At 41.3% G+C, this 144,179-nt stretch overlaps 5 protein-coding genes across 9 annotated transcripts in view; 4 read left to right on the forward strand and 1 right to left on the reverse strand.

Annotated features, from left to right (window-relative positions):
• Positions 1–35,718: 35,718 nt before the first annotated feature.
• hk2 (hexokinase 2) lies at positions 35,719–78,217 on the reverse strand. Its single transcript, XM_086313374.1, has 18 exons — positions 77,922–78,217; positions 74,134–74,296; positions 72,713–72,861; positions 68,276–68,395; positions 65,488–65,583; positions 62,284–62,383; positions 61,597–61,780; positions 57,553–57,714; positions 53,430–53,663; positions 50,512–50,816; positions 50,253–50,401; positions 49,935–50,054; positions 45,902–45,997; positions 44,593–44,692; positions 44,261–44,444; positions 40,524–40,679; positions 37,315–37,551; positions 35,719–36,943 (listed from the first exon to the last, which is right to left on the reverse strand). Exons 1-18 carry the CDS (start codon positions 77,982–77,984, stop codon positions 36,799–36,801), a joined length of 2,763 nt encoding a protein of 920 aa, XP_086169500.1. The 5' UTR covers positions 77,985–78,217; the 3' UTR covers positions 35,719–36,798.
• A 12,305-nt stretch (positions 78,218–90,522) lies between these two features.
• figla (folliculogenesis specific bHLH transcription factor) lies at positions 90,523–99,911 on the forward strand. Of its 2 annotated transcripts, none has more exons than XM_086312833.1 (6): positions 90,523–90,837; positions 92,864–93,010; positions 93,124–93,213; positions 95,761–95,945; positions 97,002–97,066; positions 99,394–99,911. In XM_086312833.1, the coding sequence occupies exons 1-6, from the start codon at positions 90,652–90,654 to the stop codon at positions 99,456–99,458; spliced, it is 738 nt and encodes a 245-aa protein (XP_086168959.1). In that variant the 5' UTR covers positions 90,523–90,651; the 3' UTR covers positions 99,459–99,911. The 2 variants fall into 2 exon arrangements, with proteins under 2 accessions (XP_086168959.1, XP_086168958.1); XM_086312832.1 differs by having other exon boundaries at positions 90,527–90,837; positions 95,761–95,913; positions 99,394–99,826.
• Positions 99,912–103,543: 3,632 nt separating this feature from the next.
• Positions 103,544–128,607, forward strand: add2 (adducin 2 (beta)). 3 transcript variants are annotated; one of them, XM_086313375.1, is made up of 15 exons: positions 103,544–103,892; positions 112,690–112,879; positions 113,402–113,543; positions 114,985–115,136; positions 117,380–117,460; positions 118,614–118,763; positions 118,876–119,019; positions 119,243–119,341; positions 120,173–120,349; positions 120,645–120,893; positions 123,363–123,479; positions 123,590–123,676; positions 123,782–123,908; positions 125,319–125,402; positions 127,322–128,607. In XM_086313375.1, exons 2-15 carry the CDS (start codon positions 112,733–112,735, stop codon positions 127,573–127,575), a joined length of 2,010 nt encoding a protein of 669 aa, XP_086169501.1. In that variant the 5' UTR covers positions 103,544–103,892; positions 112,690–112,732; the 3' UTR covers positions 127,576–128,607. The 3 variants fall into 3 exon arrangements, with proteins under 3 accessions (XP_086169501.1, XP_086169503.1, XP_086169502.1); XM_086313376.1 differs by lacking the exon at positions 103,544–103,892 and adding an exon at positions 108,249–108,380; XM_086313377.1 differs by lacking the exon at positions 125,319–125,402 and having other exon boundaries at positions 103,546–103,892.
• A 953-nt stretch (positions 128,608–129,560) lies between these two features.
• snrnp27 (small nuclear ribonucleoprotein 27 (U4/U6.U5)) lies at positions 129,561–134,567 on the forward strand. Its single transcript, XM_086313378.1, has 6 exons — positions 129,561–129,755; positions 130,978–131,104; positions 131,460–131,572; positions 131,682–131,761; positions 133,848–133,912; positions 134,265–134,567. The coding sequence occupies exons 1-6, from the start codon at positions 129,719–129,721 to the stop codon at positions 134,317–134,319; spliced, it is 477 nt and encodes a 158-aa protein (XP_086169504.1). The 5' UTR covers positions 129,561–129,718; the 3' UTR covers positions 134,320–134,567.
• A 697-nt stretch (positions 134,568–135,264) lies between these two features.
• Positions 135,265–144,179, forward strand: part of mxd1 (MAX dimerization protein 1) — a 19,141-nt gene continuing 10,226 nt past the window's right edge. Inside the window, exons 1-2 of one of the 2 annotated variants that reach the window (XM_086313380.1) lie at positions 135,265–136,483; positions 137,128–137,227. In XM_086313380.1, the coding sequence (XP_086169506.1) occupies positions 136,417–136,483; positions 137,128–137,227 (167 nt within the window). In that variant the 5' untranslated portion in view covers positions 135,265–136,416. The remainder of the gene's footprint in view (positions 136,484–137,127; positions 137,228–144,179) is intronic. The other variant, XM_086313379.1, reaches the window with a different exon arrangement.

The raw sequence follows: 144,179 nt of genomic DNA on the forward strand, positions 1-144,179 counted from the left end.
ACTTAGCAGAAATATTAAGCAACCTAACTAATAGGGTTCCAACTCCCAGCAACAAAAATAAATAAATAAAAAATAGGGAACCACCCCTCACGCTCCACCTCATGATGCTTAATCGACGTAATCAACCTTAATTTGATGCAGTGTGAAAAAAAATGCACAGAAATCAATTATTTTTCAAGAAATATTAAATAGATTCAACATCTTTCTTCAACAAAATTGCAGACTGCACAGATGGTACCTTCCCAAAGGAAAAAGTACTATAGCTTACTAGGGTATATATATTAGACTTAACAGTTACTATATACAGTAATTGACTTCTATTCATTTTACATCAAATTAAAACTTTGGGTGTCAGATAATTATTTATTAAAAGCTAGACATTTTAAATGAGAATAAGAAAGAAAAGTATGTCTTTGTGCCCCCTTTTCCCTGTTCATGCCCTATCGGCCCCCCTGGCTAAACTTTGCTAGATCCGCCCCTGCACAGTTACCAGCCGTCAGCTACATAGAAAAGGATCCTGGTGTAGAAAGTAATATTAAATGAATTCTAACAACAGCTGATCAAGCTTAAACGTGCTGCTGTTGTTCAGCCGCTGGTTTCCTCTTTCTGGTGCAAAGTGGGCCAAAAACAAACAAGAGAGACGGACTCGCAACAGAAAAGCCGATCAGCTGATCATTAAGCAGTTTCATGATTGAAGTAGCAGCAAGAAGAGGCAGTTGCTTGTTAAGCTTAACGCAGGAATGCTTTACATTCAGAGATGGACTTACACACTTGCTTTACTTCTCTCTGGGTAACTTTGTCGGAGATGAAATGCCAGGTTGCTAGCGAAGCTCCACATGCTATCCAGACCACCGACAGGTCCCGCATGCCACAGCCGCTCTATCACGTGATGCATACTGCTCCGACGTGCTAACGTTCTGAGGCGAGTTAGCAAAGTTGATGGTGGTGGTGTGTCTGTGTGAGTGTAAGACGGAGAGAGAGAGCGCGACAGATTTTCTGTTATAACCTTCATTTTATGGAGGCACAGTGTGAGCACTCAGGTTGCATCAGAGCATCGGGCGGTATAGTGTGAGACCTGCATCGTGACCTACCAACTTCTAAACCCTGCAAGTCAATCGTGCAGTTTGAGCAGGAGCTGAATAACGTGACTGAAAAAAATCGCACAGTGTCTGCCCAGCTTTAGGTGTACTGTCGTCCGAGACTTGCACCGCAGTGTCGGCGTTTGTTTCCCTGTTGGCCATGCTTCTTGTTGTGGTCATCTGTTGTCTTCCGGTATTTTCTCCGTAAGCGACCTTTCCTCGACCAATGAGATGAGCGGTAATCTGAATTGTCATACTCGAATTGTCATAAGTGTGCTGTCAGCTCATTGGTCACAAAGCAAGAGAGGGGCTGGCAATTATGATTTCAAACAAAGTATTAATTCCATTAACATTTATAGACTACTTTTGATTCTCACTGTATTACGGGACAAAGTGCGTCCCTTATTAGCTCAATACGAGACGTGTACTTTTGTTTCGAAATACGGGACGATTCCGTATTTTAAGGGACGGTTGGCAACCCTAGCCCCATGCTAGCAGTGTCCAAGCTTTGTTTTTTTTGTTTTTTTTTTCCTTTTCGTACTGCGTCCCCTGCAATGGCTCTGCGCCCCCCCTTCCCACACTTTGGGAAGGTATGGTCTATCATGTTTAAATGGAAACCTGCGAGCTAACTGGTAACTTCTAACTCCATTAAATTTAATAACTTCTGTTTTCATGGATGCCTGGATGTTAAACTTAATTGTTACATCTGGCAAAGCAGCAACGCTGATTATGTTGTTAAAGATGAAAGAATTTAGACAGTTTTTAACTCTCAGTGATGCTGCAGTGTTCGTTTGACTTTAGGACCTGAAGAGGAAGGAGTTTTGGACCCAGATTACTCCAAGTCAGCGAGGCTCCTGACTCTGGTAGCCGTAATGCTCTGACAATCCATCAACCGTTGCGGCTTTGTAGCTTAATACAACCTAAGTCGTATTGAAACATTTTTTGACAGATTTCTGAGCGCTGTGTACCACATAAAATTGGTTTGAGGTCAGCAAAAACAACCAGATTCCATACATAAGGCGCACTGTCAAATTTTGAGAAAACTAAAGAATTTTAAGTGCACCTTATAGTGTGTTGTGGAGGAATTTGGGCTACAGTTCATTAAGATCCTGCCACACTTGGTCATTGCACCACCTTGATTCTTTTCTTTTTCAGCCATTCTGTTGGAGATTTGTTGCTGTGCTCGGGTCCTATTGCATGATTTCAGCCAAGCTTTAGCTGTTAGACCCTGTCAGGCCTCACATCTGACTTTGGAAAACTTTAATGCACAGAGGAATTCATGTTCAATTTAATGTTTTGCAACGTACCCAGGTTCTGCAAACCAAGCTAAAATCATTAACCCTCCACCACCATGCTTGACAGTTGGTATGAGTTCTTTGTGCTGACATGCTAAGTTTGTTTATTTACCAAACATGACACTCTGTATTACAGCCAAACATCTCCACTTTGGTCTCATCTGCCATGAACTTTAACATTTGAAATGCTAATGAGGTTTGAAGAGCTCTTGGGTTTTTTGAAACATTTTGCAGTGCATGGTCTGACCTTGGGGGTGAATTTGCATGAACGCCCTCTCTTAGGAAGAGGGTGGCATCATGTTATCACACACATGAATGTTTCAGACCAACAAACTGACCAACCTTCTGGTTTTATAGAGGTACTCACATTTGGTGATAATCACTTAATCAAATATAATTGATCAACAGCATGTGGCTGCTAATTACTAGAGATGGCACGATACCACTTTTTTATGTCCGATACCGATATCATAAATTTGGATATCTGCCGATACCGATATGAATCCGATATAGTGTTTTTTAATCAACAAAACTGTTTTTTTAAATATCTTGCTGCATTTTGTATAAGTTCATACTCAAGTTTAAAACAACAACTACACTAAAGCTATTCTGTTATACCTGTATGCAAAAAAAAATGTTTCATAGTTCAGCAATACTGATCAATCTAATAAACTTAAACCTACACCATCCTCCCTATTCTGGTATTTTAAAGAGTACTTAGCAGAAATATTAAGCAACCTAACTAATAGGGTTCCAACTCCCAGCAACAAAAATAAATAAATAAAAAATAGGGAACCACCCCTCACGCTCCACCTCATGATGCTTAATCGACGTAATCAACCTTAATTTGATGCAGTGTGAAAAAAAATGCACAGAAATCAATTATTTTTCAAGAAATATTAAATAGATTCAACATCTTTCTTCAACAAAATTGCAGACTGCACAGATGGTACCTTCCCAAAGGAAAAAGTACTATAGCTTACTAGGGTATATTAGACTTAACAGTTACTATATACAGTAATTGACTTCTATTCATTTTACATCAAATTAAAACTTTGGGTGTCAGATAATTATTTATTAAAAGCTCGACATTTTAAATGAGAATAAGAAAAAAGTATGTCTTTGTGCCCCCTTTTCCCTGTTAATGCCCTATCGGCCCCCCTGGCTAAACTTTGCTAGATCCGCCCCTGCACAGTTACCAGCGTCAGCTACGTAGAAAAAGATCCTGGTGTAGAAAGTAATATTAAATAAATTCTAACAACAGCTTATCAAGCTTAAACGTGCTGCTGTTGTTCAGCCGCTGGTTTCCTCTTTCTGGTGCAAAGTGGGCCAAAAACTAACAAAAGAGACGGACTCGCGACAGAAAAGCCGATCAGCTGATCATTAAGCAGTTTCATGATTGAAGTAGCAGCAAGAAGAGGCAGTCGCTTGTTAAGCTTAACGCAGGAATGCTTTACATTCAGAGATGGACTTACACACTTGCTTTACTTCTCTCGGGGATAACTTTGTCGGAGATGAAATGCCAGGTTGCTAGCGAAGCTCCAAATGCTATCCAGACCACCGACAGGTCCCGCATGCCACAGCCGCTCTATCACGTGATGCATACTGCTCCGACGTGCTAACGTTCTGAGGCGAGTTACGGCGTGTTGCAAGTTTTGTGAGGTGCTTTCGTGATATTTAATGGATCGGATTACATTTTTTATTTTTCTCCGATATCCGATCCAGTAATTTACGTCAGTATCGGACCGATACCGATACGTAATATCGGATCGGTCCATCTCTACTAATTACCCTCTTTGTTCCTATGGAAGCAGTACTTAGTTTTTACTTCAAGTCCTGTGAAAATTGTCTTTTTCACGTGACGGCATGTCCTGGATAATATGTCTTTTATATACAGCCTAGAGCCACTGTGTGAAATTTAGACAATTTGGAGGTGAATCAGGTAGGGGTATTTTCCACATTAGTTATCTGTTATATGTAGCACAGAGCTGTCACGTTCATTCTACTGGAAAGAGTCTGTGTGGATCAGGCGAGGGAGCACCAGGAAAGCTAGAGGATAGAGCCAAGATTATATAGGAGGCAGCAAACATGATGCCTACTTGCTAATGGTAAATGCACCACACTATTGGCTGCATAATTCACACATGAGGGCATCTGAGATCACACAGGTTTGCACATATGTAGGCAGGCCTGATGCAACAGAGTCTAATTTGCACAAGTAAAATGCAAGCGGGCATTGTTTTTCTCCAAATGCCTGTGTTAAAACTGCTTTCATGTAACCTGCTCCTCCATCTACATACAGTATAGGTAGAAAGGCTTATCATAGTCAGGCAATGCTACAACTGTATTTGTCTGTAATGCTTCTTCTGCTTTTTGGTAGATGCAACATGATATCTTGGGTCATTTCTATTTTTTTCAAAGAATTCACACATCTCACACATCTTACATATTTCAAACTTTTAAGTTAGGATTTAAAAAACTTCTTTATTTGAACTTTTCCCACAAGGTTCCATTTTTTCTATAGCAGCTTCATATAAAGTATGGACCAGGCTTTTAATCTCAATGTGGATGCATTGCTCACAGCTCTAAAACTAGACATTAGTAAATCATATGCCTAATTATTATGTGTCACTGTGATCCACAAGTATGATCACAAATTTGTGTTGCAAACCAACAAAACAAACAAGCAAACAAAAAAAACAAGTTGCTACACACAGGAGTCAGGACACAAAAAGAAAAAAAAAAAAAGCTGCTGCCAAAAACAAATCAGAAGTGTGAGGAAAAAACTGAGCTCACAGACAGCTGCATGTGTGAACTTTAATAGCATGCAGCTCCTGCTCTAAAAAAATAAAAATTATAAATACATTTTAAAAAAAGTGTAACTTGCTCATTAGCTTAGCAGTGTCCACATATTTAATTCAGCTTCTCAATCTTGTAGCTTTAGCTGTTGTCTACAGGGTTTAGCTTATTAGTTGTTACTATAGGTGTGCTCTATATCTCAGCAAAATCTCATCCAGGATGACAGGTTTTCAAGCAGGTCAAGTGCCTCTTATGCACTTAATTAGTTTAGGTATTTTCTTTATTTCATATGTCATTATACTTAATTTTTAGCAAACCTTAAGCTTGATGCAGACTACTTCTAACAATTATCCACCTCACATCATAACTGACTAAAGTGCCTCTTCATATTAATATTATGTCATTATTAATGTTATCTTTTTTTTTTATATAACAGCAATGGTATATTACAATATTTTATTTATATTTTATTTTGTATCCACCAAGGGCTTTGGGTGATCTGCAGTTTCACCCTTTCCCAAGCTATTTCCATCTACAAGCACTGATTTGTCCGGCGCCTGGACATTTCTTTTCTAGCCACTGCTCGTCAGCAGTGAGTTTGGTGGGCTGATTCCCCATTGTCACAGAACTGCAGAGCCTTCTCTGGTACACTTGACTCGGGGGTGGTGGCTGACACGCCCTTCTACTCCGCGCTATTCACAGAGCGGTGTCAGTTTTATGAGGCGGAACCAAGGGTGTAGATTTGGTTTTGGCATTGGTGGGGACGGATGATTCAACCACCGAACCCTGCCCTGTTTCTTTTTTTTCTTCCTTTTTGTCTTTGCTTCTTGATAAAAAAAAAAGGAGAATATACTTGCCTACATGTGCTATTCTGCATACTTTTAAACCATTTAAAATTACAATTCATAGTTTTATATGTGAATTATATAATGTTACTACTAAAAAAGTATTTTAGACTTTATTTACTTCAGCCATATTCCATATAAATCAGGTATCATACAAAAATAAAAATAGCTTCAAATAGAGTCATGACAATAAAAGAATATGACTTTAAGGACTTAACAGCATTACTTCAGTTATAGTACACAAACATCTCTTACACATTAGCACTAAGGGAACACTGAATGACCTGGTGGTTTTTGTCCATAAAACTACTCATCTAAGATTACCACAAAGTAAAAGATCTCTCAGCAAAATTATGCAACCTTTTAGGCACACTATACAAACATTGCTGATGAGTCACACATCAGTAATGTTTGTAGGGTGAGTTCATTTTTAAAACAATTTGTGCAAACTGCACTACAAGGTGGAATATTTGCAAAATCATGACTACCTCATGATATTTTGTCTCAAACATTAACCCTATGAATATGTCAGTACCATTAGGATGAAATTATTGTGTCACCAACATTTTAACATTAGACATATAATGTTAACAGCCTCTGTAAACTAATATCCTGTCTTACTCGAGGCTGCCGTTTTCTCTGACAGTTTCAATCAAAATTAGAAATGCTACTCTGGGAGACTGAAATAACCAATAGTGCTGCATGTTGTGCAGTTAGTTTCCTCCAAAACACGTTATTCATGGTTACATACAATTTTAGACTGATGTGGGCCAAAGCCTAGCATAGCCTGTAACGTTATTGTGACGGACACATTTTATGAGTGAACTTGACTTTAAGTGACTTACAGGTTTCTTTGAAACACTCTCTTATATCCAGCTTCTTCCTTGTTGCTGCCGTCCTCCTCTCCTCCTTGCAGGTCCTCGCAGCGCAGGCTTGCCGCTGATAAAACTAAACAGAGCTCCCTGAAAGGCACAGCCAATCACATTGGCCATATTTGTCATATGAGGTAGGACTCCAGTAGAGAACGTAATTTAACTCTTTCTGCATCACTAGGTGAACGAGACGTTGACAGATCATTTTTCTTTTCTTTCTATCGGTTTTGTTTTTCTTTACTCGAAGAGATCTAATTATTGGTGGGGACGATTCGATAATCGCTGGATATTGGTGGGGACGTGTCCCTTCCGTCCATGCCAAATCTACGCCCGTGGGCGGAACTCAACCTTTCCCCTTTGTCACCAGTACATGGGCTTTTGCAGGATACACAAAGATGGAAGTAGTTCAGCAGTTTATTTGTGCTGTAAAATCAACTTACTTCCAAACACATACACACATAGACATTTGCGCGCTAATTTGTTACGAAGTATTTGACGGCTACCTCTAAAACCAGTCTAAACACAGTTCCTTTCGGCGAACTTAAACTTATTTCACGTGTTTATTTCTTCAAACCCTTGTGGCGGGTTAGACCCCTTTAGACCCTTGCGGCGGGTTAGACCTGTTTGGACCCTTGCAGTGGGTTAGACCTACTGCGCAAAACTTAGACGATTGCGGCGGGTTAGACCTAAACAGTGTTTTCTCACCCTCTGGTTGTTCAGGTCGTCTGGCTGGATCCCAGCGTCGTGGACCAGAACTAATTCACCGGCCTGGACCCAAATTCACGTCCCAGGACTTTCTCCTCTACCTGGAGAGGGCTGTCGACAGACTTCGGTGCTGGCTTCCCACAACGTCAGGATACAGCAGTCAGACCTCGGATTGGAGTCACAGAAACGCGTCTGTTGTTTCCATCGCTGAGCTCGAAGGACCAATTTAAATGACAGGGGATTTCTAAGAATCGCCCCACAGTTCTTCAGCTGAGACACCTGAGTTAGAAAACACAAACACTACAGTCGTCTTTACTTGCGAGGGCAGTCACAGAGCGCTCGTCCTCACAGGAGGCACTCACGGACTCGCGCTCTGTCACTGTCTGCGTTCTTTATTTATACAAGCTTGTGTGTGTACAAAAGTAACAAATTTATTCCAAGAACTTAGAGCTGAGGTTCCCCTTTTCTAAGTCTGTATGTTCTTAGATAAGAGGAAGCTGTTAGATGCTAAATAAGTTTATCACACAAGAGTTCATGTAAAAAGTCACGTAGACATGCGGATTGCTTAGTGATCAATAAAAAACACATTTCATGTAGCTGATCACGCTATGTACAATTTTCTTCTGACAAGGATTTAGCCTCACTCGCTTCTCTCTGTTCATTTAAGTAAAGACGAATTCATAATACAGCTTATATGCAGACAGACAGAGTCGAACCCTGATTTCTCCAGCTTGGGCTTATGAGTACAGGCTATGTGGAGTTCTTCTTTCATCTAGAGATCATACATTGAAAGCAAATGCTACTTTGATTACACTGTTTTAAAAAGGTCAATTCTTTACAATTTGCATTCCTACGTATGGAAGTGGGTAGAGGAAGCAAGACCGATGTCTACAAATGTAGAGAGAGTAAATAAATTTTACTAATTGCTTACAACGTTAAAAACTTGTTAGAAATCAGAAATTAATCAAGGATAACAATCACACCAAAACTAATATTTCTATTAAGGAATGCAAGTAATTAACTGTAATTTGGAATCTTATTAAATTAATAATAATAATAATAATAATGTGCTTTGCTATATTTTTCTGCTTTTGGCTAAATAGGAAAATTCATGCATAACAACAGTAATTATACTTTAGCATTAGAAATATCATTTTGATAATAAAAGCATGTGTAAACTTGTGGATTAACCATTGCAGAAGCATAAAAAGTAATTCTAGTATTTAGTGATATTGTTCGTTTAAGGCTGTGCCATAATCCTTACTTTTGGTGGTGGTTTAATTAATCTGTTACATGATAATCTTTTTATATTAATCAAGCACTGACACACAATGTATGAATTTTCCTTTAAGGAAGGAGCTGCTAGTTACTTCCTTAAGAGGTCACACTGGTTATTGGAAAAGGCCAGCTCTTCAGTAGGACTGGTGCTGTGGAGGAAGACTGCCCCCAGTCTGTATTTCCAAGCCTTTGTACACCAATGAATGACCTGCACTCTGCGCTTTTACGACACCTTTTAAGTTTCAGTGCAGCTCTGCAAATTAGACTCCCACACTGCTGGCATTTCCTTTGTGTCCTGAGTTTGGCTGCAGCAGCTGTGTTTATTGTAGCTGCCATCGTATTTTTGATTTTTGTTAGTGTGATGTATGTAGCTTTAGACCTGTCGATCTGCTTCAGATCTGGACTTTGAATGTAAGTAGTTAATGTGAATTTCTGTGTATGTGCATGACAGACTGCATAGTTGACAGTTTATCTCAGTTAATTGCCATATTATTGGAAACAAATTGCACGTAATTGCCAATTTACTTGACCCAACTTGACCCAATTTAGTTGCAAACTGCTAGCAGACTGACAGCAAAGTGACTCCATCTCACTGATGATTTATTATCATCTTGACAGATCAAAGCCACTCTGACTGTGAGTGGTCTTCGACCTGGTCCCTGTCTTTGAAGCAACTATTTCAAAGGCAACCAGCCTACAAGGTCATTGCACATGGTCGTGCCGTGGGCTCAAACCACTGTTTTCTCTAGTTAACTGTAGCACTAAGTAAACAGACTTGTGATTGCACTCAGTAATAATAATAATAATAATAAACTTTATTTATAAAGCACACTAAAAAACCAAGGGTATACCAAGGTGCTTGACAAAAATAAAATAGGAAAAGGGAGATGGGAGGGAAAAGAGGAAGGACCAGGCACGTATCAATTATAAAAACCTTGACAATCATAAGATATAAAAGTAGTTCACAAGCATAACGGATAAAAATGTACCAACGCACACCAAATGTGGAAAGGCAAGATTAAACAAATAAGTCTTCAGCCGTGATTTAAACAGTGGCATAGAATCAGACGCCCGGATAGCGACAGGAAGGTTGTTCCATAAGACCGGGGCAGCTACAGCAAACGCGCGGTCACCGCGAGACTTCAGTCGAGAACGAGGTTGCTCCAGAAGAATTTGGGTAGCAGATCTAAGTGCTCTGACAGGAGTGTGTAACCTGAGAAGCTCATTGAGGTAGCTCGGCGCCAAGTTATTAATGGTTTTGTAGGTGAAAAGTAACATTTTAAATTGAATGCGGTATTTAATTGGAAGCCAGTGCAAGCCAGCGAGAACAGGAGTGATGGAAGAAAACTTCCTGCTACCTGTCAAAAGGCGTGCCGCCGCATTCTGGAAGGTCTGCAATCTAACGAGAAGGGAGGAGGAAAGGCCAATGTAAAGAGAGTTGCAGTAGTCCAACCTGGAAGTCACGAATGCGTGAATGAGTTTTTCCAAGTCAGTGTGCGGAATATAGCGCTTAGCCTTAGAAATGAGGTGCAGCTGATTAAAACTAGACCTCACAACAGCAGACACTTGCTTGTCAAATTTAAGCGAGCTACCCAGTAGTATGCCCAAATTACTGGCATAATCAGAAGGAGAGCTAGCAAAAGGCATCAGAGCAGCGCACAGTTGGTCGTGGGGGATTTTACTATCAAACACCACGATCTCCGTTTTCTTTTCGTTCAGGACAAGAGAATTACTCTTGAACCAACCTTTAATGTCACGCATGCATTCATGAAAATAGTGAAAAGACATAGCAAGATCGTCAGTAATCTCAAAATAAATCTGTATATCATCAGCATAGCAATGAAAGGCAATATTATACTTCTCAAAAATTGCTCCAAGAGGGAGCAGATATAGCGAAAAGAGAATAGGGCCTAATACAGATCCTTGAGGCACACCACAGCGTACAGGTACCGAGGAAGATGAGAAGTTGCCCAAATTAACCGAAAAAGACCTGTCAGCAAGATAAGATTTAAACCAGTTGAGGGCAGTGCCTCTTATACCCACAGTATGCTCAAGTCTTAATAGAAGAATGCTATGATCAACCATATCAAAAGCAGAGGAAAGGTCCAATAAAACCAGGACCACAGAGCGTCCAGAGTCAATGCTTACAAATAGGTCATTGAGAACTCTAAGCAAGGCCGTTTCAGTGCTATGCCGTGGCTTAAAGGCAGACTGAAATTTCTCTGCAATGTTGTTCGCGTCTAAGTACGCCTGAAGCTGAGAGAGAACTAGTCGCTCCAGGATCTTGGACAGAAACGGAAGCTTAGAGATTGGTCGATAGTTCAAAAGATCATAACAATCAAGATTCTTCTTTTTCAGAATAGGCTGGACTACAGCATGCTTAAAGGCCAGTGGGACAGATCCAGAGAGTAGAGAAAAATTCATTAAGAATACAATGCTCGGTCCAATTACATCAAAGCAGCCCTTAGCAATGCGTGATGGGAGAATATCAAACACAACATTGGTGTTTTTTAGTTGATCAACCAGCTGCTTCAGAGTCGAAAGCGACACGGGCTCAAATTGATGAAAAGTTGAATTACACTCAGAGGAAAAGACTGGATAAGAGGCAGACGAAAAGGAAAGCTTAAGGGATAAAACCTTATCTAAAAAAAGAATTTGAAAACGCTCACAAAGAGCTTGTGAATACAGTAAAGGCATATCAGGACCGGGATTAACAACAGAATTAAAATTTTTAAATAGCATACGGGGGTTGTGACCATTAGCCAAAATGACTTTGGAAAGAAAAGATGCCTTAGCCATTCTAGCAGCAGTTTGAAACTGTGAGCGGCTGGTCCGTAACATATCATAAGAAACCTGAAGTTTATCTTTTTTCCACCTCCTCTCATCACGGCGACAGACACGTCGTAAGGCACGTGTAGTATCGTTTAGCCAGCAATGAGAGTAGGTTCTAGGGCGCTTCACTGGAATCATAACTGGAAAATAACTCAAAATGTTAGAAATATTCCAGTGTTAGAAAATCAGCACTGCTCAGTGTTAGTCTTTGTTAATCTTCAAAACTGACTAGGTTACTTTTAAACATATAACACTGTCAAAAGTGTTAATTTAACACTCAACAGTGTTGTATTTAACACTCAGAGGTGTGGACCCATATAGATACTCTCTAGTGTTAATTTAACACTGGAGATTTTGCTGTGCAGTTTAGCGTCCGGACAATCCAGGGAGGAGGGAAAAAATGATGGCGTGTCCAGATTAACATGTACATGGTCCGTAATTCTGGCTCTGAGAAAGGCCCTGAGACGGACGCGACAGCCACTCCGTCTTCCCCGCTTCCTGTAGCGTTTCTTGTGGAGACTAGGAAGCGGCAGGTAGGAGAAGCCGCAGTACGAATCCAGTTGTGGTAAGTTAGCGCTGCCGACACTCCAGCAGGGGTCGGGCCGAAACGAATGAAAAGAACGAAGATTTAAAAGTGTAAAGCAGTAAAGCAAATTGAAAAATATCCAGGGTGTGTTGAACTTGCGTCGTAGTTTTGACCCCAAATCTCTGTCGCACATACAGCAGCTGTTGCAGGATAATAAGGGAGAAACAGTGCCTGAAACCTTTGCACAGTACTTTATGTTACAGTTAGAATGTTTTGGATCTTTGCTCTGTTTCGTGTTGCTTTTTTTAATGCCATCTTTATTGCTACACAGTTACTGTTGTAGTACAAGTTGAATGTGTTACCCGTTCATGCCTTTGTCAACATGTACAGAACTGTTCTAGTATTTGAGAAGAGCCTCGAGAAGGCCCCCGGCATCATAAATTTGAAATCATGTTGTGAGCTCGGCGTAACCATACTCTGGGTTAGAGGAACTACTTTTGTGTACTTTTTATTAAATAATCTAAACGTGTTTTAGAATTGAAGCATGCTAGCTCAAGTGTCATGGACAGAGGATGTTTACTGTACAGTGGCCTGTGACTTTGTTATCACTGTTGATTTTTTTGTGAATGTATTAATGATGTCAGAAAAAAGTGTTCTTGTGGTCAGTATTGCCTGATGACAACTCAGGAGAAGCAAAAGCTATGTTGCAAACTATACGTGTGGCTTACAATGCAAAACTCTGCCTCTATATTCTCTATCTTATTGTGATTTATATGTGTTCTTGTACTCGATAGCTTCCTGTGGTTCTGTTTTGATTCGTGTCACAAAGGGTTTAACTCTGACGGTTTTATGAAGCCCAGTTATATTGCTCATGTTTCAGTGGTGAAAACATTTATTTTTTATTTTTTGTATTATAAGGCACTGTAGAAAAAAAAGTCACTGCTCAGCTACAACCACAAACAAAGCAGCAGCACTGGGTGTCTGTCTAATGTGACTGCTACAACCCATCCCTGTAGCCAGAGCAAGACGTGTTGCTATAGAAACCAAGTTCTGACCAATTATGCTAAAACTACCATTAATTCCTTGATTAGCCACAGGAAGCTGGCAGCAGGAAGTCAAACATCACTGACTCCTTTATGAAAATGGCAAAATTGTTTTTTAATCACATCTCCATTTCTTTTTAGTGAAGAAGCCTCTTGAGAGCAGCTCCTTAAAACGAGTATGGCAGTGGCCTAAACACTAACGCTGAGACGTCTAGATGCAGACTCAAGAATAATAAAGGCACATGGCGCTCATTTGCATCTTTCATATACATTCTTTTTTAAAATATTTAATTTGATTCAATTTTTAGTTCATCAACAACATTAATTTTATTCTACTGATAATGCCGGAGGGAATTTCTCTCTAATGAACTCAAAGAGTTGTTGAGGCATTTCACAGTAAAAGTCATCCTCGTGCTGGAGTGGAGAAAATGTCAGCGTATTAAGAGGCTCAGTGGCATTAATCCTGTGGGCAGCTTGGATATCAGGGAGAAGCTGTTGGGGCGTTTCATTGTGATCCAGACAAGCTGACCCTCACACTCAACTTTCCTATTTGCTTTAAAGGCTAAAAAAATATTCCCAAAAAATTCAGAATGCCAGTCTATGACATCCTGCAGCTACTTTATAGATTATCCTGTATGCCATGCTCTGCTTCACACTGTGCCTGCTTGCACACCAGCTGTGACACTAGTTGCTTGTGGCTGTAGCCGAGGAGCTGTAACACGCAAACAGCTGCTGCAGTGGCAGATTATTACAGACTGTGTGCTATCATGCCACAACTGCGCTTTGAGCTTTTTTCATGTTCAGTCTGCATCATGTGTTCAGGTTTAACGTGTTAATTATGTGCGTTGTTTTGTGTGCCTGTTTTGTTTCTCTTGTGTAAAGCTACCAAATAAATGATTCTACCCGACTGCCTTTGTGTTCACGTGTCGTGATGAATATACACCTTTCAATTCAATTCAATTCAGTTTTATTTATATAGCGCCAAATCACAACAACAGTCGCCTCAAGGCGACTGGTTGGGGTGAGAGAAGGAAGACAGGATAAAAGACATGCTGTGGAAGAGAGACAGAGGTTAATAACAGATATGATTCAATGCAGAGAGGTCTGTTAACACATAGTGAGTGAGAAAGGTGACTGGAAAGGAAAAACTCAATGCATCATGGGAATCCCCGGCAGCCTACGTCTATTGCAGCATAACTAAGGGAGGATTCAGGGTCACCTGGTCCAGCCCTAACTATATGCTTTAGCAAAAAGGAAAGTTTTAAGCCTAATCTTGAAAGTAGAGATAGTGTCTGTCTCCCGAATCCAAACTGGAAGCTGGTTCCACAGAAGAGGGGCCTGAAAACTGAAGGCTCTGCCTCCCATTCTACTTTTAAATACTCTAGGAACAATAAGTAGGCCTGCAGAGCGAGAGCGAAGTGCTCTAATAGGGTGATATGGTACTACAAGGTCATTAAGATACGATGGGGCCTGATTATTTAAGACCTTGTATGTGAGGAGCAGGATTTTGAATTCAATTCTGGATTTAACAGGAAGCCAATGAAGGGAAGCCAAAACAGGAGAAATATGCTCTCTCTTTCTAGTCCCTGTCAGGACTCTTGCTGCAGCATTTTGGATTAACTGAAGGCTTTTCAGTGCGTTTTTTGGACATCCTGATAATAATGAATTACAGTCGTCCAGCCTGGAAGTAATAAATGCATGAACTAGTTTTTCAGCGTCACTCTGAGACAGGATATTTCTAATTTTAGAGATGTTGCGCAAATGGAAGAAAGCAGTCTTACATATTTGTTTAATATGTGCATTGAAGGACATGTCCTGGTCAAAAATGACTCCAAGGTTCCTCACAGTGTTACTGGAGGCCAAGGTAATGCCATCCAGAGTAAGAATCTGCTTAGATACCATATTTCTAAGATTTTCAGGGCCGAGTACAATAACCTCAGTTTTATCTGAATTAAGAAGCAAAAAGTTAGGGGCCATCCAGGTCTTTATGTCTTTAAGACATTCCTGCAGTTTAACTAATTGGTGTGTGTTATCTGGCTTCATGGACAGATAGAGCTGGGTGTCATCGGCATAGCAGTGAAAATGTATGCTATGTCTTCTAATGATGCTGCCTAAGGGAAGCATGTATAATGTAAACAGAATTGGTCCTAGCACTGAACCCTGTGGAACTCCATCATTAACCTCAGTGTGTGAAGAGGACTCTCCATTTACATGCACAAACTGGAGTCTATTAGATAGATATGATACAAACCACTGCAGTGCAGTACCTGTAATACCTACAGCATGTTCTAATCGCTCTATTAGAATATTATGGTCAACAGTATCGAATGCTGCACTAAGGTCTAGCAGGACAAGCACAGAGATGAGTCCTCTGTCAGAGGCCATAAGAAGATCATTTGTAACCTTCACTAAAGCTGTTTCTGTGCTGTGATGAGCTCTGAAACCTGACTGAAACTCTTCAAATAAACCATTCCTCTGCAGATGATCTGTTAGCTGTTTGACAACTACTCTTTCAAGGATTTTTGATATGAAAGGAAGGTTGGAGATTGGCCTGTAATTAGCTAAGACTGCTGGGTCTAGAGATGGCTTTTTGAGTAAAGGTTTAACTACAGCCAGCTTGAAGGCCTGTGGTACATAGCCGATCATTAGAGATAGGTTGATCATATTTAAGATCGAAGAATTAATTAATGGCAGGACTTCTTTGAGCAGTTTTGTAGGAATGGGGTCTAAAAGACACGTTGATGGTTTGGAGGAAGTAATTATTGAAGTTAACTCAGAAAGATCAATTGGAGAAAAAGAGTCTAACTTAACATCAATGGTACTAAGAGTAGCTGTAGATAATATTACATCTGTGGGATGATTATTGGTAATTTTTTCTCTAATGATAAAAATTTTATTTGTGAAGAAGTTCATGAAGTCATTACTAGTTAACGTTAAAGGGATGGTTGGCTCAAAAGAGCTCTGACTGTTTGTCAGCCTGGCTACAGAGCTGAAGAGAAACCTGGGGTTGTTCTTATTTTCTTCAATCAGTGATGAATAGTAAGATGTTCTGGCTTTGCGGAGGGCTTTCCTATAAAGCAGCAAACTATTTCTCCAGGCTAAATGATGATCTTCTAAATTTGTGACACGCCATTTCCTCTCCAGATTACGAGTCATTTGCTTTAGGGTACGTGTTTGAGAATTATACCACGGAGTCAGGTACTTCTGATTTGAGACCTTAGTTTTCACAGGAGCTACAGTATCCAGAGTCGTACGCAGTGAGGAGGTAAAATTATTAACAAGATGATCGACCTCTGTTGGGGTAGCGTTCAGATAGCTGCTCTGCTCTGTGTTGGTACAGGTCATTGAAGATGATAACAGTGGGTGGATTATATTCTTAAACTTAGTTACAGCGCTTTCAGAAAGACATCTACTTTGATAAAGTCTACTCTCCACCGCTGTGTAATCAATTATTGTAAATGTAAATGTTATCAGGAAATGATCAGACAGGAGAGGGTTTTCAGGAAACACTGTTAAATGTTCAGTTTCTATGCCATATGTTAAAACAAGATCTAGAGTGTGATTAAAGTGGTGGGTGGGTTCTTTTACATTTTGAGAGAAGCCAATTGAGTCTAATAACAGATTAAATGCCATGTTGAGGCTGTCACTTTTAGCATCTACATGGATGTTAAAATCACCCACAATAATTATTTTATCTGAGCTCAGAACTAAATTAGATATAAAGTCTGAGAAATCAGACAGAAACTCTGTGTAAGGCCCAGGTGGACGATAGATGATAACAAGACTGGTTTCTGAGTTTCACAGCTGGGGTGGACGATGTTAAGCATCAGGCTTTCAAATGAATTTAAAGTCTGTCTTGGTCTTTCATTAATTAATTTCACTTTACTTCTGTGGAAGTAACCACGGATGTCTTTGTAATACACAGGTGCAAGCAGAATAATTTAAGCAGGTGGAAATAATTTTTTAATCATTTAAGAGGATGGAAATTCCAGTTTGTGCTCATTGGAAGATTGGTTAAGAAAAATATGCCTGCAGTTCACATCATGGTTGACTTGTTTGCATAAATGGACTTTAACATTATACTGATACGCTATCTCCCATCAAAGACTTCATTAGGAACATGGGAAACATGCGTAATTAAGACAAACTGACCCCTTTTTGTAATTTGTAATTTGGCTTGAGGCTCTGAAATATAAGACATGGACAAGAATGGAAAGAAATGAACAAAGTTTTCAAGGTTTTTCAGAACTATTTTATGTTCTCTGTGCCCATAAAATGAAGATTTACTTGTACTGTTTCAGTGGGGATGCTTTGCTTCTTGCAAATTTGAAAACTTTCTGCAAGAGGGCAGGAGGCGGAGTGTGTAGAAATGGCTGCTAGTCGCAGAGCCAGCTAATTCAATCCAGCCCAGTTCAGGTTTATTGATTATCGCACCAAATCAAAGTAACAGTCGCCAGAAGCCAATGCATGGTAGGATAAAGATGCTACAATAATCAGATGACTGGCAGAAATTCAACTACTAGCTCCTTCTCTCACCCACCAGTTACAGCAGATGGCCACCCCTCCCTGAGCCCGGTTCTGCCGGAGATTTCTTCCTGTCAAAAGGGAGTTTTTCCTTCCCACTGTCACCAAGTGCTTGCTCATAGAGGGTTGTCTAATTCTGGAGGTTTTCTTTGTATTATTGTAGAGTCTTTACCTTACAGTGTAAAGCTGCTTTAGACAACTCTTGTTGTGATATGGAGCTGCATAACTTTAAAATTTAATTGGATTAGAATTCTTGTGAAACGTATTTAAGGCGTATTATAAGGTTCACAAGACAAATCAAGCACAGCAGACAATAACAGTCCAGTGATTAACCATTAAAACCGCCATAAATGTTTAAATGTCGCACAAATTACAGCATGAACTTGTCTGAGCCCGATTATGACTTAATTTGAGGTGTAAATTGCTAATTAGGATCAGCACAATTTCATGTCTGTCTCAGAGGATTAGAGTACCTGGTATTCTTCATGTCCTGCCAGCTTCTAATACAGTGGGGCAAAAAAGTATTTAGTCAGCCACCGATTGTGCAAGTTCCCCCACCTAAAATGATGACAGAGGTCAGTAATTTGCACCAGAGGTACACTTCAACTGTGAGAGACAGAATGTGAAAAAAAAAAAATCCATGGATCCACATGGTAGGATTTGTAAAGAATTTATTTGTAAATCAGGGTGGAAAATAAGTATTTGGTCAATAACAAAAATACAACTCAATACTTTGTAACATAACCTTTGTTGGCAATAACAGAGGTCAAACGTTTACTATAGGTCTTTACCAGGTTTGCACACACAGTAGCTGGTATTTTGGCCCATTCCTCCATGCAGATCTTCTCGAGAGCAGTGATGTTTTGGGGCTGTCGCCGAGCAACACGGACTTTCAACTCCCGCCACAGATTTTCTATGGGGTTGAGGTCTGGAGACTGGCTAGGCCACTCCAGGACTTTCAAATGCTCCTTACGGAGCCACTCCTTTGTTGCCCGGGCGGTGTGTTTTGGATCATTGTCATGTTGGAAGACCCAGCCTCGTTTCATCTTCAAAGTTCTCACTGATGGAAGGAGGTTTTGGCTCAAAATCTCACGATACATGGCCCCATTCATTCTGTCCTTAACACGGATCAGTCGTCCTGTCCCCTTGGCAGAAAAACAGCCCCATAGCATGATGTTTCCACCCCCATGCTTCACAGTAGGTATGGTGTTCTTGGGATGCAACTCAGTATTCTTCGTCCTCCAAACACGACGAGTTGAGTTTATACCAAAAAGTTCTACTTTGGTTTCATCTGACCACATGACATTCTCCCAATCCTCTGCTGTATCATCCATGTGCTCTCTGGCAAACTTCAGACGGGCCTGGACATGCACTGGCTTCAGCAGCGGAACACGTCTGGCACTGCGGGATTTGATTCCCTGCCGTTGTAGTGTGTTACTGATGGTGACCTTTGTTACTTTGGTCCCAGCTCTCTGCAGGTCATTCACCAGGTCCCCCCGTGTGGTTCTGGGATCTTTGCTCACCGTTCTCATGATCATTTTGACCCCACGGGATGAGATCTTGCGTGGAGCCCCAGATCGAGGGAGATTATCAGTGGTCTTGTATGTCTTCCATTTTCTGATGATTGCTCCCACAGTTGATTTTTTCACACCAAGCTGCTTGCCTATTGTAGATTCACTCTTCCCAGTCTGGTGCAGGTCTACAATACTTTTCCTGGTGTCCTTCGAAAGCTCTTTGGTCTTGGCCATGGCGGAGTTTGGAGTCTGACTGTTTGAGGCTGTGGACAGGTGTCTTTTATACAGATGATGAGTTCAAACAGGTGCCATTCATACAGGTAACGAGTGGGGGACAGAAAAGCTTCTTACAGAAGACGTTACAGGTCTGTGAGAGTCAGAGATTTTCCTTGTTTGAGGTGACCAAATACTTATTTTCCACCCTAATTTACGAATAAATTCTTTACAAATCCTACCATGTGAATTCATGGATTTTTTTTTCACATTCTGTCTCTCACAGTTGAAGTGTACCTCTGGTGCAAATTACTGACCTCTGTCATCATTTTAAGTGGGGGAACTTGCACAATCGGTGGCTGACTAAATACTTTTTTGCCCCACTGTATGTCAAATCAAATCAAATCACTTTTATTGTCACATCACATGTGCAGGTACATTGGTACAGCACATGTGAGTGAAATTCTTGTGTGCGAGCTTCACAAGCAACAGAGTTGTGCAAAATACAATAATGTAAACAAGCAAAATACAAGAATGGCTACATCTGAAACTAATAAATATATGTACAATATATAATAGTATATGCATTTCTGGATGTGTATACTAAATATTTTTCTACGTGTGTGTGTGTGTGTGTGTGTACACATATTTTACAAATTAAATAGAGTAAACAATAAATATTTTATTTATTTTATATATTCTAAAATATACAGAGTGAGACATGTGCAAAACAGTGGCATTACTGTACAGTATGGAGTGCATAATGTTAAAGTTCCAGTAGTGAAGCTGAGGTGTCTATGACGTGTTCAGCAGTCTGATGGCCTGATGGAAGAAGCTGTCTCTCAGTCTGCTGGTACGGGACCGGATGCTGCAGAACCTCCTTCCTGATGGAAGTAGTCTGAACAGTTTATGGCTGGGGTGACTGGAGTCCTTGATGATCCTCCATGCTTTCCTCAGGCAGCGCTTCCTGTAGATGTCTTGGAGGGAGGGAAGCTCACCTCCAATTATCCGTTCAGAGCACCGCACTACTCGCTGGAGAGCTTTGCAGTTGTAGGCGGTGCTGTTGCCGTACCAGGTGGTGATGCATCCAGTGAGGATGCTCTCAATGGCACAGTGATAGAAGGTCCTGAGGATGCGGGGGCTCATGCCGAATCTTTTCAGTCTCCTGAGAAAGAAGAGGCGCTGCTGCGCCTTCTTCACTGTTTTGTTTGTGTGTACTGACCACGTAAGATCCTCAGCCAGATGTACACCAAGGAACCGGAAGCTGCTCACTCTCTCCACAGCAGCGCCGTTGATGGTGATGGGGGTGTGTACTTCTCTGCACCTCCGGAAGTCCACTATCAACTCCTTTGTCTTTGCGACGTTGAGGGTGAGATGGTTGTCTTGACACCAGTGGGTCAGGGCGCTGACCTCCTCCCTGTAAGCTGTCTCATCACTGTTGGTGATAAGACCCACCACTGTAGTGTCGTCCGCAAACTTCACAATGATGTTGGAGTTGTTAGTGGCTGTGCAGTCGTAGGTGTAGAGTGAGTATAGGAGAGGGCTCAGTACACACCCCTGTGGAGCACCAGTGTTCAGTGTGACGGGGGATGAGGTGATGCTGCCCAGTCTGACCACTTGGCGTCTGTCAGACAGGAAGCTAAGGATCCAGCTGCAGAGGGAGCTGCTCAGTCCTAGATCCTGCAGTTTCCTGTCCAGCTTCGAGGGAATGATGGTATTGAATGCTGAGTGTCACGGTGGGGTGCGCCGGTGTGTTTTTGAAACAGGACCCAAAAGCAGATGTGGACGAGGTGTTGCAGGTTTAAACAGAAAGCGATCCTTTATTTGGATGATTGCAGGAGTAAACCAGGAAACCAAAGTAAACTGACAAGACACTAAGAAACAAAATACTAAACGGTACTGAGACCAAAACCTAAACTATGACTGTGGTGGAAAATAACAAGCAAAGACCATGACTAATAATACATAACAGACAAAAAATCGTAACTAAGACTGAGGTCAAATAAACAGAACCAGGCTAGAACTAGGGCAGAATAAACAGACGACCCGACAATGGCATGAAGAAAACAAAAGGCTTAAATACAGACATGAGGTGAATCAGGGGAAGTGGAAACATATGGGGAAACAGCTGACAGCCATAAACCTAATGACAGGACCAGGAGAGAAAAGCTAAATACAATTAACAGAGAACACATGACATTGTCAGAATAAAACAGGAAATACTAAAACTAAACATGACAACACAACTCAACAGACCCAACACGTGATGAATAAATACCAAACCCCAAAACATAGAAAACCCAGGAACAATAACCAATAACTGCCTAAACTAAAGGCAAAATAGGAAATAACACAAAAACTAATAACATATCAAAAAATACAAAGAAAACTCAGAGTGCTGGGTCGGAGACCCAGCCTGTGACACTGAGCTGTAATCTACAAACAGCATTCTCACATACGTGTCTCTCTTCTCCAGGTGTGACAGGGCAGTATGTAGTGTCAGGGCTATGGCATCATCAGTGGACCTGTTGTGGCGGTATGCGAACTGTAGAGGGTCCAGTGAGTCGGGTAGTGCAGAGCAGATGAAGTCCCTGACCAGCTTCTCGAAGCATTTGCTTACGATGGGGGTCAGGGCTACAGGTCGCCAGTCGTTCAATGAGGAGATGGTGGAGGATTTGGGTACAGGGACGATGGTGGCCATTTTGAAGCAGGCTGGGACTACAGACAGAGAGAGGGAAAGGTTGAAGATGTGCGTGAACACTCCAGCCAGCTGAGCCGCGCATGACTTGAGGACGCGGCCGGGAATCCCGTCCGGACCAGTAGCTTTGCGTGCGTTCACCTTCCTGAAGCACCTCCGCACATCCTCCTCAGACACAGTGTGCGCACTGACGTCATCCGCGGTGCGCACACTGTCCGGTCTCATGGTGTTCGCTGTGTCGAATCTAGCGTAGAATACGTTTAGATCCTCACACAGAGAGGCCGTGGTCTGCGGTGTGCTGGTTTTCCCTCTAAAGTCTGTGATCGTGTTTAGTCCCTGCCACATACTCCGAGGGTTGTCAAACTGTTGCTCCACCCTGTCCCTGTACTCACGTTTGGCTGCTTTGATCGTCTTCCGGAGTTGGTAATGTGCGTGTTTGTAGTCCGATGTGTTCGCGGAGGCAAAGGCGGTGCTCCGTGCCGCGCGAACATCTCCGTTAATCCAGGGTTTTTGATTTGGGAAGGATATAACTGTTCTGGATGGGACGACATCTTCCACGCATTTCCTGATAAATCCGCAGACTGAGTCTGTGTATTCATCAATGTTCCTAGCAGCCACGTGAAACATTTCCCAGTCCGCGTGATCAAAACAGTCCCGCAGCGCAGACTCCGATTGGTCTGTCCAACAGTGCACCGCCCTCCGGGTTGGAGCTTCCTGTTTCAGCTTCTGCCTGTAGGCGGGCAGGAGCAGGATGGAGTGGTGATCTGATTGGCCGAATGGGGCGCGGGGGAGGGCTTTGTACGCATCCCGGAAAGAGGTGTAGCAGTGGTCGAGTAGCCGATCTCCACGAGTGTTAAAATGGATGTGTTGGTGGAGTTTGGGTGAGACTTTCTTCAGGTTTCCCTTATTAAAGTCTCCGGCTGTGATAAACGCTGCCTCTGGGTGTGCGGTTTCCTCGCTGCTGATCGCGCTGTACAGTTCCCTGAGTGCTCGGTCAGTGTCGGCTTGTGGGGGAATGTAAACAGCCGTAATAATCACTGCTGTAAATTCCCTCGGTAGCCAGAATGGCCGGCACTTAATCATCAGGTACTCTAGGTCCGGTGAGCAGAAGGATTTGACCGGGTGCACGTTCGCATAATCACACCAGCTGTTGTTGATCATGAAACACACACCACCGCCTCTGCTTTTCCCAGTAAGATCCTGTGACCTGTCCGCGCGATGCACGGAGAACCCCGGTAGTTGTATTGCGGAGTCCGGTACCTTGTCCGATAGCCAGGTTTCTGTGAGGCAGATCACGCAGCAGTCCCGCATCTCTCGCTGGAATGAGATCCGTGCCCGAAGCTCGCACAGCTTGTTCTCCAGAGACTGCACATTAGCCAGTAATAAACTGGGTAACGGTGGTCTGTTAGTGCGCCGTCTCAGTCGAACCAGAACGCTAGATCTTCTCCCTCTGCGTCGGCGTTTGCGGCCTCCAGGGCCAGAGAACAAAGGCGTCTCAGGTGAGATGAATGGGGGGTCTGCAAACGGAGCGTCCGTGTTGCAAAACTTGAACTCCGGAAAGTTATAAGAAAGACCGTCTTTTATGTCCAGTAAGGTTTGTCGGTCGTACACAAGGAGACATGTGCTACTCGCGAAAAAATGAAGGAAAAGTAAAATTAAACACAGAAAAAAGCTGTTGCTTGGGGGAGCTCGCGACAAGGCTGCCATACTCGGCGCCATCTTGAATCACTGACTCCTTCAGAGCCCATCCCTGCTGTTTCATCAAGCTAGCACTTAGCTGCGAACCCTGATGGAATTGGCACTGAAGTGCAGGTCAAGATTGTTCTGTCACTTTAAAAATATGTTAGATCAAAAATAGTGGGCATTTGGGAATTGAGTTTTGTGCTTGTTAAATCACTAATACTAATAATGAATAAAGATGATAATGTTTGTAAGCATTAGATGTAAAAGATTTGATTTTATCTGCTGTAAAGCACCAAATCTTTCTCATCACACAAAAAGAAAGAAGAAAACAAAAATATTCAGGAATTAGAAAAAACCATCAAATCACTAGAAGAAGCCTACGCGTGCGACCAAGATCAGGAAACATTGAACAAAATATGCAAAACAAAACTAGAATTAAATGAAATTATTAATAAAAAAACACAATTCCTTATACAAAGACTTCGCTTGCAGAATTTTGAACACAGTAACAAATCAGGTCGATTTCTAGCTAACCAGCTAAAAATAAATAAAGAAAAAACAACTATATGTGCTGCTAAAGATTTATCGGGGAACATAATATATGATCCTGGAAGAATAAACAAAATTTTTAGGGATTTCTATGAAACTTTATACTCACCACAAATAAACCCATCTAAAAATGAAATTGATCTGTTTCTTGACAACGTAACTCTTCCAAAGTCAAGCAATGGAACTGGATTCGCCACTGACGCCAAGTGAACTCCAGGAAGCCCTGATAAGTATGCCCAATAATAAGGCTCCAGGTCCAGACGGCTTCCCTGCAGAATTCTACAAAGAATTCTGGATAATTTTGGCACCAGTATTCCACGGCATGTTGCAGGAAATCGAGGAAAATGGCAGACTACCACCAAATATGAATTCTGCCAACATTAGTCTCCTGCTAAAACCAGGCAAAGACCCTTTATTTCCCTCAAGCTATCGTCCAATTTCTCTTTTAAATGTAGACCTTAAAATAATCTGCAAAGCTCTCTCAAAGAGATTAGAGAAAATGACCCCCCTCTTAATTCATCCTGACCAAACTGGTTTCATAAAAGGTCGGCACTCCTCAACAAACACTCGTAGATTACTTAATTTAATAGACTACTCATACGATAAAAACATCGAAACCATAATATTATCTCTAGATGCAGAAAAAGCATTTGACAGAGTTAACTGGAAATTTTTATTCGCAACTTTACACAAATTTGGTTTTGGAAACTCTTTCATAAACTGGATAAGAATATTATACAATTCCCCAACAGCTCGTATCAGAACAAATGACCAGACATCCTCCAGCTTCTATCTCCTGAGGGGCACCAGACAGGGATGCCCACTCTCCCCTTCACTTTTTGCAATTTTTATCGAACCTCTAGCAGCAGCATTTAGACAGGCTACAACAATTAAGGGCATAAAATGTAAGAACATAGAACATAAAATCAGTCTCTATGCGGATGATGTGTTGCTTTTTCTGCAAAACACACAAACCAACCTCTCTGAGGTAATTACTTTAATAAGCTGGTTTTCAAGAGTTTCAGATTATTCAATTAACTGGCCAAAATCTACAGTTCTCCCCATTAACTGCTCCTTCCATAACTCTTCCTCTGCCCCACTGCAATCCGGAAATATTAAATATTTAGGTATTAATGTCTCTCCTAAGCTTTCAGACTTAACTAAATTAAACCACATCCCACTTCTAAAGAAAGTAGAAGGCGATCTGACTAGATGGAAATCTTTACCCATATCACTCATGGGAAGGGTCGCCACTATAAAAATGATGATCTTACCAAAAATAAATTACTTATTTTTGATGATCCCTAACAAACCATCACAAGATTGGTTCAGATCTCTGGATTCATATATTTCCAAATTCCTTTGGAAAGATAAACCCCAGCTTAAAAACGCTACAAAGAACCAAGGATAGAGGAGGATTAGACCTGCCTAATTTTCACCAATACTTCTTAGCCAACAGGCTAAGTTCATCTCAGAATGGTTAAAACATACCTTCTTAGTTGAGCCCTGGCTAGATGTTGAACAGGCACTATGCAAGGATCTAGAGATTTCAGACCTACCATTTATTAGCTCAAACATCAAAAGACATGAATGCTTTAAAAGTATCAACATCAGCTTTTCTCTGACAGCATGGTGGGAGTTTCTAAAAATAACGGAGTCTTCATTAATCCCATGCAAACGTGCACCTATCTGGAATAACCCTGACATATTACAAAACAATAATATGATTAATTTCCCAGAATGGAGTTGTAAAGGAATTAAATACTTAGAACATATATTAGAGGGAACAGAATTTATTCCATTTGACAGACTAGTTGCACAATATGGGATCAACAAGAAAAGATTTTTAGAATATCAACAAATTAAATCCATAGTAAAAAAGAAATTTAACCTCAGTCAAGTTGAATTACAAACACCACTAAGTGCGGCACATTTTCTTACTCTTAAATCCCCCAAATTATTATCTAAAATATACAGAACACAAATTAGATGAATCAATATCCCTTCCTATTGCAAAGTGGGAAGCAGATTTATCAGTCAGCTTAGACCAAAACTTCTGGTCTCAGATTTGCTTAAAAACCTTTAAATTAATTAAAAATCCCAGTCTGCAATTAATATAATACAAAATACTACATAGAGTGCACTATACAGGTCATCGGATGTTCAAGATGGGCTTTACATCTTCCAACAACTGCTCACACTGTCAAGGCAATACACCAGACAATTACATCCACGCTCTTTGGTTCTGTCCACCAGTGCAAAAGTTTTGGCGCGAGATATGTGAAGACTTATCAAAGTGTCTGAAATGTAACATTCCAACTTCCCCCTTAGTGTGTTTACTGGGCAGCTTAGATAATGTCACTTCAGAAAAGAATATAGCCCATATGGTTTTCACTGCCCTATGCATAGCCAAGAAAACAGTCCTCATGAACTGGAAAAATAAAAATAATCTTAATTCTAACCAATATAGAAATTATCTATTAGATTACATTAGTCTTGATACAGCCTCTGCCACCACATCAGATCAATTGCTCTGGACTCCTTTTATCAGCTCCATCACCTAGTGGGGGTGGGGGGTCATAATTTGGTCCCACCTTCACTGTTGTGATTGGTGTGGGGGTAGGGACAGGCTTAGGGCGTCGGGGGGTTCCCCGGAGGCATCTTCCTTGGGGGGCTCAACCCGGGGTAGCGGTCATGTCCGGTTGGGGGCTCTGTTGGCTGTCAGGTCAGAATCAGAATCAGAATCAGAATGGGTTTATTGCCAGATGTTGAGGTTTACAACATTAGGAATTTGCTGCGGTGCTTCAGTGCAAACAATAAGAATTAAAGTGCTATGTAGAAAGAAAGATATGTGCATGAGATATACATTAGATATATACATGAGAATAAGAATTAAGAGTGCTACGTAGAAGGATATATACATGAGTGCAGGTGGTGATCAGTGCCAGACATGAAATGATGCAGTGACACAGCGTAGGGTCATGTGTGAGTGGCGGGGACAGTCATGTGGTTATTGTTCATGTGTCCAACAGCAGAGGGGAAGAAACTGTTCTTGTGGCGAGAGGTTCTGGTGCGAATGGACCGGAGCCTCCTGCCTGAGGGGAGCAGGTCAAACAGACTGTGTCCAGGGTGGGAAGGGTCAGCTGAGATCCGGGCTGCACGCCGCAGTGTCCTGGAGGTGTACAGGTCCTGCAGAGATGGGAGTCTGCAGCCAATCACCTTCTCAGCAGAGCGCACAACACGCTGCAGTCTCTGTTTGTCCCTGACAGTGGCTCCAGCGTACCACACGGTGATGGAGGAGGTGAGGATGGACTCGATGATTGCGGTGTAGAATTGCATCATCGTCCGTGTTGGCAGGTTGAATTTCTTCAGCTGCCTCAGGAAGTACATCCTCTGCTGGGCTTTCTTGATGACGGAGGTGATGGTGGGCTCCCACTTCAGGTCCTGGGTGATGGTGGTACCCAGGAAGCGGAATGAGTCCACAGAGGTGATGGGGGTGTCAGTCAGGATGATGGGGGGGAGTGGGGCTGTGTGCTTCCTGAAGTCCACAATAATCTCCACTGTCTTCTGGGCATTCAGCACCAGGTTGTTGTGGCTGCACCAGGACACCAGACGTTCAACCTCTCTCCTGTAGGCAGACTCGTCCCCGTCCGAGATGAGTCCAATAACGGTGGTGTCATCTGCAAACTTGATTAGCTTGACAGACTGGTGGGTGGAGGTGCAGCAGTTGGTGTACAGGGAGAAGAGCAGAGGAGAAAGAACACAGCCCTGAGGGGAGCCGGTGCTGATGGTCCGGGAGTCCGAGACATTCTTCCCCAGCCTCACGTGCTGCTTCCTGTCCGTCAGGAAGTCAGTGATCCACCGGCAGATGGGATCAGGCACATTCATCTGGGAAAGCTTGTCTCGGAGATGGTCTGGAAGGATGGTGTTGAAGGCAGAGCTGAAGTCCACAAACAGGATCCTGGCGTAGGTTCCTGGGGAGTCCAGATGCTGCAGGATGAAGTGTAGGGCCATGTTGATGGCGTCGTCTACAGACCTGTTGGCTCTATATGCAAACTGCAGGGGGTCCAGGAGGGGGGCCGTGAGGGTCTTGAGATGGGAGAGAACTAGGCGCTCAAATGACTTCATGACCACAGATGTCAGAGCCACGGGTCTGTAGTCATTTAGTCCAGTGATCCTAGGTTTCTTGGGGACAGGGATTATGGTAGAGGACTTGAAGCAGGCAGGCACATGACATGCCTGCAGTGAGGAGTTGAAGATGCCAGAAAACACTGGGGCCAGCTCGTTTGCACAGTGTCTGAGGGTGGCAGGAGACACACCGTCTGGGCCGGGAGCTTTCCGAGCATTCAGATTCTTAAACTGCTTCCTCACATCTGCTTCATGAATATGAAGAGTTGTGGTCGGAGGAGGTGGTGTGAAATCCTCTTTTGTGTGGGGTGAGGGGGCGGGTGTTGTAGGTGAACAGTTTGAAGGTGGTGATGGCTCTATGGAGGGGGGAGAGGTGGGGGAATGAGTGTCCAAAGTGCCTCTATTGTTGGGGTCGTTGGAGGTGTGAAGGCTGCCTGATGGCTCGTCAAAACGACAGTAGAAGTCGTTAAGGGTGTTGGCCAAGAGCAAGTCGTCAGTGGAGTGGGGGGTTTTAGGCTTGTAGTTTGTAATATTCCTAAAACCTTTCCACACAGAGGCCGAGTCATTCTCTGATATCTGCTGCTGCATCTTCTCAGAGTGCTGATGTTTGGCAATGTCCACTTCCTTAGTGAACTTGTACTTGGCCTCTCTGTAGCAGTCCCTGTCTCCGCTTCTGAACGCCTTACTCTTTTCCAGCCACAGCTTTTTGAGTTTAGGGGTAAACCAGGGTTTGTCATTGTTATAACTCACCCTGGTGCGTGATGGCACAATGCTGTCCTCACAGAAGTGGATATAGGAGGTGACAGTGTCCGTAAACTCGTCCAAGCTGTTAGAAGCAGCCTTCAAAGTGTCCCAGTCTGTGGTCTCCAAACACGTGCGAAGCTCCTCCACAGCCTCGTTGCTCCACAGTTTTTTGGTCCTCACGACAGGTTTGGAGAGCTTCAGCCTCTGTCTGTACGCGGGGATTAGGTGGATCATGACGTGATCAGAAAGTCCGAGTGAAGCGCGCGGCACCGCGCGATAGGCCCCGCTGATCGTGCTGTAACAGTGGTCTAATGTCCTCTCCTCTCTGGTCGGGCATTTAATATACTGTTTGTATTTCGGAAGCTCATGGCTCAGATTGGCTTTGTTAAAGTCCCCAAGAGCAATGATGAGAGAGTCCGGGTATGTCCGCTCCGTGTGGAGAATCTGCTCTGCGAGTGCGCACTGAGCTGCTCGCGCATCCGCGTCTGGCGGGATGTAAACAGCGGCCAGGATGAATGAAGCAAACTCCCGCGGAGAATAAAACGGTTTGCAGTGAATGAAAAGATATTCCAGAGAGGGAGAGCAGTGCTGAGCAATCACTGTTACATCTGTGCACCAGCCACTATTGATGTAGAAGCAGACGCCTCCACCTTTGGTTTTACCGGAGAGAGCGGCCTGCCGGTCCGCGCGCAGCAGATGAAAGCCCTCCAGCTTGAGCGCGCAGTCCGGGATGTCCTCACTGAGCCACGACTCCGTAAAACATAAGACACAGGAGGAGGCAAAGTCTCTGTTCATGCTTCTCATCAGGGCCAGTTCGTCTATCTTATTCCAGAGTGAGCGTACATTAGAGAGGAAGATCCCAGGAAGGGCCGTTCTCAGTCCGCGTTTCCTCAAACGCACGAGTACGCCGGCTCGCTTTCCTCTCTTTCGACGTCTCACTTTCCTGATCAGAGTCAGCAGTAAATCTGCCGCAGATGCGACAAATATTGGAAATAAATCCACAGGCGTTGTAGTCCTGCAGTTAAGGAGCTCTTCTCTGGTGTAAGAATATCCAGAGGAGTTCCCAGACACAGAAGAAATGCACAAAAACAAGACAAAAGTAACGCACTGAAGCACCAGGGCATCCATACGCGGCGCCATCTTGGTATAAATCATGAAACAGGTGACTGTTTCCTCGCGGCTGCGTGCAGCGGGGCTAGGGGAGGGTCTGTGCTGACGGACGTGGGTTACTGACCTGGTAGCCTGGCTGGCCCTGGGTGGGTCCGGGATGGGCGTGAGGTTCTGGGGGCGCTCCGTCTCTGGGCTGGGGCCTGGGCCGGGCCTCGGGGGCTTGGATCCTGGTTGGTGTGTTGCCGGGGTGGTGGGCGGGTGGGTGCATGGGGGCCCGGCCCTGGAGCAGGGTGCCGCCGGTGCGTCGGACCACCTGGGGGGCTCTTCAACTGGTGGGGAAGATTGTCACATCTTGCAGGAGCTTTCCTCTCTTCAGGAACTCTCTCTGCAGGAGGGGGAGATACAGGAGAGGTGGAGGAAGATCTCAGCCTGTGTGTTTATTGTCTTATGTAGTCTGGAAGATGAGTGGATGGTGGGGTGGGTGCAGTTTTCTCTGTGGTGGGGTTGGGTGGACTGTCCCGGGCTCTGTGGGGCCGGGAGGCGCTGCTGCACTGGGCCCTGGTCTGGATGGGCCTGGGCCCCCTTTCCCTGGCGGGTCGCGGAGTGTGGGAGTGCCTACTGGGGTCAGCGGGGGAGCTGGCCCCAGGGAGGGGTTACCTGCCCCTCCCTTCCTTCCCTCCCCATCTCCAGCTGCCTCTCTCTTCCCGCTCCACCACAACCACCCACACATGCAGGACCTTGGAGTAGGGGTATGTCACCAGGGTGCAGAGGAGGCTACCCCCCCCCCTCTGTCCCCTTCTGGCTGCCTCTGCCTCAATTTTATCCCACAACTTAGACATTCACATTACTCACACTCTCATTACACATACATATAGGATCTTGGGGGTGGGCACAATCACGGAGTCCAAAGTACCATCAGGGTGTACACCTCACCCCTGGCGTCGTTGCCCACCTCTCAATTTTAAATACACGTAGACATTGAGGGCTAGCAGGAGGGACCATGCGCTTACCTGCTGCTCCTTGGCAGGTAGCTCCATGCCCTCCTGGGTTTTAATTGCACCTTAGAACACACATGCATCAACACTACAATGAGCGGGTGGAGGGAGGTTTGGAGTCTTCTCCCACCCCCATTCTCTGCGGCCTGCTGGAGCGGGGGGGCTAGGTGGAGTTGGCCGTCCGACTGCGGTCTGGAGTGTGGGGCCTCCCTGCTGCTACGGAGTCAGGGTGGTCTGCCTCTCCCCACCGCAGGGAAAAGGGTAACACCACCTGGGTCTGGGTGCAGTTCCCCCCTCCAGGGGCAAGGGTACCTAGACCCGGTTTGTAGAGTACGCTTGGGGAGTGTGATCGTGTGTACAGCGTCTCTTTATGTCTGTCTCCACGTTGGTTGAGTGTGGAGTAAGTGCATATGAGAGCATGAGGGGGGGAATGGATGTTTGTGTCTGTGTGTGCCTGTATGTCTGTGTCTATATGTCAGGTTGGGTATCAGACGCCACCTCTCTGGGGACACCTCAGGCCCTCCAAGGTTTGGAGGCCTATCTCCACCTACCACCACTTCCCCTGCCGGTGGCGGACTCCCTCAGGTGTCGGTGCGTTGGTGGTTCCTTGTGTCTGGGGGTGGGCGTCCAGGTACACACCGGCTCACTCCTTGGCGGCCGCTTATCGGGGCCTGGAGCCTGGGGCTCGCTCGGGCCCCTTCGGGGGTGGGGTGCCCCCGGCCTCTCGGCCTGGGGCTCGGTCACTCAGGCACAGCTGGCAGCCAGCGGAGCTCACAGGCGCGTCACTGCAACTCCCCCTGGCTTCTGCTCCGCGGCTGCTGAGTGAACCCTCATCTGGGACTCTCCTCAGCTCTTACTGGAACAGTGGCGCGGCTGCCCCTCTGTTGGTCTTCCTTGGTCTCTTGTGTTCTGGGGGCCTCTGGATGTCTGGAGTTTTGATCTCCTTCATACCTGCTTCACACCCTGGAGGACGGGGCTGTGGCCCCCCCACACTCCCTAGCAGATCGTTACATGGAGAAACCTTTGGAATACAAGCGCGCTGATCCACACAGGTATGCACACGGGTGTTCACTGCTCGTAGATCCAAATTACACCTTTCTTGGCTGCTACTTCGAAGCACATCTGTCCTGCGTGCTGCACAACAACATTGAATATTTAGTATTTACTGCTGTTTACACTTAGCTAGATTAATGCGATGGTGTTGTGTTTAGTATGTTGCTTTGTTGTTGTTGTTTTTTGTCTTTTTTTGCTTGTTTTCTATTCTTCTCTCAACAGGTGATCCAGGAGATTTTTTATTTTTTTTCTCCCCCCCTTTCTCACTGTCCCTCTCCCCTTCTGTTTTTCCTTTCCTTCCTCTTTCTTTCTCCCTTTCCTATCTCTCACTCATGTCTGTCCCGTCTGTAACATCTGAAAATAAAATATAATAAATAATAAAAACAAAGATCGACCAAATGGACCAATACGGCAATGCCACGATGATCCATTTGGCAAAGTAAATCCATTGGGTATCCTTGTTGGTCTTCAGACAACAATTCTGATGGCTAAAGAACCAAATGGGACAGGCGGAAGAAAAAAAAAAAAGCACCAAATCTGCCCCTTACTCTGTAAAGCACTTGTTGACTCATATGAAAAGTGTTACATGAGTAAATATTGCTTGATTAAGGAAATCGATGCAATTAATGTAACTGTTGCATCTACTTGATTAGGCAATAAACACTTTATTTAATAAAAAGGTTCCCAGAATTATGAAAGAAAAAAAATTCTTTCATTGATTTCATGATTAGGCCTACTGTGATAAAACATAATATTAATAAATTATTGCATGTTTCATTTCATGTAGGGACCGCAGTCCTCCATGAATGCACCTGAACTACTGTACATTAAGATGGTAAGTCTTTCTCTGTGTGCATGTAGTGTGCACATATTGTGAAATATTCATCATGGCATGTTGCTGCAATCGCAACAGGACTATACCAGCCTACCCACAGGCAGTAGCGGTTGCCCGGGGCGGCATCGTGGTGGGGGGCGGCATCACGGGCATCGGCAAAATAAAAAATAAAAATAAAAAATTGCTCGTACTCATGCTGCCTCGACATCAGCCAGCGCATATTGGGAATGGCATTGTCACCGATCGGTTTTCTATCGCCCATTTGCTGGGAGTAAGGGCGCCCTCCGTTTGCGAGGTGCGCCTGCTGCTTGCGGCACAGGGAGGAGAGGGCGGGGCGGCGGGGGGCTTCTCTGGCTGGCTGGAGCAGCATCTAATAACCAGCTCGCAAAATAAAACAAAATAAAGACAAACTAACAAACACGAAAACACCAGACATTATGATACAGACTTGTAATTTGCGCCGATGTTTTTTCGAAATTCTATACGTGAAAAGTGAGCGCGAGAGCCCTCGGCCTGCTTGCTGCTGAAGTCAAAGTAAAACTTTATTGTCATCTCCGCTACAGTCCAGAATATAGAGAGACGAGACGGCGAGGCTCCAGTTACAGCAGTGCAAGTAAACAAACAATATATATATATAAGAAGAGTAAGAAAATAAATATACACTTTAGGACTCGGGGTAAAGGGATCAATAACAATTGAAAATTTATAATTTACAGTTTGATTATTTAAAGTCTCACACACAACCCGTCGAAAGGGGAGGGAGACCGGCTGCTTCCAAATAGAGCGCATTTCATTCATAATGATGTAAATCCAAGCCCATTATGTATTCATGATTTGAATCCTGGGTTGTGTGAAATCTCAGAAATGCACCCTAGACAAAGTGAATCTGTGAACTAAGGTAAGTTTATTAGGTTATGTTGTGGCGATCCTCGAATTGGGGGATTTGTATTCATACTGGAGTGCAAAATTAAAACCAATGTAAGATGGACAATTAAAGTTCAAAGCCATCAGGTCCTCAGTTTAGAAAAAATAGAAAAGAAGAGGAGGAGAAACGAGCAAAAGATGCAGGTAAGCAGATGTGTCATTGGACAATAGCAGGTCATCCTGAAACAATCAGAATCAGAATACTTTATTAATCCCTAAGGAAATAATGTGGGTTACAGTTGCTCCAAAAAGAAATGGTAAAAATAGTAACAGTAACAGACTGAACTCCAAACAATACAGTATGTTACAGATTTTAATGTTAATTAGTCATTGTCAATTGTTGATTCTTCCTGTTCTCATTGTATGACAAATTATGATGGCTGTTTGGTAGCTGTTTGCATTCTATGCATACTCTCTCTCTTCATATGTGTGTGTGTGTGTGGGGGGGGGGGGGGGGGGGGGAGTGTTCGCCCGGGGCACCAAACAGGCTAGGACCGCCTTATTTTTATCATACATTTATTGCTACAGGGATAGATACTCATATTAAAGTGACCAAAGTTTTAAATAATCGGGTCAGCATATGTAAAAGTAATCCATGTGAGCTTAAAGCTCAGGCTTCAAACTGTTCTGAACACTCAGTGCTAAGCTTACATCTTTATGATGTCACACGAAGGGTATCTCCCAGAGAAGCCATACACCTTGGAGAGACCATTTTAAAAGCATTTTGAGATCCTTTTTCTTTTTAAATACAGACACAGGACTGCAGCATTAGGTGAACCTGGAGTTATATTAATAACAGCAGACTGTATATAGCCAACATTTATACAAGCGTATGACTAACATATGTGATGTCCAGTTCATTAGCCGTCCAACCCTGGCATGTGCCATTCAAAGGACTGAAGGCTCATTATAAAGGTCTGCTTATAGTGATTAAGGTGTTCGGTTAAACTGAATGCAGTAACACTAATTAGACTGCATATTAGGCAAATGCACATCTGCTGTGGGCTGAAGGAGCATACTCACCTCTGAGGTTATCAGATGAAGCCTGCTCACATCTCCATGGATATAAGCAAATGTATTTGGTGACAGACACATTCTTTAAGGTTTAGAGGGATCTTGTGATCTCCTCTTTCACGAACACTAAACTGTGTATATGTATATCCTATTGTTGACCTTTGAGTTTGAAAAGGACGCAACATGGAGGCTGCGTAACAAGAATAATGGAATAAAGGACAATGGAGGAAGAAATGAGAGTGTAAATGCACAATTGTGTACTGATTGTTTCCTGAACTCATCCACAGGCACATTACACGTGCACGTGGCTAAGCTTAAAACTATGAAGCCTGCATGAGCCATGCTGTGATTCACCTGCACCCTCACTGCGACTACAGTATCTGTTTGCTTGAAAGTTGCTCCCAAATGGATCTATTTTAGTACCCATCTGAATAAAAGAAAGAGCAAACGAATACATCAATTGTAATGTGACGGTCTTTAATGGAAGTAAAACCGCAGGATGAATTATGATCTGCCAGACAATCTTAGCAGACAGATTATGAATGAAAAAGCAAAGTGCTGTGGTTCTAAAAATTCACTAAAGCTTGATTTTAGTGATGTTGCTGCTGAATGTTGGGAATTCTGATTTTTTTAAAAAAAAAGATTCTTTTTTGCTGAGTTTCGGCTTGACGGGCATTTTCAGAAACATGACTTTTTAACCTTTTTGGTAGCAAAATGAAATATTTAAACATGCAAATAAAGTTAATACAAATAAAAAAGAAAAATAAATTAAAAACATTTTCCCACCAGTGCTGGATTTCAACTTTTTGTCTTTTCTCCTTTATTTTCTGACCTCTATTGTTTGGTAAGAGTCCCTGGGGATGGGTGCAGTGAGAATATTTAATGTTGGTACTTTTCCTACAGCATCAGAATAACCTAATGGTAATCATTAGCCCTCTGCTAGCACTACAAATACAAACACAGTATGAATAAAAATACAGAATGAATAAGATTTGGTTTTCAGCATGTCCAGCAGAACAGAACAGTTCACTTATATAAACGCTGTGTTTAAATATTGGTAAATTCAGTACAACAACCGGCATTTCATTTTTGGTTTCATAACACAGGAGTTACAGTTTAATCTCCCACGTGTTCAGCAATTTTCCAAATAAAGGCAATGGAAATGTTTTTGTGACGGAGGCACTTTGTGACACGTGCTGCCTAAACAAGTTTTTCCAACATTTCTTTTTTCAATCAGTGTATAAACTTATACACACGAGCTGGAAGGCAGCCTGGGATATTCAATATTAAAGACAAAGATGGAGTGTATACAAAACAAGCCCATCAGCTTGTAACAGTCACATTTCACAGGAGGTGCAATTCTTGTAACGCGCTGTCTGAACTTCATTTAAAGACTCCCCCCTTCTCAATATCAGCTACAAAGATTACAAACACAAATCTTAAAACACATTCTTACACACCTTTACACTGGGGGTGGAAAAAAAACATTAAAAATATATATATATATAACTATTCATGACATCACAGCAGCCTTTGGGATTTACTGCTGTCCTTCATTTTTGACCCTGCAGGCCACTGCGGTGATCAGTGCTGCTCCCTTTCCACTTCCATCCTCCGACTTCAGGAACGTCACCTCACACTGTGGCGCCAAATCCCGCAGTGTTTCTTGCATAATGGCAGAGAAACTTAATAAGCAAAGGAAAGAGAGAGAGAGGAGAAATAAGTGTCAAAAAGCTGCAAGAAACTCTCTTCCTCTACTATGCAAATAAGAGTATTTTTGCAGCTGATGACTACGTTGTCTTAAATGTAATACACCCAGATGGTCTTTTCTTTCAAGTCCTCAAAGGACTAAAAAGATACATTTCTGCAGCTCTTTGTACAAATCATGAATAGTTTATCCAAAAATCTACAATTCAGAAAAAAATATAATAAATTTGTGAATATAAAAGTGTGCAGTGTAGCTCTGTATCCCAACCACTCAGGGCTTAATAGTGCAGTCTTGTCTGATTCTTACGAACCGAATAAAATGCTGTTTTAGGAGATAACTGCTTCTTACTGAGGATGCGTTTTATAAAGCGTGCCATCCACTCCCACGGTGATGGAGAGTTGATTCAAGTTGCGATTCTGCCGTATCTTGTCGACAACAGCGGCTAAACCAGCGCCAGAGAGCTGAGCGGCACGGCGGGCGACCACGCTGCACACCTCCTTCACCAGCACGCTGTCATCGCACGTGGAGCCGGTGAGGCCCAGGTGCTGCAGGATGGAGCGAACCTGACGCATGGCGAGGCGGTCGCTGCGGGTCGGAGAGAAGAAAGTGTTATGCACGCGCAAAGAGAGTCCACTTATTAGACACACAATCATACAGAGCATTTATAATCAGAAAGAAACGCAGAACTTTAAAGCAGACAAAGTCTTACACGTGCAAATTTAAACCCTATAAAGACTCAGAGAGATTCATGGTTGGATTTTAGAAAGATTGCAGACTCCACATGTTGGTGGATGCAGCAAACATGGACCTGCAGCATTGTGACCTACAGAGAAGCACTATTTTTTTGTTTCATCCATTTTTCTATTTCCACATCCTTTCCTCTAAATGAGATTTGCCACATGATGTTTTCTATCTCGCTTCATAAAAAGCCTTATGGATGATGAGCCGCTGCGAGCTCTCACTCCTCTGCAGAGGACATCTGCAGCTATGGGAAAGTGACAGATGGAGCCCTTTCTGACCAAAGACCTTCTTCCTTCTCAGTCCGTTGCAACGTGCAGCTAAAAGGATCTTAATCACTTCACAATTATTTCAGTTTGTGAACTTTAGTTGATAAGTATCAACATATTTTAATGTTCTCATTCTAAATGACTTTGTGTAGAATCATTAGAATAAATGTCATTTTACCCATTTAAAATATTGTAATTCCACATCAAATGTGCTGAAAGTAAAGAGCACAATTTATGAACACAAAGTAACAGCCTTTCTCTGAAACATCTCTGATCTCACCCATTTCTTTGTACTTTTGCATTGATCTGCTTCTATCAATCTCTTTAAAATCACCCAGCGCGATTGATGTTTCTTTAGATTAATCTGTAATAACACATCTTGGCTCTTTCATGTGCACTGTAGCAGGGGAGGTAAATCCAGGATGATTCAATCAGAATGCTAAACTCGATAAGACAGAGCCCTCAGGCCCTTAACTGATGCTACTAGCATACAGAACATTTAGAAATCCTGCCATCATCACACAGGTTGCAAAGCCTACTCTCATTCCCAGAGTTTCAAATACGGTCAAAGGTCTGCTTGTCATTGGTCTGTCACGTCCTCCTTATCACATGCAAACGACACCTTGGTATTATTTGTTCACACTGGATGAGCTGAACTTCTTAGCATGCAGTGTTAATGATGCATACAGTAGATGGACTGGTTCTTAGTAGAGCAGGGCGATATGACCAAAAGTATTTATCACGATATACATTTGAAAATTTGCGATAACGATATAACTGACGATATAATTGACACTAGACAAAACACTTTACAACTCCACAACTTTATTAGTGCAAAAAACCCCATCAATGTATTTTCACTTAAACAAGCAGCTGTTTTTTATGTGCATTAAAGTTATATAAAAATTTAACAGTGCAAATTTCTTGCTGACAGTTTAACCAAAAGGCATTTCCAGTGGAAACTGGCCGACATATCCTCAGCATAACCATGTATAATATCCACAAAACTTAAAAAGAGGTTATACACACACAATACGGTAACATTATGTTGAAGCACAGTACGTATCACTCCGCGAGGCTCCTGCCTACGATAGTCGTAATGATCCGACAATCCATCAAGCGGTGCGGCTTCGTAGCTTAGCAAAGTCACACTAAAACATTTGACAGATTTTCGAGCGCCGTGTACATAAAATAGTTTCGAGGTCAGTAAACACAACCAGAATTCATACATAAGGCACACGGGATTATAAGGCGCACTGTCGATTTTCAGAAAAATCGAAGGATTGATTTTATGTGTGCCGTATTTTCCACAAACACGGTAATAACGACGGCCTGCTAGCATGCGCTACCAAAAATAGTGCTTTGTTGTGTATCTGACGGACGAAAGCTAAACCAGTTGCACACCACTGAAGTTGCAGCATTTTTACAAACCAATTCTGGTTCATCCGTTTCATTCAACGGTCCGCTTTTGCCTTCTCATTCTCTGCTATGCTTTTTCCGCCATGTGCGTATGAAAACAAAGGCACTGCGCATGCGCATTTTACCCATATTCTATCGCGAGATTTCATTTTCTTATCGTTGCCCAACATTACCGTGAACGGTATGATATGGCCCAGCCCTAGTTCTTAGGCAGCACTTTTCTGCTCTACTACTCAAGTAGAGTTCTTTGAGTGATACTTGAGCACTCAGCTTTATCCAACATGTTTCATTCACTTTTTCTTTCTTCTAAGTAGAACATCCAAACTCTGATGAATGCACTGGGAGCAACTCCGGGCTCTGGAGCGACTAGGGATCGAACCCCCAAGCCTCTCCGTCCTAAGCCTGATCCTTCCTGATCCTGAGCCACAGCTGCCGCATTCAGGAATATTAAACCCAAGCTAGGATTTTCTGTGAAAACACAAAGCTCCCTAACAAAAAACAAACTGCAGTTTTCCAACTGACAAACGTTCGACCCACTGCCTCCCCTCAAACCTCCAAATATCGGCTTAACTGTTTTTGCTCTGTTTCTTTTCTGTCTTACCTTCTGCACTCGGCTTGACCAGGACACTGGCAGTGCATCTCTATGATACCAGCAGGATCTTACACAATGGCAGCATTTAACACCCTGGGATAACAAGTGGCTTTACTATAGTCTGAGCAGCACATGTATTGGAGAAGCATCGCAGCAGAACAGACTGTGGTGTAAAGTCGAGCTTCCTTTTTGGGCTGCTAACTATCATTGAAAAGGAAAAATGGTTAACTCTGTTAACTTTGTATTATATTTCACTAACATACTTAAATAAATATAAAAATATAAAAGGATAACTGGAAAGTATAAAGGATGGCAACATATTCAGACACTGTGATTTTATGTTATCACATCTAAATAGTCTGTGTTGGTTTCAAAGAACAAAAATGAGTCAGTGATACAAAAAGTATTGACATGCTGCTCATCATTTTATACAAAATCATTACACACCTCAGGCTTTAGTATAACAAATGCCAAACATGTGACCAAGATGGTGTGAGCTCAACAGACATGTTGAGACTAGAGCAGTTTGTAATACTCACCTTTCAATCTGCGACAGGAACTTTGTCTCAAAGATGCCTCGCGTCTTCAGTCGTTCTGACACTTTGCCCCTGAACAGCAGGCCCTTAGCGGTAAAATCCAGTAACACGTTCCGCACGATCTCCCCCAGGTACATCCCACTGATCATCTTTTCATACCTTCGAGAGAACACACAAACCTCAAACTTTCCAGATCCATGCACAGAGACAACACAGTAGCCACAGTATTTACATTATCACCATTTACAATTTCAGTCCCAAATGTTACTAAAAAGCAATTTAGTGAGCAAGCACCAATTTACTTTGAGAAAGAGGAGACAGAAACATTAATTAAGAGAAGTCAGATAAGTTATTTGTTCCATTAACAAAAACAAATGTCATTACTAAAGCAGATTTTAATGGAATAGTTACCAGAATGTGTAACAGGGACTGAAATGAATTCTGTCTAATGTTATATGCTCGGCATGTACAGGACACACACTGCATGAACTCCCTGACGTGACACTGAGACTTCTTTTTACAGATATTCCAAAAGGCTTCTTTAAAAGAAGAAAAAATAACTTAATAAAGCACTTCTTCTTTTGAAATAATCAATGTATAGTATGCCTGTATAGGTATAGCTCTGCTGTCTTACTCACAGCTACATCTTAATGTTCTCTCATGAATAAGTCAAGAGGAAACCAATGATGTTGCCCGACTTGTCTTTAAAACAACAATGTGTCTTTCATTTCATTTCATCTCCCGGTCAAAGGTGTGACCTCCCTCTTCGGTGGCTTGGTATTTTGTATTTTCTCAGAACAAAGACCACAAAGTGCTTTAAGCCAACAAATTAAATGTTTTGTCTGGATGTGTTCAGATAAACAGAATAAACAAGAGAAAAATGTGATGTGGTGGCAGGCCTGAGCTCCTGTGGACTTGAATACAGAATATATAGATTTCAGGAAAAAAGGCTGAACTTGGATGGTTCTGGGACAGCTTTGAACCCTTTATCTCATTCTCACAGGCAGATGCTCTCAAAGTCAATCAGATTGGATTGACAACTCTCCACAGAGGTCTGGGCTTTTCCTGGAACACTCAAATACAGTCAAGACTCATTTTCAAACATATTCAGACTCACTTGCTCTGGGCTTTTTGAATCTGCCTGTATATATTCTAATTCCACTACAAGCTAAACTAAAGTGCAGCTTTTGCTTTATTGTTGAAATAAAGAAACAACCAATCAACACCATGACTGCTCAGATCTCCAAAGAACTGCAGTAAAGTGATCATAATCACACAAACTCATTTTCACAGATAGTACTGAAACTGAAAAGCAAAGGGAAAACTTTGCTTTTCAGTTTTTTCCATCTTAAGATACATGCAAGTGTGTATGTGTGACTAGTTACTCTGGTAAAATGTCCACCTATCATCTTATATCTATATTAATTAAATAATATATAATGTTATATTGCTTAAATAGTTGCATGCTGATGAGTTTGCATGTGTAGCACATGCACAACATAGAAAACAAAAATACTTTTGCAGTTTTGTGTTGTTTTGTATGCTCTGGGTATTCAGTTCATTGGTATTGTTTTTTGTTATTGTTAGTTTGTTCTTGATGGAGTCTGCTGTTTTTGTTTTGGTAATTAGAAACTGTTAAAAACATGTTGCTAACAAACTGTATTTAACCACCAAGTTAAACTATCCAACGATTGCACATTTACAGAGATGCTCATCAAATGACCCCAGATTACTTTAGCTCTTCTTCTGTTTGATGTGTTTTTAACATTTGATCTGATGAAGCTGATGAATTTATTTTTCCTTAATCTAATTCTATTTATAAGAACAAAATGAAACCTGAACCCCAAGTGGAAATCACTCTGCATCGTTTTAGTTTAAGAGTGTCTCTGTAACAGATGTTCCTGCAGACACAATTCTGCTGTTTTGTAGTCCATCCAGTAGTTTGATAAACAATCATACAAGAACTGTGCTTTTAAAAAAAGATAAAACACGTATCTTATCCAGACAGCTGTATAAACAGCTCTTTGGGTGAATAAAATAGCTGGCAGCTATGCTGAGTCTCTATCATTCAGCCAAAGGTACTGAGTGATCGACTGTGTGCAAAGAGCCAAGAGACAAATGTGATCAGACTTAATTCTCAGCATTTAGACTTATAATCCACGGCCCCCTCACATCTGCAGGGAGAGCAGGACAGGCTACATTCTTCAGTAGTCTTTCTACAGCATCGAACTGCATTTTTCAGTTCTTTTAATGTTCTTAGATATATTTGATCACATAGAAATATTTTACATTTTATCATTGGAATAGGTGACACTCATAGGGATCATTCTGTGGGGGAAAACAAGAGTTATAAGATTGGTGAAATGCCCCTTTTGGATTGGTAAGATGCTGCCAGCACCACCACTTTAATGTGAACACACAGGGTAGCCCCCTGGGTTAACTTAGCGAGTTGATAACCTGCTTTATGCAATCACTTATCCTGATCACTGATGCTAGGATAAGTGAATCCAGATAACAGGAAGGTAATTTGGGTGCACTGAAGGTCATAGTACAGGGCGCTGAGGTCTAAGCCTACAAATATAATAATAGTCACCAACAGAGTTGTTTAAAGAATATACATTTGTTATTCAGATTAACTCTTGCTTTTGACTTGTTGGATTTTAAATGATGTGTACTTTCAAAAGGGCCTGATGTGAAGTTTAAGAATTTGGTGAATAATGGCCTGTTTGTTATGAAGTGCAGAATGCTGCAGCGGCAATGTTTTTTTGTAGGCCAACTTGAAAGTTAGCATCACTCTGGCTCACTAGACAAAAAGCCACTGCCAGTTTGTTGGTAAACATTTGGACTATACAGAAATTAAGCTTTGTGAGAATTAAAGATTCATAAATTGTTCAGCAAGATAATCATCACAAACCAACATCAACCATAACACCTAACCATAAACCTTATCTTAGGCATTAAAGAAAAAAAAAAATACTGACGTCGATGCAGAGAAACTCATGTCTGGGTATCAGGACAGAGTGTTGCAGTGTCACATTACAGAGGGAAAGAAACGTGAAATTTTAAGAAATAAAATAGTGCAAATTGAGTTTAAAGCACAACAGGGTTAAATTTATTCTCAACATGTTTGTCTGTAGTCTAAAAATGCTGAGTAAGACAAACTTGTTCCTCCTTTTGTAACAAATGTTTCCGATTATTCCTTCATAGTTTTTGTTTACAGAATTTGGATTGAGTATTTGACAATGGTAAGATTATCTGACTTGTGACCATAAATATCTTAAAGGTCTAGTTTATACGGAGCACTTCTGGAGCCTGATATTTCTAAAAGACTAATGTCAGTAATTTATAAAAAAATAAATAAATAAATCTGTGATTCCAGTTTTCGACACTGAAACTTTGTCATTGTGGGAAATGTCAGAACTGACGGCTGGAATTGCTTTACTGCCACAGAGAGCTCTTGATGTGTGACACTATGAGTTATCTATTCAAACAACTGTCACAGTGGTGACTTGCAGTGTAGTGCACTCTCCATGTGTCTTTTAATTGGCAGCATTATTATTTCATGATAGACTCCCTGACTCTTCTGTGTTTCTTGAGCCAGTGTGTCTTTCTCTCAGTCAGTCCTTGTCTTGTTTTTCCCTTATGTGTTCATAATGGTAACTACATGTGATGCTGTTTGTTGTGAATCTTGGCTCTGAGAATCCACGCTGTGGATTTTTCATTTATTACCGATCCAGTACCTCTGTTTCCCAGGGTAGTTAGAGCAGGCATCGACGAGGCGATCGAACTCTGTGCAAAACTCCTCTAGTTCCCCATTTTCACCAAATGCTCCCCACTCGACATTGACACACATGCGGCCATTGTCGCCCTCCACCAGTTCGATGTTATGCATTTCCTCCATGTAGCAGGCATTGGTCCCTGTGCCTGAAATTAATCAGACAAAATACGAGGACTTTCATAGAACAGCTTGACTACAAAGATGATGAATAAATAGAAATATACCAGACAATGTTTGCAAACAATAAATAAACTTTGCAAGACTTCAAAGAAGGAGGGAGGTGGCCAAACTTACCGACGATGAGTCCCACCTCACATTTGGGGTCCTCGTATCCGCAAGTCATCATGGTTCCCACTGTGTCATTAACTACTGCCACAAAGTTCAAATCAAATTCCTGGAAGCAAAGTAAACAAACGTATTCATATCTATGAACTGGAACTGAGCATCCATTCATCCATTCGCTTCCGCTTATCCTTTTCAGGGTCGCGGGGGGCGCTGGAGCCTATCCCAGCTGTCATAGGGCGAGAGGCAGGGTACACCCTGGACAGGTCGCCAGTCTGTCGCAGGGCCAACACACAGGGACAGACAACCATTCGCACTCACATTCACACCTAGTGGCAATTTGGATTATCCAATTAACCTATCCCCACAAGCTGCATGTCTTTGGACGGTGGGAGGAAGCCGGAGTACCCGGAGAGAACCCACGCAAACACGGGGAGAACATGCAAACACAGAAAGACCTGATGGTGGAATTGAACCCAGGACCTTCTTGCTGTGCGGCAACAGTGCTAACCACCGTGCCACCGTGCCGCCTGAGCATAAGCATAAATATTAATATTATCCATAGCACTAGAAAGACATTATTCGCTTATCTACACTCTTCACTCAACTGCAGTTCTAATGGTTGCGGGTCTGAGAATCCTCATATTGCTTTAGTGCATCATCTAACGCTGTGAGCACCGGAAAACAGAAGATATAAATCATAGTTTGGTAAATTGTCAGATTATATAATAAGATTCTGTGCTTTTATAACAAGCACTACTTACATTACTTTATCTTACATTTCAGCCACAAACACACACACACACACACACACACACACACACACACACACGTAAATATATATAAATATCTACATATAGACACATGTATATATCTCTCTGTGTGTGTACATATACACTCAGCCATTTCAGAAAATAACTCAAACACAAATTCAAAGAATCACACAAGACCATTTTAATCTATTTGTTAAATCTCATGCAATTAAACTGATGTACTTGTTATTCAATCAGAAATGAAAGTCGTAACTAAAAGCATTGGAGAGAAAATTCAGACATTCACTGACAAGTGTAGGTGGATCTCTTAGAGTGCTGCTCTCCTGGGTCTTACATGTGACTGTATAACATCATGGTACAGTCTAGCCACTTTGGCTCTTTTTATTACATGAATCAAGGGTTAATATTCAAGGCCACAATTCTGTAATATTGTTGGGTCTTTGCTTTACATATAAAACACCTTGAGGCAACTTATGCTGTGCTTTGGCAGATGAAAAAAAGTGAAGTGACTTTAAAATTGTATTTAAGACTGTGATTGATGTACTGACCCCTCTGCTGCGGACAGCTTCTTTAAGCAACCCGACAACATCTTTCCCCTCACAGCCGCTGGCTTTGAACCCCTTCGTCCACTTCAGGAGTATGCCCTAGACAAATTACAGAGTCACGATCAGAATCCTTTGTATTTAGCCACGTTTGTGCACACAAACATTTGACTTCACGTTACTCTTTGCATGCAAAGAAAATAAACATTTTTTTGTAGTCAGGGTGTCATTAGAGCTGAAAATTTAAGCACACACAGAAAGAAAAAAAAAAACAACAACTCAGGTCTCAATTAGAAAAACAAAACACAAACAAAAACAAGAAGCAGTCAAGGAAGACAAACCTCCATTGTCTCCATTTGGAAATGTTAGCTCTTTATACAGTAAAGTTACAGCGGGATACAAATAATATCAGGCTGATCCTGCCACACTTTGTGTCCCCTGTCTAAATCACGGACAAACAGTATCCCACAGTTGTTTATGTTTTTGAACCTATTTTGCACAGAGAGGCATTTTTGAAAAATGTATTGATAACAATGTTGAATATTATTACACAGGAAAAAAACAACTAAAATAATCACACCGTGACGCCTCTGCCTTTCTAAATAGAGGGACAGTAACTGCATGTGTGTAAGTGTGTAAAACCTGAAGATAGAGACAAAATACTGTTAATCTGCCATTCTGCAATTCATCTCCTGTAAACAATAACGTGGCGCACAGCGTGACGTGAAAAAAGGCACATACCTTTGACGTTGCCTGACCAACTCTGTATTCCTCGTCCACACGTAAACGCAAAAAAGGAGTTTTAAAAAAAATCACAGTTTTCAGTGATTCGAAACGCCGTTTACGTGTGGACGAAACAGCTGCGTTTTCAAAAATACCCGTGTAGGTGTGGACGTAGCGTTAAAGAGTTAGTAGTTTATTTTCTTACAACCTGTAATTTATTGCAGATTACTTGTATTTGCTTAATTGTTCACTATATGTTTGAGGTGTGAAATAAACAGCAATGGAGCAAAATATGGGTGTGTGTGGTTGGAGGATGTGTTTGCGCGTGTGCGTGCACGTGCGAGAAGGAGGCATGGGGCGCGAACATTTTTCTTGTAAAAAAAAAAAGGGGGGCCTGGCAAAAAAAGTTTGGGAACCACTGGCTTAACACATGTGGCAGGTTGTTGTCATCAATTGTCGCTCCTTGTTTTCAAGTTCAACAACCGAGCCCACTTATACAATCACATTCACAGATCACCAAAATATCTTTCTTTATGCAACTCTGTCTGCATGACACCCTATTCCAGGTATTTTGTTTGGGGCGATGATTCAGAGTTCAAATTTATTCTGCAGGGCTTCTTATTTTCATCATCATCCAAACAACACTCCCTATAGTTCACTGATTGTTCAAACTTCAAGCTGCTGGGAACATTTGATTGTTATTATTTGTTGGTTTTTTTTTTTTTTTTTCTGACAATGCAAAAGGCTATGATTGCTATATCCAAGGTACAGCGGCTTGCAAAAGTATTCGGCCCCCTTGAACTTTCCCACATTTTGTCACATTACAGCCACAAACATGAATCAATTTTATTGGAATTCCACGTGAAAGACCAACACAAAGTGGTGTACACGTGAGAAGTGGAACGAAAATCATACATGATTCCAAACATTTTTACAAATAAATTACTGAAAAGTGGGGTGTGTGTAATTATTCAGCCCCCTGAGTCTTTGTAGAACCACCTTTTGCTGCAGTTCCAGCTGCCAGTCTTTTAGGGTTTGTCTCTACCAGCTTTGCACATCTACAGACTGAAATCCTTGCCCATTCTTCTTTGCAAAACAGCTCCAGCTCAGTCAGATTAGATGGACAGCGTTTGTGAACAGCAGTTTTCAGATCTTGCCACAGATTCTCAATTGGATTTAGATCTGGACTTTGACTGGGCCATTCTAACACATGGATATGTTTTGTTTTAAACCGTTCCATTGTTGCCCTGGCTTTATGTTTAGGGTCGTTGTCCTGCTGGAAGTTGAAGCTCCGCCCCAGTCTCAAGTCTTTTGCAGACTCCAAGAGGTTTTCTTCCAAGATTGCCCTGTATTTGGCTCCATCCATCTTCCCATCAACTCTGACCAGCTTCCCTGTCCCCGCTGAAGAGAAGCACCCCCAGAGCATGATGCTGCCACACCATATTTGACAGTGGGGATGGTGTGTTCAGAGTGATGTGCAGTCTTAGTTTTCCCGCCACACATAGCGTTTTGCCAAAAAGTTCCATTTTGGTCTCATCTGACCAGAGCACCTTCTTCCACATGTTTGCTGTGTCCCCCACATGGCTTGTGGCAAACTGCAAACAGGACTTGTGGTTTTTTGTTAACAATGGCTTTCTTCTTGCCACTCTTCCATAAAGGCCAACTTTGTGCAGTGCACGACTAATAGTTGTCCTATGGACAGATTCCCCCACCTGAGCTGTAGATCTGTGCAGCTCATCCAGAGTCACCATGGGCCTCTTGGCTGCATTTCTGATCAGCGCTCTCCTTGTTCGGCCTGTGAGTTTAGGCGGACGGCCTTGTCTTGGTAGGTTTACAGTTGTGCCATACTCCTTCCATTTCTGAATGATCGCTTGAACAGTGCTCCGTGGGATGTTCAAGGCTTGGGAAATCTTTTTGTAGCCTAAGCCTGCTTTAAATTTCTCAATAACTTTATCCCTGACCTGTCTGGTGTGTTCTTTGGACTTCATGGTGTTGTTGCTCCCAATATTCTCTTAGACAACCTCTGAGGCCGTCACAGAGCAGCTGTATTTGTACTGACATTAGATTACACATAGGTGCACTCTATTTAGTCATTAGCGCTCATCAGGCAACATCTATGGGCAACTGGCTGCACTCAGACCAAAGGGGGCTCAATAATTACGCACACCCCACTTTGCAGTTATTTATTTGTAAAAAATGTTTGGAATCATGTATGATTTTTGTTCCACTTCTCACGTGTGCACCACTTTGTGTCGGTCTTTCACGTGGAATTCCAATAAAATCGATTCATGTTTGTGGCTGTAATGTGACAAAATGTGGGAAAGTTCAAGGGGGCCGAATACTTTTGCAAGCCACTGTAGCTTGTGTACTCCCCACCAGAGTCTCCCAGCAAGTTTAGAAAACAGAGTATAGTTTAGACCAGTTTCTCTACCTGACACACTCCTGTGCTCACATACAGCGTGAAGAAGAAAGTTTTAAGTATAAGAAGATATAAATGAAATAACCTGATCCGTAGCAGGTCTGGCAATTAGATAAATACAACCTCCGAGCAACCACAAAACATGACATCCTGCACCGCATCATTATTTATTTAACAAAAACAAAACCAACTAAGCTAAACCAGAGTACAGTGCAAGTAGCAACCAGGTGCTGTTAATCAAATGCACTTGATGAACTGATCCATCAGCAAGTGTGAGCACCTCTATAAAAGCAGATGTTTGGGCACTTTGCTGATCTGGGGCATTTGGGCGTCCTATCTACAAAAAGGACTACATCTCAGTCTCATCAAGCCTAAATTATCAAAGTTTTATGACAGAGTAATTAGAAAAAAAAAACAGAATTAAATGTAAGGCCATTTGTCTGACAGCTAAAACTTGACAAAAACTGGTTCATGCAACAAAACGCTGGTTTTAAGACAGCCAGCAAATCTACAACTGAATGGCTGTAAAAGAAAATAATTAAGGTGTTGCAATGGCCCAGTCAAAGCCCAGATGCTGCAGTGGGACCTCACGAGAACTACAAATGAAGCAACTACCTGCAAAGCTCAATGAACTGAAGCAATGCTGTAAAGAGGGGTGGGCAAAACAATGATGATGTGGAAATTGATACAAGTGATTCAGAAAATGATTACATCAAGTTACAAACTACTGAATCATGAAGTTTACTTCAGTCTAAACTGAAACTGACGTAGACCAAGGGTGGGTCTTTGCTGGGGTAAAAAGTATAAACGTTTTTGGTGAAAGGCACCAAGAGAAAGATGTAACCAGTCTGAACTCATATAGTTTATAGGTCATTTTACACAAACACAGAAAATTACCTCATCAAGTTTGGTTTGATCGCAGGGGAAGGAGAACGTAAAACCCAAAGGTAAAGATGCTCCTTTCATGCCCATGTATTCCAAAAAGTCAGCTATGCAGTCCACAATATGGTTGAACAGCTAGAAAAAAAACCAAACAAAAAAACAAAATTAAAAGGAATATTATAAGGTATAAGTACAAATAAGTACAAAGCATCACTTTTGCAAACATCCACAGTACTGTGCTTTGACATGGCAAGTTTTTAACCAACATTTGGCCTTAATTTAGCTCTTAATCACAAGTAGCTTCCTGTTAGTCAGTTTCAGTTGAAGCACTACCTCTTCCCCTGTGCCTTGCATGATTTCCTGTGGGATACTGTAGATCTTCTGTTGCATATCCACACTGCGTTTTGTTCCACTTCTCACTCGCACCAGAAGCACTCGAAAGCTGGAGCCTCCAAGGTCCAAAGCCAAGAAATCGCCATGTTCTGTCCAGGTATAAAAGACATTAACTCATTATATTTAAAAAAAAAAAAAGAAAAAAGAAACCTTGTGTCAAAAGCAAGCCAGAGCTTGGGGGAGGTGGGGTTAAACCTACCTGATCCGTCGGGAGTGGATCGGACATAAGTGGGAAGCATCTTGATGCTGGCCTGCTTGTGGGTTTGCTTTGACAGACCTCGGGTCATCTCCTCGCTGAATCGCCTCTTTACCTCCAGCAGCTGTTCGCGACTCAAGCGCAGCGTGTCGAGGATGTGCTGCCGGTCAGCATTTTGGTTGGCAAGTCGGAAGGCCACCGCAGTCACCATAGCTGCACCCTTCCCACTACCATCCTGTGACTGCAAAAAACGCACATCGCAGTCGGGTACAAGTCGACGAACCATTTTGTTGAGCCTCCTGGAAAACCTAGAAAAGACACACATTTGGTTAAGTCCCCATGGTTTCTGTCTTCTGTTGTTCCTTTTTCGCTTGTACACATGATACCCAAACAACTTGCTCTGTTGTGTTTTGATCTTTTTTTTTTTTTTTTTTTTTACATTGAAGCTGCTCTACACCAGACAATAATCAGGAACATCATCTATGGGCATTTCCTTCTTCAGAGATTAACATTGTGTAGCCACTTCTTATACCTGAGTATATCATGCTTATGATTTTTGCCAAGGAACACACACACACACACAGAATCATTTTTTTCATACACACTGTGCACTTTAACTGATGAACCTGGTGACATTTCCACTAGATATATTTGATCAGCAAACCTTTTAAATTTAAAATGAACATCTTTTGACCCTGTGTCGCACAAATACAATCAGCTGTGCCCATTAACGTCTTGAACACACCCTCCTTGTCAGTTAACCCCCCCCCCCCCACACACACACACACACACACACACACACACACACACAATGACAAGCTGTATATTTTATAGATTATCATTTTCAGTTACACTAAAAGCAGCGCATAATCAAGCCAGCTAGGAAACCTGGAAAAGGTAAGTGGCAGGCAATTCAGCTTGCAGCAATTTTCCTTTAAGAAAAAAGGGGGGCAGAAAGATAAGGACTCAGTTTAAGAGCACAATTTCTTATAGATGGATTTTTCTCTGCTATAAGTGAACTTGATGATGCTCCTTTATCATGTATACATCCTTCCAGCATTCAGTCTTTAAACTGTTTGTCTGACTTATTTATATAATCACACAGAGCAAATACAGTGGGGCAAAAGTATTTAGTCAGCCACCGATTTTTCAAGTTCCCCCACTTAAAATGATGACAGAGGTCAGTAATTTGCACCAGAGGTACACTTCAACTGTGAGAGACAGAATGTGAAAAAAAAATCCATGAATCCACATGGTAGGATTTGTAAAGAATTTATTGGTAAATCAGGGTGGAAAATAAGTATTTGGTCAATAACAAAAATACAACTCAATACTTTGTAACATAACCTTTGTTGGCAATAACAGAGGTCAAACGTTTACTATAGGTCTTTACCAGGTTTGCACACACAGTAGCTGGTATTTTGGCCCATTCCTCCATGCAGATCTTCTCGAGAGCAGTGATTTTTTGGGGCTGTCGCCGAGCAACACGGACTTTCAACTCCCGCCACAGATTTTCTATGGGGTTGAGGTCTGGAGACTGGCTAGGCCACTGCAGGACTTTCAAATGCTTCTTACGGAGCCACTCCTTTGTTGCCCGGGCGGTGTGTTTTGGATCATTGTCATGTTGGAAGACCCAGCCTCGTTTCATCTTCAAAGTTCTCACTGATGGAAGGAGGTTTTGGCTCAAAATCTCACGATACATGGCCCCATTCATTCTGTCCTTAACACGGATCAGTCGTCCTGTCCCCTTGGCAGAAAAACAGCCCCATAGCATGATGTTTCCACCCCCATGCTTCACAGTAGGTATGGTGTTCTTGGGATGCAACTCAGTATTCTTCTTCCTCCAAACACGACGAGTTGAGTTTATACCAAAAAGTTCTACTTTGGTTTCATCTGACCACATGACATTCTCCCAATCCTCTGCTGTATCATCCATGTGCTCTCTGGCAAACTTCAGACGGGCCTGGACATGCACTGGCTTCAGCAGCGGAACACGTCTGGCACTGCGGGATTTGATTCCCTGCCGTTGTAGTGTGTTACTGATGGTGACCTTTGTTACTTTGGTCCCAGCTCTCTGCAGGTCATTCACCAGGTCCCCCCGTGTGGTTCTGGGATCTTTGCTCACCGTTCTCATGATCATTTTGACCCCACGGGATGAGATCTTGCGTGGAGCCCCAGATCGAGGGAGATTATCAGTGGTCTTGTATGTCTTCCATTTTCTGATGATTGCTCCCACAGTTGATTTTTTCACACCAAGCTGCTTGCCTATTGTAGATTCACTCTTCCCAGTCTGGTGCAGGTCTACAATACTTTTCCTGGTGTCCTTCGAAAGCTCTTTGGTCTTGGCCATGGCGGAGTTTGGAGTCTGACTGTTTGAGGCTGTGGACAGGTGTCTTTTATACAGATGATGAGTTCAAACAGGTAACGAGTGGGGGACAGAAAAGCTTCTTACAGAAGACGTTACAGGTCTGTGAGAGCCAGAGATTTTCCTTGTTTGAGGTGACCAAATACTTATTTTCCACCCTAATTTACGAAGAAATTCTTTACAAATCCTACCATGTGAATTCATGGATTTTTTTTCACATTCTGTCTCTCACAGTTGAAGTGTACCTCTGGTGCAAATTACTGACCTCTGTCATCATTTTAAGTGGGGGAACTTGCACAATCGGTGGCTGACTAAATACTTTTTTGCCCCACTGTATGTGGCTGTTCACTGAGATCACCTCCCTGAGACTTGCCTTTATGCTCTTATATTCTTTGTCTCAGGGACATGCAGGCACACAGAATGAATAGTAAAAATGTGATTTGAAGTGACAAACACAGCCACAGTCACTCCACAGCTACAGTAAAAGGTGCCAGTGACACAGATCAAAGTCATGAATGTGTTGGCGAGACCAACATAACAGAAGTGATTCACTTACTCTGGATGATTCTTGTAAACAGAGCCATCCACTCCAATAGTGACACGCAACTTCTCAGCAGCTTTGTTATCCCGGATCTGTCGCAGCACTGATGCTAGAGAGGAAGCGCACAGGTGTGCGGCCCGTGTGGATACAATCTGACACACCCTCCGAGTTGCTATGCAGTCCTCAACCGACGGGTCCAGCCCCAGGCCACGAAGTATCTTCTCAGCACTAGCAATACCTTCCTCATCTCTGCAGGAAGGAAAGTGAAGAAATTAATGTGAAGAATAGAAGAAGAGCTTGAGGACCGAATTCTTACCCTCCCCCATAAAAACGTCGTTTTATTTTAAGTACGTGCCAAGTGTTTTTTAAAAGGGCAAGACATTTTTAACACAGCTGTTCCAAACAGCCTAGATTATTATAGATGCTCACATTATTTTACTTTGCATATGGAAACATAATGATTTCACAAAAAAACAAAAACTAACAGCTTCAAAATTATTAGCCTCCATGCTGACCAACCGCCCCCAACATGTCCGGCTGGATAACCGCTGCTCATCTACCATCACAATGAACACCGGTGTACCACAAGGCTGTGTGATGAGCCCTTTCCTCTACTCCCTCTTCACCCACGACTGCAGACCTGCTGATGGTTCCAACACCATCATTAAGTTTGCAGATGACACCACGGTGATTGGCCTCATCAGTGACAACGATGAGGCCGCCTACAGGGAGGAGGTGGATCGTCTGGCTGAGTGGTGCGACAGAAACAACCTGCTGCTTAACACCGAGAAGACCAAGGAGCTCATCGTGAACTACAGGAGGAATGCTGACCCACATCCACCCATCCACATTAAGGGGACGGCTGTGGAGCGTGTGAGCAGCTTCAAGTTCCTGGGAGTCCACATCTCCGAGGATCTCACCTGGACGACCAACTGCTCCAAGCTGGTCAAGAAGGCTCACCAGCGCCTCTTCTTCTTGAGGACTCTGAGGAAGAACCACCTGTCCTCAGACATCCTGGTGAACTTCTATCGCTGCACCATCGAGAGCATCCTGACCAACTGTATAACAGTCTGGTACGGGAACTGCTCTGCCTCGGACCGGAAGGCGTTGCAGAGGGTCGTGAAAACTGCCCGGCGCATCGCCGGAGCACCACTTCCTGCCATAAAAGACATCTACAGGAAGCGGTGTCTGAAAAGGGCTGGGAAAATCATCAAAGACCCCAGTCACCCATCACATGGACTCTTCACCCTCCTGCCCTCTGGGAGGCGCCACAGGAGCCTCCGGACTAAGACCACCAGGTACCGGAACAGCTTCTTCCCCACAGCTGTCAGACTCCTGAACTCTGCCTCCTGACATCTGACCCACGTTAAACTCATGGACTGAACATACACACACCCACAATGGACAACTGTACCCTCAAACACAATAATAACATGGACTGAACCACCACTCACAACCACTAGCACTTTATATAGCCTCTGTAGAAACTATCTACACCCTCACTTATCTTAACTGCACTACTGTATAGCTCTGTGTAAATAATCATTCTGTACATTCGATAATCTTTAATCCTACAACTGTTTACAACTTGCATAGTTCCCATTTCTGTATAGCTGTATATCCCAGATTCTGTAAAGTTATTTATTTCATATTCTGTATAGTTTTTCATATTTATATCCTGTTCATATCCTGTACATACCTTGTACTCACTACAGCCTGTACATACTTATAGTTATAGAATATTCACAACATACTTCATACCGTGTACATTATAACATACCATAATAGACCCATTTCTGTAATATACTCACATATCTATATTATTGCTAATATATATTGTAATATATCTATATCACTAAAGCACTTCTGGATGGATGCAAACTGCATTTCGTTGCCCTGTACCTGTGCATGTGCAATGACAATAAAGTTGAATTCTATTCTATTCTATTCTAATAGCTAGTTGCATATACAACTACATATTTCCTTTGCAAATCTTTTAAGCTCCTCCACATTTTATGTTTTTCTGGCATGGATCTTAGTCTTTAGTTCATCCCACAGATTTTCAATTTTGATTCAGCTCAGGGCTTTATGTAGGCCAGTCAGGAAGAGTCACTTTGTTTGTCTGGAGGTAGTTCTCCAACAGGAGAGATGTGTGTTTTGGGTTGTGGTGTTTGGAGACAAAGGGAGGATCTCAGCTTTGGTGCTCGCTGCTACAGGTTTGTTTTTTCCAAAATCTGCAGATATCCTTCTTCATGATTCCTTCCACCTTGATGAGATTCTCAGTTCCAGACAAACGAAACAATCACAAGCATAACACTCCCACCATCGTGTTTCAGTGTGGGGAAGGTGTTCTTTGGGTTGTACGCCTCTTCCTTCTCTATCCTCAACCTTCACAGCACATTTTTAATTACTAGCATATAATCTCTGCCCACTGCTTTTGAACATTCAAACTCAGAATTTAACTTATTAATGAAGACCTATTAATAGATTATTTACCAGAAAGCAATAAAGGAATAATAAACTTTCAGGAAATGGACTGTGTGTTCTGTGAGATGGTCTGGGTTTCTCTTCCCTGCATGCTGTACTTCTACTTTGCTGTTGGGGAAGATTTCTGTTCAAGAATCTTTGAAAGACCCACTAAACATGTATTTGGTGTTAAACATCACTTGTTCACCTCTTTAGCTATAAATAACTAATATTTTGACTCAATCCACCCAAAAAATAAACATAAAAATAAAAAATCTAGCAAAACAGGAGCGATGGCAATTATATGCAAATAGAGCCATGTGAGGACGTTTACACAAGACTTTATGCAGTTCACCCCATTATTTAGTGATGTCTGAAACAACTTTCAGCCACAATAACTTGAAGCAGGGTTCCACAGTTAAACAAATTATAATCTCAAGTTTGGCTTCCTACAATTAAATGAATATGAGTGATCATGCATTAAAATGTATATAAAGTAATGCCCTGTTGATTTCATTTTGTTGAAAGTTTTGGTGAATAAGAAGGACTACTTTGATACAAATATGTGAACAGATGTGAAAGGAGTGTGAATTATAATATTATTGTTCACTAAATACTCGTGATTGTCATTTTGGCCCTAACTTGAATTAATTGTGTTGTGTGTGACTTTATCACTCTCTCTTGTCATTGTGTCATTTTGGCTCTTCTTTAAAATGTTGCTTCAGTTCATTGCAGTGTGGGAGCACTCATTTATGCAACACTTTCTTAGCGTCTTGATGCATTCTCAATCATCCAGGAAAGTAAATCTCCAAAAGTTGATTCTGTTCATCTGGACGTAGCGTTTTGTGGGAGAAACGTTTCGTCACTCATCCAAGTGACTTCTTCAGTCTCGGCTGACTGCAGGTTTGCCCAATCTTATAAACAGTACATTTTGCAGTACAGTAAATTTGAATACATTTGCATAATGACATTATGCAAACGTACTGTTTATAAGATTGGGGAACCTGCAGTCAGCTGAGACTGAAGAAGTCACTTGGATGAGTGACGAAACGTTTCTCCCACAAAACGCTACGTCCAGATGAACAGAATCAACTTTTGGAGATTTACTTTCTTTCAGTCAGATTTACAGAATTTCAGTCAGGCTGAGGTCTGGGCCATTACAACACCTTGATTCTTTGCCTTTTTCACCATTCTGTTAGAGATTTCTTGCTGTGATTGGGCTCCTGTTGCATGAATGAGTTTCATCCGAATGGTGAATGGACTGGTTATTATCTATCTATCCATCCATCCATTCGCTTCCGCTTATCCTTTTCAGGGTCGCGGGGGGTGCTGGAGCCTATCCCAGCTGTCATAGGGCGAGAGGCAGGGTACACCCTGGACAGGTCGCCAGTCTGTCACAGGGCCAACACACAGGGACAGACAACCATTCACACTCACATTTTTTTTGTGCTGTCATGAACTTTAACATTTAACAGACTAATTCAGGTCTGCAGAGTGTCAGATGTAGCTCTTGGTTGTTCGGCAGTTTCGATGAGCATCTTAATTCCTGGCATAGCTCGTTGCTACTAACATAATGTTCAACAGGTTTGCACTTAATCCGCCATCTGAGAGATATCACAGAATGCAGTGTCAAGGTGCAGATGTGCACACACACACACAAAGAAAAACTAACTTGTCATTCTCGATTGCATAGATGTGGCTGGTACTGAAGTGTCCGGTGGTGAGGAGCTCTGACGTAGTCTTGCCCTGAAACAGCAGCTGTGATCTGGCCATCTTTACCAAGATGAGACGTACCAGTTCCCCCATGTACATCCCACTAATCATCTTCTCAAACCTGCATGCAACATGAAAAAAAGAGAAGCAAAACAATGTGATATACATATATTTATAAAATATGATGAGCTCTATTTATGTACATCTACACACAGTGTTGGGGAGTAACGGAACACATGTACCGCCGTTACGTATTTAACATACAAAATATGAGTAACTGTATTCTGTTACAGTTACCGTTTAAAAAGGTGGTATTTAGAATACAGTTACTTTGCTGAAATTAAGGGATTACATGGCGGTATTTTCCTGTTTCATATGTTCGGCTATGCTCTCTCTATTTTTGGTTTCCACGCCCCAAACAAAACACGCATTAAGAGGCTCTAATGCCTGTGTCTCAATCTCGCGGCCCATGTCACCCCTACTTGCGGCCCGCATAATGACGTAAAGAAATATTTTAAAAAATGATTCACAAAAATGATTTAATATGCAGGCAGAGTGTTACAGGCATAGCCCTAAAGAATGTAGCCTCATGGGCAGTGTAGTCTGTGCTGCACGGAGAATGCACTGCCATACCCGTTATGTGTCTGTGAGCGTGAGGAGGGAGAAAAAGGTGAGTGGAAAAGTACAGTGGGGCAAAAAAGTATTTAGTCAGCCACCGATTGTGCCCCCACCTAAAATGATGACAGAGGTCAGTAATTTGCACCAGAGGTACACTTCAACTGTGAGAGACAGAATGTGAAAAAAAAATCCATGAATTCACATGGTAGGATTTGTAAAGAATTTATTTGTAAATTAGGGTGGAAAATAAGTATTTGGTCACCTCAAACAAGGAAAATCTCTGGCTCTCACAGACCTGTAACGTCTTCTGTAAGAAGCTTTTCTGTCCCCCACTCGTTACCTGTATGAATGGCACCTGTTTGAACTCATCATCTGTATAAAAGACACCTGTCCACAGCCTCAAACAGTCAGACTCCAAACTCCGCCATGGCCAAGACCAAAGAGCTTTCGAAGGACACCAGGAAAAGTATTGTAGACCTGCACCAGACTGGGAAGAGTGAATCTACAATAGGCAAGCAGCTTGGTGTGAAAAAAATCAACTGTGGGAGCAATCATCAGAAAATGGAAGACATACAAGACCACTGATAATCTCCCTCGATCTGGGGCTCCACGCAAGATCTCATCCCGTGGGGTCAAAATGATCATGAGAATGGTGAGCAAAGATCCCAGAACCACACGGGGGGACCTGGTGAATGACCTGCAGAGAGCTGGGACCAAAGTAACAAAGGTCACCATCAGTAACACACTACAACGGCAGGGAATCAAATCCAGCAGTGCCAGACGTGTTCCGCTGCTGAAGCCAGTGCATGTCCAGGCCCGTCTGAAGTTTGCCAGAGAGCACATGGATGATACAGCAGAGGATTGGGAGAATGTCATGTGGTCAGATGAAACCAAAGTAGAACTTTTTGGTATAAACTCAACTCGTCGTGTTTGGAGGAAGAAGAATACTGAGTTGCATCCCAAGAACACCGTACCTACTGTGAAGCATGGGGGTGGAAACATCATGCTATGGGGCTGTTTTTCTGCCAAGGGGACAGGACGACTGATCCGTGTTAAGGACAGAATGAATGGGGCCATGTATCGTGAGATTTTGAGCCAAAACCTCCTTCCATCAGTGAGAACTTTGAAGATGAAACGAGGCTGGGTCTTCTAACATGACAATGATCCAAAACACACCGCCCGGGCAACAAAGGAGTGGCTCCGTAAGAAGCATTTGAAAGTCCTGGAGTGGCCTAGCCAGTCTCCAGACCTCAACCCCATAGAAAATCTGTGGCGGGAGTTGAAAGTCCGTGTTGCTCGGCGACAGCCCCAAAACATCACTGCTCTCGAGAAGATCTGCATGGAGGAATGGGCCAAAATACCAGCTACTGTGTGTGCAAACCTGGTAAAGACCTATAGTAAACGTTTGACCTCTGTTATTGCCAACAAAGGTTATGTTACAAAGTATTGAGTTGTATTTTTGTTATTGACCAAATACTTATTTTCCACCCTGATTTACCAATAAATTCTTTACAAATCCTACCATGTGGATTCATGGATTTTTTTTTCACATTCTGTCTCTCACAGTTGAAGTGTACCTCTGGTGCAAATTACTGACCTCTGTCATCATTTTAGGTGGGGGAACTTGCACAATCGGTGGCTGACTAAATACTTTTTTGCCCCACTGTACAAGTTGTCACCGAGCAGAAACGGGAGCTGGAAGCATGTAAATATAATAATAACCACTGCAGCCAAAAAGAGAGCCTGACGAGCCCAGTTGTAAGTAAGCTATTAAGACTCGACTGTACACTGTGTTCGTGTTTTCCTCAGAAACAAAAAGTTCCGTTGGAGCAGCCTTTCAACGCCTCTCTCTGTCTCTCGCTAGCAAACTTGAACCACACAATAAAGTAAAGCTAGTTTTCAGCTACGAGCCCGACACGGAACCCGACGTAATAGCCAGAGGTCCCTTTACTACGGTTTGGAGCCGCGGACCTGTTTTATATACGAGATCACTGCAAAAAGTGCAGCCTTACCTAATGTCCACCTTACTGTTACTCATTTTATATTAAGATTTAAACATCTAGTTGGTATTGGTATGGCGAGTAACCTTCAGTAATAGTAATAAATCACACAGCAATCACACAGGTCTCTCTTGGAAATGAGATTTTTAATCTCAATGAGATTTTTTTACCTGGATAAATAAAGGATTAATAAAGCAATAGTACATTCATGTAGTTGTAAAAAAGCATGATAATATATTAAGTAATCCAAAGTATTCAGAATACATTACTCTCATTGAGTAAGCAGCACATAACAAAGCTGTTCCCAAATTAAATGCTGAGGTAAACTGCCTTTCCAGCAGAGTATTATTTTTATGTTTTTAGACAAACAAATAACAATGTTTGACAAGTGTGAGACAATCAGAACTACAAAGATTTTAATAAATAAACTGTCAAAAGTTTGATTTTTGTTTTAGAATTACATGGTAATAATGATCCACCAATTAGGCATTAAAGTCATTCGTTGAAGTATATAAACTGTTTAATCTCTCTGTGACGCACTGCATGCTTTATTGTGACTGGAAATTAAGGTCACGCAAACTTAAATCCGTCACCTAACTCTATTAAACCCTGTCTGGGCCCAGACCTCTTATTGAGGTTTCTCATGTGATATCAAGAGCTGTCCACTATACTGGATGTGATACAACCACTGGTTGCTAGGGAAAAATGTGCTTTTCTGACAGGTTGCCAATGGTTCCTGCAGGTTGATGGCTGTCGCTGGGTGAAATCAGTTGCAAAGAAGGTGCTGCACCAAAAACCTCCCTGCAGGTCACCTTTAGTTTTTCATGTTTGTCTGCAAATACTCCAACAACTAGCCAAGCAGCAGTAAAACTTAAAGAAACATAAACCAGAAATAGTTAGCTGTGCCTTTTGAAATTTGCCGGCTGCAGTGCTGAAGGGCTCCATTTCCAGTTTGCATCGCATTTTTCATTTTCACTGATACTCTGAAAGCAGCTGGCCAGTATTAGCAGAGCCGAATATTCATTTTTCCCTCACGACCGGTGGTTGCCAGATGGTCATGGACCAATCTCTAGGCCTGTGTGACTGAAGCCTTATTCACTTGAACCTACATGATTGTCACATGTCCACATGTCTGCAAAACCGCAAATGTTCCAGGACATACTGACTTTTTTGACAGAACTCTGAATTAGTATATGAAAAAGGTTATTTACATAATATCAGCAACAACATCAACAAAGGTGAAGCAGTCAGACAAAGTATTTCAATATGCCCACATGAATGGAAATCAGAGAGAGTCGCTTCTAATTCAAACCCGCCTGCCTGTGAAGCCACCAGCGTGGGATGTTTTATCTAATACCAAGTCGTGTGAGAACAAACACACTCACAGCTGCTTGCCAGGGTTGAATGAGCCTGCGTCCAGCTCCCGGTCAATGTCAGTGCGTAGGTCCTCCAGGGCCCCGTCGTCCCCAAAAGCACCCCACTCAGTATTTACACACATCCGCCCCTCGTCACCATCCAGAACACCAATGTTCCTCATCTGCTCCATGTAGCAAGCGTTGGTCCCCGTTCCTTGAGAAAAGAGATTTCACTGCAACAACTCTGTCAGTAACTATATAACGACTAACTGAGAGGTCGGCTGGGCTTAGTGGGCACATTTAAGATTACACTTACAAGATGAGTGTGAAAGCACCTGTGCTCACTTCTCTCCTCTAGTTTGTATATATTTTTACAATACAAGTTACAAATATAATACTATAACAATAATATCACACTTTGCAGCAGAAACTGCATCTGAATGAAATCCATTAAGGAAAAATTAAATAGAGATGAATAAGAAACTTCAGCAGGGAAATTTCTTTTTTTGAGTGCAACAGTGAGGTGCCACATGTTCTGGCCTTCAGCATTAAAAGATTTTTTTTTTTCATGAACATCGATATTTTTACCCAAGAAGAAAACAGATGGAGCAGTTCATCCATTAGGATGCAGTTTAATGGGTGTTACATCACTGTTGTGTGGTAGAAGTCTCACTGAGCCTCATAATCCATTTATAGTCACTGTTACATTAGACTTACCTACAATGAGGCCAACTTCACAGTGACGGTCATCAAAGCCACAGGTCATCATGGTTCCCACTGTGTCATTGACCACAGACACAATGTCAATGTCAAAGTCCTGCAATGAGAATCTGTTTATTAAAACAAGCTTTCATTTGAATTCACTACTTCTTGCATCACAGTATTTTGGATTTACTTCAGCACTTCATTTTGTTTAATTTACTACACTGAAATCAATCTTTAAGTTTTTATGAGGACATTATGCAGGTGTTTTATCTAAACGTGTTTTCTTGCTGAGGTTTGCTGAGGACATTTGTTTAGTTATTGTGGATGACCTTCCATACTTATAGCTGGAAGTATCATTGATATCTTTAATAGGCACAATGCAGCAGCTCATGCTGTCATTACCCCAGGTCACCTGCACAAGACGCATGTAGTGTTAGCCTGCACAAAAAGATCTTTTCTTCCAAGTTATTAGAGCCTGAGCATTCACATTGCGAAGGCTCTATTGTATCTGCTCCATTTATTTAATATCAGTCCTCCCTTAGAGTACACGATTTGCATACGAGCTCCAACCAGGATGCTCTTTGGCACTGTGTGTTCACGTAGAAACCAAAGCAAACTCTCACATTGTACCATTTGTACTTTTTTACCATTTGCTGCTCCAAAAGAGCCAGTGTGAATTACTTGTAAGTTTGTTGTCAACAGACACTAAATATCTTGTTTGAGGTGAGCCAAGCCTCGCGTATACTCAGAATTCACCATAAACTCTAGTTTTGGCACTGGGTTCAGTCCTTACTCCTTTTCCCCATGTATGCATGCTCATGAAGATGATTCATAAAGCCCCTGGATACATGAAAATTATCAACTTGCATGGACATGTTTGCATTGTGGCAGATGTATAGCAGAACAAGTCAGGCTGGTGGTTTGCATTTGTCTACTCATGTTGTTCTGAGTCTTTCCACTACTTCAGCCAGCTTACTGAAGAAATTAGAAAGGCTTTGAGAAGTGATGGTTGATCTGCTCATCTGCTCTGTTATATGCTCTTCATCATCCAACCAATGACAAGGAGTCAGTGGTTGAATGATTTTGACCACTGCCAAGATGGGCATGCTTCTTCTTGACTTGTGGGATTTAACGATTAGAACGATTTGGTCATGAAACAGTGGAGTAAAACGAGCACGCTTGCCTTGTGGTGTCAGGCGTGTTTTGAGATCATGTTGCAAAGTTTCCTCACACTATAATCAGACAGGATGAGAGAAACAACACCTCTACACTGAGTTTCTCATGTGTGCCCAAGTCTATCTTTTCCTGCAGGTTGAGGAATAAGCACTGATGAACCACATTATTAGGTACACCTGTTCAAACTCCTGTTAATGCAAATATTCAGTGTGCCAACGATGCTAATGTATTAGCTGCTTAACCATAGCATAGTTGTGCCAGGCTGACTGGTCAGAGGTTACAGTTTACACAGCAAAGCTTAAAATCTGATATATTGTCTAATGGTTTGGGTTTTTTCCCGGGACATGAAACATAAAAAGATTTTTCTACTATGTGTTACGTGTAATTATTTAGCAGTCCTCACTTAATTAGTGAATTAATTACATCTACAGCAGTGTTTCCCAACCACTGTGCTGCGGCAAATAGGATTGCCGTGAGAAATGATCAGGTGTGCTGTGGAAGATTATCTGGTTCCACCTGATTAGTACACCGAGCGGCTGGTGTGAGTCACGGGCAGAACAACTACAATGTCTTCCACTAGAGGGCAGTACAACGACCTGCTCTAATTAATCGGTTGCCAACTGCCAGTAAAACAGAAGAAGAAGAAGAAGACAAAGAAGAAATTGCATAAAGTCACACTGTGAGTGAGACAACGCAGCGTGTAATAGCAATAAATAAATATTTGAAAAGAAAAAGTAGTCATTCTGACCTGGTCCTGGAGAAAATTCAGACCCAGATGAAGGCCCTAGCATGAGTAGTGGTCAGATGAAAGCAAAAAAGGTATACTGGGGACAAAGCAAGCCAATTCCACTATCCCTGGTGCGAAGGGAAAAATGATCAATATGCTTTTTGTGACATTTTTGTTTGGTGGTGTGCCATGTGATTTTTCTAATGTGAAATATGTGCTGTGGCTCCAAAAGGTTGAGAAACACTGATCTACAGCAGTGGTCCCCATGCATTTTAGCACCACGGACCAGTTTATGTCCGATAATATTTTCACGGACCGGACTTTAAGGCGTTGCAGATAAATACAACAACAACAAAAAAACAAACAAACCAGTACCGGTACCGAAAAACAAAGATTTCTTCATAACACACGGGCAAAGACCCAGGGAAACAGAGTTAACGATAAATATGATTTAAAAACATAAATAAATAACGTTAAAAACCCTGAAAACCATACATTTCACACCCGAGCCTCAACTCTTGCAGCCCGGTAATAAACGACTCACGGACCAGTGGTTGGGGACCGCTGATCTACAGTATATCTGTCTCAACTTTCTGTTGTATTCCTGCTGTTTCAAAAATGATACAAACAGGAACGCTGCACAGTGCCCTCTGGTGGACAAAGTATGAAAAACCAACATTCATAACATGGTTGAAGGGTGTTTCTCCCATCTTGTCCTTACAACCTTTCATAAAGAGTTGTAAATGAGTTTAAAGAAGGGTGGAGTTTTCTGCTCTACACACTGTGGGCCTCTTGTTACTTGCTAGTTAAACTTCCTTTAAACACCACAGTAGCTGAGGTATTGTTGCTGATCCCTGATCCATCCCTGTATGAACACAGTATGCCCACCTTCTGATGGCTGCTTCCCACACATTAACATGTCATGTTTCAAAGCTCAGATCATCCTAAATTCGTTTTCTTGAATATGACACTGATTTCACTGTACCCAAATGGCCTCCACAGTCGCAGATCTCAATCGAATAGAGTAACTATGGGAATGCAGGAGAACAGAACTTTGCATTACAGATATGTAGCCGGGAAATCTGGAGAAACTGTGATGATATCACGGGAGTGCAGACCAAAATGTTTCCTGACGATTGCTGAATCTATGCCATCAAGAATTAAGTTCTGAAAGCAAAAGGACGTCCAAACTAGTACTACTAAGGTGTGCCTAACACAGTGGCAAGCCAGTGAATGTAACTGCAGCTACACTTAATTAGCACTGTTTCAATACCTTTCCAAATGTTCAAGTCTTTATAAATTTGGATAATTACCCCTCTTTTCTTGATGGATTTTCTCAGAAGGCTGACCACGTCCTGTCCTTCCACCCCACTTGACCTGAAGCCTTTAGTCCAAGACATCAAAACAGCCTGCAGATGGAAAAAAACAACAACAGGACAAGTCAATTAAAAAATAATTTCATGATATATTGCTCAGAGTTGTTACACACCTCATCAACTCACAGAATGCTTGAGTGAATCAACCAAGTGATTTACAAATCACCTAAAATCTGAAACATACTTCACCGCTGGCTGTAAGAGTCCCCGACTCAGGTGGCAACGCACACTGTGTTAATAATAACTGAACCTGACAACGACCAAATGCTAACTCTTCCCTGTAAAATATGGACATTTAAAACAGCAAAGTAAATAAACAGCCGGTGGTAATTACTCTATAAATCAAAGATAAACATTTATCTTTTTATAAAGTTCCACAACACAGCCTGGTCTGGGACATGAAAGCTGCTCATTCTAACCAGCATTCATTCAGAGAAAAATTAATGAGTATTATCAATAAGAAATTTCAAGCTGGAAGGATTATATTCAGCCCAGAGAGAGTCCACCATGAAGACTTTTAAAATATGTTCACAGTCCAAGCTGATGATGGATCAGTTTGATTTGTGTTGAGGTCATGTGTGAACATGACAGTGAACATGTTACCTCAGGTGACACATTCAGTGCAGGGCTGTGTGCATCACAGGCAAAAGGAGACTGTGACCTTTCTATTGATGGCATGATTTCAGATTTTGAACTCAGCACAACACGTGTTTCCCATTTATTTTTTTATCTGTTAGTCATCAAGTACAAACTACAGACGAATACGAAACAGGAAAGGTCACTCAGCAACTGGCAGCTAGTAATAGAAAAAAAGCCAGAGTAATTATCTGCTAACTAATAATTTCTCTTTTAAAATGTATGAACTTTGTAAATCTTGTAAAAAAATAAATAAAATGAAATGAAAAACAGAAGACTGAATGCCTCCTCTGTCTGCTGTAACCAGTTTTACTGCATATTTTTAAAACAGCCACAAAAACTTGTGACCATCTTCACTGTAAAAACAGGTTTGTACATTAAATCTAAAATAATATAACAGACAGCATTAAAGTACCAAGTCTCAGCTGTAATATATGCAAAACTGTGTCTGAAAGTACTGGAACAGTTTGGTCACTAAAACCTTAGGAAGCTGCGTGTCGTTTCAACATATGTTTATGGACAAAGGTGCTCACCTGTGGGTTCAAGCTGAGTGAGTGTTGGATATTAGGCTGTGGTGGAGTTATCTGTCAATTTGAGAAGTGTAAAAAAAAAAAGTAAAAATGTGAAGAACAAATTGTCTAAAAAATGTAAAAAAAAAAATATAAATAAATAAAAACAAATAAAAACCAAGAAAAAAAAAAGAAAAATCTACAAGAAACATCAGTTTGTGTCATCTGTTGCACAAGGGTGCACAGACAAAGTAGAAAATAGCAAAAAGCTGAGGAAGTCTTCTCCATGGTGGACAAAAAAAAAAACCAAAAAAAAAAAAAAACCTTTTGAGTACACGGGGGGAAAAAAGCTCCTGAAGATGTACACTTAGGGCCAATTTACAAAAACATCCACCCTCCATAAACCAAATTTCTACTGATGAATTAAAATGAGCTTCCTTTAAAAAGATGGAAAGAGAAAAAACTGAATTGAAGGGGAAAAAAGTCTCATAACCCAAACCATTATTTTAAGTATAGAAGTGGTTTTGGAAAAGCATAGGAGGTTGGCTGTATGTCAAATTAGAACTGTGATATTGTCATTTATTGAATATTTCACTGCTGATGGAAGCAACAGGTAAAATGCACAATGACACAAAAGCATCGTGCGTGCTAAGAATCAGCTAGATTCTTTAAATATTATACAATTAAGCATTAAAAACATGTGGCCAGAGCAAACAAAGGGCTTTTTAGCATGATTGCTTTAAATTGCAGCACTTGCTGCTCAATTTAGAAACAAGGATGGAAACTCCAATATCAGTAAATGTTGAAGATGTTTGCAACTTATTGAGTGAAGTGAGCTGTCATAATAATGGCAAATGTGTTGTGTTAAAACTGTTACATATATCACACAGCTGTTCCCTTACTTACACAAACTGAGACTTGGCACTTTAATGTAGTAAAATAAAGAAATAAATCAACAAGAACACAAAGAGCAAGTGTCCAGATACTCACAGACTGGACCGCATCACTTTTTGCACAGGAAAAGAAGAGTTAGAAAGAATGCCAACGTAATAACCCAAGAAAAACAGCAGTGTGATGAAGCCCTCACTGACTGCTGCAAGTAAAAGCTGACAGCAGAGGACCATTAGAGAAACTTCACGCTATTTTCAATACCCTGAAAGAACAAAAAATAAAGGCCCAGTTCATGCAACAGCAGAGCAATGCTGCTCTCCGCATCCCCTTCTTCGTCCAGACAAGAAAGGTTATCAGATGACCAATAAATGCAATCCATTAATCCATTAATATATCTGCTACCATACTTTAGATATAAAGTATGGTAGCAGTTTGAACTTCTGAAGAGGTCAAAAACAAAAATCTGACTCATTCAGAAACAACTAAAATGCCAAACTTGAAATGGTAACAGTAATTGTGTTATTTTATCATTAATTTATTTTAAACAATTTCAACTCTTTATATATCTAAACACAGAAAAAAAAGAGTTCTACTTAAACAGAAATACAAGAAAGAAATTAACTGAATTGAATCTTTATTGAAATCCATCCAAATCTGTGATTTGAGGGCAGAACTTTTAAATCACTCACCTCATCCAACTTAGTCTGCTGGCAGGGAAACGAGAAGGTGAAGCCCAGAGGAAGCTTTTTGTCCTTCATGCCCATCTTGTCCAGATAGTTAGCCAGACAAGCAGCTATGTGGTCAAAAAACTACAAGAGAAGAAAGGTCAATTTTCTTATTAACTGCAAGATAAAAAATTGCATCTTTAATTTTCCATACATGTGTGCATTGTTCATCCAACTAGCAATGCTGCTGGTGTAACGAACCATGTGATACATTATTACGAGTCCTGAAGCCGTTTAAATCCTACTAACATCACTATACATCACTTCATCACATCTTTGCTATGGCAATTGTAAACAACATCTCAACTCAGGCATGCAATAAAGAAAGCTTTCAAAGGACTTTACAGTTCAACACCTTGAATTAAGTAGCTTGTAGAAGCACAAGTAGGAGCAATAAGCTGAAGTAATAGTTTCCTGTGTGACTTTATCAACATTTTTGTGGAGGAATTTCGTCCCACTCTACTTTACATTGGCATTCCTTTATGCACAGCTCAAGACTACAGTTTGGTCCATTTCAAAACCTTGACTCTTTTTCAGGCATTTTGTTGGAAATTTCCAGCTGTTTGTGGGATCATTGTCCTGCTGCAAGTTTCAGCCGAGCTTTAGCTGTCAGACAGATGGCCTCACTTTTGACTCTTGAATACTTTGGTATACGGAGGAGTTCATGGCTAACTCAATGACTGGAAAGTGCCCAGGTCCTGTTGCTGCAAAACAAGCCCACATCAAGCCCAATGCTTGACGGTGGTATAATGGTGTTATTGCTGATGTGTCTGGTTTTTGCCAAACGTGGCACTGTGTATTATGGCAGAACTTCTCCTTTTTTGTTTTCATCGGACCAAAGGACATTGCTACGCATTTACAAATACCTGCATGGAAAAGTTCTTAATCTGCACAAAAAATGGCTTAACACGCAAAACCACTGTGAGATTTTGACAAGTGAGCAACATCCAATTTTGCTCTTGCAACCATGTTAAACTCATTCTAATACAACAGCTTTGTGTTTGTTGCCTGCAGTCTGCATCATTTTAAAGACTTTTGTTCAAATTTCCTAAAGAAAAACACATCCATTCATTTGTTTGTACACATAGTTAGAGGCACTTTTAAACGTAATCATAAAGTACAAACAAATCCAGGTACAAGTATATTTATAAACACCAGGTTTATTTATGATTTATCTACAGTTTTGTGCGAACACACATGAGTAAATATGTTTTATTGCTCCATGTTTGTTTTAAACAGAAGAGCTTTTCTACTGATAATCTTTCCAAAGAAGTCATACTTGTTCAGTCTTTTTCTAACTGTACTGACACAAACTTTAACATTTAACATGCTAAATGAGCCCTGCAGAGTCTGGCATGTAGCTCTTAATAAACAGTGGCATGAATCTGCTAGGAAACCCACTCCTGGGAAGATTGTGGCCCTGTGTTAACACACACCTGGTTCCTCCACAGCAGAAAATTCTCAAAACTTCTGCTTTTATGGAGAAACAATTAAATAAGCACATTTGATTGGTTTGCAGTAATGCTCTCCTTTAATGCTCAGTAGTATGATGTTAAATGCAAAGCAAAATTACACAACATTAAAATAAAACGCGAGGATTTTTTTGTCACTCTAAAACAAACAAAGGATAATTATACATGCCTAACTGTTATTGCAATATTATTAAAATTTATAAACCAAGCATTTGATCTCTTTCATGCACTGAGTTCAGTTCAACAGTCTTAAAAGAGCGACACTGAGGTTGTTAATTAGTGTGTTGTTTTGGTTTTCATGTTGAGCTACATCAGTGGTTCCCAAACTTTTTTGCTAGGCACCCCTTTGTTTTACAAGAAAAAATGGCTTTGGCTTAGAATGAAGTTGGTTTGGAAACATATTCAGCTATGCTTGATCTCCTGCTTTGCGTTTGTGTAGGCGCCCCGTGCTAGCAGTGTCCAAGCGTTGTTTTTGTTTTTTTCTGCTGTGGCAAATGGGTGCAAGCCTTTGACCACAAACTTACTGCTCGGTGACATTCGTCTATCCTGGCCTGAAAGGAGACGCTACCGGTAGACTGCAGTGAGAACTGCCAGCATCTGAGCCAGCCAGACTCTGTCTGTCTCTCTCATCATGGTCACCTAAATGCACAGTAATGGCAGGTTTTGTAATAAGGCAGATCGCGCTAACATAATATGCACTGTTAGTTGATTATTTACCTGCCGCATTAACGGGAGAGGACGTGCAAACGTTACCGCTGCTGTTGGGTTGAGATTCACGAGTCGAGCGGAATTAAAAACACGACATTCATTTAAGGTCATCGCGTGTTTTGTGAGCAAATGCTTTTGCATATTCGTAGTGTTTCCTCCCTTAAATGAAATATCTACTTTGCAAGTATTGCAAGTTGCCCTGTTGTCAGCCGTTCTCGTAAAGTATAATCAAACTTTTGAGCGTTAGGCGCCGCGTTTCCTGCCAGGTAAATGACGCTCCGCAACGTGGTGACGTCATCCGGGGCGACTGGAATCGATAAGTGAATCATTTGCAAAAATGGCAAACAATTCCAAGGAATTGAAACAGTGGGAACCAGTTCTCAACAAGAACCAGTTTTCAATACCCATCCCTAGTGGTGATATACAGTGGGGCAAAAAAGTATTTAGTCATTTTAAGTGGGGGAACTTGCAAAAGTATTCGGCCCCCTTGAACTTTCCCACATTTTGTCACATTACAGCCACAAACATGAATTAATCTTATTGGAATTCCACGTGAAAGACCAACACAAAGTGGTGTACACGTGAGAAGTGGAATGAAAATCATACATTATTCCAAACATTTTTTACAAATAAATAACTGAAAAGTGGGGTGTGCGTAATTATTCAGCCCCCTGAGTCAATACTTTGTAGAACCACCTTTTGCTGCAATTACAGCTGCCAGTCTTTTATGTCTCTACCAGCTTTGCACATCTAGAGACTGAAATCTTTGCCCATTCTTCTTTGCAAACAGCTCCAGCTCAGTCAGATTAGATGGACAGCGTTTGTGAACAGCAGTTTTCAGATCTTGCAACAGATTCTCAATTGGATTTAGATCTGGACTTTGACTGGGCCATTCTAACACATGGATATGTTTTGTTTTAAACCGTTCCATTGTTGCCCTGGCTTTATGTTTAGTGTCGTTGTAAAAAATGTTTGGAATCATGTATGATTTTTGTTCCACTTCTCACGTGTGCACTACTTTGTGTTGGTCTGTCACGTGGAATTCCAATAAGATTAATTCATGTTTGTGGCTGTAATGTGACAAAATGTGGGAAAGTTCAAGGGGGCCGAATACTTTTGCAAGCCACTGTAACTGATCATCAGCAAGTGTGAGCCTGTCTATAAAAGCAGAGGTTTTCAGTAGCTTGCTGTCCATTAGTTTGGGAAGGGTTGGAAGGGCATTTCCAAACAATGTGAACTCCTTTTTCTTTCTACAGTGAAAAAGATTATTCACATGGGAAAAACATTCAAGGCAGCTGCCACGCTTCCCAGGGAACATCATAGTAAATTTAATGCTCAGTTTCCCTCAGACAAAACACAAAACATTTTAGAATCTACAGACCTCAGGTGAGCATGTTCAATGTTAAAGGTCATGACAGCACTATTCGAAAAAGACTGAACAAATATGGCTTGCTTGGAAAGGTTGCCAGGAGAAACATCTCTCTGAAAAGAACATGTGAGCAAACATTAATTTGGCAGAGTTGCAAAGTCAAGGCCATTGCATCAACCATGAACTCCTCTGTATCCAAAAGTTTTCTAAAGTCAACTATAAGGTCATCTGTTAACTACTAGAGCTTGGTCACGGTTGGGTTCTGCAACAGAACAGTGATCCCAAACACAGCAGCATGTCTACAAGAGAACAGCTGAAAGAGAAAAGAATCAAGGTGTCCCAGTCAAAGTCCAGTCCTCAACCTTAAGAGAGCGGTTAAGAAATGAACGCCTGCAAAGAGTGGACCTAAATTCCTCCACAATAATTTGAGAGACTGAAAAGTATTATTTTAAGTTATTAATTGGTGGTCCTATAAGTTACTGAATGATGCAGAGTGTGTAGTTTTGCACATGCTGCTTCTGCATTTTGGCTTTGAGCATAAATAATGACACAGTATAAAATCTCATGTGTAATTGTTCATCTGAGGTTGTATTTACCTCATTCTAGCACACTGTAGGGATCAGAGTTTATTTCATTAGAACTAAGAGACAGTCTTTTCTTTTTGCCTGTATAGATGTACTTCAAATAAACTAATGATAATTTAATTGTCATTTTTGGGTTGATGAGGCCAATTTCTCCTGTCAATGTGCGTGCTTCGTTCTTCGTACATGGCTCGTAAACCTCAGCGATAGCAAAGCACACGGTAAAAGAAAAAACATAAATTAGCCTTCCATAATGTGGAACGCGTCTTACCTCAGACCCGCTGCCTCTCATGATGTGTTCAGGAATGTCGTAAATCTGACTTTCCATCTCCACTTTTTGCTCGCCATTACCCATGACTTTGACCAGAAGCACTCGGAAGTTTGATCCACCAAGGTCGAGGGCCAGGAATTGTCCTTGTTCTTTTCAACAAAAGAATAAACCCAGAGTTACATACAGCACAACACTCACAATATTATATTTATTTTTTATATATATATATATATATATATATATATATATATATACACACACACTCCTCACCCTTGTAGTAGATACTCTCATGGTAAAGAGGATATATAGGATAAATTTGAACATGTTATGTGTGAATGAATTATCTAAATAGTTTTTGGTTTGAGATGAGAACATCTTGCCTCAAGACAAAATCCACTTTTTTCAAGGAACACATTTTCACTGGACACGTCATTTACACCAACTCTTTACAGTCTCATATGAACAGTAGAGCAGGGCGATATGACCAAAAGTATTTATCACGATATACATTTGAAAATTTGCGATAACGATATAACTGACGATATAATTGACAATAGACAAAATACTTTACAACTCCACAACTTTATTAGTGCAAAAAACCCCATCAATGTATTTTCACTTAAACAAGCAGCTGTTTTTTATGTGCATTAAAGTTATATAAAAATTTAACAGTGCAAATGCAAATTCCTTGCTGACAGTTTAACCAAAGGGCATTTCCAGTGGAAACTGGCCGACATATCCTCAGCATAACCATGTATAATATCCACAAAACTTAAAAAGAGGTTATACACAAAATACGGTAATATTATGTTGAAGCACAGTACGCATCACTCCGCGAGGCTCCTGCCTACGATAGCCGTAATGCTCCAACAACCCATCAAGCGGTGCGGCTTCATAGCTTAGCAAAGTCGCACTAAAACATTTGACAGATTTTCGAGCGCCGTGTACATAAAATAGTTTCGAGGTCAGTAAACACAACTAGAATTCATACATAAGGCACACGGGATTATAAGGCGCACTGTCGATTTTCAGAAAAATCAAAGGATTGATTTTAAGTGTGCCGTATTTTCCAAAAAACACGGTAATAACGACGGCCCGCTAGCATGCGCTACCGAAAATAGTGCTTTGTTGTGTATTTGACGGACGAAAGCTAAACCAGTTCCACACCACTGAAGTTGCAGCATTTTTACAAACCAATTCTGGTTCATCCGTTTCATTCAACGATCCACTTTTGCCTTCTCATTCTGTGTCGCCGCCATGTGCGTATGTAAACAAAGGCACTGCGCATGCGCGTTTTACCCATATTCTATCCCGATATTTCATTTTCCTCTCGTTGCCCAAAATTACACCGGTATTACCGTGAATGGTATGATATAGCCCAGCCTTAATGAACATTATCCTGTACGTGAAACGGGTATTACCTGTTCCGTCAGGAGTGGAGCGCACAAATGTGGGCAGCATCTTGACAGCAGCTGTGGGGTTGGTGTCTCTACACAGGCCTTTGTCCATCTCTCGACGAAATCGTAGTGACACGTCCATCAAAGTCTTATCTGACAGCTGGAGGTTGTGAAGGTATTTGTCCACCTAGATAAATAAATAAGTAATTAATTAACAAAGTTAGTATTTCCTAAGTACTAGATTAGTCTGCATCAGAAAATATAACATGCATTACAGTCTTCCTTGGCAGGGTTCAAAAGGATAATTGCTTAATAGCATGTAGCTTCCTTTCAAGTGTTGAAAAAAAAACAAAAAAAACCCCCAAAAAAAACCACACAAACTCAAATAGAAACACAGAGTAAACAGCATCATCATGTTAAAGTTAAAAATAAATGCCAAATGACTTCTTCTAGTTTCCCCAACTGGTAACTGAAGACGTTGACATTGTGTAGCTTGATATTTAAAACTCCCAACGCAAGGTGTGCTCCAGCTGCTTCAATACGTGACTGTTAGACTCTTTGTTCTTCACTTCTATACATTTTGTATAGAAGATGTTACTTTTTGCACCAAACTTGTGTCCATACTGTGGTATCCTACACCTGAGGGCATGGAAGTGAGCCAGACCAGTGAAAGGCCCCTTCTGTCAGTGTGTAGTTTAACTCACTTAATCCATGAGATGGGAAAATATAAGAAAAAGAAGTGTAATTTCAACATGTCTCAGTTTCTCTACGTGATTAAGTACTGCTGCTGCATTAAATGAAAGAAATCTGTCACCAGAACTAATACTGGGCTTAAAGTGGAAGAAATTTGCCCACACTGTCCTGTAGTTATAATGCAGAATGTTTTTGTTAATTCACATAAAATGTCCTGTTGTATTCATTTATTTTACTGTGGACATATTAAAAAAAAAAAGACTTCTAAAAGAACTGGAACTTTCCTGTCATTTAACAGTTTCTACTATTATTTTATTACTTCCGTGTAGCATGAATGTCCACGGGGGAGGTCTTTATGGGTGGGACAAACAGTGAAAATTATGAGAACAGCTAAAAGTCCAAAATCCTTCAAATTTTCCAAAACCATCTAGTGGGCCGCACTGGAGTCTTTACCAGGCCAATTCTGCCCCCCAGGTCTTATGTTTGACACCCCGCCTAAGGCGTCCCAACAAAGAAAGAAATTAAAATTATTCTGAAAATCCTTACAAGATTTTGTAGGCAAACTTAACAGTCTGGAGCAAGGCTAAAGCAAGAAGGTAACAAAAAATTTCACGTATTGTTCAAGATTTGAGAGAAAAAACAGCTATAACAGAAATTAATGAAAATAAGCCCATTTCAACAACTCAACTCTGGTACTAGGTCACCGTGGTCCTTGGGTTGGACCGTGTATCTAGGGAACACAATGGATTGAATGTTGTAGTCCTTGTACATCAGTACTATGAAAGTGGAAATTACACTTTCTGAAAGGAAGAGACTAAGATTCGGCAGGAAAATAGGCTGATACCACACACACACACACACACACACACACACACACACACACACACACACACACACACACACACACACACACACACACACACACAGTGATATTACATAAGTACATAGTACATAAAAATACACCTGCAGATTCTTCACATGGCTTATATAACGCGTCTCTGTTCCAGTGAGTTAAAAGAGCAAATTTCTCAATGAATATGGCATTTTCTCTTATTAATAAAGTATAATGCATGTACTGCATGTAACCCAGATCTCTCCAATACCTAATTTAAAAAAAAAAAAAAGGACACTTTTGTTAAAAATAGATTTTCTTTTTTCAGTGCGAGGGTCTTTCTCAGTATTAACCATCTCCTCTCGGACTCTTCAGGCCCACAGGTATTAGTTTTGCTGGAGCGTGGAAACAGCTTTTGATAGAGTAAAATGGAGATATTTATTCTATACTTTGAAGGGATTTGACAAGGGGCGAAACATTATCCAAAGCTCCAGTCTCTATTCCAACCTGTTCAGCGTTGGTAGAGGCAGAGGTACCCTCTTTGACCGCTTATTTGCAATTGCTATTGAGAGTATTTCATTAGCCTTTCACTAACCTTAACTCTCTTTATTGACCTCAAGAGAGGATCAATAGCAGGTGTAATTCAGAGCTTTCCCATGTCTGGGGTGTTGCCTCAGGAAGGGCAGCTGGTGCAAAAATCTGCCAGATCAAATACGTGGAGCTGCCTGCTGTGGCGACCCCTTGTGAATGAGGGAGCTGTATGAACTGTTGACACTGACTGGATTAGGACCCAGGAGGAGCGCTATCATCTTGATAGATGCAAGAATCTTTATCTTATCAACCATTTTCTGAAGAAGTGTTTGTACTAGGGTTGCTAATCATCCCTGTGTTTTCACGAATGATGACGTGTGTTTTAACTGTGAGCCTCTGGGCATCGTGAAAAGGACAAGTTGTGCAGAAGACTGTAGCTATCTGCCTGATCTCAGTCAAGACAGATTTTCCCATCTCTACCGCGTTAACAGCATAACACAGTCCCTTCACCAAAGCATGTCACTAACTTATCAAACAGAACGTGTTCAAATTAAGGGGCTGGCCTTGAAGCCTGTGTCAATAATGATAAAAACAAAAATTCCTGCAATGAATTTTCTTTTACAAATTTAAATATTTTTGAAAATATTATGTATAATGACAATATAATAATACTGTAAACTTGTATTGTATGGTGTCATGTCATTAAGTAACCTGTCCCAAGCCTGAATAAATAGAAGGGTTGCATCAGGAAGGGTCGCAGCATAAAAACTGCACCAAATCAAACTTCTGCACACATCCGCTGTGACAATCCCTTGGGAAAGCTGTAAATACCACGTCATTAAGTAACCTTCCTATTGTGGATGATTTTATTTTCCCATTAATCCATTTTCTTACACTTATCCAAATCAGGTTTGCAGGGGGCTGGAGCCAAGCCGAGGTATCTGAAGAGAACCCACACACACATGCAGAATCCAAGCAACAAGGCTCCAGTCAGATGGGGGACTCAGACCCAGGGTGTTCTTGCTGTGGTGCAACAGTGCTAATCGCTTTTCCACTGTGTCACCCTGGGTTTGTTTTATTGCTATTAAGTGTTTTCTTTTGTTTTGGGCACACTGCAAATTTCTTAAATAAAATCTGGAGCTTTCTGCAGCAATGATGGCTTTTTCCTGTTATAAATGAACAATCAAGAACATAAAATTCAAGTCGTAGCAGTTAAAACCCAGGTTTATTGATGATATGGGACGGTGCTATAAGTATATCCCCACTGAGCTTAATGGGACACAAATGACAGGAACTACTAAAGTTTTTAACATTACTGTGCTTTTACTTCCCTGAACAAGTTTTCCACACTTTACCGTTTCTTCCAAGAAAAGGGCGTTAACGATTTCCCCATACAGAGAGTAAGAAAGGGACACACACACACACACACACACACACACTGCATTGACGAAACCTGATATGACATTACCTTCTCTATAGAGTGCGTAATAAGCTTTATTGAATCCTGTTACCCAATGCATTGCTCATACTTCCTCTAGTGTGAGCAATGAAGTGGGGTTAATTAAGTTAACGGCAGATTTTTTTGGCCAAAGAGGAAGAAGTAATAACACGCAAACAATACATGCTAACAGCCTAGCGACCTGTTTGACCCCGGTTTCACGTCCTCCCTGAGACGTATCAAGTTCAAATGTCACGTCACCATACTGGAGATAGCTACCAAAACATAACTAGCGGAGTGTTGAACGCCAGTACTCACTTTATCTGCTTGGTCATCGTGGAGTTCCGTGCTGTAATTAGCCAGAGGGTTCGAGGTTGACATCTTTAGTCGGGGATGTGTGGCGAATTTACGTCCTTCCCGTCCTCCTACTCTACAGACTTACAGAGAAATTAAATACAAACACAGCTCCCTTAAATAACAAACACACAACAGTGCTAACTTGTCTTAAATTCGTAAGTTAAACTCGTCTTTAAAAACAGAGTTGTGCAAAAAAAAAAAAGTCTAGTGAAACTTCCAGCTTCCTGGACCTGGTAGTGTGGTGACGTCAGAGAGAAAGAAGGGCGCCGATTGGCTGCAGAGATGTCGCGGTGATATCACTTTTCTCCAAAAAAATTACAGAACAACAGTGCTGAGGTACTACAAAATTTGGTATCGAAGTGATACAAAGTGAATACAGGGCCAGTATTAAAGATACCAATATCAATACTGATACTGTTACTTTTAAGACAGCCGATATTGGGTAGGGCAGTGTGTTATGATGAATCATCATCAGTTTCCAAATTCATAACAGAATTTAATGACCGCTAAATCACTACGATTTTTTACTTTCCACAATACTTAACACAACAAAGGACACCATTCAGCCTTTCATGTGTTTTGAAACTTGAATTTAAACGTTGTTTAAATGTGCTATAGGCTATAGATATAATACATGTGACAGTCAACACAAAAAGGTTTTTTCAAAAAGGACATTTTTTATGGTGCATGTTTGAGGAGGAGGATTTTTTTCATTTGCATAAAATAATGCAATAAACACAATTCAGTGAGCTACACACTGAACTTAGAGCAGGGGTGTCCAACTCCAGGCCTCAAGGGCCAGTGTAATGCAGGTTTTAGGTGTGTCCTTGATCCAACACAACTTCTTTAAATGGCTAAATTACCTCTTCAATATGTCTTGAAGTTCTCCTGAGGCCTGGTAATGAACTAATCATTTGATTTAGGTGAGCTGACCCAGGGTGATATCTAAAACCTGCAGGACACTGGGCCTTGAGGCCTGGAGTTGGACACCCCTGACTTAGAGGATAGAGACAACATATCAATCCTAGTATTAATCTGTTACCAAAACCAGCGTTTTAATCGATGCTATATTTAGATTCATCCGCCTATTTCTACAGTACAGAGATGTTTCAGATATGAACCAAACAATAGGAACGCAATTTCTCAGCCGTTTGTTGATACTTTGCAGATTGTGATTTTTATACAAGGTACAATAGTGTATAAAATTCACTTCAGGCAGGTTCCAAATTTTATCCAATACCTCAATAATAAACAACTCAAACAAGGAAATAAACAAAAGGAAATAAACAAAAGGAAGGAAATAAAAAAAAAAGAAACAAATGAAACAAAACAAAAAAAACACATTTTCAAAGATGCTTGGAACATCCTGGCACTTATAATCCAAATTTCTCTCATTAAACGACTTGTAAACAGTATTGGTGTATGTATGCCCACACTTGATAGCATCGAAGGCCCCCTCTTCTGAGTGATCCTTGCATCACGTGAACATCTATTTATAGAATGATTTCGAAAGTTATGTTTGGTCACGGCGGTATGTGACCAGAGGGATTTGATTGAAGGGCATAGATCAAATGGAAAGACGTGTGGGCAGGTACTGTTATAAGCAGAAATAATATGTTGCTTTTCACATTCTTTTGTTCTGAAACTGCTCAGACAAAAACTCAGTAAGTCTGGTTCCTATATTTAAACAATGTTACCACTAGCAACAATAACAAAATATATGATAAGATCAAAACTTCCAAGAGTATATCTGAAGGGAAGAAGTTCCTGTGGTCTCCATTAAAATGATGGAACAATATCTTACACAGAACTATCACCATGCAAATCTAACTCACATTAACCCAGTTCGAAACTTCATAACACATCTTTTTTTCACTTACTCAGTGCAGATCAGCACCAAAAACTATTTCACATATAAATCTTCTTCGCACATGACCACACATGCACAGACAGACACACACATCCACATATGTGCAATACCACTAAGTGTAATTTTTCTAACAAAACATAGTATGTACATTTTATTTTACATAGTATGTTATTCTTTTTATCTTATTCTATTCCACTGTTTTCCTTAATTTTTAGTGCTTGTAACTTCGCACTGTCCACCCAACAAATTTCCCACTGTTAGGTATTTTAGTACCATGGTAGCATTTACTGGATATTGTTTTATAGTGACATTATGCAGGAAAACTCTGTTACTCAATAAGGCCCATCTACTAGTTGTTTTTCTCTTTCTCTGTGACCCAAGAATTAAGGTGTAAGACTCACAAGCTGGTACCAGAAGGTCGAAAACACCACAGAGATGAGACCACTTCCTTACTCCCATCCTCCCTTTTTCTTTATCTCCTGGAAAAGGCTCGTTAAAGGCTAGGTGGTTCGTTTCAGAATTCACTGATGAAAGAACTCTGTATTTTATGTCTAGGAGTGTATTTTGCTGGGATGATCATAAATTGTAGCTGAGCTGATAAACTACACACAGGATACTTTGCTCAGAAGGCAGGAAGACGTTTCCTTATTTAGTCTGTACCGGTTTGAACTGGGAAAGCTGACACACGAACCTTTTTTCCTCTATATAAACTGCTGTGTATCAAATAAACCTTTGAGTCGATTTGGGAAGACAACCTGAAGCAGTCTGTGTTTCCTTGTTCTCCCAAGCTGCTCCCGACGTCGTAACTAACCCAGCTGAATGGCATACCTGAGTGTTACTTTAAATAATTAGGAATCTTAGAAGGAAAGGACAGAACTCTGCTTATCGCTCACGCCACGGAGGAAACCCGGGAAGGCAATTTCCTTCACCCACGTGTGGGGCTAATAAATGCTTAAAAATTCAGACCTTCCTTACACAAGTGGCACTCATTCAATCCTACACAAAGAAAGCAACAAATGTAAGTGCAGTAAAAGCAGTAAGTAACCACCACATGCCCTATATAGTTTATAAAAAGCAATGTACACAGATGTTTCAGTACAACACAGGGCAACCTGATTATGCTGAAGTAGGGTTGTGCTCTTTATCCTGCATGCCTCATTATCATTCAATGAAGAAGAACATCTGGAAGTACTGTCCTTTGTTTTGCTCTTGTCTTCCTCCTCCTCTTCCTCCTCTGCACCTTAGATTGTTCGCAAACAACCATCCGTCTTCCATCACCACATTAGCAACACTTGTTGAGTTTTTGCCTACAAGTGAATTGTTGTGAAAATACATTTGAGAGTGTTTGAAGCAGTTTTGCATCAGGAGCATATATACTGTTTTAGTGTTTACTTACATAACTTGGTCAGCTTTCGGAGCTTTGTTGCTAAAGAACTAACTCTGGCTCTCTATACCATGCGCTCAGTGTCCTAAGACAACTTTATGAATCTCATTATTCTGGGAAAAACTTTTCTCGATTTCATCTCATTAAAACAGATTTTGTATCATGAAACACTTTTGATGCACCGCAGATGGCAAAAGTAAACATTACCACAGCACAGATGTTATATCTTAGACCCAACAACTCAGAGTAGTTAATGAATCTCACAGTAGTTACATTTTATTGACTTCCATCTCCGTGATATGTGAGTTTTATTGTTGAATCGAGGATTTTAGTGTCAGATGTTTGCTGCCTTTATAATGCCGTGTAGTATATTTTATCACGAATTTGCTGTGGTGTGACTTTTTGTTTAAAATTCACCTTTCTGCAAATTAACTGGTGTACGAAGGAATTCAATTTTCTGTGTGTTGCCAAATACAAGATAGTTTTTCCACAGAAACAGTTGTACCAGTGAAACAAGATGTTCAAGTCGTTCGGCAAACAACTCTGTTGTTTATTTCAAAAAATGATATTCCTAGAAGTGATTGATGGTTTCCAAACATTTCCTGAAACAATGGGTGTGTGCGGAGATCAGCTTAGGTAAAATGAAAATCTGTAATGCGCCAGGCAGCTACTGTTGTGTAAGGAGGCGTGTTGCGTCATGCGTCAAGTTATGTGAATACTCAGTAACCTCCCCTTTAAGGAACACCGTCGGTTTGTATGCGTTGGCTCTCGCTGCTCATTACGGGAATGGGAGGGATACGTACGAGACAGCAATTATCTCTCTGCCTGAGAGACTAGTGTGAACGTCTGATGTGTTCCAAAATTTACATTTTTAGTTTAAACTATGAAATTAAATTGCAAAGCGTTACATTGAAAGTAGAAAATACATCATACGTTTTCATTATGCAAACTGTTTTACAAATGGTGAGGCTAATGTGGATGGGAAATGTGGCACTGATTTGAGACTGCGTTAAGAGTGGTGACAATGAAGTCTCATTCACCCATTAACACACACACACACACACACACACACATTCATATAGTGATTTTATCTATACCCAAACACTTTTTAAATAACAGTCAACACACACAAATGTATGTGCCAGGAGCAACCCAGAGTTTATTATCTTGTCCAAGGTCACTTCAAGGGTCACTCTACCACCTGAACCACAGCCTCCACAGATAACTTTTACTTCAGAATAAGAAATATTTGTGTGATTGACTAAGACTGAATTTTTCCTGTTTTGTTGGTCTGAACACAAATGTCATCCACTTGAAATTTGTCACGTAGTGCTGTCTGGAGTTGGCATGGTAGAAACCTGAAGAGCCAAATGCCACATAAAGACATAACTCACAGCATGACCCCTGATCGATATCCCCACATGCCTCTACAAACAATTTGCAGATTGTTTTTTAAATTTTCTTCAAAATCCTAAACACATTCTCACAGACCAACATGATACACCTGTGATTCATAATAATAATAATGAATGGAGGCTTAAGCGTAACAATTACAATGATATTTCCTAAACGGGACAACTGGCAATTGGTCACGCTCGTTGCTATTGCTTTAATTTAACCAATATAAGTCAATTATGAATTCACAGGCAGCAAGAGTGATCAGAAAGTTGTTAAAAGCATTGAATGGAAATGGAGGCAGAGGAATAAGAGCCTGTAAGAAGAGCTGTAGGTGGAGGCAGAGGAGAACAGACATTTCAGATGGCGTGTGAGAAACCACAATTTTTTCTGAGTTTGCTGATTTTTTTTTATCCTTATTTTATGTTTTGTTGCACTGGAAAAATCCGAAAGGGGGAAATCTGCTTAATAAATCACAGTATATGTCAGATATGTCTGATGGACTGCTGTAGAGAGGACACAAAAATAGGACTCTTTGGTGAGTTTAGTCAATGAAAGGCATTTAGTCAAAAGTCTTAGAATAAACCAAGGCCAAAATGAAAAAAGAAAAAAAAACATAAAATAAAATCCCATAAAAGAGAAGGAGATATGCCGGGGACAAACAAACAATCTGACAAATGGATGAAGCACTGCAGGCTTTCTTCCTTTCTCTTGTTTGTGCCTCTTTTCGCAACCCAAAGCAGGGAGAGGACTCTTTAAACAACTTGTGCTTTTTATTCAGTTATTTGAGACCTTCAGACATTCTACCTTTTGCTTTTGTCTGTGTGATTAAATAAAAGTATATTTCATTTTCATGGCCTGAGGCAAAAGAGCTTTGACTTTTCATGGACATGTATTTGTTTCTTAGTTAGTTTATTGTTTATATTTGACTTTCATGTACATTTATATCTAGAGGTCTTTATTTCAGTTCAAGCTGACATTAGTATTCTGGGTTCGGTTTACTTTGTGTAGTCGCCTATGTTATTTTCCAAACCTTTAGCCTCACATCTCTGTATGTCAGGTTTGTGAGTGTTAGTGTTTAGTTAGTTATTTCCTGTTTTATTTTGATAGCAGAGTTTGCCTGCTGCACAAAAAACCCTCTCAGTGATTGCTTTGGTTGTGAGGTGATTGCCACAGTTACCTGTAGTTTTTTATGTTTGTGTGAAAGTACTTGATTGTAGACAAACATGATCGATCCAAATATCGACAGTATCCATACAAACATTAGTACTGGTGTCAGATCGATACTAGCACAATAAGATTCATGCTTTGTCTCCATCCTCTAAGTTCAGTGTGTAGCTCACTGAATTGTATTATTGTATTATTTTTATGCAAGTGAAAAATGTACATAAAATATAAAAATTTACAAATATACATCAAACATGCACCATAAAAATGTCTGAACCTTAAAATGTGTTTTGAATTTGGAAATTGATGATGATTCATTTCGTGAATCATGGCACTCTGCCCCACCCTACATAAGCTGCCTTTATAGGTTAAAAGTATCAGTATCAGGATTAGTAGATCAGTATGAGCAAACATGCTTGAAAAGCTGATTTTGTTTTAACAGTTTTCAGAGAACAGGGTGGAAGGTTGTGAGAAGTGTCTCTTGCCAACCTTGAGAAGGAAGTGTGGTGAAACTTGAACTGTTGCTGGAGCACTTACAGTGAGTGGCTTTAATTTTGAAATATCCTCAGTCACATCTAAAACAGTATAGCTGCTTAAATATTGTTGGAGCTCATTTTATCATTGATAACAAGATTTTTTTTGTCATCCACCACATCCTGGTGTAATTCTCATGACTCTGACACTCTGTCCAATATCATGTCCTATCCGAGTACTGATCTGCAGCACATTTATAAAACTCAAGCTCTGATTGGTAAGTGCATTTGTTCACTTGGCAAAATAGCATGGCTATGTAGAACCCAGTGTTTATAGCTAATAATGATGTCATATAATAAATGAATACAAAGCAGAGGACATGTATTGATGCACATTGGTTTACACTCAGGAGCTGTGTGTAGTTGTTGTGTTTACTGGCATTTTAAAGCCTCCACAGTGTTTGTGTTTTTAACTTCTATTTTAAGCATAATCAGTTTACATATAGTGAAGTGTGCGATGTAGATAAAATTGCAGTTGCTTTCCAGCAGCCATGCACTTGACGCAAGTAGAAGTCCAGTCCAGTATGGGAGTAGATGGGGTATCAAAAACTGACTCCCTGCAGTGCTGATATAATGCAAATCAGCTTTGCAAGAGTTCAATATTGAGTAAAAATGTTTACATCTGCTCTAATGTTAACATAATGGCAACTCCACTTAGTGTAGTGCACACTGATAGAGCTGACTTTGGCTTATTATTATAATGATCTAAATGGTAATGTGTGAGTGCATTGTGTAATCATTTAATAATAATTTATTCTCAGTTTAATTTAAATTGAGAGCCCGAACCATGGAGTCTAAACAGCATAACTTTCCGTGTTAATAATAACAAGAGGCAGAAGACATGAAACCATCCAAATCAAGAGTTTGGTTCCATTCATGCACACTGCAGCTTTCCACAGTGGTGCAAAAACAAAGTTACTGAGTGGCGTCTGCCCCAAACCTGTACAGACGCTCTGTTCACCCAGTCCAGTTTGTTGTTCTGGTAGGATCAAAGATAATGGGGTTTTATACTAATAACCTCTTATGTCTCCTCTCTTTATCCCTTGTTGTTGTGTTTGTTTCATTGGCTAATTATTCGACTGTTCTAACATTTGTTTTGTACGTTAGTGCAGCTACAGCACTCAGATGTTCCCTTTGGGGTTCAACTTCTCCTAATCATGTCTTAATCTTCACTTAATCAAATGTTTCTGTGTGGTTATGGACCAATATGAGCAATTCAACACTGAATGTCATTATAATGAGTTTGAAGAGGATTTGTTTTCTCGGATAACAATGACTGTTCTGGAAACACACACGCACGCACGCACGCACACACAGACACAGTTAAATCCTTGCTTTCGGTTTACTTTGTATATTTAATTGTTGCTGCTGTGATTTATTGATCATCCTAAAAGTGCAATTTCTCAAAGGGTAGCTGTCAGTTTTTCTCTGACTGGCAAAACACTGAAAAGCACAGGAAATATAACTGAAAAAACACCATTCCTCCATTTTCATACAGCTTACTCAGATTCTTTTCGTGCAGACTTGCAGAGACCTTCCTTACCCCTAATGTTTGAAGTTTTTATTTTTAAGATTTGCATTTGATTTAATCTGTTTCTTAGCTCTCCTTCATACTGCAATTTGCCATCTACAGGATTACACCCAGGAAGTGCTAATTCACTCCAGGATCTTCTAGACCTGCTTTTATGGTCAGGTGAGGTGGAGTATTATAAAAATAATAATGACTTAAATTTGTATAAGGCCTTTCAAGAAACCCAAGAACACTTTACACATGAATAGCAACGGAAAAAAAGGCTGTACGTTAAGGGTTTTGTTGAAGACAGGTTGATTCTCTTGATACAATTAGACATGGTTGTTTACTGTTAAACACTCTAACCATTAAGGAAACTATCCATCCATCCATCCATCCATCCATCTTCTTCCGATTATCCGGGGCTGGGACTTGGGGGGCAGCAGCCCAAGCAGAGAAGCCCAGTTCTCCCTCTCCCCAGTCACCTCCTCCAGCTTGTCCGGGGGAACATCAAGGAGTTCCCAGGCCAGCCGAGAGATGTAATCTCTCCAGCGTGTCCTGGGTCTGCCCTGGGGCCTCCTCCCAGTGGGACACTGGGTCCTTTCGATGTGAAGGAGCAGCGGCTCTACTCTGACCCCCTCCCAAATAGCCAAACTTCTCACCCTATCTCTAAGGGAGAGGCCAGCCACCCTTCAGAGGAAGCTAATTTCCGCCGCTTATATCCACAATCTCGTTCTTTCCGTCACTACCCACAGCTCGTGACCATAGGTGAGGGTAGAGACGTAGATCAACCGGTAAATTGAGAGCTTGAGACAGAATATATACAATTATACTTATGAAAATAGAGTTAACAGTCCAAAATCTATGCCCTACGTTAAATTTTACAAAGCCATTTAGTGGACCAGATTGGAGCCTTTCCTAGGCCAATTATGGCCCCCAGGCCTTATATTTGACACCTTTGCTGTAAACTTATTAAATATAAACAAAGAGGGGTGCTCTTTTCATATGGGATGTTATGCCTTGGTGGCCCATGAAGTAAAAGGCGGTTACTTCCTTTGTTTTAGACTCTCTTAGCAGTACAAGTCATGTGCTCACTCCTGCTGAATCAGCAATCCCTGATGCAGTTTTATTGGATATCTCACATCACTCTGCAAGAAAATAGGACTAGATACATTAAGTACAGTTTATACTCACGATCTGCCTATTTTCTCTTCTGATGGGAGATTAAAGGACATAGATATGTGCTTCTCTGAGTGAATGAAGACCAAAAAAGACTGCAGCAAATCAGGATTCATGCTTACACTTACCTGCTTTCACAGAGAAATTTGATGAAAATCATAGTTATGGATTGAACATGTGATGAATGACTTGTGGGGCGAGTGTCCCTTCCCCTGTTGAAATGGGCTGTTGGACTGGAGGACTCTGGTCTTTTCTTATAGTGAAAATAGCTTATTGTAATTATGCACTGTCGAGTGCAGCAGTTAAATACACTGAAGTATGGCAGGCCTCACAGCCTTTTGTTGAAAAGCTTAAACCAGCCCAGAGTCACAGGCCTTCCTATTTAACAAGCTAATTTCTGAGTGTTTCCAAGCCTAACATTAGCATAAAGACAAGCACATAATTGTTTGCCTTAAAAAGGAATCTAAAGCTTGAATATAATCAAGCTTTAGATTCCTCTAAAGGGACTTTTATCAAACCTGTTATTTACTCAGGCTGTATTTTCCTTAGAGTTTTCATAGAAACTGATCAGGAGGGCTAGCTCTGTGGTCGGCATGAAGCTGGACACTCTGGTGACAGTGGCAGAGAAAAGGACATTAAAGAAACTGATGGACATTATGGACAATGCTGGGCATCCTCTGCACACGGCCATAAACAACCAGAAGAGTCTGTTCAGTGACAGGTTGCTTCTCCCCAAGACAAGAACTAACAGACTTAAAAACTCCTTTGTCCCACACGCCATCAAACTGTTTAACTCCTCTCTGGAGGGGAGAGGGAGGGGAAACAGGAGGACAAAGGAGGGGGGAACAACTAAGCTGTAGTGCCTCTGCACCTCACTGTACAATACCTTGTGCAATACTTTTTGTAAATAGTCAACAGTGCAATAGACTCAATACTTGAAATGTGCAATTCACTTGTATTTTTATTTTTTATTCCTATTTATTCTATTTATCCCCTTCGTATATTTTATTTATATTTGTCTCTGTATTTATATGTGTGTGTGTGTGTGTGTGTGTGTGTGTGTGTGTGTGTGTGTGTATATATATATATATATATAACAGTTCTGTAACTGTAACTTTGGTCGTTGCTGTGCTTTTTTTGGAAGTCGAATTTCCCAGAGGAACCCACCCGAGGGATTAATAAAGTTCTATCTTATCTTATCTCTTATCTTATCTTAAAAAGGTTAACCGTTAATTGCAGTGCTTGGTTGTAATGACAAAGTTATCAACTGAAAGAAAAAATATGAATTCCCAGAAAGCTGATTGTGTTCACCCGAACGTTGCATTTTCAGTTATCTTAGAAAATAATAATGAATTCATTTTAAAAATAACCATTTTCATTCTACATTCTAGGGAATTGCGTACATTTACAATCTTTTCCCATAATGGCATGGAGACCATGGTGGTTGATGAGAAGCCTACAGGAAGTTAACGTTTTTAAATTGTACAAATGTTGTATTCATTTAGAGATAAATAGCTTTCTATTATATTGTATATTATGTTATACTTGTCACGGTCTGCGGAGACAGGCCGTGTGGTGGTGTGTGTGATGGACCCAGGTGCGTACACAAGTGAGTAGACGGGAGTGAACTTAACAGAAAGCGAGCCTTTATTATGGCTGAAGACAAAGTGTACAAACACAACAGGGATAGCGTGACTAAACTAGACTATAACTAAACTGGGAAAACTAGTACTGTGACAAACTAAGAAGACTCAGAGACTATGGTGATAACTGCAAAGACCGACCGTGGGAACACAGACGACGCGACACAGACTGTATGAAACACAGAGACTAAACACACATGAGGGATGATCAGGGGAAGTGGCCACACATGGGATCACAGCTGACACACATGAACCTAAAGACAGGACAGGAGAAGTGAAACTAAATACACTGACATTGAATACAGACTTTCAAAGTAAAACAGGAAACATGGAGATTAGACATGACATGAACTAAACATAACCACGCAGACATGACTCATGACAGGTAGATGCACGAACCAGGGAGACTGAGTACAGGGGAAGATGACAGAAATGACAACATGAACTTGGCAACATAAGACACACAGACATGAAGGGCAAGGGAGACTTAACACAAGGGTAATATAATTACAAACGAGCTAGAATAACTTAATGAACCTAAACAAACAATAAACATCAAAATAGACTAAACACAAAACACTGGGTCGCACGACCCAGGACCATGACAATACTGTGTGATAGACATGTAACCTATCCAGTGTACATCACTGGCAGCTGGGATAGCCAGCACCATCCTGAATATCTCACAGGACTGTTTTCATGGTGTGAAACAGGGATCTCAGTATGATTTTCTGTCATTTATTAAAGATTTGCCAAAAAAAAGAGTTTAAACAGCTGAGAAGAATTCTGTGGCTATACTTGTGAAAGTTCCTCTTTATGTGAAGAAAGTAGAAGCTTTGAGAAAAGCTTAACTGGGATTTGACTGTTGGAGGTGAAAGAGCATCCGAAACTTTTGATTTACATGAACAATGGGAACCGGCAGAAAAATCTTCCCAGAAAAGCAGCTGTGGAGGTGGAGGAGTTAAAGCAGACAGGAGACATCTGACATTAAGCTGAGGGTTTGCTTGAGGCAGTGTAAAGTTGTCTGACTTGCCCTAAAGACAATAAAGATGCCGAGGTGTGAACATGAAAGCAATTTGTAAAATCTGAAAAGATATGTTTTGATGTGACACATTGTCAGAATGGAGCTTTAATTGAATATGTTTTTATTTTAAACGTCTCCCTGGTGTGAGAAAAGCAGGCCTCTATTAATTCTCCAGACTACTGTTTAAAAAGTCATTGTGTGGATTTCAGCAGTGAAATGTTTTTATATTTGAGGGAGGTTTCCAGATTATGCTAAAGAGATAACAACAGATCGCTTGTTGACATATTAACAAGCAACCTGTTGTGTGAATAATGCCGTCAGTAATGGGTCATGGTAGTGATCAGACACCAAAATAAAGCTATGGAAGTGTGAAGGAGGCACTTATTTCTCAGACAGGGATGTTCTCTCTGGCTTAAAATGACTTGATCATCATGGATATGTTTGGCAAATATCTTTTTTTTTTCTGTGTGATGTTTTGCTTATGTTGGAAAAAGGACTGAAGTCAACTGGATTTATGAAAAACTACATATGAAGAAATTACCAAGTTTGCAAGTATCTTTATGACTCTGTGTTATTGTACCTAAAGTATATTCAACCAGCCTATGAATATCTTGATAGCACTATTATGTTAAATTCATTGTAATTTCTGCTGCCCACTTGGTCACTCTTAAATAATAAACTTTTAATGTCAGTGAGACTTTCCCCTGGTAAATAAAGGATATATAAAAGTCCATTTACCCCAAACTGATAGCGGCTTCTATGTAACAGGAATGTTCTTTCCTGCTCAAAATTTCTTTTTTTTTCAGTGTGGAAAATACCGGAAGTCCTTTTTGGCACAACACCTGACTCTAATTAAAACCCTCCTGACGCAGGTGTGATCCTCCGCCACGCCAGAGGCCTCTCGCTGTTCTCTTTTACATGGCGCCACGATAAAGAATTAAATCGACCAGGTGGTAGCTTATTTTTATCAAACGGTACTCGTTAAAATGAAGGTACCGGAGGAGGAATCCATGAGTGACATTTTGAAGCGGCTGACGGGCGAGTCCGCGCTCCCTGTCTACTGCAACATCGAGAAGTTCAAACGAGGACGGGACAATTTATACTTCGTGGCCGAGGACTTCAGCCAAACTGTGAAAAAACGAGAGTTGGTCAACGCCAAGGAACGAATGAGAGTGAGTGTTTTAAAAAGTAACTCATAACCACAAATGAAGGACTGGTAGCAAACCCTTAGAAAGAGGGTCCTGGAGCCATTTTTCATCCACTGTGTTTTTTAATTTCAAGCCATTTTCACTGTGTTGAATAGAATATAGCCAAATTTGCCAAACATTTTTTAAAAAAAAAACATTTTTAGAATTGCGGTCTGAGTTCATTAAATTAGCTTAAAATAAGCTACAAATATGCATCCACCTTTGGTCCTAGAGCCAAAAAACAGCCCATTGAAAACCATTATAAACGCTATTTTTCATTTCATTTTTCATAACTAAATGTAGTGCCATCGTCAAAGTGAGGGGGACACTTTAGAGTCCGGGCCTTAAAATTTAATTTTTTTAGTTGTCCACCAGGTGGCGCCCTTCATATTTCAGCATTGAACGAACTCAAGCCAAAGATTCAGATTTTGAGCATGTCTTTCTGCTTTAAAAAGGGGGGGAGTGGTGTTGTGTGTCACTATCAATGACCTTTATGTTTAAAAAAAAAAAAAGGTCTTTATGTCAAAAAAATAAAATAAATAAATAAAATAATAAAAAAAAGACACACTTTTTTTCAAAAGTATTTTGATGGCCAGACAGGCACACTCCAATGCAAACAAATTGAATATAAAAGCAAGAACTAAAAGCAAATTGGATTTTATTTTCCCCTTAAAAATCATTTTTTTTAAATACAGCTGCGGTTGAATGACCTGGAAGTAGTCATTGATGGAAAGCTAAGATACCGCATTTCTAAATAGACGCGCATTGAGCAGAAAACGGAGATGCTTTCAGCTCACACTGTTAATGGATAGCGACACCAATTATCTGCAAATTGTGAGCGAAGAGGAGATCGATTGGAACAGCCATTGGAGGATTTCGACAAACTGGCGGACAATGACTAGGCTCCGGACGCTCCAGCGTACAGGTCTGACTCGCCGTGTGCCAAAGTGCGCACAGAAACACTTTCGCTGTCCTGAGTACGAAAAGTGCTGACGTTGTCGTTTGAAAAAGTATTGTTACATTACCATTGAGTTTGGGAGTTACAACAAAAAATGATATTTTTAAGTGTGTGTGTGTGTGTGTGTGAGAACTTTATATGAATATTTCAGGGAGAAGTAGTTTTAAAAGTAATTTAAAGTGGGAAAAAATATAATATTATAGCACTTTTTATGGTGTGGTCGATTTTTGGCTCTAGGACCAAATAAGGATGTTTTTAAGGACCTTCCAAGGGTTAACGGCTCACTCAAGGAGGGAAGCTGTTAGCAACCTCACAGCTAACGATGCTAGCTGGAAAAATAGATGTTATTGTTCATTTTGGGAATAATTTGCTGCTAATTTCTCAAAATAGACTGACGACTTTATTGTCCAAGCAGAATTGCAAGTTTAATGTAAACATTTCGACTCTCAATAAAGTAATTCCCCCCCCCCCCTCCTTAATCTGTGCCACTCCGCCCTACAAGGAGTCCTCGGCTAATGTTTTACACAGAGCTGCACTACACCATTAAGGCACATTGTTTGGCGCTGAAGTTCGCTCGAAGGCCTGCATCTTGGGTTTTTTAGCAGCTGTGTATTAAGTGCTAAGCATGACCGCTTTATGAATGCATCCTGGCATTAAATGGTCTGAAATGGACTCATTTTCTTGGAAATGCAGTTCTCCTAAGTTGTTATATTAGAGATGTTGTTTTTGGATGTTTGAACAATATTATTAGAATAAATAATGATGATGATAATAATAATAGCGCTGATATTTGCATAAGTAGTCCTGCTGGGGTGCTGAAAGTTGCCTTTGTGTTTAATTAAAAACTACCTTTTTGTATTTCAAAATTGACAAGTCTGTATACAACTCAGTGCTGCTTACAATCAAATAAGTATGAATACTTTAGTTTAAACCGGGATTTGCTCCCACAGGGCTTAAATTTCTACAAGAGTATCAAATTGTGACAATCGCTCCTGCTTCAAATCCTACAGTTTTCAGTGTTTGCTAAAGCACTTCAGCCTCTCTTCGTTGCAGATCAGGAACTTGAATACCATGTTCTCTCGCTTGAAAAGGATGGTGCCACTGATGCGACCAGACCGAAAGCCCAGCAAAGTGGATACACTCAAAGCTGCCACAGAATACATTCGACTGCTGCTTGCAGTTTTGCAGGAAACTGAAAGTGTAAGTACTGCGCTCGGCAGGACTCTCTGAAATGACAAGTGTATTGTTTTCCAAGAGCAACACTACCACTTATTGTGAAATGTTGATCTGTGTTTTGTTTTCGTTTATTTTAGGATGATGGCAGTGGGACTGATTTCTTAAAGAATGCAATCGCCTACAGTCAGACTGAAGGCCTTGGTAGTGACTTTTGGCGAGTGGATGATGTAAGTGGTGTCTGTTTCTTCAGTAAAGGGACGCTGTTGTATCAACCTACTAATGGTGCTAATCCACATTCAGAATGTGCATACATCATTAAATGGAGCGTCACATACATACTAGTGCTTTGGCCTAAGTTCCTGCAGTTTAGTTTTGCATTTGCATGTCTGTTGGGTTGATTTCAGGTTAGTGCGTTAGCCATTAACGCCTATCCCCATTCTTTGCATTGAGAAACTCTTTGCTGAAAGTAAGCCTAACAGCTTCCAGATCATTTATTCTGGCCATATGGCAAGAAGGTCATCACTGCTTCAAGCACTGTCTATATGATCTGGTCAGAGAGCAAGGACGGAAAGCAGTGCTCTGCCCTTGAAGAAGAGACATCTGCCCAAGATGAAGAAACTTCCTCTCCAGAAGATGAGGGGACAATCTCCAAAGAGGCTGACTGCATCACCACTGAAGATGAGTACTAGCCAGTGTGTGAATCCTCTTCTTTGGGGGAGGATTGGGGTTTGGGGGCATGGAGGTGGAGGCCGAGCAGCTGATGGAAAAGAACATAGGAGCATTTTCTGAGACCGAGGAGCCGGTGACTGAGTGGATCCCTCATGAAAGGAAAACCATGTGGGTCCCACTACTGAAGAGAGACTGCTCTACAATCCAGTACCCACTGGTATCAAACCAGATGTCACCCTGTATGCAGTTCCCTGCACTAGCAGCCTGAGATATACTTTTGACTTTTTTATAACAAAGGAGATCTTTTAGCTGCTGTGCACCCTTACAAACCTGCACGGGAGGCAAAGGTGTGAGGATTGGAGGATTATAGATGAAGTGGAGATGTGAGCCTGAACCAGAATGAAGCAATACGTAGCATGTTGGATGACAACACTGGAAGTTCTCAGGAAGTAAAAAAGGGAAAGGGGTTCAGACATTCAATAATTTCCCCCAGGGCTCAATAAAGTATTCTGATTCAGACTCCAACTGACGGAGGAGCTCTGAGGACAACGTCTTTCCTTCGGGCACCTTGGCACTGAGGAACTCCTCAGATGAAAACTGGCACAGGGGAAACAACCCAGAGCTTCCTCCCCAGCTCCTCCAGATGCAACAGAGGAAGATTTTGTTGTCTGTCTTTGGCTTCACCAAAACTACCACATGCCAAAGCAACGGAGGAATGTGCTTCTTTTGACAGCAACACACAAAGAACCAGCAGTCAGTGATGGGGAATAGAGGATGCCTAGAAACAAGAAGCAATCCTGGACTACAATAGACACAAATACAGCTTAGATAACTTGGAGAGGATGTTGGCACCTCAAGTTGTTGAAGGAAAACTAGCTGCTGGCTCTTTTCTCCAATCTCCTGGATGTCTTGGGATATGATGCCTTTGTCCTGCCGGAAACAACTTCACTGAAGTGGGGGAGTGCTCTACAAATGAAGAGCGATCCTGGGAGAGCTGGGGCACATGCTGGTGACCTCAACAGCTGCAAGACACCCTTGTCCCTGATTCTCAGCCACTTCTGCCATTGATCCCAAGATACAGTAGTCTGAACAGGTGTGACCCACACCCCACCAATGAAATGAGAAGAAGGTGCAAAAGGTGCACCTCCAGGATTGGAACAGCAGCCCCTTGCACCAGGTGTACAGGGTGGGCCATTTATATGGATACACTGTAATAAAATGGGAATGGTTGGTGATATTAAAGTCCTGTTTGTGGCACATTAGTATTTGTGAAGGGGAGGGGCAAACTCCTCAAGACGGGTGGTGGCCATTTAGAAGTTGGCCGTTGAAACCAAGCACACCATTGTTTTTCTTGTGACATTACCAATAAGTTTGTGTCACATGGCCCTCTTCCTATGGGGGGGGGAGTTGTATCCAAGATGGCTGACTTCTAAATGGCCACCAATTTTATAGCCTTTTGTAGACTTAAACAAGGGGTGCCCGTTTTTGGCCACGAGCAAGCTGAGAGGGAGTTTTTATGTTTTTGCTTTGAGGTTGTCTTCCAGCTAGTGCAGTGGACAAACTGGTGTTTAAAGGGTTAAAAATGTAAAAAGTAATAACTATCTTATATTTATGAAAAGAACTGAAGTTAGTTAAAAGCTTTATGCAGAAAGAAGGGTTTAAAAAAAAAAAAAACATGAAAATAATAAAAATTACAGACCTTATCTGTTGGCTGGAAGGTTAGTGATTTTGAACAAACCCGGAGGGTTAATACATAATTTTTTTTTTTTTCATAAAGCCACAAGCAGCAATAAACCATTCATTCCTGAGCAAAACATAAAACTACATCAGCTCACTGTCAAAAGTATATAGATATTTATTACAAAATATTAGCATATTAAATGAAATTATATCTGTTAGTGGAGACTTTTCCAGTGTGTTAGGGTGAGCTATCGTATCCAACATGAAGTGCAGCTTTTCCAGGAAAGTGCTAAATGAACAGTCACACTTCTTACCATCTCATTTGATTGTTGTTCTGGTTTAGTTGGTCTTGCTTTACTACAGTTGACCAGTCACTGTTCCCAGAAATGAATGTTTTATCTAACTGTGCTCTTTCTCCCTGCCAGTTGCTGAGCATGTCAGAGGAACAAATTGATGATGGATTCATTTTACCCCCTGAACCGGTGACAGACGATGGAGAGATGACCAGACTGATGTTGCAGCACTGTGTGATGCCAACATACCAGTTCATCATCCAAGTAGCTCCTGATCAGCCTGCGGTAACTCATCAATGTACTTCATGTTTTCAGGGGTCGGTGTTCAGCCTGTCAGTCAAAAAGAGAGGGAACCTCAGTCTGGATTACTCATCTTATTTGAGGCTTACTACTTATGTTTTTTTTTTTGTTTTTTTTTTTAAGTGCAACAGTGCACACATCTGCAGGTCTATAGCTAAGATTAGAATTTTCAGTTGAGTCCCACGAGGCAAAACCAAGAACTCTGCTCATGCTGAAATGCAGCAGTGTGCTTGTTGACATGGTGACTCTGGTCACTTTTGACCCCATAGCCTGTACTCCGTCCTCCCTTGGGACACACAGTAGTGGGGTTAAAATAAAGACTAGTAGATAAGTGACATGAAATCGTGTGTGTGTGTGTGTGTGTGTGTGAGAGACCTAATTTAAAAAAAAAAAAAAAAAAAAAAAAAATCTAAAAACGGCACATCTCTAAAATTGGCCAAATAAAAGCTCAACACATTACACTGGCATAATTTAACAACTAAGCCAGAATGCACAAGTGGTGTGTGTGTGGGGGGGGGGAACAAAGTACACAAAGTAAATCAGGGGTTTATTGTAATTTTTTTTCATTAATCAAGTTGCATACAGAATTGACCCTGATATATCAGTGACAGCTGGAGTAACCTTTCAGAAGGAAGATGGGCAATGTTTATGCAGTTCTTGGAAGACAAACCCTGCAAACAATAGGCAATCACATGTTTAATTCCACGAATGATCTGGCAGAAACATTCTTCAATTACAGCTGACAATCGGCGCACAGCATTTGATTGTCTTCTGAGTAGTGCCAACATCTGAAAGGTTCAAGCAGTCCTGACAAGTGCCTGAGCATCTGATTGGATAATTTAGGTGAAGAGGTTTAGATAATGCCAGAGCGAGGGTTTTATCCCCGCACTTATGTCATTATGCTGTACACAGAACTATTGTGACAAGCAGACTTCAGTTTTCAGTGTTTGTGCATCAAATTATGAACATGTAATCCTCCTGGACTGTAAGAGTGAAAAATTGACTTTTATCCAGCAGAGGAAATGCTTAACATTGTAAGGACTTGAACATTAACTTTTTTTGTCTTCCAACAGATGTCTCAACCTTGCTAAGCAGTGTTTACAGCAGCTGATGTGGCCTGATATTGGACACCTGCCAGGTTTGCGTTTTGAACACTAATATTAAATCAGTTTACAGAAATGCAAGTGATGAAATGTTGGTGGGATCAGAATTTAATGATCAAGAATGTAATTGACTGCAGATCAAATCAAGTTAGTAAAGGCCCTGAATGATTAAATATCATTCTTGCTTTACTATTCTAAAAATATGTGAAGTACAAAATTACTCAATGTGTACAAATGTTGCCCTCATGTGGTCTGAATGAGCATCTCAGAATGATTAAGGGTGTGAGTACTACTATATTCTAATTGGGCCTGATTTCATAGAATCTTTGTGTGTAATGATGTAATTGCCCTTAATTTCTTTTTTTCTTCTCTCAAAGCACTGGATGTGCATCACATAAAGTAGCCTATAGTTGAGTCTTTTTAAAAGTGTTGTTGCACTGCCCTCTGGTGGAGCGTTCCACTGTCTAATCTGTAGTTTCTGTTTCACCTCTGACCAGGGTACTAAAAATACCAGATTAGCTGCCGTTTGCATTGCCGATTTTTAGATTCCTGAATGTGAATTAAGGCTTCCTACAGAAACTTTTATTTAAATGGCTCGTAGTTTTAAGCAGACATTCTAGCCAACGCAACAGCTTCCTTTGAACACTCGTGCTTCTACAAGTGGTGTGACGCAGCGCCACACAGGAGTTATTCTCACATCACTGCTGTGAATAGAACTCCAAAAAGGATGTATTAGAACTGTTTAAGAATAGATGGATAATGTTGAATTAATCACTTTAGTCTACTAGAGAACTTTATTTCGTTGTTAAAACATGAAGATGTAAAGCATGTAGTATGTGCTTGTAGTGTCTTATCCTTCATATAACATAAATGATAAACAACGCTGATTAAACACATACATTTAAAGGGAATTTTAAGATTAAATGAACTAAAACAGTTAAGTGTTTGGGCTTCGTACTCTTTACATGTCTATAAAGTTGACTATAACTCGAGTGACCTCGACCTGAAGGTCAGATGTCAACTTGAGAACAAGGTGTAGAGGCTGATGTTCACCACTGGCTGCTGCCAGGATTTTTATACATACTCCTCCATTTTCAGGGGATTAAAAGTAATTGGACTCCTGAAGTTCATAGGAAGGATAATGACATAATTATTTCAATGGTCAAGAGAACCAAATTTTCAAAATCATGAACGCACTCGAACAGGTAGACAGATCATTGTCAATCTACAGTCAAGAGACATGTTTGTGAATGTAAAGTCTCTATGTTCACAAACGATCCTGGTTTCACTCAAGAACAGGAAGCACAGGTTTGACTTTGCTAGGATACAACTGAAAGAGCCTGATCGTTGTACACATGAAACGAAAGTTAACTTGTAACAATTTAACACCACAGCTTTACATGTTCACTCCATACAGACAATATTGATTTGTAAATGATTAACTAACAATCTCGTCAACACAAGTTCCTTATTTGGAGCACATTTCTACAAGACAGATAAGTTACCGTATTTTTTTTTTATTTTTTTTTTTGGGACCATAAGGCACATTAAGCGAAACAAAACAGTCAGATAAGTCAAACTTTAGTCAACTCATTCGTCTTGCTTCCTCCACTTCCGTGCCATTGATTCATGTCTCGCAGCTGCTCTATTCCCATGTTCTACTGCGTGACTGAGTTTACACACATTATGGTAATATTATGTTGAAGCATGCTATGCATTATTCTGAGGCTCCTGACTACTGTGGCCGTAATGCTCTGACAATCTACAAAGCGGTGCGGCTTTGTAACTTAGCAAAGTCATACTAAAACATTTTGACAGATTTTTGAGCACAGTGTCCCACATAAAACCGGTTTGCAGTCAGTAAGCACAACCAGAATTCATAAGGCGCACTTTTGAGAACATCTTACCTTGGGCATGGGCGTCTGAGAGGTTCTGCCCTTGACTATCTCTGGTGTAGACCATGATATGGGCATAATGTGTCTGTTGTTGACCAGAGACTTTCTGAGTTGCGGAAACTTTTTTTTTTTTTCTCTCTCTCCTCTTCGGGGTACTCGAAGGGCTGGTTATGTTAAAAACTGGGGGCTGTGTGAGCTTAATGTGGTGAGGCTTGGTATTCACACTCTGCTCCTAAATATGTTGAAAAAAAAAATGTGGGTGAATTGCTCGTTTACAGCGTTGAAAACAAAAACGTGCACAGAGCCGTGCATGAAATGAAGCCCCAAAGAATTTGTGTTGAATTGGTTATTATTGAATTACTCAAATTGTTGCAGCCTGAATAGGCAAACATGTTTCTAGTGATTGATAAATGGTATGAATACTTTAAGGAAACCAAGTTGTTGAGTGTTGTGATTTTTCTTTTTAGGGTCCTGTTGCTTTGAAGAAAAGGATTGTTTTGAAGAAAGCAGACTTTCATTTGTGGTGTTTTAACCTTTTGGGGTTTTTTTTTTTTTTTTTTTTTTTTTTGTTGAAGTAAATGTTTTGATTCTCATTTTACAGATTGTATCCTTGGCAGCCTTAAAATGTAAAAGGAATTTTGTTTTTGTAATTTCACTTATGAAATTGTTTTCTGTGTAGGCCTATTAGAAGCCTGTTATATACAACACTTGTTGTAAGAGTCATGTAAATGTTAAACTCGTGTTAGTGTTCAAGAAGGTTTTCTTTGGGGGGGAAAGACTTGTGCTGATTAACAGAATGAATTTGTCACACTGCTGTCACTTGTTAATGTTATTAAATACAAGTGGAAATGTGAAAATGCATGAAAAATTAAAGACTGTAGTTCTGTGTTTCCTTTTGTTTTGATTCAGCTTTAAATATAAAAAAAAAAAAACCCTTTGTTCGGATATTTATATTTTATAAACTCAGCAGTAGAAAATTTTAAAGCTTCATACACTTCAGTTCACTTATAAGGACAATTAAGGTTCAAAAGACCTGATGAATTCTGACCAGGTCCCTGCAGTTCAAGAGTAAAGAGGCTTTAAAGGTTTGAAAGCCTGTGTGGAAAGGCAACACCCCCCCCCCCCCCCCCCCACCCCCATGATTGCTGCAAAAGATCTTTAGAAATATTTAGAGAAACTGATACTGTTCTGCTTTTCAGGTCTACATGAAGAACATCACTTGAACCCTCATCTGCAGTCTGCAACGCAACATCAGCAGTTTTGTCGGCACAACCTAGCAACTAATTGGAAACTAGGGATTACCAATTGACTATTTTTGTGTAGCTCAGTGTACAGAAAGTTGGTGTGTGTGTCTAGTTTGTATTAGATTTTGTCATTTGATGTAATTGTTGTAGCTGGGAGTTCTTCAGCAGCCATATCATCACACTTTCCTTGGGCGGGTTTGAGTAGGTGTATACATTTCAGGTAAGTCATTAATGTACAAACGGAACAACAGAGAGCCCAAAGTTGAACCTAGAGGTACTCCAACGTTTGATTAATCTATTCCCCCCCGTGTGATGTAGATCCTTGAGAAGAGTAAAAAGTCCACACAAATAAGAAGTTAATACAGTCTGTACACCTTAAAACAATCAGATCCATGAGCTCAAGCTACAGTCATCTAGGGTGTTGATACAACTCGTAACCAATCTGAACCTCAGCAGTTTTTTTTCTGACTCAAGGCAGCAGCAGGAAACAAGCAGAAGTACCAGCCTCTGCCACCCACCACCTATTATTTACATCTGCTTCCAACCTACAGTAGCCATGTGTTGCCTCCAGCTGCTCATAACACCCACCTGCTCCCTCATGCAGTTTACGGAGCTGGGAAGGAAACCACACACACCTCCCCATTCAGCCTCTCGTCCACTGTTCGATCCCCATCCAACAGTCTCTTACAAAGACCATTAAAACATATAACATCCCTCTGCTGGTCTAATCTCCACCCCCACAGAGCTGCAGGCACGTCACCTACGGCCTCATTTAACCGCAGTCCAGTTGCTACACCACATGAATGTTCTAAGGACCATCGACGGCCTCAACCTACAACCTACAGCTTCCTCCTCCACTTGCAGATTAAAGCAGATCGCAGGAGCTAAAGCTTCCACCTACTGCCTCATCCAGGCAATTTCACCAGCACCATGAACCCAAATAGCTGAAAAGTGATGTCATGTTTAAAACAACTGCCAACCCCACACCTACAACCTCATCCCGCACCTTTAATCTCAGCTGCAGATGCCAACAGAAACCTTGAAGCCAAATCTCCTTCAAACAAAATGGTCATGAGTAGAAATGTTCAACTAAATCCTACATAGTTCTAAAGTACTCTTGATGTGATTATAAATACACAGTGATGTGTAAATTTTAAGGAAATTAGGCTGAATGATGAAAAAAATCACATTTCTGAAAGTAAAATATCTTAAAAGAGCTTGAGCTGTTTTAATCTTTATATGATCCTTAAAATCCTGACTCTTTTTACCCTAAGGATGAAAAATGACACCCTCCCAAAAGCTGCTGTAAAAGTATTACTATATAATACTTTTTTCCACTTTAAATGACTCAGTCTTTTAAAGCTACTTCAGCCTGTGAAATACATTGTAAAATGTTTTATTTTAACCCTTTAAAGGTCAGTGTGTTTACAGAGCTCCACTGTTTTATATCGGAAAAGAATACCAGCAGCGGAAAGTCTAAAAAGTACATTTCAAGGAGTGTTTTATTATTTTTATTAGGTCCTAAGATGGGTCAATGCTTGGAGGCAACATTGCTTTTCATGCATTTTTCATTTTTTCTGTCATGTCAGATTTTTTTAAAATGATAGCTTTGCAAAAATTGCTGTAAAATGTTATACAGTAATATTTTTTCCACTTTAAATGACTCAGTCTGAAATATCAATATCAAATATTACATTTAATTACATTTTGGATTTTAACCCTTTAAAGGCCAGTATGTTTGCATAGCTCCACTGTTTTGTTTTGTTTTAACAACTTCAGCCTGAAATATAAATATAAACTATTAAGTAGAGTTTTGGGACTTTAACCCTTTAAAGAAGAGGGACTCCAGCTGAGGTGGAGCAGAGGCTGAAAATGGACAGACTGGTCTTGGCATATAAGCTTCCCACATGGTGCTGCCAGCTCTTCTAATTTTTTTCCATGCAAAAGTCACACTGCTCTTACATTTGCTGATGAGAGGGGCTTGTAGCAGCACCCTGCAGATTTTAATTGATTAATTGTTTGACTTGTAAACATCCATCTTCACACTCATAGTGCACGATAATTTCCAGAGCATCCTGCTGTAAAGTCTTGCCATCTCCAAAACAACTGCTCCTGCATTACTGCGCATATTTCTAACTATAGTTGCAGTGCAGTTGCATAACAGGCGTGATAACAAGGCTGCTGAAAGTTTCAAAGAAAAAAGGTTGCCTACCACAACACTGGAAATCCTACTTGTAAAAAGGTAAACATAAAATAAAGTTAATTGTGAATGTTTACACAATCAGGAGTTCTCCATATTATTGACTGTTACATAAAGCGTTATTAAACCTTATTGGCAATTTATTACTCAGTACCATCCTCATAGGTCCTTCATAAAAGGTGATAAAGTTTACTGATACAATGTAACTGTCACATCTGGGCTGTGACTAAATGCATAATTCCCCTGTAATTAAACTGAATTGTTTTCAATTATTTTATTTGAAACTACAATAATTATATTTAGCTATGAACACTTAAAGTTCACACTAATAATAAAGGGGGAACAAGTCACTCCTTGAAAAAGTGTATTTATAATGTAAGATTGGAAAATATTGTTTACCCATAAAATTATGAAGAAGTTACGCAGTACTCCTGTAAGTACTTACAGAATAATTCCCTGTAAAATACCTAAGTTATACAATACTTTTTTAATTACTCATGCGTGACATAACAATGCTTACACATGACTTAAAATTACCTACAGTATCATTATTTCTTTGTTTCCTGTAAAAACGTGACTTGTTACTCCCTTAGTGTATCTGCCTTTAAGTATTTGCATCTAAATATAATTCCATGTCACATTATTGAAAATTCCACACAGTTACAGGGGAATTCACATCCTGGCCATATTAAGTGTTATCATACCTCTATATCCATAATCTTCTCTGGTGATCTGATTAACTTTATTTGAATGGGAAGAAATCAGTTATATAAAATTGCAGGTTGAGCAAATATTGTGTTGGCCCGTAGTGACGTCACGGGAGTCTGTTTTAGTACTTTTTCAAGCTGAGCCTCCTAAAAAACACAAAGGATCAACTGCATAACCTCGTGTAGCAGTGCTTGATTGTGCTGGAGTGGATGTGTCTGCGTGGGGTAAAAACACAGAGTCTTTACATGGTTTCCAGCAGAGTCCAATAAAAGTGGAAGTGACCTGCGGCTCCTTTTTCCCCACCACCTTGTCTTTCTAGTTCAATTACAATCTGACAAACTCATTTCCAAACACCTACAATCTGCATATCCCTGCTTCTCGGGCTGTGCTGTGTTAAAAACAGAAGGTGGCGCCTGTTTGATGTATGATATTTTCTTCACTTGAAGTGGGCCTGAACGACTAAACAAAAAGACAGCGATAATAAAATCCTCCAGGACTGTGCGTCAAAAGGCTTTACGAGCACAATAACCGAGCACACTGCCAGGATCCTCACTGTAGCGAACTGACTGGGAGTGTTTGGGGTGCTAGACTGTGCACAGGCGTGGCAGTGGGCTGGTCCTGGCTCACTGAGCGATGAAAAAAAAACAACACAGCAGGGTCGGTTGACTTGGTATCAGCTGAGGCCCTGAAACACTCTGACAAAGGAGCCAGTGCACACAGATTTGTTGCAATTAACTCCTTCACTCTGAGGACGTCTTCAGGCTGTGGGTGTGCCGCACCCACTCAGCAGACACGCTCCCGAGGATGCGCTGAGGTGAGTAGCCTACACTGCTGATATTTACGTGTAGTTATCCACGGAGAAAAGGCTGGGTGTAGTGCGGGGTCCTCCCTGACGCGTGCATGAGCGTTGTGTGCGCATTTCTCTGACGATGCCTGCCTGAACTACTTCATGTTTAAGCTGCTGGTGTTGCGCGTCCAACTCTGTTTTTGCACAATGAAATTAAGAGGCCCACGCCGCATGCAGCTTTCACGCACATTCTCCCCTCCTGTAAATGATCTCCGCAGCCAGGCTCGGTGGGTGTGAGGCTGTCTGTTAACAGAGCCTGTAATGGCAGCGCCTCTCTGCTACTTTAGCCACACCGCGTCTGCTTGTCGTTGCTTTCCCTGCGCTGTATTTCGCTCGCTAGCTGTGCGCGGCCTTTATTTGGACTGTAGTTGGGTTTAAATGTGCCTTTGCTCGTTTGGCTCACTGAGGGGGGTGGTGTAGTGTTGTGCTACCGTCGCTGGTCTCTGCCTTTTTGCAGGAGGCCATTACCGGAACCTCCGCGCTGCTGGTGCTGATGCTGCAGTGCTTGCGAATGTTGCTAGGCAGCCATGCAGAGCGCACGCGGTTTACTGGCGGAAGAAAGGAGGATGCTAAAGAAGGGAAAAACTCGGAAAACAGTTTTGTACGTTAATCCTCGTTTACAATCCTGTGTTCTGCATGCACTGCTCTGGATCAATTGGCCTGTACGCATCTCCCCCCTCCCCGCCATGTGACACATCTGGGTTCCCCCCCCCCCTTTTTTTAATCTCCCCCAGCACAATGGCAGGCCGTGACTGTGGGGTAACACAGTAGTCAGACTTCAGCGATACTGAAAAAAGAAATAGCTGTAAAAACAATGGTTTGCACACTGTACCCTGTTCAAGAGAAATCATAGCATTTATGGGGGGATTTTGTTTATCATTTATCCATCTATCGAATAAGACACTGTTGTGGTTATAATGAACCAAAGCACCTTAAAATTTAACTGTATTGTAAGCTGTATGTGAAGATTGTTTGAATTTGGAAAGATAAATAGTTTTTCCTTTTCTTTAATAAAGCAGTGGTCAGGACAAATAGAACGAAATAGATGTGAAATAGTTGTGATGAGGAATTATGATGATGTAATTCACTATGTAAGTTAGAAAAATGTTCAAAAGCATGATTATTTTTTATTTAAAAATGTTTGGTTTTTTTGTGTGTTTTGTGTAGTTATTTGTTCTTGAACTCCAGATGCAGAGGGATAGCTACTTAGCATATGCTATGTAAAAAGGGTAGGTGCAATGAACTTCAGACACCTTTTCAGCCTGTAACTTGTGTTCATCCTGTTTAATTCAATAATTTGTTGACAGTATGTATTTAAGAGAGCAGTTTGGTGGTGGTTGTAATTGAAAAAAACAAAAAAACTGTTAATCACCAAAACTGGAGTTTATTTTATACGATACTGGCAAGTGGGAATTTTGTTGTTTGAATTTAAATTGAAACAACTTAAAGAGCATATTGTGCTCATGTCCAGCTCCATACTTTTTATTCTTAGACTCAATTAGCATATGCTGAATTTTTTAATTCATGCATTATCATCCGTGCATTATCACACAAGGAATATTCAATAACTGCAGGATTCAGTAATACTGTAATTAACGTAGTTCACTCCATTTCTTGTGTGTGTCTTCAGCTGCTGGTCTCATGTGCTGAAATGCTTTCTGTGTTGATGTTTTGTCAAGTTGGAGCCAAATTTCCCATTAGAGGCTGCAGAGACATAACTGTCCTACAGAGAATTTGCAAAACTTATTATACCTCTACATCAATCTTGCATAAATGCACTTTTATTTACTGCACACTGCATTTCTACAAGACACTCTTGTGTCAAATGTTTAATATTAATGTGTCCAATCTAAAGTGTAAAATCTCACTGCTACATGTTAGCAAATTGGAGTCAACTAAACTCTGTTTATTTGTTTTTACCCAGTACAGCTGGTGTCTTTTTACCAATATTTTTTTTGTGTGTGTTTGTGTATACAAAAATTATGTGCACAATATATTTTAACATACGTCAATAATATTAACACTTAGCAGCAAATCAGGACTAAAATATGGACAGGTGTCAATTAAACATTTTGTTTTATCTCAGGCTTTTATCCCTGAGTTACCTCAAATTCATCTGAAGTGCATCTGTAGTAGTCCGCTGTTTACCTCAGCTGCCAATATGCCTCCACCTCTATTTGCTACAGAGGAGGCTGTAAAACCTTGTGACAGGAGTACAAATCGATGAGTCGATGAAGCTCAGCTGTGTCTGATGGCAGTGATACTGAGGTGAGTTGTTGAGGACATGCTCAACTTTTCTGTCAGTAAGTGCTGCTGTTTTGCTGCTGTTAGCTTCTGTTAGCCAGCATTAATGAAACCGTCTTTTGAGGTGGCACTAACGTTGATGGATTTAAAAACTTAGTGGCCAGTTGTCCAGAGACAGGAGAGTTGCATGTCCACACGGCTGACAATAACTGCAACAATATTAGGAAAAAATAAACATGTTTATGCATATTTTTATGTGTTGGAGCCCTGACTCCAGGTTAGGAGATGAGGCTTGAGTTGGTGATGAGGTGGTGAAAGAGAAGTCAGTGGTGGAGAGGGAGAGATGATGAAGAGCTAAATGCACAAAAGTTAAATGGTCATATATGGTTTCTTTAAATTAAAATTATTCATAAGGCGTTTTATGCCTACTCAAATCAGATTGCTATGCGTTGGTATGACCTTAAATCAGCCGCTCGTGCTTGGAAATCCTCCAATGTGGCTGAATTACAAGAATCCTGCAAAGAAGAGTGGGCAAGACTTCCTCCACAGTGATGTGAAAGACTCATTATTAGTTATCACAAACGCTTGATAACAGTTCCAAGAATGATACAACCAGTTATTAGGGTTAGGGGGCAATTGCTTTTTCACACAGACAGTTAGGTTTGGATAGCTTTTATCCCTAAATAAATGAAATCATTTAAAAAGTGGATTTTGCATTCGCTTGTGTTTATGTAATTACAAAATTGCTTTAATGATTTGAAAGATATAAATGTGATAAATATGCAAAACCTAAGAAATCAGCAACAGGGCAAGTACTTTTTCACAGCACTGTAAATGCAAATTGTGATGGAGGACATTAAAACTCAGTGACTGACCACAATTATTCAGTTTCACCACCAGAATCTGTTATGATTTATTGAAGGAATGCTGGTTTGGATTTGCTGAAAAGGTATGAAATGAACTAAATGGAAGGGAAGCCAAAGAAAATGGATCCAGCAATGCAAAATGTTGAGTCAGTGCTCTCTGCCTCTGCGCTGCTGGATGTGAATGCTCAGACACAATGACTTAAAACCACTCGATGATAGCTTTGTCTGCTGCAAATCTAACCCTCAAATGTGGAAAATCATGCACTACAAGGTCCGTGTCTTTAAAAGAGAAATGCGTGTTTAGTTTCCGGGGTTTGATTTTAAGGATAAACATTGAAGAAAAAAATCCTTAAAAAAGCAGAACGAGATTCACTTAAAAATGATCGTTTCCTGTCTGATTTCACTGTTTGGTTCGAAAGTACTGATTCAGCTGTAGAACTCAGGAAGTCGTCTTGAGCTTTTGTGAAACAAAAGTGAGGTGATGATGCAGCATGTTCAGCCATCACAGGGAGACTAATGATAGGGGGTGTAGGCAGTGATGGAAGGCCAGCAGCCAGAAGTCCATGTCTCCCTTTTAGTCATTAGGATCCTCCCTGGAGAGAGCAGCTTTCTGTCTGGTGCCTGTCAGCAGCTGGGCCCCCTCTGCCCCCTGAGACAGAGAAACACACACACCATGCTCTGGTAGAGAAAAGAGAGAGCTGCTGCTGTTGGTGAAACACGAGCGCCAAAAGCATTAAAACAAACCCATCTATGTGAATAGATGTAGATTTAAAGCAGCAGTGTAGCTTGCATATAATATAACACAGTCTGTGTGTGTGTTTGGGGGAGGGGCTTAATTCTTCAGGGACTGGCTGATGTTTTTGCACAGCTGATGTTGGGATAAGTGCACAGTTTATTCAGAAACTCCATTAAAGGTTTAGTCGTCTACTGCAGCGAGGTGCAGTAATGCACATGTGTCTGCTGCCACTTTCTCTCGTACCTTCAGAGGATGAGAGTGCATCTCAGCTGAGGTTACACAAACAGTGGCATTGCAGTAATGCACCTAATCGAGTAAGTAAGTAATGAAGACAGTTAGTGAGTGGTAGCATTGGAGGGAGGGTGTGGTGTGTGCGCGACCTTATCTGCTCCCTGCAGCAGAGTGTGTTTGAGTGAGGGAGTGGCCAGCTCTTTTCTGAAGATCCTTACGGTAACTCTTTTACTCTTTCTCCAATTACCGAGCCATATCGCATGCTAACTTCCTCTTAGTGGTTCTGCATGTGAGCGCTTACTGCTAATGCTGCATTTTCTATAGCTCTGCATTTCCACCGTCCAGGGCCCCGAGGAATACGGCATCCTTAATGCGAGGGTAGGTTTTTCATCTTAATGCTCCCATTTGAACGTGCAAGGACGCCGAGGCTTAATGCGCAGGCCGGCTCGTTGTTTATTTATCTGCTCTGAAGCAGGATGCTGAAAAACACAGAGGTATTTAGAGCTGAATTGAATTGTACTTAAATGAGCGTGCTGAATGAAGACACAATTGTACTTTAATGTTCGATCGCGTTTGCTTGATCTCTTCAGTGTCTCTCTGGGCTGGTGTGAGCAGAGCTCCTGCGTGCTTAAGCTTTAAAAGTTTTTCCTCTCATTTGCATATTTACTTACACTTCCTTGGCTAAGCTGTGATAGGGGTGTCTTTTTAAGCTGAAAAGGATTATGGCTGCTGCTTTAGAATGATATGGGTAGAATATTAAGAATAGGTTATTAAACTTATTTTCATATACTTCTTGGAGTGTATTGTAACTGTTTATTATTCTCCTACTTTACTTTTTAAATCACATCTGCACATCCTGATTGGACTGTCCGTTCTTCCTGCTGGGTGTGAACAGAAAGTGAAAGGTGGAAACGTGTTTTCCATTTAAAAAATTTAAAAAAAAACACCACAGCAGAGCAGCACTCCTGCTGTAAGGAAAGGCTTGTCCATGATGTGCCTTCTGATTGTTTTTAAACTAAATTCAGGATATTGTGTTGTCAAATGCTCCTTTTCCCTACATATCATTAAAAATGAAATTGAAAATGGTTTACATAGGCTTAAGAGCGCAAACTCTGAATACATCTGGGCTTAGTTTGAATGTCTGGGGACGTGTATGTGACTTTTGCAAGCATACCTACCAGGCCACGCCTGGATGGAACGTCTGGATGCTCAGTGGTCTTTCCCAGACTGCACACTTAATTACACTTAATTTAAAAAAAAAAAAAAAAGAGGAAAAGAAAACAAACACTGATTTTAAGTTTAAATATTTTTTGTATGAACTGTTGTGCTACCTTGTGTCATTATTTACAGCAGATTCACAGGGGAGGCGATCCTTTCACAGATTTTAGCCCTAACATCTGTTGATGATATATGGCTGACTCACAGATTTCCCCATACTCTCCACACACGGTCTATTGGTATCAGCATCGATAAAAATATCAACCAGTGTTATTATTATTAAATATTGGTATTGGTCTTAAAAATCCTATATTTGTCGCTCTCTGCTAATAAGCAGAGTCATGCATGCTTTTGGAGTGAGAGAAGAGAGCAAACCAGTTTTTTTGTTTTGTTTTTGTGGCTACAATTTACAAAGGTCTACTATAGTATTTATTTATTTATTGTCATTGTCAAGAACAATGAAATTGCGTTTGGGGCTTCCATACAACCCAAAAAAAAGAAGAAAATAATAAATACCCCTTAAAACCCAAGTGTACATATTTAACCCAGTGTGACTCCAATGCAATAAGACAATCCTTAGCAATAATGTTCGTAGAAATTCAGACAAAGACCTGAGAAACATGACAAAATACAACAATGCAACCCATTCAATATTATTGTACTGTGAGATATGATATCAGATATGATAGTTATCTATTTAAGAAAGAGGGGGGGGGGGGGGCAGGAGGGGGAAGAGAATAAAGATATGATGCACCAATGCAGACCAGTTCATTGCTATTAAGAAGTTGGATATGGTTATTGTCCGTGAGAGGGGGGCAGAGAGTTCAGGAGCCTCACAGCCTGTGGATACAGGCTGTTGGCCAGTCTGGATGTTCTGGCCTGTATAGACCTGTACCTTCTCCCTGAGGGCAGCAGATGGAAAAGGTGGCGCGCAGGGTGATGTTGGTCCCGCAGGATACTGTGCACCCTCCTCAGACAGCGAGTGGGGAAGATATTACTGATCTCTGGCAGACTTGTTCCAATAATTCTGCCAGCTTCTTTCACCACCCGCTGGAGTGCTTGCTGATCGGCCTTGGTGCAGCTGGGGAACCACACTAGAAATCCATACGTCAGAACGCTGCTGATGGCACAGTTGTAGAAGTTCAACATCAGAGATCTGGGAATGTGTGCGCTCCGCAGTCTCCTCAGGTAGTAGAGGTGCTGTTGGGCCTTCCGTACAACTGAGGTGATATGGTTGCCCCAGGACAGGTCCTCGGTCACAGTTACCCCCAAGAATTTAAAACTGCTCACCCTCTCCACCGCCTCACTGCCAATGAAGAGAGGCAGATGGTTGTTATGGCCCCTCTTCCGGAAATCTACAATGATCTCCTTGGTCTTTTTGGTGTTTAAGACCAAGTTATTGTCGTGGCACCATGACTCTAGTTGTTGCACCTCTGTCCTATAGTTTGTCTCATCATTGTTGGATATAAGTCCGAGCACTGTAGTGTCATCTGCAAACTTAACAATGAGATTGGACGCGCAGGAGGAAATACAGTCATGGGTGAAGAGAGTGTATAGCAGAGGGCTCAGAACACACCCCTGAGGGGCACCGGTGTTGACCACAAGGGTGGAAGAGGTGTTCTTACCCACTCTGACACTCTGTCTACGGTTAGTGAGGAAGTCCACAATCCAGTTGCACAGAGAGGAGTTAAGTCCCAGTTGGTGGAGTTTGGGACGGAGTTTGTATGACCGGATGGTATTAAAAGCCGAGCTGTAGTCTACAAAGAGGAGCCGTGCATAGGTGTTCCTGTGTTCCAAGTGCTTCAGTAATGTGTGCAGCACTGTGGCGATCGCATCCTCGGTTGACCGGTTCTCCCTGTATGCAAACTGGTGCGAGTCCAGGGATGGTGGAAAAGCAGCTCTGATGTGTTTAATGACCAGTCTCTCCAGGCATTTGGCGGGAATGGGGGTGAGTGCCACAGGTCTGAAATCGTTCAGACATGTGACATTTGACTGTTTTGGGATGGGAACGATGGTTGCTGCTTTGAAACAGGATGGTACCAGTGAACAGGACAGCGAGGTGTTATATATAGAGGTGAAGACGTCCGCCAGGTCCGCAGCACAGTCTTTTAGCACCCGGCCCAGCACTCCATCCGGCCCGGCCGCCTTCCTATATACACATCATGTGCAGACAATCTGTAACTGCTGAGCCAAACAGTGGACTCAGCTATGTCAGTTTTTAATGTGCAATGCTTGGGTCAAGCACAGGTAGAGAACAACTGACAAAGATGGAGGCAAGAGGGAGGATCCAAAAAAACAACCCAAAATCCCAACATGCCAGAAAGCGTGACAAAATGCTGAAACATTCAGTGAGAGATCGAAGGGAGGATGTATACATCCTGGGTGTGTCATAAGCTAATGGGAGAGAAAAAAGGAAAGGAATCATGTAGACTTAGCTTAGGTGAGTCATTTCAAAATAAAACAGGAAGTTAATGAACTGAGACCACAATCGCTAAGTTATTGTGTTGAAAACAGACACAATTTAGGGCGATGGTTTCACACTAACTTGTGCTGGTAAAACCTGTGTGTGTGCTTGTCTCCTCCACACAGAGTGGACCAGGGAAAACAGTTTTTACCAAAATATGAGAACTAATCAACCGAACCTTTTCAAACTCTAGAGAGTCTACAAAAACACGTTTTCAGTCAGTGCAAACATGCTGCCATGCAGTCATCCCAAATCCTGGCTGCATGTTGATGATGCTGTGCATCAATTAAATGTTCCAGTATGTTATAACTTTGCATTTCTCTGCTATTGGAGCAAGACACTGCCCCCCTCTGACAACAGATGCTCTCTGCTGGTAACTGAGAGTCTACCTTCTGTATTGCCACAGACCTGGGTAATATGTTTACAGCAATACAACTGGATAAGCAGGTGCGAAGAGTTGGTAGGTGAGGGAACAGACATACAGAGATTTCTCAAATTAACTGATGTATCACAACAACAACACAGTTTGTGGCTTCAAGATATGCTAGTTTTTTATTCCCCATAAATGCTTCACATCCGTACACAGTATACAGATGTGAAGCATTACTATACAGTCATCCTGTCGTCACACCCAACTGGTCACAGCAGCTGCCCCTCCCTCAGCCTGCTTCTGCTGGAGGTTCCTTCCCACTGGTGCAAAGTGCTCGCTCATAGGCGGTCGTTTAATTGTTAGGGTCTTTACCTTAGAATATGAAGCAGCTTGATGTGACTGTTGTTGTGATTTGATGCGATACGAGTAAAATTTAATAGGACTATCATTTACATCAGATTATTTTGCAGACCACATGTGGTGCACTAGAGCTGGTGACATTCACAGTTTGTAAATCAGCAGAAACATTTACATCTCAATGATCAGTGTTACCTGACGGTTTGTAAGCACTTGAAAAGGCCACTGCGATTTACAATTTACAGTTTTTGTAATTAACTGCATTTTTTTCTTTGCAGATCCACCCCTGGTTGTAAGACGCCCACTGCAAAATAGTAAAAGATGAGCAAGTCTCCCACCCCAAAGGGCACCCCGGTGCAGCGCAGCCCCAGTGATGGAGTCTCCGAGGGCCTCCAGTCTCCCCAGCACTCCACCCCCAGCATCGGGCCACAGCATAAGAAACGCATCTCCAGCCTCCTTCAGAGTCCAGTAAGACGTCTGCTCACGTCTGATTTATTCTTTTTCTTTCCCCTCAGCCTCTCTTGCCCTCTCTCTCCTCTCTGGATGTGATTATCTCCTCATAGATGAATAAATCTGGTCTCAAATGCCATGTGACAGCTCGGGTTACAGCCAGTGCTGGACCTCCATGCTGAGTGATTGTGTGTGCTTCTGCATATGGAGTGAGAGTGACTATGAATTACAAGGACGGATGCAATGAGGGTGACTCATTAAATATTTTCACTCACCCTCACCCATGTAACGGACAAGTGTTTATAAAGTTGTGATTGTGCTTAAAGCTCCTGTGAAATTGTTGCAGTTAGACGCTTTTTCAAACACTTGCAGTGAGTTTTAGCTTGTGGGGGAAAAGGAGTCAATCCAGTATTCAAATGTTCAAACTCTGTACAAAAGGAAGTTCAAATAAACATTTTTATGAAGCTGAAAAGATTTTTAAGGCATGATCTGTGTATATGTCTTTGATAATATAGTCATTTATTATCTGTGTTTCTGCAGTCATTTAGAGAGGAGCTGGATGTGCTGATCCAGGAACAGATGAAGAAGGGTGGCAGCTCATCCAATCTATGGGCACTGAGGCAGCTGGCTGATTTCATGGCCTCACATGGCTCTCCGGCTTCCCTGCCCGTCTCCCCCTCAAGTATGTGTTCCACATCTTTTAGTAAATATTTATTCATCCTAGCTTTATGTACATAAACAGACAACATTAAAACTTTTCCGTGTGAAGTGTCTGATATGGATTGTCTCGTTACAGTAAGACCTGAGTGGTTAGGCTGTTCTTGTAGCGTATACAGTGAATAGTACCTACCAAAAGGAGTCCAAGGAAGGGCAAGGAAAGACTCCTGCAGTGGCCAAGGTTCAGTGATGCATGTGGAGAGTGAAAACCTTAATGGTAGCTATGATAGAAAGGTGTCAACAGAGTAATCCCTGCTCATACCTTCCCATGTCCAGGCTTAAAAGCATCTGATGTGGGAAGGTGAACATTAGAAGAGAACAGTGGAAGAAGGTGGCCTGGTCTGCTGAATCACATTTCTTTCACATCATGTTCACTGATCTGGGAACGAGGTGGAAATAGAACGTCTTGTGGGAAGCAGGTCAGGTCACTGATGAACATCCTATAAGGCGGCTACGTTCTTGATGGCGGTTGCCTTTCTCAGGAGGATCTTGAGAGTTACAGTACTGATTTTGCCCGTGAATTGTAAATTTGCTGGTAAAAGAAGGCAGATCCATGATCTGTTTGCTGCTAACATTTTAATGAGACTGCAGGAGTTTCTTTTTACTAGTCATACTTCATGAAGAACTTTTCCAGAGTCAAAGGTGTAAGGTTACTGTTACATTTAGACCAGCGGTCCCCAACCTTTTTGGCGCCACGGACCGGTTTATGCCTGACAATATTTTCACGGACCGGCCTTTAAGGTGTCGCGGATAAATACAACAAAATAAAACTAGTACCGGTACCGAAAAAAAGAAGATTTATTCATAACACACGTGAAAAGACCCAGGAAAACCGAGTTAACGATAAAAACGATAACAAAGTAACGCTGAAAACTGATAAAAACCCTGAAAACCATTCATTTCACACCTGAGCCTCAACTCTCACGGCCTGGTACCAAATGACTCACGGACCGGTACCGGTCCGAGGCCCAGGGGTTGGGGACCACTGATTTAGACTATTGTTCTTTTCCATTGAGCTACTTTTATTTGCTAGTAGCAAGTGCTAGCACTATAAGCTAAGTATGCTATTGAATAGTTAAGTGTGCTATTTATTGTTCTAGGCTTGTCTTTTGTAATTCATTACTATCAGTTTGTCCTACAAGCTCCCTGGAAAGTGTTTAGTTGATCCAAAATGCTGCAGTGCGAGTACTGACAGGAACTAGAAAGAACGAGCGTATTTCTCCCAGGTTGGTTTAATATGAGCATCCACGATAAGTTGACTTTAAGGAAAAGAGCTAAATGAGATGTTATCTACCTATGTGGTGATGATGTTTTATTGAAACGCTTAGTCTTTTGTGTGCAGACCATGAGCTTTACTTCCTCTTTTCTATCTCTGTCTGCTTTCTCTCTTCCTCCCACTCGCACAGACATGATGATGGTGACACCCATCAATGACCTGCATGGCTGGGAGCCTGGCAGCATGGTGAAGGGGGAGAGGTTGATGCGCTGCAAGCTGGCCAGCACACATCGCCTGTTCGACCTCTTTGGCTGGGCCCAGATCGGCCGCACCTGTCTCACAGTCAGTTCTGCTGCCTTCTCACATTACATTCCTCACTTTAGCCTTATTTCTTTTAAGAAGCATTAATGGAAGCATGTGAAACATACTTATACACTGCCTTCCGGTAAGTTGAACAGGCTGATTAAGAGATTAGGTTGTAGATGTGCTTCTCATAAGTCGCTGAGTGATTTGACAGCAGTATTAATCCATGGTATGACTTAGTTTCAGATATGAATAAAGGAAAAGCAATTATCTGTAGAGGATATTATCTGTGTGATTAAGTGCAAGTAAAATGAAGGAGATGGGCCATATGAACTTGCAGGATAAACACACGGAGTAGAAAGAGGATCAAGGGAACTGGAATTTACCTGCTATATGTGTGAGTGAGATGATATAAATCTGTCTTTCTGTGCTGCATTTTCTTGATTTTTGATGTGTCAATAAAATCATAGACTGTATTCAAAAGATGGCCACCTACTTCTTAATGAATCTTGTTAATGAAACCTACACCTGAGTACTTTTGTTATCGTCATCTTAGTGGACCTGATGAAAGATTGGTGGACCGGGGTGAGAATCTGAGGGACAAATCGTAAAGCTTACCCTTAAGTCACCTTATTGTACTGCAGACAAAATAAAGTTAATTAAAATCATTACAATAAAGTTGTATTCTAAAAGAAGCTAACGGTTCAAACCACAACCTCAGAAGTAAAGTTTTTACTGAGGTCAGAGAACAAAGGAGCTGAGGGCTATTTTCTTTAAAGGGAACCCCGGCTATTAACACATGTTTGCGCTAAAATATGTACTGTGCTTTCAATAACATATATGTGGTATTAAAATACGCCAAATGTTTTCCTTTTAAGCACATTTTATATAAAACCGATTTACCAGTAGGCCGCCATTGTTATTTACTTCTCAATGCACTCTGGGTAGTGATGTCACACAGTTGCACCGCATCAAGTTCACAGTTAGCAGCGCACTGGAAATGGCTTCTGTTCAACCTTTCCAGTTTGAACCAGAGCAAACCGAGAGAAAGAATGAAAATAGTCAACCAGCACTTAGTTTAGATGAAGATGAAAACAATCCGTCACACGAGGACGCGAGAGTGAGGGAAAACTACTGGTGTCTATGCGGCTACTGCTTGCCAATGGCGACTGAGAGCGTTTGTTGTAAAGAGCTCAGTTTTATGGCAGCAGCTATCCATGGTATCGCATAACCGCATGATGAAAACATTAATAGAATTCAAATTTTCATTATAAAGTGAAATTACGATATCATTATTTTTACAGATTCTCCATGCAACACCAGTGCACCAAACCTTTGAAGCCGTCGTGCCAAACTAGGTATCCCCGACAGAATTTGTTTCCCCTGCGTTGGGAGCATACACTGGGCTTTCAAAATCATGGACTAACAGTATCCCACGTTCGTGATTTTTAGTTCATAAACACTTCTTATAATTACTAACTACTCCTGACATTTTGGAGATGTTAGCTCTTTATACAGTAAAGTTACAGTGGGATACAAATAATATCAGGCTGATTCTACCAGTTTGTTCCCCCTGTCCAAAGACTTATTGCTCCTGAAATTTTGGAGGTTTTAGCTCAGTACAGTTCTGTACAGTTACAGAAGGATACAAATAATGATCAGTCAAAATGTCATTGGTTTATTTAAATAATCCCATCCGTTGTTGTACCAAGGTCCCAAAGCAGGGGAAACAAATTCTGTTGGGGATACATAATTTGGCACGACATTGGCAAGCAGTAGCCGCATAGACACCAGTAGTTTTCCCTCACTCTCGCGTCCTCGTGCGACGGATTGTTTTCATCTTCATCTAAACTAAGTGCTGGTTAACTATTCTCATTCTCTCTCTCGGATTGCTCTGGTTCAACCTGGAAAGGTTGAACAGAAACCATTTCCAGTGCGCTGCTAACTGTGAACTTGATGCGGTGCAACCGTGTCACGTCACTACCCAGAGTGCATTGAGAAGTAAATAACTATGGCAGCCTACTGGTAAATCGGTTTTATATAAAATGTGCTTAAAAGGAAAACATTTGGCGTATTTTAATACCACATATGTTATTGTACATATTTTAGTGCAAACATGTCTTAATAGCCGGGGTTCCCTTTAAAGCCCAAAGTGTTTTTGCAACCAGGTGTCACCCCCTGGTGGCCATTAGAAAGAAAGCAGGTTATGGCCATCTTTTATATGCAGTCTGTGTATAAAAGACAGTAGTGTAAGTTTTTTTTTCGCTCTCTCTCACTGACAGCTGCGTGTGAGTAAAGAACAGGAACACTTCCTTGTGCTTCCAGATGGACTGGCCTATAGTGAGGTGACTGGATCCAGTTTGGTGAGTCAGCAGCAACACATGTGACTGGGTTCTTCTGGCTCCATTGTTACTGATACAATGCTACTTTTGATTGTACTTCATTTGTTATATAATTAATGAGTGCTACAGTGGATGTCCAACTGATTTCCTTGATCATTTATTCTTTAAAATTACACTGAGATTAATGACTGAAATATTATTAATGAAAAAGCATACATCAAAGTCAAAATGCCTGTCGATTTCCAGTAAATCTCATGTCTCAATGTTTACATGCCATAGAACAATATGGTGATAATAATATGGGCATCCCAGAAATCTAGGAGATGTAAGATGTTGTGCTACAAATGTCATGTTGGCTGCCCTTTACGACAGTCAGAAATCTAACTGAGTAAAATAAGAGCACTGCAATCTCTCATTTAACTTCATTATCATTTTTACCCTCAGAACTAATATAAGAGTCTTCATGTTAAACAAACAGGCACAATTACATTGTATGTGAAGCCAGTGCTTTCAATGAAACTGAACAAACAACAACTTCCTGTTTTGTTTTATCTGCTCTTTCCTGTTGTTCTCATCTGCCACTTAAACCATTCGGTCAGCATTTTTGATCTGACATCTGACCAAATCTCACATTTTTAAAATACAATTATTAGATTATAAACAGATATATAAATAAGTACAGTATAAGTACAAGTTAAAACGATTTATGCATCACTTGCTTGAAGGGGAAAGTGAGTTTTAGGGTCTGGCCACGAAAAGTTGTGCCTTGTGAAAAAAAAGGCTGTTGGCTAACTGTGGAGAGCCCTCTGCCTCAGCAGCCTGAGCCTGCAGACGAAGCTGTGGCTCAGTCATGACTCATTTGCTGCTACAGGCACAAGAAAATAACTCTTCCTCCTCCTCCTCCACTAATCATTGTTATCACCGCAGCCTTGATTTAAGTTCTGACTTATTGAAGTTGCTACCAACACACACTAACTGAAGAACAGAACCATCACTCATGAGCAAAGGTATAAAAGTAAAAAGTGCACATCATTCATTCCCCTACAGCTACATTTGTTACATATGCAACTTGTGTTATATTTTTGCTCTATATGAATTCCACGTTATAGAAATATCTTAACAGGAAGCCTTACTGCTAAATGTGACCCTGTGATGGCGCTGTGCACTTTTACAGGTAAAGGTGAATATCCTGGGCGAAGTGGTGGAGAAGGGGAGCACCAACCTGGGAGTGGACACTGAAAAGTTCAGCCTGCACTCTGCCATCTACTCGGCCAGGCCAGATGTTCGCTGTCTGTTTCATCTCCACACACCGGCTACAGCAGCAGTGAGGCAGCTTTAGAGGACACATGCAGACACAAAACAACTGAATTTTACTCTGTTTATTCCCTAAAATAAGAAGTTTTTTTTAGCACATTGTGACTTGAGTCTATCTCTAGGTTTCAGCTATGAAGTCTGGCCTTTTGCCACTGTCCCATGAGGCACTGCTGGTTGGGGACGTAGCCTACTATGACTACAATGGAGTTATGGAGGAGGAGGAGGACCGAGTGGAGTTACAGAAGAGCTTAGGACCTACCTGTAAGGTGAGCAGACTAAAAGAGTCAACACTGACAGTAAGACCCACATATCTTTGCTCAGTTCAGCAGCTGCTGCCCTTGTGCCTCCCACATGGGTTTCAGAGTGAGTGGAGAGAAGACGTAGGGTGATGTGGTCGTGCGCTGGATTAATTACTGGAGCTGCAGCCTGTCTCCCAGCTGAGATGATTTCATTCTTGTGGTAATATTTCTATTTTATGATACCTTTCAGGTTCTGGTGCTGAGGAATCATGGCATAGTGGCTCTGGGGGAGTCTGTGGAGGAGGCCTTCTACACCATCTACCACATCCAGGCTGCCTGCCAGATCCAGGTAACACACACACAAGCACACAGTACTGACAAACAGCTGACGCACTGGAGATGGAGTGTGTGGCTATGTGAGCGGGAAAATGAAGTATCACGTATTTCAGCCAGTAGCTCTGCACTGCAGTATAAAACACTACAGGTATGTTAGCATGTGCCAAAGCAATTCTGCAGTAATCCTACAGGAGCAGCAGTGAAGCCTGAAGGGAAGCAGATATGTGACTGTAAGGTGTTCAGTCAGGGTTTTTGTAAAACACTGCTGAGCTTGATTAAATCTAAATCATAGATCATATATAAAATTCAGGGTGTAGCCACCCTTAATATATCTGTGGAGTTATTGTGAGGAACACAAAACAAACTTAACTTACATTTACCTACAACAAGCGCTACCTATGGTCCTGATTTTGCCTCTGCTTTTGCCTCCATTGCCTACTGGATGTCTATTTCTGTTGGCTGTGCAGGCAGTTGTCATAGCACCCAGCCGTCAAAGAGCCAACAGGGACTCCTGAAGTGCATGCTTCGATCACCAGCACAGCTACAGAGCATAATGCATGGTTTAAGTCCCTGCAGCATTTCAGCAGTGGCACAAATACCACAGTTTATTTTCCTGGGTGAAAAAAAGCTTTTTAAGACAGTCAATCAAAGCAGCCGTGCAGTTTGGGAGTTATTGAGATGCTTTTAGCCTCAAGTGGCCGCTGCAGGAACTGCAGTTCCTGGAACTTTGAATTTGCTTCCTTTTCAACCACTGAAGTTGCTGGGATGTGTGTGCATGTGTGCAGAGCAGACCTATGCTAGAAACATAGAAATTGCACTTTTGTCTTCGACTTTTTATTGTCAGGTGTCGGCGTTGTGTTGTGCTGGCGGAGAACAGAACCTGATTATGCTGGATCGTACCATCCACAAACCCACTCCAGCCGGCACGGTCGGCTGGGCTGGCTCCACCTTCGGACCTCTGCATAAGAGCCGCGTTGGGGAGCATGAGTTTGAAGCCCTCATGAGAACTCTGGATAACCTGGTAAACAAGAATCACCCTGAACAAACACGTGTTTCACAATCAGCTCACTGATATTTTTTATTGAACATCAGAATTAGCTGTACATGTAAAATTCTGCACGCATGTTTTGTGGGTTTTACTGTATATTAGACTGTCTGACTTGTACAGAGCAGAAAAAAAATATATGAACGATCTACGTGCGTGTATGCAAGGATATGCCCAAGTTTCTTAAAGTTAGAAGACTAAAATGTGACATTTCCACTATTATTCAGTCCCTTCTGCACCTTTGAACTTCTTCCTCATGTTATTTTTTCAGGGCTACCGCACTGGCTATGCCTACCGCTTCCCTGTACTTCTAGAGCGAACGCGAACACGGAGGGAGGTGGAGGTACCGGCGACCGTCACGGCCTTCCACCAGTTTGATGACGATGGCGTCCACCCAGCGCTGAGGCAGCATCCTTTTGCCCAGCGCCAGCAGCAGGAGAGGACCCGATGGCTCAACACCCCCAACACGTACCAGAAAGTCAGCCAGGAGCAAGCCAGCCCGGGACACCAGCGCACCACTGTGAGGCTCGTTTTAAGTTACTGCGATTGTCTTTAAAACAATCATCTTTCCTACTAACTGTGCAATACGACATGTCCTATAACTTGCAGCCGGTGCAATCGAAATACTGTGGAGGATAGAAACTGATTTCGGAGCCCTGGATGTAGAGAGATGAGAAATAATATTTACTGGATATACAGTGGGGCAAAAAAGTATTTAGTCAGCCACCGATTGTGTAAGTTCCCCCACCTAAAATGATGACAGAGGTCAGTAATTTGCACCAGAGGTACACTTCAACTGTGAGAGACAGAATGTGAAAAAAAAATCCATGAATCCACATGGTAGGATTTGTAAAGAATTTATTCGTAAATCAGGGTGGAAAATAAGTATTTGGTCAATAACAAAAATACAACTCAATACTTTGTAACATAACCTTTGTTGGCAATAACAGAGGTCAAACGTTTACTATAGGTCTTTACCAGGTTTGCACACACAGTAGCTGGTATTTTGGCCCATTCCTCCATGCAGATCTTCTCGAGAGCAGTGATGTTTTGGGGCTGTCGCCGAGCAACACGGACTTTCAACTCCCGCCACAGATTTTCTATGGGGTTGAGGTCTGGAGACTGGCTAGGCCACTCCAGGACTTTCAAATGCTTCTTACGGAGCCACTCCTTTGTTGCCCGGGCGGTGTGTTTTGGATCATTGTCATGTTAGAAGACCCAGCCTCGTTTCATCTTCAAAGTTCTCACTGATGGAAGGAGGTTTTGGCTCAAAATCTCACGATACATGGCCCCATTCATTCTGTCCTTAACACGGATCAGTCGTCCTGTCCCCTTGGCAGAAAAACAGCCCCATAGCATGATGTTTCCACCCCCATGCTTCACAGTAGGTATGGTGTTCTTGGGATGCAACTCAGTATTCTTCTTCCTCCAAACACGACGAGTTGAGTTTATACCAAAAAGTTCTACTTTGGTTTCATCTGACCACATGACATTCTCCCAATCCTCTGCTGTATCATCCATGTGCTCTCTGGCAAACTTCAGACGGGCCTGGACATGCACTGGCTTCAGCAGCGGAACACGTCTGGCACTGCGGGATTTGATTCCCTGCCGTTGTAGTGTGTTACTGATGGTGACCTTTGTTACTTTGGTCCCAGCTCTCTGCAGGTCATTCACCAGGTCCCCCCGTGTGGTTCTGGGATCTTTGCTCACCGTTCTCATGATCATTTTGACCCCACGGGATGAGATCTTGCGTGGAGCCCCAGATCGAGGGAGATTATCAGTGGTCTTGTATGTCTTCCATTTTCTGATGATTGCTCCCACAGTTGATTTTTTCACACCAAGCTGCTTGCCTATTGTAGATTCACTCTTCCCAGTCTGGTGCAGGTCTACAATACTTTTCCTGGTGTCCTTCGAAAGCTCTTTGGTCTTGGCCATGGCGGAGTTTGGAGTCTGACTGTTTGAGGCTGTGGACAGGTGTCTTTTATACAGATGATGAGTTCAAACAGGTAACGAGTGGGGGACAGAAAAGCTTCTTACAGAAGACGTTACAGGTCTGTGAGAGCCAGAGATTTTCCTTGTTTGAGGTGACCAAATACTTATTTTCCACCCTAATTTACAAATAAATTCTTTACAAATCCTACCATGTGGATTCATGGATTTTTTTTTTCACATTCTGTCTCTCACAGTTGAAGTGTACCTCTGGTGCAAATTACTGACCTCTGTCATCATTTTAGGTGGGGGCACAATCGGTGGCTGACTAAATACTTTTTTGCCCCACAGTAAGTCTTGGGCATCCCTTCGAGGCTTCACCTCAGCACAGTGACACAGATCTATTTACTTATCCAATCAGAGGCTAGCAGCCTTACCCTGCTGTACTGCTCAGTGATTCCCTTTAAGCAACAGTAAAGCCTGTTAGAGGGCAGAGCATGTGAGATGGTTCAAAGCAGAGGTGGACACAGGAACAGAATAATGCAACTCCCCATCTTTTCTGCTATACATCTTATTTGCATTACACTAGGCAAGCTGAGCATTTTCCTGTGATTCATATGGAGGCGGATGTAGACAGTGGAGCCGCTGTTTGTGTTTCCAGATACCTCAAGGGAAGGATTAAGCAGAGCTGCAAATGACGAGTCCCTTAAAGATAAAAACAATAGGAGAGCGGCTGTCTTACATCAGAGGGAGGAGCTTGGCTGTGCATCTGTGTTTTCTCTCCTCCTCAGCACCTCCCGCCATCCTTGCTCTCTGCATTGCAGGGGGAAACCCACCAACTCATTTATGACGGTGACAGTGCAGAGTCTGCCCTCTGGTGGCAAAATACACACTGTGTCACAGATTGGGTATAAATATTTCAAGAATTTCAAAAATGGTTTAAAATGCCTCAGAAAAAAGAAAAAAAAACGAAAAAAAAACCCCACAATAATAACAAGATGTGAACAACAGGTGAATACTGAATTAGATGATGTTGTGTTGTTGGTTTTCTTCGCCTTAGTGGTTGAAGACAGAAGAGGTGACACAAGCTGGCAGCACAGCCATCAAGATAGAGAACCCAAACCAGTTTGTGCCTCTGTTCACCAATCCCCAAGAGGTGATCGAGACCCGAAATAAGGTAACGCTTCTTTGCTTTTGGCTTGTTCTGTTTCCCCAGTGTCCATATTCCCTTCGGTGTACTGTCACGTGAAACAAAAACAGTTTACAGAACGGCTTTTCTGTCCTCAGATACGACAGCAGAATCGTCAGGACATGAAAACAGCCGGACCGCAGTCGCAAGTCCTCGCCAGTGTTATAACAGAAGATAGTCCTCCGGTAGTTTGCAGTCTCTCTCTCTCTCCATTACAACTCACTTTTATTTCTTACAGGTTAATCTTCTGAGGTAAAAGCTGTAATTTTGTGCTTCTGCTTCTCTATTAGTCCCCTGTCAGTCCACCTAAAGTCCCACCAGAGCCAGAACCTCCAAACCCCTTTAATGAGCTGACGGACCAGGAGCTGGAGGAGTACCGCAAGGAGGTGCAGAGGAAGCAGGATGGAGGAACCAATGGTACTCTGCTTAGCTTCTAACACACAGCATGTCTAATAAGCTAACACTGATTGTCAAATAAGTGTATACTTAAGTAATATTACAGTTAAATATCGTGACAGACCAGAGAGCCAAAAGTATGCAGACATACTATAAGTGATAGCTGAATATCTTATTCCATGTTAACCACAAGTGTTAACGATAAGTAACAGTCAAATATCTTTTCTGAACTGAGTGTTTTTGTCATATTTCAGACCTGCTCTAAATGACTTGGTTTCCATCAGAAGTTAATGAGGGTGGTCTCTGCTTATGCAGCTACCCTTGGAAAAACCCAAAAACTATTCTAATGTCCATCAAACCACATCTTTATTGATATCTACCGAGGTATCAAAACAGAAAAATTAAGAGTAGAGGGGTGGTCGTCAAATATTGTCTTCATTGTAGTGCAACAACTATTTGGGGAAGGCTAGCATGTGTCGCAACGTATCTGCATAGAATTGCTGTCGGTCCACCACCAGAGCGTAAGTGAGGTCGGGTGCTCGGTAGCTTGTGACGATCCATTTTTTGAAGAGAGTTAGCTTGAGCTAGTTAACTAACTTAACAGGCTGGTTCTCGGCCTATCAGCTACCTGTTTAGCATGTTAGCTTGGTTTTGAACTAAACTCACATTTATACTTGGAACAACTGCCCAATGGCAGCCCACTGCTTCACTGAGTGAATGGGTTAAATGCAGAGAGGAATTTCCCTACGGGGATCAATAAAGTATACATTATTATTATTATTATTATTATTATTATTATCATTATTATTTATTATACATCACTGTTCATATAAAAGTAGAGGCTGGAATTTGGTTAAGAAAATTAAAAATGTTTCCTATGCAAAATATTAGATGAGCTAAAAACCAAAGCTAGCAGAAACAGAGGAGTAAAATACATTTCATGTTATTCTTTTAATAAAGATCATTTTTCTATTATTTTAGTTTCCTAAACTGACCCAGCACCATTTACTGCTATTGCCATAAAAAATGTCTGCATATGTTTGGGAACATGGTGTAACAAAAATGGCTAATTATGCTACTGCTCACTTTCACACGTTATTCTAACCTTCTCATAGATGCTGTGTGTAACATTTAAAAATTCAAATAAATTGTTGCAGGTGCTTTTTAAAAGCATCTGTCGGCTGCTCCCTCATTCACAATGGGCTCGCCACAGCAGGCAGCTCCACATTTGGCTGATTTTTATGTCGGATCCCTGACGCAACTCCCGACATGCTGCACACAGCAGCTTTAAGCAAACTCACTTGTGACTGTGGTCTAAACTGTGTTCACTACTCTTTGCCTTTAAAAAAAAACTAACCTTCTGCACAGCTGTCCCCTCACTGTCCCTCACTGCTTGTGTTATTCTTGTTTATGTGCGTGCTGTGTAAGTAGAGGAGGAGGTGGCAAATGATAAGGAGTCTTCCCCCACTACGTCCCCCACAAAGGGCGCTCCTCCCAGCCACCCTCCTCTCTCAGGTGAGGCTCGGCAGAGTGCTGCCTGCCTGCCTGGCTCGCCTCACATACTCTCTGACTCACAGCTTTGCTCCAGATCTTACATGTGTGACTGATGATGTGCTGCTTCTATCCTCTCATGCTTCAGATACTCACTGACAGCCGTGCTACTCCTCCTCTCCTCGTATGCAGCAGACACTAACTGTGTGCGCTTTAAGCACACATTTGGTAGATCTGAGTCAGATCTGCATTCACACAAAGTCTGCCTGTTGATTGTTGTCTTTTATTTTTCTATAAAGATGATATTGAGAGTGACATTCAGTGGGCTAATCCCAAAAAAGAAAGTTCCATAAAGTTCCTGCATGTTCACCAGCAGATGGCACTTTATCAAAAAGTCAACCCATTGCGCTCTGCTCGGTTCCAACTCAGCATTTTTCATTAAGACTTTACTAAGATAGCTTTGTGTATCCATTTGCACGGTTCAAAATAAACTTTTTTATCTTGTAAATGGGCCGTGCACCTCCTCAGTACATTCTCTGTATAAATAACTATTTTAGCTGTTTTAAAATCTTTATACTAATCAAATAGAAAGATTAAACAGCAGGTGGGTGAGGCTGTGTTCCTGAGATGACCATATTAGGAATATTAGCTCTTAGTTACATCATACAGAGTCAAGAGTAGGAAATCTGACACTGAGGGTTTAGAGGATAACTGGCTGAGAACCAGTACAACCTCATTATCTTAACCCTTGGCCATCTTTAATATGAGCGTCATCCAGTGAAATGATATATGTATGACAGAAAAATAGAAATTAGCTAATAAACTTACCTCAGTGACAAAAAAACAGAACAAAACTCACACATGTATTTGTGAACGTGTGCGTGTGACCTTCCCTAATCCCCTTTTTTAGTAAGTAGTCTGTTACACTTTCATTTAAAGCTAATATGTATGCAGCATTAGTAAGGATGAGAAAAACATCAACATTAACAGGCAGTGAGGTGATTTATGACGTGAAGATACTTTCACTCCCATCAAAGTCACACGAATCACCAGTTTAAAAGTCAGAACACAGAGTGGTGATGAGAACCTAGATGAGCTCTGAAACCCCAAGTGGCCAAATGCAGGAAGGTCTCCACAACTGTAGGGGTTCCTGTTCAGACCCAAAGCCCAGGAAGGACATTTGCTGGCAAAACTTGGGTCACTCAAAGTGGCACAAGATGGCCCAGCCCCACACCACCCCCACAAAACTACAAGAGGTGCCCACTCCTTCCCTGAGGGACAGTAATGTGTTTCATTTGGAAACATTCTTCCAATTGAAATATATTAATTTCAAGGTTTTACTGTGTGTAACAAAAAGAAGCATGTTTGTGATTCTTTTACGTTTTGTCATGTGTTGTCGACTACAAACATTGTTCACAGTGCGTTCTGTGGATTGATCACTGTGTAGGTCTGTAGGAGTAACACAGGCTGTTGTCGCTGTGTGTCACAGTTCTCTGTCATAAAAGACATTTTGACTTCACTTTAGCAAACTGGTTCAGGTATATTTTGCTACAGTAATTAAAACAGTAATAACGGTGCACTCAGCTGTGTTGTTAATTAAGTCAAAATGTCTGACTCACTTCTAGTTTGATCCACATTTGTCACATTTCAGCCCTTTGTAGTGACATCCATTTGTTTGTGTACCTGTTGTGTCTGCTGTGCTGTCTCCTTCTGTGTCTGTCTGTCCTTTTCTGTGTCACTCTACACTCGCTCACCTCTGGTGCTTTGGTCTTGTCTCGCTAGTAAGTACAGAGCAACCACAGAGCACCCACTTCTCATTAAGCAAGCATGTTCATCTGCAGCAGCATGTCGCTTTGCAGCTCCACCCAGCTTTAAGGTTTTTATCTGGCTGCTGAATATATTTACTTTTGTGTTTGTTTGTTTTTCACCGATACTCGGAGCAGAGGAGACAAAGACTGACTCTCCGGCCATTCAGAACGGAGGCGAGGAGGAGAAGCAGACGACAGAGGAATTAGAGAAAGGGATGAAGGCCCTTTCAACCAACGACACCTCCACGCCCGCCGCCCCGCCCGCCAAACCGCAGGGCGGCACGCCGGAGGGCTCACCCTCAAAGTCTCCATCCAAGAAGAAAAAGAAGTTCAAGCCTCCGTCGTTCCTCAAAAAGAGCAAGAAGCAGAAAGAGAAGGCAGAGACCTGAGACGTTTGGAGTCGTGTGGCAGAACCTCGGTGAAATACTACAGTGAAATATTTCCTAGTGTATGACGGAGTAGCAGGTGGAGTCGACCACATCAGATGTATTTAAAGAGCCATTTAGGATGTCGTTCACAAATATGGTGTACTCAAACGACACATACTTTACTGTACCACTCACATATGATATATGTGGTGACTCATCTTAAGGAAGTTAAAAAACAAAACACTGGTGATTATTTTCACATAATATTTGACCCAGGTGGGATACTTTGACGCACTTCTCGTCACACGAAGTTTCTGTATTACCCACGTCTTATTTTTTAGCCTCGCTGCGCTATTGCTCCATCACTCCACTCCACTGTACAGGCATTCACATTTTCATTTCTAAAACTGAGGTTACTACTGTGATCAGACTTTTTTTTTTTTTAATAAATCCACAATTTTGCAAGACACAAACGCCCCAATGAGTTATGCACTCCTCCTCCATGTATAGGCACAATGACACATAGATTGACATCCTAGCACGTTTGCGTTTGTTCATTATCATAGGCATCTTCTAGTCATCATTTGGTTCTAAGTATCAGATAGATGTTGCAGGTATACTATGTGAGCACAGGTGCAGTACAATGTAGAAATATGCTGATAGCTACTGATCGCGCTCTGCTGAACGCTGGTTTGGTGTTAAAACAGCAGGGACAAGAATGGGAAGACGAAGCTGGGCGAGCACGCGAGGTCTCGCGACGAGCTGCTGTGAACGCTTTGATCGAAGCCAAAGGGATGACGCATAAACAATTTGTTGCTTGTCGGTGCAGTCTGTAAGCCAGTAAACAGAAGGTACTAAACATTCCACTTTTTGTCGTTTTCTTTTTAAATGTGCAGAATACCTCTGAACAGTAACGACTTTCTGTTTGAACTAGTAGCTGACGCTGACGTGTGATGTTTGCTCATGGTCTTAATTTATTTTATATTAGAATGTATAAGTGAGTGTTGCAAGGTTACCATGTATCAGTCATTAAAGGTTGAGTTTGACTTAAAATCACATTTTTTTTGTCTCTGTTTCTTTCTCTGCTTAAATTTTCTTCCTCCTTCCCATACAACCTTGAGGTAAGGATACCTCAAAAGTATGATTGCAAAAGCATTTACATGCTGGATGATGGAACTGAATTCAAAGTCAGCCAAATACCTAAGACAGCCACTGCTATTAATTTAAAAGCTAATGCACACGATCTGTTTAAATGCTGCTGCTGCTGCTGCTTCTTTCAGCTGCTACCTTTGGAGGTCGCCACAGCAGATCATCTGGCTCCATCTCACCCTGTCCCTAGCATCTTCTTCTGTCACACCAGTCCTCTGCATGTACTTCTTAACTAAATCCACAAATCTTCTTTGTGGTCTTCCTCTTTTCCTAGATAACCCTATCTCCAAGATCCTTTGCCCAGTATATCTATCGCTATCCATCTTCGGCACATGCCAAAACCATTTCAGCCTTGAGAGATGGTCCCTACTCTCACTATAGACCACCATGTGAACCATGTCATAGTCCACAGAGGCTCCTGCCTGACCTCCTACCTGTCAATGACCACTGCAAACAAGAAGGGTCTTAGAGTCGATCCCTGTAATCCCACCCCCACCTGTAACCCATCTGTTGCTCCTAGTGCACACATCACCACTCTCTCACTATCTTCGTATCCATCCTGCACCACTCTGGCATTCCACTCCTGACTCCTTCATGCAGTACTACAGTTGCCATCTTACTTATACCCTCATGGTTTGTCTCTTCAGTTTTTTCTCTCTGAGGTTACTACAGCTCTGCACTTCACATGTGTCATTAAATACTATTCATTTTTTTAAAAAGAAGAAGAAGAAGAATGAACAACAGCTTTTATTCATTACTAGCTGGTCTTGGATGTTTTGGTTAACATCATAAAGGCTATGCCACCAAACAAGAAAACTATCCTCCAGGTTGGTAGAGGGCGCTCTTCTTCCTGTACGTGACCGGAAACTTGCATACGAAGCTCAAGAAAAAAAAAGAGACCGGTTTGGAGTAGCATTTAGTAGCATCCACCAGCGACATACAAATAACTTCCAGCTGATTTGTATTAAATTTATTTTCCATTTTTTGTGAGTCTAGTATCTTATCTGTTCGGAGAATGGGTAGGAGCAGGAGTCGAACTCCTCCAAGACGAGGTAAGAAACTGAAGTAGCTAGCTGTTTTTCTGTTAACGTCGTCTCTTCGCCAACACGCCGAGAAGTAAATGTGCTTTATGAAATCGCGTTTTTCTGCCTGATAAAGATAATAACCTATACCTCAAAGGGACTAGAAGCAAAACTGATATTTTAATTGTAACTGTGTGCATCGACTGGGTTGTCGTATTAACAAAAGGTTCTAGATGTGTGGAGAACTCGCAGTAGCTTCGATACGATTCCCGAGCTGCGTTCACGTACTGTGCATAAAATGGGGGATAAACAAAAACACTCTCCAGGGGTCCACGGGAGGAGAAGACGCCATCCTAACCAGCAGTGCATTTTTGGGTCTGATGTAGGGTTTTTGTTTTTTGTTTTGTTTTTTTTGTTTGGTTGGGGTTTTTTTGGAATAAAAAAACTGCATGTTAAAAATATATATATTTCTGCGTGATTTATCAGGATAATTAACGTGTGTTTTGCAAAGATACAGCTTTGATTCAAAGATACAGAAAATCTGCTGGACAAATTACAGTTTAATTTCCCGAGATTTTTGTATGATCAGTTTGGGAAATCCAATACACAGTCCTCTATTTTTAGAGGTTAAAAATTGATGCATAGTGGACTAACAAGCAGTTTCAGGGTCAGTCGAGGACTGTATGCTTGTTGTACTCTCACGCATGAAGCGGATATAATATCTCATAGCCTCTCACTGTCATTTCAATTTTTGCTAAATAGTTAATGCAACATTTTTTTAATTAAACCCTATAAATTAAAGGTGAAAGTCTATGCTATGGTCACGTCTGGTGGGTTCCTAAATGGTACAGTACTTTTGACTATAAATGGCAAATGAACTGGTACTAATTTAGCACCTTGTACTCGGTTTGCTTTTTACTACAACCAAGGTAAGTAGCAAGAAATTGTGTGCTGATTATGGTTGGCCCAATTTCAGACATGATACCAGTACCTATGAAAATACATAATACTCCATCCTACAGAAGTAATAGCAAAACAGTCATTTCTAAAAAAAAAGTTGTTAAATTTCAACCAGTTTTTCCCAATTATATGTGAGATTTAGACGTTTTATTTTATATGGTATGGCAGAAATCCAACACAGTACAGAAGAAAATAGCCGACGTTTGGATTTTTAAGACTGCTACAGTATATAGATGCCAGTCTGCTGTTCAAGACGCTTCAGTTAATGCCATGATGTCATTTCGTCCTCCAGAAAGAAGACGTTCCCGCTCAACTTCTAGAGAGCGTGAGCGAAGACGAAGGGAGCGGGATCGCTCTCGAGATCGGGAACGGGACCGTCGCAGGAGTCGCTCACGGTCTCCTCACAGGAGACGCTCAAGGTGAATTTTTGTTTGTTGGTGTATTTGTTTTTGTGTTTAGAGAAACTTTGTTTTCAAGACTAATATTTCCACCTCATTTACTATTTTAGAGACCTTACCCATGCAGAGCTGTGATAGATTTTGGTCACAATGAGTATTGTTAGTATATACTGAATAAACGGCAGTTTCCAGTTTACTATCACAGAGAAGTGTTGTTTCAGATGAGTAGTGGTGCACTTGTGATTTTCTTTGCCCTTTGTTAACAAACTTTTTGTCGAGATTCTTTTAAACAATACAAGAGCACCACAAAGTGCCTTATTTGCTCTGATTAGATGTGATAACCCATCCTGCAGCCATCACTGTGCTCCTTTTGCAGGTCTCCCCGACGTCATCGATCCTCCTCCCTCTCTCCTTCGAGACAAAAGGAGAGACGAGATGATGAGCGCAAAGACTCAAAGGAAAAGACGGCAAAGCCCATTCAGATCTCAGGTATCAGACATTATTTATACACTTGCACATTAAGCAGGAATCTTAGTTTTTCAGGCATTTTGTAGTAACAGAGACTAAATTCAATGTTTTTTTTCTATTTTTTAAATAGCGGAGGACATGCAGGGCAAAACGGAGGAGGAGATTGAGATGATGAAGCTTATGGGATTTGGGAACTTTGATACCAGCAAGGTGAGAGTTGTTCTATGTGTTATGCAGCCACAAGGGGGTGCAGTTTATTTCTAATAAAGTTCACTACACACACACACACACACACACACACACACACACACACAGTATGTTTGCATTTATTTCAGTGGATTGAAATGGAACTTCCAAAAGCACATTGGCACTGATGAAATTGATTAGAGCAGCTGCTGTAAAAAGCAGGTTGTCCTTGTTTAAATAAAGGGGACATTTTTCACATTTTTCCCTTGACTCTTTCTATTTAGGGGAATACTGTTGTTTTTGAGTTATGGTTCTTTTTTTTCCCCCTGCTTATCTGTCAAATTGGAGCGTGCACGCTCCAATTTGCATAACTATTTTCAAATCCCTATTATATTTTCGTTTTTGCTGCAGGTTGTAAAAATGAGTGTATCTCAAAAATGAAATTGTAAAGACACTCAAAATAAATTTCCTGTGGCTGGGAACTATTTTGTGAAACTTTGCATTTACAGTTTTGGGGGATGTACCTCTGAAGTTTCTGTAACTAGAAAAATTTGTAAAAAAAAAAAACAATTTTCAGTTTCTTTTTTAGTTTATTGCACATTTTTGGTATTTATGTAGTTACTATGGACATATTGCATTCGTATGATTTAAATTTAGGATATAATGATTTTATTGATGTATAGCAACTGGAAATGCTCCAAAAATGGCACTACAGCATGTAATAATGTAAAGATAAGCTCAGGCGGACTTGGTTCTATGGTGGGCTTAAAACGGTTAAAAATTGACATAATTGACACATACTGAAATGTTTGTACATGAATCTACATTCATGTACAAATAGAGCAGCTTTCACATGACAGCAAGCCCCCCATGGCTAATGTAAGTTTGCAGTACTGTGCAAGAGTCTTGAGCCGCTCTCATTTATTTTGCTTCTATAACGAGCAGTGTTATAACCCTAACCCTTTAGGGACTTTTGTTGCTAATAGCCTGTCACAGTATCTAAAAGTAATATTCTTTTGAAGTAGGAACAAATCCAGCAATGACCTGGCACAGGGAAGCATCTGACCCTTCGGGTGGTCATCTGTTCACTGAAGCCTCATCAAAAATAGTGTTAGTGGAAAGGTGAAACCATTCTTGAGGAAGAATAAAAGGAGAAAAGGCTGAAGTGTTCCAAATTACACAAGAACTGAACTGAAAATCGGTGGTAACAAGTCTTAGACATGATAAATCAAAATGTGAGTTTCTTGGTTCAGTTTTTCATAATATGTATGCAGGAGGTTAAGATAGAGGTACAACACTGAGTGTCTGCAGCAATCTAAAACAGAGGGTGGAGGCTTTTTTGTGGTTTGGGGCTGCACTTCAAGCAGTGCTGTTCAGTATGAACACAGAAAAGTACCATCATTTTAATCAACCATGTAATAGCATCTGGGAAGCATGTGACTGGCAAGGGCTTCATTGTTTAGCATGACCCAGTCACACTGCCAAAGCACACCCGGTTAGATAGCTGAGCATCAACATTATTGAAGCAATGTGGGATCATCTTGACAGAAAACAGAATAACAGGCACATTAAAAATAAAGATTCAATCAAATCAAATTGTTAGCTATAAGAATAGATTAACATTCTAAATGGTATGAAACCTGTCTATTATGAAAATGATCAAAAGGGGAAAATAAGTGGATAGACTTAAAGTAATCACTAAATAAAGAGTAGCAGTTACAAGAAGTGGATGAATAGTTGCAATTATAAGCTAATAGTTGTGGTTGGGCAAACTGTTTATCCAATAAGAGTTGGTAAGCTTAATATAATCACAAAGAGCAAACAGTGGGTTGAAAAGGGTCACTTCAAAACTCAGTCCATTGAACACTAGCAGTGTTATTGTTGATAAAGAGGTTCCTCTGGCAGGCCACTGGGTTTGTGTCCTATTAACAAAACTGTTTTCCACTGATCAAAATCCTTCAGTTCCGTGAAATGCATATTTAGAGAATTCCAACTGCTATCATGAGCTTGACCCAATTCAGCTTCATCTGTACACTGTCATGTTTAGCTAAGAATGTTTTTTAAAAGTTTGTTTCGTGATATGTCATGCAGTAACATTGTTTTTACACAGGGGAAGAAGACTGATGGCTCAAGTAACGCGTATGCCGTCAATGTGACCATGAAGAGAAAATACAGGTAGGTCATTGAACAGAAACAAGCATTTGTAGTTGTTTGGTTGTGCCGTGTCTGTACAGTGCAGCACGTCTCTTTGGATATTTCATAAGCTTTCCTTTGTTAGTGACAGATCCTTTTTAAAGTTTCTTTTGGAGCCCCAGCTGTTAGTCGTGTTGCTGAGTTACGTCAATTTTTCTGCCCCCCCTCTTCACAGTGTGCACTCTCAGCATCTATCACTGTTAAAGTAGCCAATCACCTCCGCAGGTGTTTCTATGCAGAGATGCCAACGCTCCCATTGGTGCTCGATGATGTAATCTGTGTGTGTTGGGAGGGAAACAGTGATATAATGTTTTCTTATATATTTATTTTACAGGCAGTACATGAACAGAAAGGGTGGATTTAACAGGCCGCTGGACTTCATTGCTTGAAAGTATCATCAACTCCAATGTTCCCCAATAAGTTTACCTGTGTGTACCCTCCCTTCCCCCCACCCTTATGAAAATAGATGGCATGTTCAATATCTTACGTGTTTTGTGTGATTTAACAGTCGTGTATATACCTTTTTATAAGCAAATGCATACATGTAAATAGAAGTACCTGCAAGATGTACTCACAGCTGGGTGAGACTGAGCTTAATATTGCTGACATGGATGATTTATTTGAAATAAAAGCATTAAAAAAAACATGCTTTCTGTCCTGATTATGAAAATTAATTTATTAAAATGCTTATGCACTGATTAAATATCCATCCGCTAGGTTGTGCAGGAACACAGTTTCTTTTGAAATAATGGCTAAATATGACATTATTCATTGTCCCTTTTAAGGATTGAATAGGATCAGATTGGTTATTCCTGTGAATGCTTGCGTTTCTTTCTAGTTTAAATATAGCATAATCTCATTTGGTGTTCTCTGAGAAATGTATCCTATAGGATTGTTTCAAATCCAGGTTTAAATTCAGTCCTACGTAAAGGCTGCTAAGAAACCTTTCCTGGGGTGGTATTTGTTCAAGTCCAGGGTTTATCGTGCTCTAAAATAATGATCCCTCTCATTTTGAAGCAAGCGTTTAAATGTTTCATACTAGATTGGATCAGCTGTGCTGTCTGACAGAACCGACCCACCAAAATAACCAATCCCTGTACTTGTCCTTACCCCAACTACCAATCATAACCGAGCATCCCTCCGGCAGATCCAATCTAGCGCCGAGCCTTTTAAAGCCATTATGGATCAGAAAGCAACAAGCGGGCGCATGCGTGCAGATAGTTTGTGACGGAGAAGAAAGAGACCAATGATAAGAGGTCATGTGAATTGGACCAATCATGTATCACAAAATTTATTAAATGACACAACGGGAGCCAATCGCTGCCATACACCGAGAAACAGCATGGCAGAGAGGCGTGTTGATTGTCAAAAGCGGGCGTTGTCAGATAGGCTCGTGCCCACTAGGGCCAATAGCTGTCAAGTTCATAGAAAAAAACAACCAATTACTGTGTAGGAGTGTATAGCGCAGAAACTGTCTCCATTGTGGCTGTACACAGTGTGTTTCAGCCGATGTTAATTAGAACCAAAATGGCTGCTTAAGGTCCACAGTTGAAGTAAGCGCTGAACCCTCTCTGCAATTGACGGTTTTAACGCCGAATAGGAGCTTGAGAGGTTATACTCAGTATCCAATCACATTGCAGCACCCAGAATCTTTGTACAGTACAGTAGAGAGCTGGTGTCCAGATCAACAAGCCACTATTTTGGAAGCTGTTTGACAAACAGTCACTCTTCTTCAGTTGATGTCAGTCGCTATCTGCGTTTCCAGCGAGACGTATCGCGCGTTAAACCGGCGCAAAACTAACCAGCCATAGCTCTGAACCGATAAGGTTGGATGACATCGTCGGCTGAACTTTAAAACAGCTAGCTCTTTTATATATATATATATATATATATAATTTTCACAAGGCAAGTGTCTAGCAACTGTACATGCTAACGTTCTTTTTTTCACTGGCCGAAGCTTTTCCAAATACAACCGAGATAGCAAGAACTTTCCATATTTAATTTGACAGCTTAACATTGGCGCTAACGTTAGCCAGCCTTTTTTTCATCAAATAGAGCAATTCGGGGATTATTTTTGTATGTCACACAGCCTTTCGTTTTGTTTTTGTCAACAAGCCGTCTTTTCTCGAAGAGCCAACTATAAAGCTGACGATATTTAGCTGGCATTTTGACTTAAAAGGGAACAAAGTAACCTTAGCTCCTGAAGAAGTGTTATTAGTGTCAGCCCTTACTAGCCAGCTAACACCATATCCTTAATTTAACAACCACAGAGGAAGTTTGGCTTTTCGAACTGACTGGTGCTGCATTCAAGGCCTTTAACAGTGAAGGACCAACTCTGTAACGCGCTCTCTCTGGCTCTTTAAAAATAATAACTGACAGAACAGCGAGCTACCCAAGTGTGAAAAAGAAGCAGGACCCTGAAGCAGCCTGTGTACAGCCACGGAATTCCTTTTAGGATTGTTAAATTATCAGTGTTATTGTTTAAAATGGCGGCGATCGGAATGGTGCAGATGTTGATCGAAGCAGCCGAGTACCTTGATCGCAGGGAACGAGGTAAAGTATCATTGTATTCTTTTCTACTCTTTTCTTATTCACTCTGTGCAATGTAACATTAACACCCCTCCCCCTCCGAATCACTCGGATTTAAGCACACGTCGTTTGATGCGTTCCTAAATCCTGTTGCTTCCCATTATTATTCTTATTACATCAAACAATCAGGCCATGAAATAAATTCATAAATGTCGAATTTCACGCATCGATTCAGCAGGCTGCATCACCTGCCCCAAACAGGTGCTAATAAATATGTGATTACAGGCGCATAATGCATACGTGTAAAGACAAACGGGCATTTGCATTCGCGATAATGAAAGAATGAATGCATATGTGGCAGATGTGCAGGGAGACATTGTTTTCGTGGACGCCCCTCCTTTCCTTCTGTTGTGGTTTGCTAGTGGGGTTTATTCCAGTTCAAGATGACATCATTGTCCATCCCGAGGAAGGGGGAAAGGGCTAAAAGATACTACTTGAGACCCATTCCCCGCATGCCTGCTAAAAAGCATAAGACATTGCTGCGGGATGCCAAAAGCTAAAGCTGAAATGTGACACATTGTGCAGTCTCTCCTTCTGTTCACTGTGGGTATATTTTCCATTGCAGGATTTCAGGACATGTGACCACTATGTTGTTTACTTGCTTGCAGAAGCTGAACATGGCTATGCCTCCATGCCGCCATTCATCAGCAGCCGGGAGAGGGAAAGTTTGAAAAGGAAAAGCAAAAGCAAGAAAAACACAAGTAGCAGGTAAAGGCAAAACTGTACATGCCTGATTGGTTTCCTGCTCTGCAACAAGTCGCCCATCACATCCTCACTTCAGGGGTCCCCCCGCACACCCCCCCCCCCCCCCCCCCTTCTCTTCCCCTCCTCACTTCTTGGAGGATTAAGCCATTCTTCATCACACTAGTGTTTGTGTTTCAAGTCAAAATCCTTATTTGGTGCTTGTGATGTGAGGCTTGCTTTTTCATTTTTAAAATTTTTTTTTTATGCATTTCTGTACTGTGCTTCCAGGTGGACACGCTAACTGCCCAAATTTAAAATGGCAGGAAGTGCAGTGAGTTCAGAGATAGCAGCCTCATCCCTATTTGCATAATTTGTTATATTCACAGCAACGCTGTTGAAACAGCGACTTTGTGCTCTTGGCCAAACATGGTCACAATCAAACATCCAAAGCTTTGAAAAGGGTTATGACTGCGAGACACTACCTTGTTGTTTTGACATCAAATAGTGACCGGGTCAGACACACTGTTACAAACACCAATCTAACTGCAAAGAAAAGACAGACAGGCTAGGCCAATTTTATAATCAAAATAACATGTTAATGCCTTTTACGTAATATATCTGCAAAAAAAATTGTATTTGTATGTATCTGATCATGTATTTTGCTGAGAGCTTATCCGTAGAAGCTTTCGGATTGTTACAGAAAATAAGTCAGCTCTCTGATCTTCCACTGTAAGCTATAGATATGGTTAGCGTCTGATCACCATATCTGCATTTCAGTCATTCCTGCACACTTTATGATGTTGATGAAGAATAGAACATAGGATTATGAATTATCTATTATCTTTTTTATCACTGACTGCCACAGTGAGAGCACAGCTGATGTCAGCTAATGTTTTAACTGTTAGAATTACCGCCTGCCTGTTGCATCTTTGTTTCTTCAACCAACACAAAATACCACAATACTTATAATAGTATTTTTCACGTATGTGTTTTACGTGTTCAGTTTTTAGTATACCTAATATAGTGAAAATATCAGCATTTATTTTCTTATTTTCTCATAGAATAACACTATCTGCAGTCAGTTTACTAATGGACAGTGTTCTTATCATGAATGTTTAGTCATTGGTAACCAGGTGACCCTTACTGCCTCATGTTGGTTTACCAGCTAGCTTTCAAGTTATGTTGCAGTTTTAGTGATCCCCATGCTTCCCCAGAGAGGATCTCTCCCAGGGTTGGACAGGCTCCAACTCCACCGTGTACAGCGAGTGACTACAGTTGTCCCTCTACCCTGAAGTTTCACTTGGAGATGGAAGACCTCTCTAAGCAGAATCTGCAGCACATAGAGAACTGGTTCAGCTCACTGACGCTGCATAGAAGAGCAAGAGCTAGTCTCACTAGCTGCATACTGAGTCGGTGGAGGTTGAGTTGGTACAAAGGATTAAAGACTTACTGGAGTAGCAGCTGATTGCATTGTTTAGTTATTTATTTGATTTGAAATATTTGCAGAGAAGAAAATTCTGATAAACAGTATTATATAATAAATAACCTATTATATGAGGTTGCCATGGGGTGCCTGTGCCATGCACCCCATGGCACAGGGTGCATGCGTACATGTTCAATCCATAGCTTGTATGAAAAAGATTTACTGTACGTAGGCTGAGTTAACATTTACATGATGTGCAGACTATGCCTTATCTGTCAGTGAAGTATTGATGGAAAAGCATCTACCAATGGTGGTAAAGGATTGTGTTGACTGACATATGACAGGGTGGCACATGTGCAAGAGGATAACCTATGCAACCAGAACCTGAAATATCTGCTGGTGTCCACCCATCAGCTCACCTTATATGTGGACAGGGCTTTAGAAGCGCTCCATAATCTGTCAACAGCACTGACATGCTGTATGCATAGGCCACTTTAGGTGTTGCTACCAAGTAATATTTTGTAATTCAGAGTCTAATGGCTAATTCATATATAACACTGCAGAAAAGGTCCACTGATGTCACACGTATGTGTGAGTCTGTTAGGTTAAGATTACGTTTAGTCTTCCCCATGTGTTCTTTAAAGTATATGAGTGACAGATACAAACGTCATCCTGGCTTAAAGTCAATGACCCCACAGTAAGGAAAAGTGGGTCAGTCAAGGTGATGCAGAAGACATTTAAGTGAGTCCGGTGGTGGTGAGTCCGGGCTGCGCTTGTCTTCTAAGTGGACACTAGTCAATTTAGAGTCTCTAACCTGAATTCCGTAAATCAATGGTATGAGGACAGATTTGTGTTGCCTCCGCAATCCGTAGATCAATTTGCACTCTGCGATTGGACTCCAGTTTGCTGTCATGATCCTGTGTAGGAAGTTATCTCCTGTGTGTACAAACTTTACCAAAGAAAAGGCAGGTTTAAACTACTGCAGGTGATTGTTTCAACAGAGAGGATGAAGTAAATTAAAGGCTGTTGGAAACTGATCTTTGAGATAAAACAGTGACATCTAGGCACCTGCTTCTGTCCTTCAGTAAACACAAAACTGACATATTGTTGATCCCAACCTTTATGTGCCTTCTTTTCATTCAAACATTTTAAAAAAGCAGCAGATCAAAGAAGCAACTGATGAGAGCACCACCAGCTGTTTGCACAGATCCAGTAATTAATATAAATATTTTAAAGTGCTTGATGGTTCATATTGCATGAAGCTGCAATAAAAAGTTTCGATGCTACAGTTACAGAAGAGTTTCATAATACCTCTAAAAATATTTCAGAGACATGCTTTGTTGGTGAAACTGGTGTATCAGGTGTATTGCCATGAGGGTACACTGTTCATCCATTGTTCATCCGTCAGTGCAGAAAATATATGCTGGGGTGCATAATCTGCTTTGTGTAGGACTCATCTGATGTAGGATTGTAGGTATATTTTCTGGACTATCAACACTCTTTTCTACTCCTGTATTTGTATGGTTTTTGTAGCAGTTACATCTGCCTCTGATTTGATAGAAATCTAGACATTTTCCTGTTATTCCTGATCACTGGTATACTTAAAAAAAAAAAAAACATTGTGCGGTTTTCTGTAAGTGGCTGACGTAACTAAAAGTAAACAATAAAAGAGGGAAAACTAAATGTGCAATGGAGGAAATGAATTTGGAAGAAGTTGAGGTGCATCTTGTGACTCATAAAGCTGACCAGCCTGACTCTGGATGGTTAATCTAATAACTTTGTGGCCAAGAATTCAAGTGTAGTCAAAAGAAAACAGTTTAGCCAACTTATAGAAACCAGCATCATGTCTGAAATATACATTTCCTGTCTTATCTATACAGTTATGATGTTCATACTAAATATGGTCAAAGGTTTAAATAATGACATCTGAGTATGTCCCAGTAATCCCAGAAAGCCAATTACTCAGGCTTCAGACAGTTTTTTTCTACTCTGGGATCTTTATCATGTCAGAGAGTGTATGCAGCTCTGGTTGTGAGCATAGAAGCTTCACCAATCTGCTGATCAGTCAATGTCTTTATGAGGGACAGTTAATCGGAGGAAAGCTTAGTTCAGAAAATTGTGGTGTTAAAGGAGAAGAGCTAAAAACGGCTTGTTTCACAGTTAATGAAGTGATGGAGCTGCACTAAGGCCTGCTATAAGATAAATATGAATTTAGGACATTTTTTTTATATTCACAGCTGTGTATGATGTCAATGAGAGTGTTAATGTTTGTCTCTGACACAATCAAGTTTGATTGTGATCTCAGAAGCCCCACCCATTTCCTCTGCAAACCTTCTCTTCATGTGGGGCAATCACAAGAAAGTTGTGGGGTAGGGGAGCTAAAGCAGCTTCTTTCGCGTGGATTGTGAACTGAACGGCGGCACAAAGGCCCATTAGGAGAGATATGTGACCATTATTTTGAACTGTAAATTATGCAAAGCTCCTCTGGTCTAGAAATAAATATATGAAGCTGAAAATATACAGCATTGGTCCTCTTTATTAAAGGAAACAACTGCTTATTCATTACATCGAGCAGTATATCAGTTGATTTCGACAAAAGTGACTGGGACAAATTTGGAGTGTGCTACCATTTCTGCTGTGATTTCAAAAACACAGGGTGTAGAGTATTGAAAAGACGTGCTTCTAACTCAGATCATGTCCTAGCATGTGTAGACTTACTTGGTTTGTTGCTATTTCTGGTAAAAAAAAAAAAACCCAAAACAACCAAAAAACAACTTTTCGTTCACCAGCCTTTCCTTTTTCCATTTCCAGTTCTGAAGCATTTTTTTTCAGCTATTACTCATTGCTATTTAAGGGCAGCAGAATCACACGGCATTAATAAGGGTATCTCTGCAACGATGATTTGATGTAGTCGGATCTGACATTGTCTCTTGGTGATTAACAGTACAGAATAACCTGGGTTGATCTCTGCTGGAAAAGATCAAATCAATTAATTGGTGTTATTTGATCAGTTTTATGTTGTTTCTGCTGCTGATTCTGGTCAAATATAGGGCAGGCATTTATATTTGAATTTATACATATGCCCCTCCGGTTTCTGCCATTTCCCCCGAAGCGTAGATGTGTGAGTAGTAGTAGTGGGGGAGGGGACTCGCCATGTTTCTGGCGTGGACGTGTGCATGTGTGTCAGTAGTAAGGAGTCCACCCTCCCCCTCATTTCTCTCTCTGTCTCCCTCTCGCATTTCTCTCTCCTCACCTCCTCCATCCTTCTGTGTCTTTCCTGCTCTGCTCTCACTTTTGGCCGTCAGTGGAGAACAGCAGCGCCTCCATTACAGACAAGGAGAAAGAGTCCTCCCCCTCCTCACTCACAAACACACACATTCATACAATACGCAACTACAGTGCACTGTGGAAATTACACGAGGAGCTTGCCATAATCATTCTGCAGTCAACTGGTGCCTTTCGGTGGTGATCACGCCGTGTTGTTCAGGCTGATGCAGCTGAAAGAAAAGTGCGCTGGTGAATCGTTTGGCAGCAACTCTGTGATCCAGTATTTAACCTTCTGAGGACCTCTGAGGTGACAGTAGCTCATTTAGTGAGACTTGTTTGTTGTGTGTTTTCTCTATTTTTGGTCAGTGATTTCCTCTCCAAAAACAAATGTTGAGGTTGACCCACAAGCCTGTCTGTCACAAGGCTCTGTATAGTTCTGTGACAAAAAAGTACTTTCCCAAGATTCAGAAGCTTGTAGAACCACCTTTAAGCAATACCTCGAAGTAGCTGTCTCCTTATGACTTTATCTGTCTCTCACATCATTGTTGAGGAATTTTGACCTACTCGTCTTGACAGCATTGGTTCAGTTCATTGGGTTTGCAGGTATTTTTGATGCACTTCTCACTTAAGATTGCACCACAGCATTTCAGTAAGGTTGAGATCTGAACTTTGACACTGCAGAATCTTAATTATTTTCTTTTTAGTCGTTCTGTTTGAGCCAAGCTTTATCTGTCAGACAGATGGCCTCACATTATAATTCACAATACTTTATTATACAGAGAAATTCATGGTTGACTGAGTGATTGTAAGGTGTCCAAATCCTGTGCCTGCAACATAAGTCCAAGTCAGCACCCCTCTATAAGTTAATATGTGGTCTTTGGGCTGGCACTGTGTAGTATAGCCAAACATCTCCAATTTGGTCTCATCTGTCTAAAGGACATTGTTTCAAAATTGTTTGGGTTTGTTCAGGTGCAACTTTGGGACCCTAAACTGTGCTCCTATGTTCTTTTAGGGGAGAGAAGAGACTTTCTCCTGTCAGTCTTTCCAAATCAACCATATGTTCATTCTTTTTTGAACTGTACTGTTATGAACTTTAATATTTAACATACTAACTGAGGCCAGTAGTTTCTCTGAGCACTGCACAGAGGGAATTTGCTGGGCCATCTACTCTTCGAAAGATTGTGGCCCTGTGTTAACACACACCTGAGTGCTCCAGCCCAGCAAACTGCAAAAACCTCAGCTTTTATAGAGGTGCTCACACTTGGAGATGATCAGTTAAACAAATGCATTTAATTAGCAGCACCTGGCTGCTGTTTAAGATCTTAGTTCCTATGCAAGCAGAAAATGTGTGTATTTAGTTTTCTCCTGTGGAAACCTTCTTTTTCATATGACTGTACTTTAAGTAACTAGAACAGTGATGGAGTTGGAAATTAGCATAGCATGTCATCTTAAATATTGCTTCTGCATTGTGGTGGCATAGGTGTGTTTGGTAAAGTAGCAGAGAGCTATGAGGTGTCTCAGAGCCTGAAATCTAGCCTCAGTGAGTGGGATCACTTCCCTGCCAGCTCTGTTATGTCACTAGCGGCTGCCCCATACAGGAATGTACACTGGCTAGAGGGGGCCAAGTGACAGAGAGAACACCCAAAGCGAGTGGCAGAAAGACAGCCACACACATGCTGCAGTGACACGCTGCGACACAGTGAAAATATGGTCAACCCCGAGCTTTAAACCCAGGTTTGGCCCAGCAACTGAGATTACACACGAGGGGGCACCTTTGAGGTTGTGTTTGTGTGTATGTGTGTAGGCAGGACAGTGCATTAGTTTGCAGAGCTGGAAAAATGCAGAGGCTATTTTGGGATTCAGCATGGGGGTGGATGGTGGGGTTCAGGTGGAGGTTGAGTAGCGTTCAAGAATGTAGAGGGGATCTTCTTCTCTGCTCGTGACCTGCTCTCCTGTTTATCCTTTCTCTCACAGGTCAGACACATTTCTACCAAACCCTACACTTGACCCCATTTCTGTGTGTGTGTGTACGTGTGTGTGTTACAGATAGAGAGATGTTTTAATACTGCAATGACAGAGTCATGCTGGCCGCGAGCACACCTCTATCTCTCATTTTACCTTCACTGTGTTCCCCCCACCCCCACTCTGCTCAGGCTTGCATGTACAATGGATAATCAGGCAATATGAAGGGACAGAGTCCCATCTACTCCTGTTTCTGGTTACTGTTACTATGTTTACCGTCGGGCCTCCTCATCACGTATCTGTGTACGAGTGTGGTCCTTAAAA

Source organism: Aulonocara sp. 'chitande type north' Nkhata Bay, linkage group LG12, assembly GCF_057382095.1.
Source record: "Aulonocara sp. 'chitande type north' Nkhata Bay isolate Kocher_YH1m ecotype deep benthic linkage group LG12, A_spYH_male_GT1.1, whole genome shotgun sequence".
Taxonomy (NCBI): Eukaryota; Metazoa; Chordata; class Actinopteri; order Cichliformes; family Cichlidae; genus Aulonocara; species Aulonocara sp. 'chitande type north' Nkhata Bay.

Bases quoted from the DNA above. Each gene is read 5' to 3' on its own strand.
- hk2 (XM_086313374.1), bottom strand. From the start codon at position 77,984: ATGTCAACCTCGAACCCTCTGGCTAATTACAGCACGGAACTCCACGAT. The intron at 44,693-45,901 runs GTCAGTACATCA...CTTTGCTTCCAG, and splicing joins AAGCTGTCCGCAGCAGAGGG to GAATTTGATTTGAACTTTGT. The intron at 37,552-40,523 runs GTGAGTATTACA...TCCGACCCGCAG, and splicing joins TTCCTGTCGCAGATTGAAAG to CGACCGCCTCGCCATGCGTC.
- figla (XM_086312833.1), top strand. From the start codon at position 90,652: ATGAAGGTACCGGAGGAGGAATCCATGAGTGACATTTTGAAGCGGCTG. The intron at 90,838-92,863 runs GTGAGTGTTTTA...TCTTCGTTGCAG, and splicing joins ACGCCAAGGAACGAATGAGA to ATCAGGAACTTGAATACCAT. The intron at 93,214-95,760 runs GTAAGTGGTGTC...TCTCCCTGCCAG, and splicing joins ACTTTTGGCGAGTGGATGAT to TTGCTGAGCATGTCAGAGGA.
- add2 (XM_086313375.1), top strand. From the start codon at position 112,733: ATGAGCAAGTCTCCCACCCCAAAGGGCACCCCGGTGCAGCGCAGCCCC. The intron at 115,137-117,379 runs GTCAGTTCTGCT...TCTCACTGACAG, and splicing joins TCGGCCGCACCTGTCTCACA to CTGCGTGTGAGTAAAGAACA. The intron at 125,403-127,321 runs GTGAGGCTCGGC...TACTCGGAGCAG, and splicing joins CAGCCACCCTCCTCTCTCAG to AGGAGACAAAGACTGACTCT.
- snrnp27 (XM_086313378.1), top strand. From the start codon at position 129,719: ATGGGTAGGAGCAGGAGTCGAACTCCTCCAAGACGAG. The intron at 131,573-131,681 runs GTATCAGACATT...TTTTTTAAATAG, and splicing joins AAAGCCCATTCAGATCTCAG to CGGAGGACATGCAGGGCAAA. The intron at 131,762-133,847 runs GTGAGAGTTGTT...GTTTTTACACAG, and splicing joins GGAACTTTGATACCAGCAAG to GGGAAGAAGACTGATGGCTC.